Raw genomic sequence first — 121896 nt, forward strand, 5'->3', positions numbered from 1 at the left:
GGGGTCGCAGTGATGTCCATGAGTGGGGAGCAGCATTTGCAAAAGCTGACTCAGATGCCGAAATAATTGGACCAACCCAGGTCACCATGCACCTTGGCAGTACCATGTCATGCTCCACCTCAGGCAACAGAATGTCTTGGGCCTGGCTTTTCGTTATGTCGACATCTACGTGCATGTCATTCAGCAGCATGCATGGCAGGGGAGTATTCGAGTGGCAAGGATGGCTAACTTGGCTTTGAAGACCTGAAGCTGTTGACAAGAAGTTGTCTGGAAAAATGTTTGCTGCATTTGTAATGCAATACCTTCTGCTCGTATTCCGTGACTACATACCTAGGATCCACAAGGGGTAAATCAGAAAAGTTTAATTTTTGTCTTGTGATCGTATTACGTGTTATCAAACAAAAGGATCAACAGTACAATCTCCTAGCAATGTCAACAAAACAAAACAGAGTACTGAAAGCCACAAATCCGTTTATTCTAGCATTCATCCAACAAAGATGCTTCTGGTTGAACAAACTAAATGCTATGATAAGTACATAGTTCAATTACGGATTTCTGCACTGCAACAGACCTAAACATTTAGCTATACACAAAAACACACTGGTATTCCTTTTTGGCATGATCCCAAAGTTAAGCATTTTTGAGTCCCATTGATTTCAGTGGCAGGGTAAAGCACAACTTTAAAGATCTCCCACTGAAATCAATTAAAGGTGCTTATCTTTTGCTAGACTCTTGTCTTTTGTTTATCTGTGCAGCAAACCCAAATCTTTCCACTGTCAGTCTATGTTAGTTTCAATAACCCCGTTTAGTAGTAAAACAAGATTCGACAGCTGAATGCTAGCTTTTTAAATGTTGGCCTTAAAAGAGACTCTACAATTTGTTCTCCGTTTAACTGAATTGGTCACAGTGTGGTCAAATTATTGTTTAAGAAAGCTATTTATTTTCATAAGCTTGTCATAACCACAATATTTTGCAGGAAGCTTCTCTTGCACTGGAATCTCTATTACTAAACATCATGGGAAAGCAAGTAAAATGAAGCCCAAGAGGAGGGGACGAGTTAATTTTTATAATTCCAAATTCCTTAAGAGTTTGAGTCAATATTTTGTTACAGACTTGGAATTCCTGGAACCAGCAGAATCCAGTGCAAGAATTAAACCGAGGGAAATAAGAGGAAAAAGAAGGCATCCATCTTTCTCCCTCATACACACACAAACATTTGTTGTTGTTGTATGCACACATACATATATATCATACTCATGGCTTACACCATGGAGTAGGCCAGCTGCAACATAACTCTAAGGCCACATAAGCATGAGAGTTCTCTTTAGAGTGATGGGTGGTACACACTTCTGAAACTTAGCAATGATTCTTGCAGGACAGGTGTGTGGGTGCCATTCTGCAGTTTAGTCATTAGATGGCTCTGGACTTAGCTGCATCGGGATGGAGTCAGGCATTCCCTGTCAGTTTCCTGCTCTTGTTTGTTTTTTAAATGGCGGAGCCAGTGTGATGTAGTGGTTAAGAGCATGGGACTGGGACTCAGACAATCCGGGTTCTAGTCCCCGCTCAGCCATGGAGCCAACTGGGTGACCTTGGGCCAGTCACAGACACTCAGCCCAACCTACCCCACAGGGTTGTTGTTGTGGGGATAAGATGGAGGAGGAGAATGATGTAAGCTGCCTTGAGCCCTTTGTAGGAAAAAGGCAGGATATAAATCGAAAAATAAATAAAAATAAAATAAATAAATATATACATCTATTCATCAAACACATGCCTTATATATGTCATGAATCAAATTCATGCTTCAAAGTGTATGGCTATTTCATATCCATTTCTTGAAAATAAGCATGTGGGAGTCCATTCAAAATTTGTGGAGGTGGGAGGGAAAGAAAGGGATTCCCTTCACCCGCCCAGGTGCATGTGAGGGAGAAGTATTAGTATTTAACTCCTTCCCCTTTTCCCTAGTCAGGCACTCATCAATAAATGGAAAAGGACTGCAGTAGAGGCCAGAAGATGGGCAGAGGAGAAAGGAAGGACTGATTTCTGTTCATTTTGCCTCCCGGACTTAGTAGCTTCTGCCACAGCCCCGTAGGATGGGATGTCTTGGTGTGACGATCCCTTTGTTTGGCATCACCATGTGGCTGATGTTGCAAATGTTGGTGTTACCATCCACTACCACGGGAAGGCCCTCCAGGGTGTTTTTGCCTCCCTGCCTTGAATTGTTCTCAGTGCCGCTTCATGTTGGAACGTATGAGATAACTGGCGTATTTTGGAAGATGCCACGCTTCATAAAAGGCCCTAATTACTTAGGGGCAATTTTCTTCACTTCCAAATTTGCTGCAGCCTCAAATTAGTTGTCAAGAAATCAGAGACAAGTTTTCAAGTATAATCTCTGAATACTGGTGGAAGCAAGCCTAAATTTAGAAATTGCCATGTGCGTATTTTTCCACATTCTAGAATTACAGTGCGGCTTGAGAAAAATGATTTACTACTTCTGTAAGTATGTGTCAAAATGCACATTGAAAGGATTTATGTGAGCTCATTACAAAAGAGAGTTACTTGGCAAGCATGGGGGGAAAACACAAAAGATTGTCTACTTTACTCTCTGCAAACAAACCTTCAGAGTCCCTTCCCCAATAACCATCCAGCTGTGAGGAACACAACATGGCCCATGACACTGTCAATACCTTAATGTTTGTACCTAGAGGATAGAATGGTACACACTCCTCAATCTCGGGAGCCAGAACAGCCAGCATGACGGGCCCAACCAGTGATGAAGCCAACAGAGTAATTTCAATTTAACACGTCTGCCTTTGCCCTCTTTCTCTCTGCTTGGCACCTGCGTTGCATCCACCTCCTGCCACTTCCTTGCTGAGAAGCCCTCAGGATACGCAGATCTGGAAGCCAAAAGTGCTGCATCTAGCAGGAAGTAGAGCACTTTAAGGAGTGATGAATAGCATGGAGGGTGCGGAGAAAGGCCAAACACGTGCATCGCCCCACAGCGGTGCCAAAACATGATTAGGCAGCCGCAGAAATGTTGCTTTGTTACCTAATCTCAGAACAACCATAAACTGCCAAGATGGAAGAGTTTTAAAATAGCCAACCATATTTGCAGCAAACTACATCACTTTAATTGGCTACATTAAAGAGGTCTTTGATTTACTCTGCCTCTTTGGCATTATCTGTTTGTAGAAGCCTATCTTGGTTGATTCTCAAGATATAGGATATTTGGTGTAAGTGTTCAGAATACTATTTTACATTTCAAGGGAAAGCATCATCTCAGATCTGACCCTCTGCTTTAATGAAGAAGAGGGGGAAACGTCATACGAAAGAGATGGCAATGGGATACCTGCTTGTTGATTTCATCCAATACTTCCCTGCACACAGCAAAGTGGACGTGGGTACAGAACATGGTGCAACAAGCTACGGGAATGAGCATGTCAAAAAGCTGAAACTAACATGAATATTTTGAAGACTATTTTGAAGAGGGGACTATGCCCTCAAGGGATACGTAGCAGGCAGGCATTTGTGCAAGCATGCCAGCAGAAAAAATATAAAAAAACGACTATCCCAATTGCACAGATTTAAAGACCTCCCGCCCTCAAATGTCCAATTTCCACAACTTGCCACTATTAAAAAGCAGCAACATATTCTGTGTGTTGCATCAAGCTGACACCAGCAAGAGAAAAACAGAACAAAATCCACCAGGTCCAAATCGAAACTATCTATTGAGTTTTCTCTCACACACACATACATACACACCATGGAATTCTCATATAGAGAACAGAGGACAGTCCTCTGAAGAGCTATCTAGGTCAGACTTAAAGATAAAGCATCCTAAGAAGCCATTAGGAGGGCGAGTATCAGGGTTCTCGAAGTTGCCTTCAACAGCTGCTACCTGGTCATCAGATGGGCCATTGAGGCACAGGTTTCCGCACTACATACCACAGTGATTGCATTTCTATTTAAATTACAGTGATTATTTCTAAGTTCATATATCTGTGAACATCAAGTACAATTTTGTACATGCAAATGTCCTCTCTTGTCATTTTTTTTCTTTTTGGCACTCTTTTTTATAATGTATAACTGGCCACCCTCTGTCCATAGGGATCTTTCTTAATATCTGTTTGTTTGCATATTTACAGTTCAGACAGGGTGGTCCAAATGCACCGTTTGGTGCTGGTCACAAAGTTCAATGGCTTTAAAAGGGGATAAGACAATAAAACACCTCTCTGGGACTCACTATATGCAGCCTCTAACAGCAGAGGAAGCATGCCTCCAAGTACCAGCTTGTTGAGAAGCAACTGTGGAAGAAAGCAATTTCTTTTGTGGGTTTTGCAGAGTTATCTAGTTGGCCATTGGACTAGAGGGACCTTTGGACTGATCCAACAGGGTGCATCTTGTGTAATTTGCACAGAAAAGTGTTAGCACCACTGAAATAATTGCAACCTTCCTTGGAATAATATGAGGTTTAAGATCTAAAGCAGAGGCAAGGCACCTGCGTCCCTCCAGATGTTACAACTTCCACCAACCTGGCCATCACTGGGGATTCTCCCCTACCCTGTCCCTAAAATAAGACTGGGAAGGGGTACTTTAGGGTAACACATTACATGCATGCAGAAGTGTTCCAGCTGTTTGATCAACCTTACTTATGATTTCTGCATCTGGTGCAGAGAAATGTGAAAGATCTGATGATCAGGCTTGGGGTGGTCAGCTTGTGGAACAGATGTTTTGTCTCACATGCCTCCACAATCTAAAGGCATTACTATTAATAAGTGCAATTATTGTTGTGTTAAGGCTTTTAATCCTCCACATACTAGCTTAATATAGTTCATTGTATGTGTTCAACAAGATTGCATTTCCTTTCAAGAAGAGGTAAGTTTACATTGCAAAACAAAATCCTTTCCCCGCACCACCAGCTCCTTCAGTTTGTTCCTTGCCCAATACTCTTTGAGAAGCTTCCTATCAGTAACAGGCCAAGAGCAAAAGAACTTGCAAATCAAAGGGAATGACAGCAACTCATTTTAGGGCCTGAATCCAGACTGAATGGATGTATTTATACCACAGTGTGCTACAGTTCCAAAGCCAGCAGTGTAAGAAATAGAGCTCGGTCTATTAGACAGAAATACAGCCATGCACTGTGTGTGTTTACCAGCACCAACCCTTCCTGCCTTCATTCAAAGGGCTCCAGGTGAATTTAGCCCCCACCTATCCCCGAGCGACATTTTCACAAAATCTCCAGTGCATGTGGAATGCGTGTTCACACTCTCCCTTGGCTCTTCGGTTGAGCAAACAATAAGCATGTCAGACTAAATAGTATTACAAGGCAGCCAGAAGTAATTTTAATCACAGTTTGAAATATCTCTCTCCTTCTCCCAGGATGCCCTTGAGAGCCAGCAGTAATTCTGAGAAGGATGCATCCAGCCCTTTGGCCCTTTAAAACACGAGCAGCATGGAATGAATGTACTCTTCCCATCCTCAGTGGAAGCTGTTAAGGCTGCGAGAATTATTCCCAAGAGGCTCAGTGGGACAGATTATATTTCATATTGAGAAACATCTGCTGCCCAGATGATGGGCTCTTGGGTGGTTCCCAAGAAACAGCAGAGAAGGTTGGAAACCAAACAAACCATCTGATGAAGCATAAAAGACAGGTGTGTGCTGGCACCATTAGCCACTAAGGCCAAACTGCCATTGCTTAAGAAAACAATGGACCGTGTGTGGATGTGGCTCATTAATTTGCTATTTCCAATTAATCCCTGCCAACATCTGGGTTTATTAAGGCCAATTCAGTGTGCTAACCTATGCATCAGTGGCTACATTCACCCTTGCAACAACATCTGTGCGAGGTAGGTTAGGCAGTGAGTGAGTGACTGCCCAGAGTAACCCAGCAAGCTTCAAGGCTGAGTGAGGACTACAACTCAGATCTGCCAGGTCCTAGTTGAACACTCCAACCACTATGCCACACTGCCACTATTCTACTGCCTCGATCTTTGCTTCACTTTGTGCTGTTTCTTCCCTCACACTAATCTGTGGCTGAGAGACAGGGTGGGCTAAGCCTCTTCAGTACAAGAGATTTTTACTATAGTTAGTTGACTATAAGCATTAGAAATAATAATAATTAGTAATAAACAAATAAGAACCAGAGGGTAGGTTTGTCACCAGAGACAATCACAAGATGTTAAACTTCAGAGGACCCAACAGACATCTCTCACTTCAGTCCTGGAAACAGGCAGATTTATAGCCAGATTATCTGAGGGTATCCAGAGAATAAAAAGCAAGTGCTCTCTCCTCCACTGTATGATGAAACAGTCACCCCACCTGCTGAAAACTAAATACTACCTCAAGAAAAAGCAGATGCGCTTAAATAATGCATCATTTCCAAAAAGTGACTCAGCCATTATATTGTCCTGGATCAAACGCATTGTCTGCTACTGGCTAAGTGCTGGGTTTCATAAGGAGTAGCATGCTTTTGGCAATGCAGAAAGGATGGGGATACGGGAGGTTTTGGTTGTTATTTTTAAAAGCTCCCATTTCCCTGCCAAACTTCTGAGGTGTGAGGTGTAAAATAATGAGGTCCAATTTGGAAACCTTCTCCCTTACCTTGAAGTGGGACACATACAAGGTAAGCCTAACTTTAGCCATGTGCAAGATAACTGAATTCGCCTTAAGAGTCCAAGCTTAGAAAGAAGAAAAAGAATCCCATTATTTCTTGCAGACCCAATGTGCGGTGCTGGAACATGTAATAAAGTGCAACCCCATGAAGCTCGCCAAAGGATGCTATCACAGTCCGTCAGGTCTATGTGACTGGAAATGCTGCTTCCATACTTCTGAGTCCAACCCTGCATGTGTAAGAGGTAGTCCGGCCCATGCGGGTACCTGCAGAAACCACAGTGTCCAATGTAGCTTGGGCATTTGGCTGGCTGCTCTGGGATGTAAGTGAGCTGATCCCCCTTGTGGACTGGCATTCATGCTCCAGTCACATCCAGCTTGACAGGTCCTTAAGCCTGTCACCACAAGGCTTCTCACATGGGAAAAGGAATGGAGGCATCGCACACCCACCAGGTGTAGCAGAGCTCTTTCACACACACATATTCCATTCCGGCACCTCTACCTCCTCTTCACTCTGATAATGGCAGATGATGACTTTAGGGTGAAGTGGCAAAGGTGTGGCTTGTATCCACCATTTTGATTTTCCCCAGAATACCTCAGGGGTCCTGACACACTGTTGCTATAGCAGGAGCCCAAAGGCATGTGGGAGAATTCAACTGGTGGGCAACAGTCACGGCCACCCAAACTGGGCAAAGGAAAAGTAGCGCTGATGTTGATGCTGATGTATTAATATCCCACCCTTTTCTTCCTCTTTCCTCTGGTGGCTTAGCTAGCTCCATTTTATCCTCACAACAACAACCCTGTGACATAGACTGGGCTGAGGGTCTGTGACTGGCCCAGCGTCACCCAGGGAACGTCATGCCTGAGTGGGGACTCAAACATGGATCTCCCACATCCCCAGTCCAACATTCAAGCCACCGCACCACACACTTCCTTAGCCCCAGCAGAACCACCAAGCCCAGCTGTCTGTAATTGGCATTTTGGGTTGGCAGCAAGGTTGCCAGCAGCAAGTACCCATGGATGCCAAGCTTAACACTCGGTCTGGGAATGATATCAAGTGCAGAGGAAAACAATGGACAGGACGCCGTTAGTCAACCCAGTGAGGTGCATCGGCCGCCTCCAACGGGCTTGTGCTCCCAAATTACCCAGGGGCGTTCCAAAAAGCACCTCAGAGCTTTCTGCTGCTTGCACAAGCATCGGGTAACGCGGGATACTTCGGGTGAGAGAATGTGGCCTGATCAACAAACACAAGAGTGATCATCCGAATGGAGCAGGCAAATTTCGTTTGTAAGTGTAGCCTTGGCATTTGGGGGGGGGGGGGGGGAGAGAAATGCCTTGGGCCGTGGATCAGGTGGCAGAGGTGAGGCTGGTCCTTCAGAAGGCAGGAATCGTGCCCCAAAGCAGAGCCGTTAAAGGACTTGGCCCAGTGGGACAGGGTCTCCCAGAGCTGCCTACTGCACTGAGGACCACCCGTTCCAGAGAAGAGGAAATTACCACTGGGCCAAACTGGAGAGTTGCACATGATATTCCCATGGCTGAACAATGATGGCTGGCATGGTGGGTAGCTTCGTACAGCCCTTGCCAATTCCTCAGCCCCTAATTCAGTGAAATGGTTAGAAGTCGTCGCTGGGGCCCCATCGGTGCGGGTGTTCAAGGATAGGCTGGACGTCCACGTGGTGGGCATGTCGTGAGCGGAGCTGGCTGGTGCCGGAGGTCAGACTAGATGGCCCAGGAGACCCCTTCTGACTCGCTCTGGTTTCTGTGTTTCTATGTTTCTAAGTCACCTGTGGCATCAAGACAAGTGCAACTGCTACACGTGTTCATCAATGGCTGTGAGGTGCTTCATTGCAAGCAGCATCCATCCCGCAGACATTGTAAGTGACCAAGGTAAGGTCACAACACAAACACCTGCAGAAGGACCAAAGCAACCATCCCTCCTGAGGTTGTTTTTCTTTTTAATTCATACCGGACCCTGCCAGAAGCAGTAGCTTAGGAATATTACATTTTTAACAAGATGCCACTTCAAAACCAATGAAAAACTAATAAGGGCTGCAAGACACACCTAAAATAACAGCTTCTTTAAAAGCAAGGAAAGAGGAAAAATCTATTTCTAAGTATTATTTGGTAATACGTTCTTTCCAGGAAAAGTCAAATTTTGTTCCACTGCACTGCATCCAAGATGGAGCAAAATTACTTTAATATCATAATACATTCTCTAAGTATAACCCAAGTGACCTAAGTTATACCGGAGACCTGAAAACTGATGCCAACTCCAAGTGCCATTCTGAACCACAGCAAGAAAAGTGGTTCTGCTGCAACAAGAAATAAACGAATGATCAAAAACTGGGTCTAATTTACAGTTCTGCGGCTGTGAAAGAGAACATTTTTGCTCCGAGGCAGCTGATGTGCCGAAGAGGCATTGCCAAGGCTAGCCTTTACTCCCTTCTTTAATTGGTTACACAGTACACACTGGTGTGCCAAAGTTAATTCTGTACACACACAATGTACCGCTTTAATGGTGTGATTTAAAATCCTTCTGGCAAGAGGCATCTGCATCTAGGAAAGACAATGTTCTCTTAGTGCAATGATCTGGGATTGCACTTCTCAACCCTGCCTCCCAGCAAAGGTTTAGGATCAAAGGATGTGGTGTACTGAGATATAATTGAGTGAAAACTCTCAAACCTGATCCCCAAACCCCAGAAATGGGAAATGTTATAAATAGTAACATCACCACGGGCATCATCGTCATCATATTTTATTTTCATTCCCTTGATTCGATCCAATAACCTGGAGGGCAAAACTGAACTGCACACAAACAGAAGGGAGGCCAGCATTCACGTCGCACTGACATTTAAAGTGGTGTTTCATTGCAGTGGGGAAAAAAGTTGGTGAAGCCCAGAAACATTTAACCTTTTGCTAGTGTTTCGTTCATTTAAAAATGAGCAGTAGGTTGGACTCAGTGCTATAAATGGCCCCTTCCAGCTCCATGGGCATTTATACATTTATTGTGCGGTTGTGATCCTTCACACACAGAAGTTTGCTGGTCCTTTATTTGATGTCATCACCTTCCAAGGGCCTCTCCTGGGATTTCCAGCCATTTATGTAACTTCGGTTACAGCAAAGATAGTGCAGTATTTTCCTGGATGGCGCCATGATCATGAAGGTACCAAGGAAAGCCTCGTGTAAAGTCCCAATTCCACTCTGTCCCACAGTGCCATCTTGTGTTGAGTAATGGAACATACTGGCACGTATAGAAAAGCAGAGGGGAAAACACATGGGGCTGGGAACACTTTGTGTAACAGAACACTGTTCCTCTCATAAAGAAAATGGAAGAAGCACCCTTGGCGAATCACCTGATTAAATGCCTCCTATAAAGATGCACTCTGAGTCTGCGCCACCAATCAAATTTGTCTGGAAGGAATAGCTGCCTCTCCTCATTAGAAGCCCTGCTCCTTATTCACACATTTCAGGTCTGAGTGCTGAAAAGAGATTCGGATGATGAACCCTGTCTCACATTTAACCTGGGGTGAGGAAGTATTTGAATGGGCCCCCCCACTGCCCTCTGCTGGCGTAAGGATGTGAGCGGACATGGCCATCCACCCCCCCACCCCCGCTGCCCCATTCATTTTGCCGTTCTTGGTGCTCTGTTCCAGGGCTTTCTCAACTCGAAGAAGAGGACATGTTCAGTGTTGGAGGGAACCGTTCTGCCCAGCACCACTGAGTTGGTTTATGTGGTTCTTACTGTCCCCATCAGAGTCAGCAGAAGCTGCATGAAAGAGAACTTGGAGCAGATCTTCCCAGCACCGGCCATGCCCCTGGCTTGTCTTCCCAATGGTGATGATGGACCCTGCATGAATGTTCTCAGCCAGCACTGAGAGGCGTCCCTCCACCAGAAGAGCTGAGTGCCTTTTCTGCAGAAGGCACATGACAGAAGACTCAGCCAGGGCCAGGAAGAAGTGCCTCTCCCAGAGCTGCCTGCGTCCCCAGCTCTGTGTACTCCACTTGCATCCCAGCTAGGATCTGAGATGAAAGAGGAGATTCCCCTGCACACAGCTTCCCATCCCTTGGAAGAATCCAAGGAGGTCCTGCAGGCTGGATGGAGGACCTCTGCAGGCCAGATTAGGCCCACAGAGCAGAGGTTCCCCATCTAATATCCTCGCATATCCTCAAAGTGGAGAGCTATCTAGAGATATGTAGGTCACCATAAGTTAAAGACAGTCCGCCACTATACAAAAACATCCCTAAATTGTGACTCCAGCTCAGTTTTCACCATTCATATTGGTCTAGTTCAACAATGCACGGCCAAATCAGGATTCACTGCATCAGTGACCTGCATCTAGGTTATCCATGAACCATTTCATTCATGTGATGCATCAAATAAAGGAACACTCCTTCAATCAAAACAACGGCTCCATCTGGAACTGCCTTCCCATCCACAGATTTCCAGATATTTGCACTACAATTTTCGTAATTGTCTGCCAGCATGGTCAGGGATGGTGGGAACTGCAGTTGGAAAGGTTTTAGACAAGACTTCTCCTAGGTGCACTAGTCTTCTAAGTGCAGATGGAATGTTTTCTTCATGAGAACATATTCCATCACGTGAGTCCCCACTGCAGCCTGCAGTGGGGCTATCAAAAGACTGTCACCCTTTCAGTGAGAACAAGGTCCAAAACTGTAGTCTTTATGCTCAGGAAGAAATCTTTCTCTATCATCCTTGCTATCATAACTGTAATTCTATTCAGGTGTTCTTCTTCTGTGTGAACCAACAGAGAAAGGAGAGGACAGCCAGTAGGAGCATGCTAACTCCCCCACCCTCTGTTGCCATCTTTGTCATACTGCGTGAGTTGGACGCAAACACAGCATGCCAAGCTCTGCCCCTTTCTAGCAGTGTCCTCTTGATTTAGAGATGCCATGTCTTCAGCCTTTTCTATGAATACAGGGCCGGCTTCCCAACCTGCCGCCCCAAATGTGTTGGACATCAGGTCCAGCCAGCATGGTCAATGGTCTAGAATGCTGTCATCAAAAACATCCAGATAGTACCAGGTTGGGGCAAGCAGATATAGGCTCCCTGTGCAGTTGAGAATCCAGATCTTCTACCCTATTGTATACAAACCAAGACGTTTCCTGCTGCAGATGTTACATCTCCAACTCATGGAAGATGATGAGGACTACAAGGGAGGATTCCTGAGCTAGCATGTCCATTCCTGCTTGCTCTTACGACATGTTAACAGTAAACTAGAGAAGAACAGCAGCTGAATCAGACTGCTGTCCTAGAAAGAGTCCTGGCTCAGCTAAATCCGTGGACAGATCCTCTGATACAGGATGACTAGCAGGTATTTCTAAAATCTTTTGTCCAGTATGAACCGTAAGTCTTGGCTCAGTTCACACAGGCATGCCACTGACTGCAGCATCATCAAGGCACACGAGCCATTGTGGATTACCACAGGCAGAATTTTTCAACTCGGTTCAACTTTTTTCAATGAGAGCTTAAACGTTCAGCAAGGGATGATAAAAGATGTATTTGTAAGTCTGATAGAGTCATTTTCACTCAGATCATACCCAATGATGGCTGCCAATATTTTATTGCTAGAAGCACTATCTAAGCCAAAAAGCAACACTTCTGATCATCACAGTTCCATGTGCAGCCCCTGTCAGTCTCTGCACCTGTCCTTAACAAGGTATTAACCCTGTTTCCAAACAAGTTCCTGTCAGGAAGGGAGGCTGGCAGTGCACAGAGTCACAGAAGAATTTCCCTCCTGTGTACCTTCTGAGCTCTTTCAGGTCTGTGGTTGGCACCTGATGTTTCCCATTTGTCCAGTCCCAGATTCGGTGCTGGGCTAGGATCACGAGAGCTGCTCCTTTCAAAGGCACAAATTAGATAATGGCATGAAAACCCCCTTGTATCTACCCCATCCTTGTGCATAACAGCTAAATGGATCTCTGTGACCAGAGGTGCAAAAGTTTCAGCTGTCAGATACAAGAGGCAACTGATGGAAGATGCTTGCAGGCCTGCCAAAAATTTATACTGGAAACTAGAACTGGGAGTAATGGGCTGACCCAAAACAGTGATTCTTGGAGTGCCTGGCTATACACTCCCTTCCAGTCCCATAACTACCCCCTGCTTCTCTGCAGTGCAGATAGATGGAAGATCGGGGGGGGGGGGGGTTGGACTCCCAGCGTGTTTGCTCCACACAGGCACTCGAATGCTCCACTAGCACCAAAAGCAGGTTGTGCACAAATGCACCTTCAAAACTCAAGCAAACATCCAAGATGATCACCATCCATCTGGCCCATCTGCCTCATTGCCCAAGCATTCTTGCTGTGAGAAGCTTTCAGGAAACAGCTGCCAGCCCCCCTTTTCTCAGAGTGGGGGGCTCCTGGGGCAGCATACTACTGTATCATCACCTCTGTCCTGAATCTACCAGTCAGAACCCACAAGACTCAGAGATGAGCTTCTCCTACGGAACACTCATGTTGAGTTGCCCCCATCACTTTCTTCGTGGTAACACATCCATATCTTGCAATAAGACTGGAATACCACCCACATCAAGCTTACCACCCCTCTAGGAATCAGCACCTTCTTTGCACAAATGGGAAAAGTGGTCCTCATTCTTATGACAAGAGTAAAAGGGCTGTGATGTATGTAATTGCTGCTACATACATTCATGCAACACACATACGGAGCAGCCACTGCAGCTGCAGAATTGTCTGGGGGATGCTAAGAAAACCGGAATTTTCCCCCCAAATAACTAATAACTCAGCTCCCTCAATCACACAGGAGCAAGGCTGGAAAGCTGCCTTTGGAGGGTTGCACTTTCAGCATTCCCTCCCATCTTCACAACAGACAGCTGGTGGCATTTTGAAATTTCATTTGATCAAGACCACTTAAGACCACCCAAATTTAATTCGTGCCAGAGCGCTCTAAAACCACAGGCTAGAACTTGTCTTCCTGTGACCAAATGATACCAAGAGTGGAACCTAGTTATAACTACCCTGGAGAAGAGATATTGGCACCCTTCTAAGATCTAAAGTTGCCACATTTATGGTAACTTGGTACTCTGCTGCCCCAGACAGAAGGACTAGATGCAGTGGGCTAAAATTACAGGAAGGGCAATTTCAGTTAAGCACTGGGAGACACACCTTGACAATGGAACCTGCCCTCTAGCGAGGTGATGAGCTCTGCTAGGGGTCTTCGTGTACAGGCTGGCCAGACATCTCTTGGAGATGTATTTAGGGGGTGGGCTAGATGACCTCCAAGGTCTTTTTCCGACAGGATGGTTCTAAGACACCTTGCTTCCTCCGCCTATGGGTAGAGTAGCTTCCCAGGGGCAGTCCGCCACCGCACACAATCTTAAAAAGTAGCGGGGAAGCACGTGTCCGTCAGAAGGCTGCATTTTGAACAAGTCGCGTTCTTGACTTCTTTCTTTTATTACAACGGAGAGATAGAGGAGGCGGGTAAGGAAGGACGCCCGAAGAAGAAATCGACAAGTTGGACACATTCCTAGGGAAGGGAAGCGTCCGGCGAAACCGAGTCGATCTAGAAGATCGGAAAGAGAGGCAGGAAAAGTTCAACGCCCCCCTTTGGGGCGGCGGGGCAGGGGCTGCCCCGCTGCGAGTCCAGGCGAGGGAAATGCCTCCCCCGTGAGGTAAGAGCCATGCACCCCGCTGCTCCCTCGCGCGCCCTGCTCTCACCCGGCCACTCACCATCTCGTATTGTCGTGGTAATGCTCCAGCACAGAGTAACCGAAGAAAGAGTTATTGGGCCCTTGATAGATCACCGGGTGGTCCAGATCGATGTTGTACGAGTACGCCAACGCCACGGAGAGCGTCGCGACCAGCACTTTAAACCCGCTCGGCTTCCCCTTCCCGGGGGACGCAGCCATTCTCCGGTTTTTAAAAGTGCGTCTCGCGGGCGCGCTGCTCCTCTCCCGGGCGCAAAAGAGTCGCCGCCGCCGCCGGGCCTGCGATGCAGTTGCAACGGAGGCGAGCTCAGAAGGACGAAACCAGCGTCCTCAGCTTGCAGCATGCAAAGAACTGCCCCGCCACCGAAAAGAAAAAATGAGAATTGCACAAGGGTGGGCGTGGGAGGGGTCCGATTAGGCGGCAGGCGAGAGTCTCCGGGCACTTCCCTCTAAAGCCAGCCGCCGCTGGCGCCGCACGGAGAGCGGGAGCGGGAGCGGGAGCGAGCGGGCAGGCGGGCGAGGCTTGGGGCTTCTTCTGGCGGCGTCCTCGAGCGAGCCCGAGACTTTTGAGCTCCACTTCACGCCAATCCCAGGAGCGCGTGGAGCCAGCCTGGGACGCCGCTGGCCGCCAAGCCTTGGCCACAGCGCCCTCTGGCGGGTGTTCTCACGCTCGCCTGCGCTGGCGCGTCCCTCTCCCCGCTTTCTGGATCGGCGTTATCCGGGGTGGCCCTACTGTTTGGCCGAGAAAGGCTTCGGCCCTGGGAAGCTGTTAAGGCGCAACCCGACGCGTGTTACCACAGAAAGAAGGCCTTCAGTTTCTGAATGCGATCCGCAGGCCTTTATTTCCCTGCCTAAATACTCATTGGATTGCGCCCCCAGTGTATTACTGGGCTAATTTTTTTTTATTGCCAAGGAGAAGTGCTCATAATAACTGGGCTTTCAGTGCAGCTTGACCAGCAGGGATGGCGCTGATGGAGAAACGGGCGCCGTTTTCTGCCTCTTCCACTGGGGCTTTAACTCCTTATACATAGTAATGTTGGGAGACATTCAACAACAGGATACCCTTCGAACCTGTCATGTGGAAGGGTAAGAATCCAGACCTCTCTGCAAGCCTCATTCGGCTTCTGCTGCCAGGCCTGCACAAAAGGGCTGACCTTTCTTGTTAACAAACACTTACGCAGCTGCTGGTGCCCCCAGATGCTTCTTGTGATGTTTGTAGATGGGAAGCCTTTGACCCTCCAAAGTTAACATCTGAATGTTGATCAAGGAAAAGGAAGCCGAAGCAAGGCACTTCTTACATCATGGAGGATTCCGGCCAGCGTATCACAGACAACATGAACAAAACACTGCAAGAAGCCGGGTGTGGGAAAGCCCTTACAGGTTTTGCATGCATGAGATTTTCACTCTTGCAGAGTTAACACTTCAGCTCTGTGCATGTTCATCTGAGATTGAGCCCCCCGAATTACTCCATACTGCCTAGCACCTTACATGTCACCTACATTATGGTATTTTCCGGGAAAACCTTTTTATTCCCCAAGGTGGTCCAGCCCTGCTGTTTTAAAAATTACATTGGTGGATGTTTAAATCAGTTACTACTCCAGTTTTAGTCCTTTTTTAATGTGTGGCTTTATATTACATTTTACAGTGTTGTATTTTACAGGTATATTCTTTGTTTCATCAGTTAACCAGCAAGTACATATATACAGTGCTCTGTCTGAATGGATATTAACTCAGATTATTTACTTCCACATGTTTTTATCCTGCCTTTCCTCCAAGAAGCTTGGGAATCTGTGCATGTTCCCCTGCCTTTTCTGATCCTCAGAATAGCCCAGCAAGGTAGGTTAAGCTGAGAGATATAACTAATTTGAGGGCAAAAGAGTCAGAGCCACCACTTCAGGCATTTTTATTCAATTATTGCTAGTCCTAGTCTGGACTACTACACCCAATTGTAATCAACATGTATGGGATTACAGGACAAGGTTGCAGGGAAAGCTAGAACAGAAACACCACTGTTTTCATAAAATTACCCTCAGCAAGCAACATTCCTACTGGTTTTACGGTTGTTTTTATTCACACACATCAATAACATACTAGTGCCAAGTACTTCCCATCACTTAATCTCTTCAGGGTTCTGCTGCTTTTGACATGAAGCACCTCAACCCTAGGGAAGATAGTTTTTTCTCCAATCAGTGAGTCACTGCAAAAGTGTTTGGTTTTGAACTCATAAGCCTTTTATTACAATTTTTGCTTTCTGTTTGTCTTTATTGTCATTGGTCATAATAAAGGAATGAAAATTCATCAAAAGGATCCACATGAGTCACGGGTCAACAAGGCTGAACTCAAATTAGTGAAATTAATCCTCTTTTATCATCTTCATTCTGTTCTTTTTTACCTCATGTTCTGGACCATTTTCCTATATTTAATTGGTCAGGCTGGTCTCTCTGTTTCTTGTTGGATACTATTCCACATATTATGTGCCAAACCTGAAACTACTTAAGTGCAGGAAGCCCAGGTTGCTGTTCAGTCAAACTTGTTCTCTGGAATCAACATGCATTTTGGAGAGCCCAGAGCATTTTGGCTTCTTTTTAATTAAAGGCCAAGTCAGTCAATAGCTGTCATGGGACTGAACAAAGACTTAACTTCATGGCTGGAGCATCTCTTGTCTAACCACTGTTCAGCCTTCCATCTGGCTTTTGAGATTTAACATGCTTTACTCACATACTTTTCCAGCAAATATAATTTATTATAGTTATGTAAAAATCTGTCAATGATCATCTGAATGAAACAGTGTGGGATAACAATCGAAACAAAGGCAATATTTGTTTAGATCAATAAGAGCCTCTATTTATGTATTCATGGAGAGCCAATGTGGTATAGGGGTTAAAGTGTTAAACTCAGGTTTCCCATGGTTTTTAGTCCCTTCTTGACCATGAAACTCACTGCGCAACTTTTGACCAGCCACCAACTTTCAACCCAAGCTATCTGATTAGTATTTCATGAGGATAAAAGGGAGAGCAGGGGGATTCTCTATGCTACCTTGGGTTCCTTGCAAAAGGAAAAAAAAATAAGAATGAAAAAGGTAATAAGTGTACTACATTTATATCCTGCCTCATTTATATCCCAAGATTGAAAGCAGCCAGAGGGAAGCCAAATCCAGGCTTGCTCTCTCACTAGTCTGTCTGGTAATCCAAAGAGCCACTGGCTTTTTCAACTCAAGGGCCAAATCCCATTTTGGACAATCTATCAGGGAACACTTTCCAGGGGTGCGTGTAGCCAAAGGCAAAAGGGACAAGAGTCCAACATACCAGCACATTCTGATATAGCAAAGCTCTTACTGCAGGTAACAAAATCTAAGTAACTAAGAGGCATTTCAACCTTTAGAATGGGCAGAAAACCACAGAAAAGACAGGAAATGATCAACTGATCAGTGGTTGGGGAAACTCAAGAGGGCCAGAATGGGCTGCTGGATTTTGCATCCCTGCTTTTGTACCCCCCAACCTTGCACTATCATGCTCTCCTCCACCCTGAGCCAGTTCTTGGTCCTTAGTTGGAACCACTTGGCTCCTAAATGGATAACAGAAACCAGCTTGGGTTGCTTTCTCAGCCTTCTCCTTTCTGTCCCTCTTTTCTTCACTCCATCCTTAGCTGTGCCTTAGAATATGCTTTTGGGCATGATGAATATGATTACCACACAAAGCCCCCATCCTGCTCCAGGTTAGGCATCTGCAACTACTTGGAGTCAACCAAGACAGAAAGGTCACATATCTTTTCTAATGCTCTTATGAACAGCATCTTACCCTTGATAGACAGGCCTGAAATTGAGCTGCACTGTTACGCTATCAGTCCTTTAGTTGTCAAAAGGGCATAGAAGATCCATGTACACTGGCCAGGTTTTAACTTCTACAAATTTAAAAGCACATACAGCTCAAAAGTAGCAAAGAATGTTCTAATACAAAGTGTATCCATATTATACCTTCCTCCCCCGCAAAAAGGCAACTACTGAACATTGCCAAAACTTTAAGATCAAAAGAAGCATTAGTGGTAATGCACCACCAGCAGTTCATCAACAGAGACAAATACTTACTAGCAAGGTGTTTTGGTATCCAACAAATGCAGAACACAAGCATTTTCTTGAATAAGATATAATCTGAGATTACAGTTTAAGATGCTGAACCTTAAGATTCCCACAGTTTGGGAATCTTATTAGATATAGGACAGTAATAAGTTTGGTAAGCAATAAGTTATAGGACAGTAATAAGTTTGGTAAGTAATAGATTATCACTGTGAGATAGACATGCCCCTTTCTGTCACTCTGGTCAAACCAGTCATATTGGTTCCTGAGGCTTGACATGCATTGTATAAAGCTACACATTACTGAGATGGGAAAGGCAAGGTGAACAAACTGATTCTGGGAACAATTCTGCATTCACAGAGCAGCATCCCAGGCTCAAAAGCTGAGCAGGGACTACAGGCTTGGAGGGAAGATCCCTTCCTCACCTTCCACCCCTTTGCAGCTGCCATGCAAGCTCCAAGGGAAGCATGGCAACAAAAGGGGAAGGGCTTTCTCTGTGGTGGCCCCCTGTTTATGGGACAACTTCTTCACATGATCCAACTGGCACCAAATGTGTCATCTTTCTGACACCTGGTTAAGACAGTCCTTTATGCCGGTGCTTTAAAAACTTATCTAGATACCCAGGGTCTTGAGGAATTGCTCAAAGAGTCTTTGTATTTTTTTTTTTTTTGTTTTAGCTTTTTAAAAACTTTTAAATGTTTTTCTCATTTTATGTACTATTGCATTTTATTATCTAATTTATGGACTGTGAGGAACTGCTTCAACTGTGGGGTGGCATAGAAGTTAAATAGCAGCAGCCCTAGAGAACCTCAGAATGGTCTGTAAGGGGAGATTCTGATGGCCAGGAGGAGATGAGAGAGGAGAGGCCAAGACAGGATGTTTCCTAGGGCTACTTCAGTCCCATTCCTGCCTCTCCCATTGTGTGTCCTTTAGACAGGTTCAGAGGCCTGGCTAGAGCAAAAACAAAGGAGCAGGAAGGTGGAGAGGCAAAAATCATCCGTTTGCCTCTCACCCTGCCAGGGAGCAACCCGGGAAGGCCCTGGCTGATGGAAGCTCACTATTTCATCTAATGAGAGCAAAACCCATGGGATTCTGCTCTTAAAGTGGCCACAAAAACATAATATTGGTGAGGGGAAGATCTCTTTGTCCTGGGATTTCTGCAATCTGGGCACTGATAGAGTCTTGAGGGGGGAAAGCAAAATTTACAAATATTAAAGAATCATTGTCCATTTTAAAGCATTGTGACAACAAAGAGCTTCATGGGTCTAGCAATCTCCTACAGTCAAAGAGGTGTGATCATCACTCATCTTACTAAAAGAACGCTGGCCAGAGGTTCAATGACTCTGCTGTCCCCCAAGCTATGAAATAATCCCATTTAGTTACAAAGTCAATACAAAGTGATTAGGCAAATTCCACAGATGACAAGCAACCCATTAATAATATCTGTGATGCAAAGACAGTGCCTCTGAAAGCTCAAAAGCACTGAAGCTTCTCAATTAAATTCCCAAACACTGACAAACACTGAAAAAGCTTTCCAATCAAATTAAAGAAAATGGGAACTGATGCATAGGCAGTATGGAGAAAGTAATAGGCATGGGGAGACGAAATTGGAAGGTTGGCCATGGGTCATCAGTAGAAGCCCTCTGCAAGCAGCAAAAAATTATCTAAAACTTATTTAGGGGAAATAAATGGCAAATGACGCAGCGGGGGTGGGGGGTACCAAATCCCATCTACTGTAAGAGCCTTCCATAAGCCTTGAATGACTAAGATTTTGTATGATGCACACTTTACTATTAGAAAGCCTTTATTTAAAGAGTTCTAAATTTTAAAAGCTTGTTAAAACAATATGGATCATTTTGCTAAGGAACATGTATGAACCCATGGCATTAATCTTCCTGATTTAAGTGCACGAGGCTTCATTATGTAGGAAAGCAAGAAGTTCTTCACATTCACTGAACATGTAAATAGCATTTAATTTTTTTCTCTTAAAATTTATAAGCCACCCCTTTTGCCTAAGGGAATCCAGGGTTGGGTATATGACTTTGATAAAAAGAGTGACATAAAAATGATGGATTTACAACATTAAAGGCATCAAAACTATTCAACTAGCAAACAATCAAGTCAATAATCTTAACAATTAAATGCATGGGCAGTGCCTCCCCCCACCCCCACAGATCTGTTCTGGAGGATTCGGGGACCCTGCAGAACAAACCTGGAGGTGCATGGGGACCTGTATGAAACTCGAGCCCCATACTTGAAAGCAGACACTGCACTATTAAATGAACCATTTTAAAGTGAACAAATGGCACTGTTTTAATATTGAAGTTTTCACATCTCTTTTCTAGAGGGTAATATACCATTTGTTTGCTTGTTGTTTGTTTGTTTAGATTTATATCCTGCTTTTTCTTACAATGAACTCGAAGTGGCTTACATCATTCTCCCCCTTCTGCTCTCATTCTTATCCACACAACAACAGCCCAGTGAGGTAGGTTGGGCTGAGAGTCTGTGACTGGCCCAAAGTCACCCAGTTGGCTCCATGGCTGAGCGGGGACTAGCACCCAGGTCGCCTGAGTCCCAGTCCCATGCTGTTAACCACTACGTCACACATATGCTATGGCCTTCCTTCTGCTGATGCTTAGGAAAGAAATGAGCATCATATTAGCTCATTTCATTCGGCTGCAATTAGTGATTTTAGTCAAATAGCATAAGACAGAATAACATACTCAGCATTGCATTTTTTGGAGGCTGCATCTTTGGCAAGCTACCTTTCTGTTTCTTGGGTGGTTGTGCCACAGACTCTCTTAAATTAATTTCTGTTCCAAAAGTGTTTTCTTGCCCAAGTTGAAAATCAGGTCAGAGTCTGCCTTTTGAACCAGAACAGCGGGGAATTGTTTAAATATACCTCTTTCTTCCTCTAAGCTTTCCAATCCTATCTAATGCTTCAGCAGCATTTCTCGAAGTTCCATCACAAAAATCAATCACACCTCAAGCAGCCAAAATTCTTTTCTAAAGTACCCTACTTAAGGATTTTCAGCTCTGTTGAAGGATTACAGCTCTTCAAAAGACTCTGCTTGAAAGCAGCTTAGAGAATAGAGAAGTCCCTGTTCATGGAACAGTGAGAAATTCATCCTATGCTTTATTATTCTTCTGCCCTGTTAGAAAAAGGTAAGAAATGTTACAATATACATTATACATCAGCCTTTTCCAGTCTGGTCCTCTCCACCAGTGTTGGACGGTAACTCCCACAAGCCAGTGCCATGGTGGCCGAGAAGAAATTTGACTTCACCTGCCAAGCCCACTTCTAAACAGTGGTGCTCAGAGAGTCAGAAGAGAGAGGTAATGAGTGCTCAGCTCCACACCAGAAGATGTCCTTTGAAGGACCTCCGTTCTCCAGTAAGGAGCTGGGGTTCTTTCCAGACTCAGGAACTGAGAACCTTCATCAGCCTGGCACCCTCCAGATGAGATTTACTCTCTCACAGGACCAGTGCCTTGGAAGATGCCTCCTGGTTCCTGGGACCTGTCCAGGGTCCTGAAGAATCCCTTTCTGACCACCTCTTACTTCCTGATCCTAGTTCGTGACCCTTCTGGGTTGACCCACACATTCTACCAGCCCCTGCTTTTTTATCTGCACTGGAACTCTCCCAAGCAAACTTCTTCCTTCAGATTCCACTACAGGACCAGGCTGAGCGTAAAGGAGAGCATGACCAATGCTCTGAATTATGTACAGGGTCAGCTCCTGTGTGCAATTCCTCCTTGGGTGCCTTGATTGTAAGAACCCTTCTGGACACAGCGTCGCAAGACCTGCACTGGGTCCTCCTGCCTTTTTTTTTAAATCCCCATGCAGCTTCTTTAGCCATTGTTCACCAGCCACAAGCAGGAAGTGCACAAAGCTGGTTTCAGACTTTGTTTAGCTTTGGCAGCAAGGAAGAACAGGATCTGTCCCTTTTCCTCTGCCATTATTCCAGGGTGTTGAGCAGGAAGAACAATATGCTTTGACACAGCGGTCATGAGTGATTATAAGATGCGTGTGTGTATTTCTGGAGTGCTCACTGGCGTCTGCCTGTTTTGATGATATGAGCAAAATGTTATCTAGGACTGAATACTTCCCTGGCAGATATATTTTTGTTTGCTGTATTGGTTTACTTTAACTTAGTAGTCAATGTTTTTTAAAATACATATAATAAACTGCTGAATGCAGAACAAACTGTAGAACTCATCCAGATGCATAAAGTCTTTCTTAAATTTTAAAAAATACTGCTTTCAGAAAAAGAGGGGGAAGGAGATTAGGAGACACATTGCTCTAGGATGAACATTCCAACAAGTCCCCACTCTTTAAATTCACCTATCTGTCTTGTGAAATGAAAGTAGTGAAATTCACATAATATTTCCACCCACATGCCAAAGACATCTGTGGGAGAGATGAGAGAAGGAATTCCTGAAATTTATTTATTTTTCGATTTATATCCTGCCTTTTTCCTACAAAGGGCTCAAGGCAGCTTACATCTCCTCCTCCATCTTCTCCCCACAACAACAACCCTGTGAGGTAGGCTGGGCTGAGAGTCTGTGACTGGCCCAAAGTCACCCAGTTGGCTCCATGGCTGAGCGGGGACTAGAACCCAGATCGCCTGAGTCCCAGTCCCACACTCTTAACCACTGCACCACACTGGCTCTCTGGAGCTGCTATGAAGCATCAAGTGGGTCAAAGTGAGCTTGCAAATAAGCTAATTTCGATGCTTTGGATGCTTGGTTGCAATTCCAGAGACTATTTTCCATTTGTTTTCCTTTTTTTCTCCTGTATTGGTAAGTATGTGAGTGTATGTGAGAGAGAAATCCATAGGGGTGGATCCAGGGGCTTACATATGACTAAAATGCCCACCTTGCCTTAAAGTATTTAAACGATCTTCTTTTTAAAACACATCTTCAGTGTGCCTTATCATACTGAGCACAATCAGATACAGCTTCAATAGCCTCAGGTGTTCTCAGAGGAACATGAAAGTGGCTTGTATTGGTATGCACACAGCATGGCTGATGCAGAAGCCCGGGGCTGCATGTGAAGTGGCTAAAAATGCATCACGCCAACTTTCTGAACAGGGTGAAAACCATTTTGTCCTAGAAGAGGGAGATTGCATCTTGGATGCTGGAGATTCCTGCCTCTGGCTCTATACTCTTCACAACCATATCTGGGTACCAATCTGGTGACTTGGGAATTTCTCCTAAGTCAGTCCGCACACCTTACACCTTAGCAAACCCTGTGCCATTTTTCAAACTGTTGGATAAAACTCTTGCACCACAATCCACAACTGCCTTTGCAGTTCAGGCATTCCAGAGCTTATCTTAAGATAAAGCCAGGAGAGCCACTGCGGCATGGTATGGTGGGGACTTGATAGGTAACAGCCTTCCTAAGAGGGTAACACAAGCCTCATTGTGTATCTTCTCAGATACCTGGCTTAATGAAAAGAGACTGCTGTGATATTGTGGAGTGGAAAGTGATGCAGAGTTGTAAAATTATTCTGCTCAGGCCATGGTATACTACTTTTTGCTCTGGTGGCCATGGAGGAGTCAAATGTAATGTGCGAACAGAATGATGTAGCACCTTTGGGAGAAAGGGAGAGACAATGAGCTTCACAGTCATGAGAACTGCTGGAACTTTGCCACACCTTCTTGGTTCTCACATTATGTTTCTGTATATGAAGTTCAAGGTAACCTATTCATATAGAGAAAGCACCATGTGAACGTAGCAGGCCAATTCCTCATTTATTTATTTTTTAATTTATTAGATTTATATCTCATCCTTTCTCCTGCAAGGAACCCTCCTCGTCCTCTCCATGCTATCTTTGCAAGAACCCTTTGTGAAATAAGTTAGATGAAGAGTCAGGAAGTGGCCCAAAATCATCCAGTGAGTTTCAAGACCAAGATCTCTCAAGTCCATTCCTCTAACTACCATGTCACACTGAATCCCCCTATGGAGAATTTTGGAGCTTTTAGGATTACATATAACTTTTCATCAGGCAGAACAGGAAATACTTAATTCCTGGGGCTGTCACAACTGGATGCCTTAAAAACTCTAAGGCACAGAAAACAAATTGCCTCCCACACATTCTTGGGCAGAGGTGATATAAACATTGCTGGCTAAGTGCTTAATGACAGTCTCACCCTGTTCACTTCCATGCTTGCTGGCCCAAAGGGTTTCTCTCCCTCTCTCTGCCAGCATCTGAAACATGATCCAGTTCAAAAACCTGTCCATCTGATGCACTGATTCACCCAATCCCCTATAACTGAGGGTTGTGCGAATCAGCCAAGCTTGAGTTACCTGAGGTGCTCAAAGTTCCCTCTTGAAGTTGGTTTTAACTCACCTCCACATCAGCTGGCAAGCTTCCCCTGCACCTTTTCCACATGAATGTGCATGCATATTTGTGTTCTTTTTAAATCATGCATTTTCTCCTATTATTTATTTAGAGCATTTCAATACTATTTGATTAGCATAATGCTGTCAAAATGGTTTACAGAATCATTAAAGCAGATTTGTCAAGAGTACGCTTTTTCATGTGCGTATTTTCAAAAGTACACATTTTTCATGCATAGTGTGTTCTGTGAATTGCATCACGAGCTCATATTTGGACTTTGACCACAGCTTGTGCTCAGTTCTGTGTTCAGTTCCAGCAAGTGCAAAGTGGGTAACTTCTACTCAAGGACATGCTGAAATTAGTGGCTACAACCACTATTTCCCTCAACCTGCTATCTTATTCTAATACAATGATCCAGAAAACCTGATAATTACACAATGAATTGGGATGAATTGGGATGGCTAACAAAAGGTCTACTCTGCAACACAGCTTTCAAACACTGAGACATTTACCAGACATCTACTGTTGTTTAGCTAGGTTTCTTCTTGTGCATGTAAACTATCATGAACTACTTCGTGTGAAAAGTTCTGATGATCAAATTACCTATTACATGTGAGAGAGCCAAAACTTTCTTCCTTTGTCTCTGGCCCAAAAAGATAGTGCCTTGCAGGAATGTTCACCCCCTTTGACGTTCCCAGTTTTTGTTGTGTTATAACCTGGAATGGAAATACATTTAATTGGTATTACCACTTGACCTATTCAGCACTGCGAAGGTGCAAATATTTGTATGGTGGCACTGGCATTTGTTGCATGTGTAAGTTCAGGATTCTTATGCATTCAACCCACTAAGACAATACTTAGTAGAAGCACCTTTGATAATTACAACTGTGGGTCTTGTTGACGAAGTCTTTATCAGCTTTGTGCATCTGGAACTGCAAAATTGCTCCAGCTATCAGGTTGGATAGGAACCATTGCTGAATAGCTTCTTTCTAGTCTTGCCGTGGATTCTTAATCATATTGAAGGCTGGGCCTTGACTGGACCATTCCAGGACATTCAGGTTCTTGTTTATAAACCCTTCCAGTGTTACTTTGGTTGTGTGTTTAGGTTATTGTTTTCTGGAAAGTGAGTTTCCACCCCAGCCTCAGTTGCCTTGAAGATTGAAATTGGATTTCCTCCAGAATTGCCCTGTAATTTGTTCATCTTGCCCTCAATCCTGACTGGTTTCCCAGTTCCTGACAAGGAAAGGCTTCAGCACAAGATGATACTGCCGTCATGCTTCACCATGGGAATGGTGTTCCCAGGGCAATGGGCATAGTTGGCTTTGTACCTCACATGGCATTTTAAAGCAAAACCAAAATGTTCAATTTTGGACTCATTGGACATGAGAACTTTTCCCACATATTGGTTGTGTCTCCCACATGCCTTTTTTGCAAGTTCCAAAGAGGCTGTGATATGTGTCTATTTCAGCAATGGCTTTCTTCTCGCAATTCTTCCACACGGCCCAGTTTTGTGGATCATCTGGGTGATAATGTCTCATGGATTCTCCTAACTCAGCTGCAGCTGTTTCTTTGGCTTTTGTATTGCTTCTCTATTGCCCTCCTGATCTGGTAACCAAGTTTTGGTGGTCTGCTGTTGAACTAGATTCTTTCCATTTTGTAATAATGGATTTAATGGTGTTCTGGAAGAGGTTCAGATGCCTTGGATTTTTTTTTGAATAAATCAAACATCATTGGTATTTCTGCATAACTTCATCCTGGAATTGTTTTGCTAGCACCTTGATTTTCATGAAGTTATTTAGATATGCTCTTTAACGAACACTTCAAACTTCCAGAAGCTGCATTTAGTCCAAGATCATGGGGCACTGAAATTGCACACATGTGGACTACATTCAGCTACATACAGCATGTATCATCTGGAGGTAGTGGGTTGTACTGGAGTTTATTTAGACATGTCACAGTGCTGGCGTAACACATGCATATATATAGGCCAGCATGTAAAGACAGGGAATACTTATTAAACCAATGACTGGCAGTTTGGTTCTGTTTTACCTTTTGTGCCACAATAAAAACAAGTTGCACCTTTGCAATATCAAGTATATGGTGTAGAGCAAATGGTATCAATGCCTATTAAGTCTATTTCAGTTCCAGGTTGGAATACCACAAAATGTCCTCTGGTGTGTGTTATATTTACTTACTGAAAAAGGAATGTGCAGTGTGATGCCTTTATCTGCACGAACTATTGGGGTATCTTTGAGAGGTGATGGAGGTACTATTTACTCACTTTTGAAGTTCCATATTTCAAAGTCTCCCTCCCTTCTGGTCTTGAAGAGGGAAGAGAAGTGCTCAATGAATGAAATGGTAAACCCATCAGTATTGATGGGGCTTTAGCCTTTGCTTCCAGTGGCAGATCCATGTTCCCTAAAGTTCAGGAGACCCACAAGTATGGCAGACATTCTTTGAGACAAAAGAACTGCCAATGAATGGCAAACCATGAACAACAAAAACCTCAGCACACAGATGCACATCATGCACAGATGATGAGAACCGCATGCTGGCCTATTCATATGCTTCTGTTACTGCAGCACAGTGATGCAAGTGAGAAGGTTTAGGAAGGAAGAGTCATCCCCTCAAGAGGACTGGTCCAGGGTGTGAATCCAGAACTTTTCCACAGATGGACCACCGTGGGAATCAACATGGGATGCCATGCCAGGGCAAAAGGAAAAGACACAAAAATGGATGTGAATTTTGTGGAGCCAGCCCACAAGCTGCAGTTGGTCAGCCTGTCTCTCATTCTTTACATGCTGTTCATACAAATTTGCCTGATTCTGAGGAGGTAGGAGTGGTGCAAGGGGGAAAACAGGAGCTCACTAATTCAGTGTTATCTAACGAAGTTTCTCAGGTGGAGTGCGAGAATCCACCTGTTTTGGAAGCGGCGGGACTTTCAGGGTGGGAAAAGGAGCAGATGCAAGAACCAGTCCTTGACCTGGTGTGGACATGATAAGAGAGGTCTGCAGCCCAATGAGAAGGTCTCTGGCATCCCCACTGCTGTGCCCTCAAGCAGTGAGAGCCACCCTGAGGATGGCATCAGAAACTTTACTGAAAGGGAGGGACAGTGGGGAAGTTTTCAGTTTGGATTCAGCTCTTTATATGGGCATACGCTTCTCCCCCAGCTTCAGTGTTTAGAGTTCATACTGTTACGTGATCTGTTAAGTTTCGATAAAAGAATCACACTTCAAAGGCCTTGTCCTGAATTTGGTAAACAGAAGGAAAAGAGAGAAGGGACCAGCTCATGACATAAACTTTGGACTGGACTGACTAGAGAAGTAACCAACATGATGCAGGAGGAGGAACAGGAGGAAAAAGAAGAGAAGCTGGTGTATGTTGCAACCCTCTAAATCCAAAGTAACATAAACTAGAAATCTTACAATGTACAGTTGTGGTGTACCTCCCACTTACATTTGATTAATAATGTGATAATCCAAGAGTAATGCCACGCTTTCACTTCTGTGACTGTACGAAGGATCTTCAGGTATAGAATATCCCTCTCCTGTGATCTGGCTGTGATCTCCTTTATAGTCTGTGGGAACTTGCCTTCATACCCTGGAACAACTTCTGTCCTAAAACTGTTATGGCAAAAGTAAAATTCATCAAAGCTTCTGGTTAGCTAATGGCAAAATACATTGCACACAAGTTTAAAAATTTCTCACCTTGTCAAAGCTAATTCTTTTTCCTCTCTGCAACACTCCATTAATACAGGCCCAAGGGGCTGTGTGAAAAGTTATCGAGAGCCCACCAGACATACATATACGGATCTGCTATTTTTAGTCAACATATAAAATGCAGCCAAAGTAAATACTCCTCTTTGCTCTCCGCCTTGTCAGCAGTGCTCCTAAGTAAAGCCTTCCTGTACAAAAACAAAGAAGCCTGATGTTTTAAGTTAATGCATTTCTTTGCATTTGCTTCCTTTGCTGCATTAACTGCTTACACGAAAGGCAGTATCTAACAAGGAGCGTATGCCTCTGCTGATCTGCTGATCCTTCCCCTCAGCCAGCCAATTCTGTTGCACAAGCAGGACCCACAATTTATGCAAGGGAGATTTAACACTTCCTAAGTGTTAGGAAAGTATTAAAGTCCCCAAATTAACATAAATGCTCATTTCTGGATGGAGGCAGGTTGGTGCAGTTTATGTTTCCGCTCTTTTGATTTGCCACGGAAGCACAAAAGCACCATTGTAGACAGGCTGGGAGTCACGGCATGCAACGCAATCTAGCAGGGTGTAAAAGAATGTGTCACAATCCTATTCAAGTTTAGACAGAAAAATCCTACTAGTGGGGCTTTTCTCTGTCTAAATATGCACACATGCTTCTCCAATAAAAGCTGCAGCTTACCATTTGTGCATCTTGGTGTGCTGTGAAAGGGATAGTAAAAAAGCCTCTACTATTTGAATGAATTAAAATACAGCTCAGAACCTGTTAGATCACAGAGTTGCAAGAGCTTGCAATAATATCCTTGGGGGTCCAGGAGCTATTTCAGAGAGCAAGTATATATTTTGCATTTTGTAGCTCTATTAGGCCTTTCCTTCTTATTTTTATTACCTGATATTTTGCCTTTCTAAATTGGTAAGCAACTCTTGCATTGTAATCTATTTTTCCCCCAACGATGCATCTTTCTACAAATGGTCACAGATCAATACAGGGAAAATCAGCAACCCAACAGAAAACAGCATAATTCTTCGGAGGATCATTAACTACCCAATCTCTAGCAGAGAAATACTACTATTTGCTGCATAGACAAATATAAAAATATACTCTCCTCTTCTAGCTTGACAGGTATTAAGAGCATCTCCTAGTCTGATAAACCAGGGAAATTGTTAATATTTTCAAATACAATAATTATTTTGCTTTGAAGGCATTAAGAAGGCAAAAGGTAAGAGGCTGGATCTAAATTTAGTCATACTTAAGAATATGAAATCAATGGAACTTAAGTCACTCAGGACTCTAAGTATGACTAAATATGAATCCAATGCATGGAGATTTACAACAGCTGAAGAATGCTTCCACAATGCTCATACAAAGCAACCCTATCAGCCCCTCTGCTCAACAGGTATGTGAGAATGAAATTTTGCGAGTAAAAGACAACCAAAGCACCACAGCTACAATACCAATTAGAAAGGCTTGGCCTGCGTACATCAGTTCTCCCTCTCTTTCTGCATTTCCTGTTACGTTATCTATGGTACCTGGCCTTGGATGGCAACTCAAGTATGGTATAAAATATCAGTAAGAATGCCAATCCTATCAATACTGAATAGTACTTCCTAATTGCACTGGGAAGCCCAGATGGCTTTGCTACTCTCAGCTGTGCACAGGTTCCAACTGTTGCCTTGCACAATCTCAGCACTCCAGCATTCTCCTGCTCACACTGTTTCTTACATGAGCTAATATGAATCTGAGTTTTAATTAAGATTTTTTAAAAGGCCAACTTTAATCTGGAATCACTTTTTATCGTTTCTGTCTTCACGTTCTCTTTGCCCAACTCTTTTTCTCCCTTTCCCACCTTCTATTTCTATTTTCTCCATTTATTAATCAGATAAGTAATTTCTCATATCCATAAAATATTGTTAGGGGGATTACATTCACACCTGCTTTAGCTGCTCCAGTTTCAGCATGAAAAGCAGCTTATTCCATACTTAATAATTCTACATATTCCTGAAAATACGTTAGCACTTTTGAGGAAATCTTCTATTGAGGAGAGCTGACAACCCCGTTTGGTGCCCTCCAGATGATTTGAACTTCAACTCCCATCAGCTTCTGCCAGGTGGTCAATGGTCAGGATCCTAGGAGTTGAAGTCCAAACATCTGTAGGGCATGGTGGAGAAGGCTGGCGTAGAGGAAGCTACAACAAAAGCAAGAAATGAGTGTTAGGCCATAATCCATACCAGCTGAGGATCATGGTCTTTGGCAGGAAAGTAATGGCAACAGGCTGTGAAGAATGAATAGTATGGCCCCATTCCCTATCTGTGTAATAGGGACAAATATGCACACTGGGGTACTTTGTTCAGCACCCACAGTTCCAAGAATGACAACTGTTAACCACTCTGTAAAGTTCCAGACTGAGGAGGTCCAAAAGTGCACCTTTTCAACTGTAGCATCCCATTTATGGAACCAGCTCTTTGAAGAGGTGCACATGGCACCAACTTTTCATTCTTTTTGGGGCCCAGCAAAACCCTTTTTTATTTTCCCAATATTTTAACAGCTAAGTTTTAAAGTGTGCACTATGTTTTATATGGTATTTTACCTTGGCCCAGTTTGTCCCAGCTTGATTTGTTGTGGATACTTGTTCTTGATTATGTGTGGGATTATATTACTTTTTGAATAGAATAGAATAGAATACATTGAAGTTATATTTTTAATTTTGCCTTTGGCTTATATGTAAGGTTCTTGGTTGGGATTATGGGTACTTGTAGTTTTAATTTATTGTAAACCATTTCAGAGAGCCGACTGGCTGATGAACTGTATAAAAATATTATAAATAAATAAGACTGCTCTTCAACAGCTGCAGACATCAACTCTACAGCATTTCCACCACCTGTTTGCTTGCCCACTTCCAAAGACAGAGTACTAGGAAGTGCTGTTGGTGCATGTTGCATTCCTAACTCGGGGACGAGTTACAGAAACAGACGATGAAGATTTGCTTCACTCTCTTACCCAGAATCAGTCATATGTGCTGCTACAAACAGAGCAGAGATGCTCATGCCAGCATGCCTGGCTCAGCATAGGTTAGTTAACTCATGAACCACTGCAGGAGTTTCCAGGGGAATAGCAACCCGTTTGGTAGTGCTTTGAGGTGCTCCACTATCTTATCTCACTTAGATGTCTATAAAATGTCCATGAGAGAATTTTCACCTCTCCAGTAGAGAGGTGACAGGTGAGCTTTGAAGACTCTTGACTCTGACAGTTCTGTTTAGGGCAAGATAGCCACATAAGGTAAACTGAAACACAGTTAACTCCCCCAACAATATTTTTTCTACCTTAAGTTCCTTCTTTTTCCTTTCTGCTCTTTTTTCATTTTTTAGGCCAAGGGACCTTATTATTCCAAATTTCTGCAATTAAGACTTTAACGACCTACTGCAGAAAACCAGAAAGATAGGGGGATCACTTAAGGGTTTTTCTTAATATTTATGGCTTAGAAATAGTACAATAGTAAATAAGCAAGTAGGAATGTAGTTAGGATAGAGATCCAGGTCCCCATGCCAACTACCTTTATCTAGTTATCAAAAAGCTGATGCTTTATCAGTACTAGAGCTGGTCTGCAAAAATTGAGTTGAAAGGGACAGAGGAAATCCATTGTTACTCAGAAGTTATTTGTACACAGCCCTAAGATGTGATGAAATTAAGTTTCTCACCAAGCTATATTTAAGGCTGCTTTTAAATAGCACACAAGAATTTCATTTCATTTCACTTCATTTCATTCCACAACACTTAGCATTTGACAAAAAACAGCTCTTCACAACTGTCTTGTGGGAATGAAATTTCACTCTCAAGCCCCATTTAAAAAATGTTCAGTTTCTGAAGCAGAAGATCCTGAAAGCATATGTTCTGTTTCAAGAGGAAAAGATTGCAGGTGCTGGCAGTTTCTTGTAATGTGACATATTCCATATATGGCAACTCCAAGCTTGAAATGTGGATTTCAGCTATTTCAAAGGATGCTAGGGAAAAAAATTACAAGCCCTAAAAGGATAGATGGTAAAGAACTGAACTCATACAGTCACATGCACCAGCATGAAGCCAGCCAATATTAGCCATTTTTTGTGTAGACTGGTTTTTCCATATATAGGCAAACCTCCACACAAGCCAAAGTGAGAGCATTGCTTTTAAGAGATACATCTTAATAGGCATGTGCCAGTATCCTAACAACCATTTTTGGTGTATACAAAAGTGCATATGTAGATGGCTTAAAGGTTCTCCTGAGTCTCTTCTCATTCTCAACAACTGCTGCTTCTAAAGTCCTGAAACTGTGTTCAATATTTTCCAGTTTTGATATTGTGAGTCCCTTAAAATGCTTTTGGAGTAATTCTATGCCCCATATCTCCTGCCTGGAGGGAGTTGTTGGTAGAACATTGAGGGAAACATGCAATAGAGAATTCTATTATACTTGTGGAGCACACTGAAGGCATTGGTGGGGTTGCTATTGGTAGTAACTGGCATTAGGCCCTGAAAGTTGTTGTAAGGATAGGGCAGGACAGGACAGAGGCAACCTCAATCTACTGGATCCAAAGTCCCTTCATTTTCAGAAAGATCCTAGGATTTGGGGGATACTTTATACTCATATTTTGCCCAGTTGCACTTAAGCAGGGAATTGTGAAAAAGACGAAGTGCTTAACAGGAGAGGGAAAAGAAGACTCGCCACACATCTTCTACTTTAGCCAGTGTGAAAGGAGGAGGATTTTGGAAGTACAGATCTACCAGCTGAATATAATTACACACTTAGATAGTTCAAGTCAACATCTTTAGGGATGTTGAGCACAAGGTTGTTCAAACATGATGCCTAAATTCTTGCCACTGATAACATTTTCTCTTTAAAAACACTTCATATCTTCTAAGAAAAAAGAAATGAATTCACATTATTCACACAAGAGTGCTTATGGAGGATGAGACACTGGTATATCTTAATTCCACTGATTTTGTGTTGATTATACACTTTTCCCACATCACTCAGGAAGGGCTGGACAATGAGGTCATCTCTGATGCTAGTTTAGCTTTTCCATTTTGGTGTGCTTTCATTGTCTACAGATCCCACACTGAAAATATTTTGCTCACGTAAAAAGCAAGCTATTATCCAGCTCCCTGGATATTCCATCTAGCTTTACAGAAATTCTGTAAAAAGAAAAGCATAATTCTGGAAGTTAAACAAAGGTTTTTGTTCATGCGTGTGTAAGAATGTGGTTTAAAGCTGATAGTTGTCCTTTTGAATTATTTCTCTAGTAAGAACTTGTGGTTTGTACAGAGCTTTCATGAGATTATACAACTTTATTCTAATAGCGCTAAGCAAAAACCACTGCTTCCACTTCTGACAGTCTCCTTTAATGTACCTTTTCTGCTGGTCTGTTATGCCATAAAGCTATCCAGATTCACATCAGCAAAAAGCACCACTAGTTTCCTATTACTGTGTTTCAGAAGAAAGATCTGAGACATTGGGAGCAAAATATTAACAAAATTATTAGTCAGTAACTCGAGCTATTAACAAGCACAACAGGTTGCAGCTTTGTACAGTAAATAGAAGTTTTATTTTCTCCCGCTCTGCAAGATTAGCACTGCCAACAGTCAGAGATCAGCTTATGATACAATTAGGTTGTAACTATTTACAATTTACAGGAGTGTAAATTTCTTCCCCACAAAATATAAGTACAAAAGCTAGGAATAAACAAATGAGGTACTGCAATGTGGATTCATTGTAAGCAAAAGCTTAAAAGAAATGGCCTTCACCAAACAATCAATAGATTAAATTGGGAGGGGGGAAAGAGTCAACAATGACTTAACTTACCAGGTAAATCACCAAGGTCTACCCACTACCCACCCAAAGTGTATTGCACAATTATTTCAGTCAAAAAATGTAATAAAATAAATAGGAGAGTTGAACTATTAATTCTTTTAGAGACATCCTGTAAAATCTGTGTTGAGATATTGCAGTGAGGCAAGCATTTCAGTTTCATTCATCTTAAAAAAAACTCCATAACAAAATAGAAAACTGTGTCTAGATTAAGCACTCATCACCTGATAAAGACTCTCTCCCCAAGGCTTAACCATATTCATGGCACTAGCTCCTAACCCATGAGTATTCTTTGTTTTGCTCCTTTCATGTGGGACTCTGAATAACAGTTCTTCTCTAATCCGTTCTCCAATAAACTAAGGTGGCGATATGATCTGATTTGAAAGCAGTGTCTTCTGCTACAAAGTGCATGTGCCACAAGTTCTTCAGGAAGATGATCATAACCAGGACTGGAGGACAAGAGCAGAGGAAAAGAGAAATGTAAATTAAGTAAAAGCAAACAGGAGTAATTTTCTTTCAAGACAGATACATGAATACCTCAACAGCTGGGCTAGGAAGCAATGGCCTTTTCTAATGACTACAGAAGGAGGAATATACTGAAATGATTCTGACTCAGAAATCAGCACCACATTCTAGGATACTGTGAAAGTAATGAGATCAACTTAAATGCTGCTTATCACAGCTAAATGACTATGCGACACAGCCAGATGGTTAAAAATGGGAAAAATACTAAGCTTCCAGGCCAGACTACAAGAAACCTCTATTGAAACCTCTACGCTTCTTGTGCTATGAGTTTTGTATGACCCTCTGGAGGTCTGACAGTACTAGTTGTCTTATGGAAGAATGTGGAATGTCCACCTATAATGACATCTTCTAAGTGTTTAAAGCTTATCAAAATGATACACTGACAGCCCAACTTAGATTTTATCATATCAAACATATGTATTCATCCTATAAACACAATTTTATTTGTTAAAATGTGAGGAATTGCATCTAAAGGCAACTGAAACAGCTTTTTCTACAAAAAAATTGTAGAAATTTTCTGTTTGCTTTAATATACACTGCAACATTAACATAATGGCTTAACAGGATCTTGAGTAATTTCCCACCCATATTATTTAATATAAATATGTTGAAATGTCTTGTTACATTAACTCTATGAACTCTGCAGCATGGAAATCTAAAGACATGTTCCATTACTTTTGCATTCTTTAATGTAATTCAAGTAAGCTATTGTTTTAAATATGCAGTTAAGCATAATCTCAATAGAATTGCATGCTTTATAATAAAATTCACTACTAAGGTGTTCTAAAAATCCAATTCTAAATATTGTCTGAAGTTTGAGCAACATGAAATTATCTGGGAAGAAGTGGCAGAGCAACAAAACAGAATCTATGTAAAGAAAAGCAGATTAAAATACGTAACATAAACATCTCACTTCAAAATCCCTCTAAAACAATGAGGCCAATAAACTTGCTTTCTTGTATTGCATGAACCCAATCCTGTGGCAGTATATTTGGACAAATAAAAACCAATCTACACAAACCATGGGAAATCTGAAATGGGATCTTTTGGCATCTTTTTCTTTGGTTAAAAGCAGCCATGGGGATGAGAGTATTTGGATCAAAATAAAGTGCTGGGGTTGAACTTGTTCCTTCCATGCCATTTCCCATACAAGAATGTCTCCTGCCAGAAGCTGACGTTAATCAGGGCAGAGATGACAATACGAGTACCCTTCTTTTTCCCTTTCTGTGGCTGGTGGCTGCTTTGATTGGGGAACTTTGAGATGGGGAAACAATGAAGGGGAAGGCTTAGTCTCCCAGAGTATCTCCAACCAAGTTTAAATGGGGGCTTTGCAAAGCAAATATGGTAAGAACAAGTGCTCAGCATGCTTGTTAGTGTAAAGAATACTTTATTTTTGCAAAGAAGAAAAAGCAAATATTGTTATGTATTAGGCAACACTCACCCACATGCTAACTAAAGCATTGATGATTTATTCAGAAGATACCACTGTGAGTTGAAGTGAACTACAAAGCCAGGAAAAGAACAGCTTATTGGGTTACTGTGTTAATAAAAGCAAATATGAATTTAGAAATGTTAAACATCTATTTTTCTTGAGGCTTGGCCACAGCAAATGGGATACCCACGATTGACAATGGCACTTCTCTGTTTTGCACAGCACCTGGCAAAGCGCAGAGGTTGAGCAGGTTTTACCAACAGCAATGAGAGCCATCTCAGACACTCTTAGGGTTGACCAAGAGCCGAGTGCTGCCTCTTTCATGCAATGCACATGCACAATGCTTGAGCCTGCACAAATGGACTAGTTTTTACAATTGTAAAGAGCATGCTTTACAATTGTTCTTTGCCTCTCCTTCCTTCAGGTGAGTCAGTTATATTATTCCTCTACTAAGGAAGATAGTATTCCAAAAGGCATAGATGCACTCTGCTTTATTTTGATGAGCACAAAATGACATATTGGACCTGATACCTGCCATCTCATCTAACATTTGCATGCAAAATTAAACAGGATTAAAATCAGTACCCCACATCTGTTTAGGACTGACAGAAAAGCACATAATAAAGATTAGTATGCATTAAAACAGGATTGTTTTTAGAGAAAGGAGCCAAACAGGAAAAGGAACTGATAGGAACATTTTACTTTTGAACAGAACTTCCACATATTAACCTGAAATTTCATCACAAAACACACTGTGCTGGTGCTCATAAATTCCCAATAAAGTTATATAGTCCAGTCATTTGAAAGCCCTGCCACAGAATCTAAACCCTCTTTTAGTTGCTTTTATCGCATGCATGTAAAGCAACCATGAATGCAGTGGTCTTTTAATAGTACTCAGGCACAGTCGTGGCAACACAAAGGAGAATAATCTCAAAATGTGACCTGTCAGAAAATCAAGTTTTGAAAAAAATTCCCATCATGTTTACTTCTGTTTATAGTGTGAACTAATAATGAAGAGAAAGCATATTTAAACTACTCTGCTCTAGATTAATGTATTTCGTGAGCAAAACCAAACAGGGTTCTCTTTGAACATTAAAGAAAACAGATATGCAAAGGAAGGAAGGGAGGTTTCAGGGTCACAATCCACCCTTCCTGTGCCCATGATCCAAACACACATCTTTTCTCATCAACAGCTTCTCCTGCTGAACCTATAAACCCTACACTTATTAAAAAGTAGCAGCTGGATAAACCCTGATAATCTTAAGATTGCTTCTTGTTTATTAATTTACGTAATTGCTTTTCAATATTCCAATTTCCAAAGTGGAATCAGGCTTTGGTACAGATAGGTAAATTTATAACCACTCGTTTCATCAGAACTGGGATAAAAACTGAACCAAGTTCAAAATAAATTGTTTCAAAATAGGAGAGGCTGTGATGGAAACTGGACTGGTACCCATTTTAAATCTGTGAAAGAGCAACAGTTGAAGGCTTAGTTTAGGCTTTTTAAATTTTTGACTGGCACCAATTTAAAAAGGCACAAGCAAGCACACATGAACACTCTTCAGTAATGTCAAAGGATTTCTCCACATTAATGATCAGGTTACATAGGTTTCTTCTGACTTCTATACCAACTGCAAGACAGATAAATCAAGACTTTATTTTTGGCAGGAGATTGTGGTTGCCATAGTACAGATATGCACAGTGTCCTCTAGAATTAATGTTTGCCTGGCTATCAACAGCAGAGTTTCCTTATCCAGAGCTCTTACCCACTAAACTAATTTTCCAGTATAAAATCCTTCTGGGACAATATTAGATGAGTGACACTCAGGTGGTTTTCACCTTAAATAAAAGCAGACACAAATAAAAACTACTGCTGTGTTGTTTCTTATTATAGCTTACCTGTGTCCGTGCATCTTCTCGTTCCAGTATCTTATGTGTTTGGTCAGCAGGGAATTTTAGCACTGTAGTTATGACCTTTGCCATTGTCTAAAGAAGATGTTAATAAAATAACTGTCATGACAAGAGTCTGATCACCTAAACAGCACTTTTGATTCTATTGATTTATCAAAAAAGTGCATTGCATTTTTAGAAGTGCTTACAGAAGTGTGTTTTTAAAAATGCTTGGGTGTACACATTTCATTTTCCAATTCATTTTATGGGAATCAAGATTACCAAATGTACTCAGTTTATAGTCCTACAAATACTCCAGTACCACAAAACAATTCAAAATCCACAGATGCTCTTAATTCTAACAAGTCATTATTTATTTATTTATTTATTTACTATTAAATTTATTAAAACATTTCTATGCCGCCCCATTCGCCGAAGCCTCGGGGTGGCTCACAACATGAAGAAAAATACAAAAATAACAATATAAAAATAACAATATAAAATAAATAACAATATAAAAGAACACTGGCACTGGCCAGATAAAATAAGCAAATACTGTTAACAATTAAAATGACGCTTAAATAAAAAGGTCTTCGCCTGGAAAAAAGATCAATAGTAAATCAATAGTAAATGTTAATTTTATCGTTAACAGTCGCTTTTTGTTTTTATAGAATTTTACTGTACTTGTTACTGTTTTATTGTTTTAATTCTATGTTGTAAGCCGTCCCGAGATGCCGAGGCATGTGGTGATGGCATATAAAAGTTTTAATAAATAAATAAATAAATAAATCTATGTTATTCAAATTACAGCACATTACAACAATATACATTTTCAGTCATTTGAAAATATGCCCTAGCTAGCACCCTATGCAAAAACCCCAAGTGTTCTTATAGTCTATTTAAAATATAGCATACATAAAATAGTATGATATTCCAGAACAAAATACTATTTTCTACCAATGCAGCATTTATCATCAAAAGATCCCTGAACAAAAAGGATGCTGGAAGTCCAAGAGAAGTTAGGCCTATGGGCAATGCAGCATCTTTTGAACAAGGGCAGATAAGAACCATACTTTAGTTTATCAATAAAAGAATGGCAAAGGGTGGTAACTAGGTCCATGTTAATATTGCTTTCAAATCGGCCAGCATATATTTGATTGTGCCATAAACTGCAATGATTAAGCTTATCCTTTTCTAATTAAAATGATTCTGATTATATTAACTGCCAGTCCCATCATGGAATTATTGTAAGTGAAATAAGCAGACTTTAATAATGGCATTTATTTGTTTGAGAGGGGTATGGCAGGTTGCCATACTGTGGAATTTTAAAAAGTGAGCCATTATGCAATGACAGGCTTCCACTTCTCACGACAACAGAATGCTACTACTTTTTAAAAAAGGTATTTTGGCAAGCTGTGCTTCACATCCAATTTTTGTTTACAAACAAAGCAAATGAGATCTGATAAACAGGACACCAATGATACAAAATACTTGCTTCACAATATGTCAGATTGTAACAAGCAATTTTTGCACATTTCTAACCACAGGACCTCAGGAAAGCTTTGCTATCAATCCATTCACTGGACAAGTAAAAACTGATGTCAGATAAGCTGCTCATATACTATCCATTCCCAATATGCATTTATGTCCTAATTTTGATCTTGCTTTGGGGAGAAATTAAAACAGCCGTAGGCCTAGTTCGCATAAGCAACAACAGAGGAGCTGGTAAACGTATCACTACTTCAGAGTCACATGACTGATTGCTCTTCCATACTAAAATAAATAAAACCCTGCGCATAGGAAAGGCAAGGCTAGTCTTCTGCAATTAGTTTTCTATATGGAGTTAATTTTGCATACAAGAAGTATTCAACTGGATGAAGCCAGGCTTCCACCCAGGAACAAAACATATGCTGTTTGTGAGAAATAGGTCTTAGTGGCACTTAGTGGCAGGCAGTGGAATTTAACTGTCCTGATCTTTGATCCACAAGTACTAATGCAGCTCAACTGCGTAAAGCAAACTCTCCCATGTCAGCTAGGAAGTGTCCTACAATCTGATGGAAATGCCCCTTTCTATATTATACCCAGCATGGTAGTGCTTCAGCTGGTCCCTTGTTTAAACCCTGGCAAAACTCCTGGCTGGATCCCTGAAGAGCTGCAGTCAATGCTGACAATACTAAATAGATCAATGGTCTGATTCAGTAGCTGAGGTAGCTTCTGTGTTCCTATGGCCCTACCTAAACCATGACTCAGAAGGCTTTACTGTTCCACCCTTTTGAAGGTGTTTGCACTAATGCAGAAAGCTTCCTGTTTCATTTCTCCAGAAGAGCTATGTTTTTGCTGTTTGTTTTATGACACACCAATCTCTGATTTGATTATACTGTATTATCTTTCAAAATGTATTTTATAGAGTATTTTATTTGTTAGCAACTCTGAGTACAGAGTAAGTACCTGAACTGTAGGATATTTTAAAAAAGAATTAGTAAATTCAGCCCAGTAATATTTCTCTGCTGTGGATGCTCTACAGAGGGTGAAGGTGAAGTCAGAAAAAAGGGGGCTGCAGCAGCTGCAAGTGAATGGTAACTTGGATAAAAGAGCCTTTCCACCATATGAACATCTATGGAGGACGTAACTGCACTATCTGGAGCTGCATTTGGCTAACTGGCATCTAAAGAACAGCATCTGTGAAATGATACATTTAAGCAGAATTTAAGGTTCTCAAATATGTACTTTCTCCCAGCTTATACTTTCTCCAGCAAAAATTAGTCATGACCAAGTGTACTAAAAATCAAGATGGCTTTCAATTAATCATTACTAAGTCCTAATCTACTGTTTTCAAAAGGATATGCAACCTAATCCTATGGATGTTTATCTAAAAGCAAGTCTTTTTTTATATCAGTATGATCTTCACTAAAGCAAGTGTGCACAGATTTCCAGCTGTACCTTTGCCATACTGTGTCCAGTAATTTTGTCACATGAATACTTATATTTGTGACTAAAACTAATCTCAGTTACTTTCTTGCTGAAATCAGCAGATCTGTTTTCCATTTCATAAAGCCATATTGGAACCTGATGTTAACATAATAGCATGTATAATTATGATAAGTCCAAGTATTATTTAAACTATATATGATAGATTTATATTATTAATATGCCAACTATGCTTAAAATTAATGTTGACTACAAGTTCCAAACAATGCCTTATGTCTTTAAAGTTTCATAAATAGTTTGTTACAATAGTCCAGATGCAACTGGGTACTCTGTTGCTAGATATCAAAAACAAGCTGAATTCAAAAATAACATCTTTTCTGGTTGCTATTTCTGGCAGAGAGCAAACAATCAGTAAGGAATATATAACAGAAAGTTTTATGAACTTGAATTTGCCAGGAACTCTGAAATATGGCCTCTTTTTTGCTGACAGTCCTGTTCATAATGGAAAAAAAAGCTACTGTACACAAGCAGAACCTCAGGAAAACTAAAAAGAGTTAAGAAGATGATGAATGTACAGTGTCACTGGATCATTTGTTAACCATAGGAATAATTAAATGCATTATTTCAACTCGATGCCCAAGTTAAACAATAAAAGCAATTCACAGTGGAAAAATTAGTGCAAGGGCGCCCAGAAGAACTTTGTATACATTTAGTTATCTTGGATAATGTAATATGAAAAGGAACAAAAGACTAAGATCATGATCCCTGTCATTTTAGTACTACAATCCAGACATAAGAGACAGCCAGACAAAACACAGACTGATACTACAATTCCTGAAAGAATTTTCTTACAGAATTAGATGTAAATATCTACACAGCTATCTGTCGCATGAATTTCATAAGCCTTTTGGGTATTAGATGAGATGGAAAGGAAGAGAGAATGATGCAAGCTGCCTTGAGTTCTATGTTAGAAAAAAGGCAGGAGATATATATAATAAAATTTAATAAAATAAATAAACAAACAAACGTAAGTGTACCAACTAAGAAATAATTCAGACATAAAATATACAGAACACCTACACATTAGGGTGCAAGTTAATTCCAAATAAACACTCTATCTGGCTGGATAATGATCACAAGCATCCAACAACATGCTACTTAATCTTCATATGCATAGTCATACGAAAAATAGTAGCTTTGGAAGTATCACAAATTGTCTGAATCCAACCTGTTTTAACAAGTTTAATAAACCATGTACTTTAAATATGAGAAAGATTAGCTTAGATTCTGGACAATAGCTATGGAAATTTAAGTCCAGATAAACTGAAGCCCAGCTGAGTAATGAGTCTTATATGTGGGTTTTATAATTCTACACATTTTCATTGAGGGTTGTGTGACACTTATTCAAAAACTTCAGCAGTACCCTGATCCGAAGTATTAATAATTCAGAAGCATTTTCATTTTAGCACTTGCCCTAACCATGAAAACCATGATTTTGTTTATTTAACTATATCCTGTTTGGCTTTTCCTAACCTAGGCATAAAATTATCTTTTAACAAATGGGCAGGATCACTTTATATTTGTATTTCTCAGTAGCCTAGCCCTCTTTGCTCACATTTAACAGCTTAAGACAGCTTAAAAGCTTAGAGCCTGTTAAAAGCCTTAACAGACTAAAAAATAACATTCCTTTGAATAGGTAATAACTCTGATTCTAGAACACAGTAGGACATGATGGTATGTGTGGCATCTAGAAACATGACAGTGATTATTTTATATTTGAAAATGTGGTCATTTGCCTAAGCAATTTCAAAGCCACTGTAACACACTCCTAAAACTGAAGTCACGATGAAAGCAGTCTCCATCCCCTCCATGCTGCATTTATTTAAGTAAGCTCTTCTTTAACTCATAATGTAAGGGATTCGCAATACTGCAATCTGTGCAATGGTGCCATTCTCACATTTATTCTTAACATTGTAATTATGTGTACTGAGCATGAGGTATACCTTTGTCTCACGGCCCATCATATACTCAAACAGCACCTTCCTTAAGTATTCAAACTCTGTTGGTTCACCAAAGAGAGACACATCTGAATGACAGAGGTTCATATCTGCAAAGAGAAAAGGCAGCATTTTACACACATCTTTATATATAGATCTATACAATAAACTTAAGCAATAATACACTTACACTTATGCCCAGTGACCAAATTGTGATAAACATGGTAAATAGTTAGTTAGTTATTGAAAAACCAGGCTCTAAGTTTGGGGCTCCACCAAACTTATAGAAACTCAGCCTTAGAGCATCTCCAAGTTCTAGAAAAGCATGACTGACATCTTTTAATCAAGGTTAGCTACTCAAGTGCCTTTATTCCAGTACTCCTATGACACCAAGAGTTTTTATATAGCAATGCATAATAACAGACTATTGTGAACGTCTAGCTTCCATATTGTGTAATTATTTGGAATGAAAATGACTGAAAAAATGAACTATGTTTTTATTAGTGGGATTTATATAATTTTGTTTCCAAAGAAGAACATGTATACACACATGCAAAAAGGTCCATGAATGGAAGTGAACAAACATCTAGTCTTTAGATTTATAGATTTTAGAAAATCTATGTGGATTTTAAAATTCATTGCAAGGTTTTTCATTTATATTTCTTCATATAGGAAAAGAGCTTGATAGTTATCCCAAAGAGCTACATTTCAGTATAATATTAACCTAATATATGCAAACGTTTAGGGCAGTCCTTAAAAAAAATACATAGTCTAAGTAAAATGTACCAACAGGACCACAGATGCATGGCAAGAGCTGTATGGTTCATTTCAATATCATAAAGGAGGGTATCTGGGAAATACAATACTACAAATATATCACTATTATCAAGTATTAAAATCAACACCTTTTCTCCTTGTGCTAGTTACATTGTGTTAAGTATTGGTTTATACTAGCACAATGTGATTAGTTCTAGTCCCATGACAACATTCAATGCTAACCTATTTGTAGCTCAAGGAAATAGAACAACTGGAGTTATTCCCAAGTAAAGATGCATAGTATTGCAGCTCTAAATAGGCTTTATTCTGTAGCTCAGTGCCAAGATAAACATTCCTCACCTCTGTAAGGAGTTTCAACTGTTGTGACATACATGCTCTTCTCATAATTTTTCAACCGGTCTTGTAGTGTATGAATCTAAAAATAAAGTGATGGATGAGGAGGATAAAATAAACAGAACTGAGATGTCTTTGGAATATGTTTCAACACTGATGCTTCTTAATTTAGGGAACATTAAAGAAAAACCCCAGGTTATCAATCCCCTTCCCCTCAATTGCGTTAACTGTGGATTTTAAGTATTTTGTATCTTTTCCTTCAAAACCTACTACAATAATATTAATGTTTATTAGACATTCTGGTTAACATTAGTAAAGATGGAGTGTTATTTCCATTAAAGTTAAATATATCTAATTAAAATGAATTATCTAACTATGTTCTCCTCCAACCCTGTGACCCAAAAGAAAAAGAACCCTCCTTGTTTCTGGTTCATAAGGGCTCAGCTATGCACACTAAAAACTAGCAGGGTATAGGGTTAGAAGTTTGGGCTAGGACTAAGGTTCAAATATCACCTATCTACCGAATAGACTTTATCCAGAGTCTCTCAGGTAGCTGTGTATACTCTTTGGAGAAAGGGCAGGATCAAATATGCTAGGATTTTTTTAAGCACTACCCTTCCTAAAGGTTTTATTTATTTCAACACCTCCTTATGCACAAAAGGCCGAACTTCTCTGTCTACTAGCATTAATGTGGATTGTGGACAGAAGAAGTCAGTGTGCCAGCTACAGAAACATATGACTCTGGATTACAGGATGATGAACAGAGAAAGGAAACAAGCTGTAGTACAACTTAAACTGGCCTGTAGTCAGTTTACCATTCAAGACTTTCCCTGAAGAACCCTGAGGGTTACAACTTTGAAAATGTGCAGAGAATTTTATTTTCCTTCACAGGGCAGAGAACTATAGCTGGTAGCAATGACATTCAAACTAGTTTGAAACAATTGCATTTTGTAGTCTGATCTTGGTTTTGCAAGCTACACACAGATTTGTGTGAATGTTTAAGACATTCTCTTCTTTTAAAAGCCTTTTAATAGGCTGCGTAAGAGCGGGAAATCTGTTTTTAAGTGTCCTTTTATAGCCATGCTAAATTATTCCTAAAGTAAGGTAGAATATACCTAAGCACTAAAGTTCAAGCTCCTTCTTTTTCCAATCAGTTCCTTACCTGTTCTTTGAATTCCTGTTCCTTTAGTTTGGAATCATTCACAAGTGTTGTTTTCTGAGCTAGCTGGGCCTGAAACACAACATGAACACCTCAGGATAACACAATACAAGAATATGAGAGGAGCCACACTGAATCAGATTAAAGGTCCAGCTAGTTTAATATTCTATTCTCATAGTGGTCATGATGTTTACACAGAATGCAAAAGCTATCTTGGTATCTTTGATCAATATTATAGCCAACAGCGTAAGAAAATGTCTAGTGATTTTACTTTAGTAGAAAACAACATAAATGTATTCACTGAACCAATCTTACCTGAAGTTCTGCTATTGTAATCTAAAACAATAAAGAAAATAAGACCATTTAGTAAGATATTTTCTCTAAGCTATAGAACAGAAATCATTAAAAATATTTATCATCTATACAAGTCGGTTAACATGCCACTACATAATTCTGTACTTCATAAGCTTATTGCAAAATGGTTCAGTTAGCTACCTGGTAGCATGAACTGGCAGACTGCCCACTGCCCTTCCATGTTCACCCCACAGCACACAATTAACTTATTGTTAAGATGTGGAATGTGGTATCCAAATCTGGACCGATGGGTTGTTTAGGCGTTGATGGGTTGTGGGGCAAAAGCAGAAGTAGTTATACTGGAGTCAGCATACCCATTAATCCCCAACAACTCATCTGTTTTAAACTAGTGGGCTGTCATTAAGTGCAAAGAAGCTCCATAACTTAAGGAACAGTAACTTAAGTATCTTGGACAGTGGATAATGAATGGAAATAAATCCTAATCAAATCATATGATGTATCTATAACTTTCATAGGGAATAGTTAACCAGCAGTACTTGGCACTTGGGCAGCAATTTGAGGTCTTGCATACTTAAAGAGCTTAGGATGATTGTGCAGCAATGCCTGAACTCTATGCATAAAGTAACTTCCCCTTGAAACTGGCATACAGTGAACAAACACAAGGTCAACCCGCAAGCTTACTACTCACAGCCTTCCAGCCCTGGTTGTAACGGTAACTGGGAGCAAAGCATTACCAGTTACCAGGAGGAGACTGTTGTGGACATTATCCCTGCTAGAATGGCCACATGTACAGCAGTGCCATGTTGCCTTCCATGTTCACAACTGGCTATCATCTAATACAATTCTTACAATATCAGTCAAATTTGTATGCACAGTGCAGGTTTCATTTGAACTGTGGGTTTGGTATGAGTGACAATTGTCCCTATTTACTAGCTTAGCCTTCACTGCTATGGAAACTATTTATTTTATTTTATTAAATTTCTAACATGCCTCATTAGCCATATGGCTGCCTGGGTGGGTTACAGCAACAAAATACAAAATAAAATATAAAATAGAATAAAGTACAGATTGAAATACAATGAAAAGCCCAATTACTAATAAAAACATTGAAACCAATATAAAATACACTATGTGCCCACATCTGTTCCAAATATTTCATCTCTGATTTCTCAAAGGTGTGGATGGGGTGACAGAAATTTGTTTTCTACTGAAAAATCAGACATACTCCTGAATGCCAGCTTAGGAAAATGGCAGGTCTCTTTCACCTATGAAGTCATCTATTTACAGACTATGTTAAATCATATGAAGATTTGCACCTTACACTGATGTAGGAGATAAAGTCCAAGCTGAATTATATTTTTACTATGCTTCCAGTGTAATGCAAGAAAATAAACAATATCTGTAAGTCATAGAAAGATTCTGCTTTTCACAGAGGAGTTTATATTCTAATGTGTGAAGTCAACCTGAAACCATACTTCATGTGTACTAGAGATACACAAAAGAAACATTTATTCGCTGGATCCATACTAACATAGTCGCACTTAGTTTCCATTAAAATCATTAGGACCCGTGTAATTAAATTGCCACTGCATTTCAATGAAATGTAGCTTATGAAGCAAACCCTAAATCACTAGTTATTTATTTATTTTCATTTCTATATCACCCCACAGCTGAAGTTCTCTGGGCAACAATCCATAAAAACAATAAAAGTGCAATAAAATATCTTAAAATCAGAACAAATTAAAAACTTGGCTTATGGTTGATATAAAACCAGGGCAGCTAAGTATAGTTCAGTTCCTGAGGTTATCCAGTTTTTGTGGCACAGAACTAGAGTTTCAAATATGACAGGAAGAAGACATGGTTTTTAAAACCCCAGTAAGCACTTTTACAATAGCTAGATCGAACAAAGGTTAAAAAATCAATACATGATCCGTATTGATCATGCAGAATATTCATCTCGTAAGTCCAACATGATACAAATTAATAGTTATAGCACGTCCCTGAGTAAAATACATGAAATTATGTTTTCCAACTCACTTCACCACTGTTCCAGCTTTCTTCATCTGCCAGCCTTTGTTTGTACTCCTCTTGTAATTTTTCCAGCTGTTTCTCCAGTTCAGTTACCCTTCCTGTCATTTCTTCCTCTCGTGCCTCCAGAATAAAAAAAGAAATCCATTCATGTCTATACCACATGCCACATATAGGATGCAGACTGACTTCCATCATCTTCAACTGCAGAAGCCCTAGTCATGTGTCTGTAAATAAGTGCTGCAATGCAGCCTTAATGTCCAAACTTTTAAAATCCAACTACATAAATTGATTTGTCTGTGGAAGTTCTAATTCATGCACAAAAATGTACCAAGGAAACCTCATAAAATCATTCTTCTCTCTATATTAAAACTCTAGAACTATACAGCCAGTTCTTATTACACTTTATTGAATGAAAATAACTACACTGTGAAAACTGCCAAGCAGGACAATAATCTTTTATGGAATTTATACATGTATTCAAATATCAAAAGCCAGAAACAGGTGCAGAATTACCACAGGAAGATGCAAGAAATTAGTGAGACGTTTGTGAGACAACTGGAAGCACTGAAAAAATAAGGGCCAAGATTCTGTACCCTTCCTTAATCAAGTCAGATCTATAGGCATGAAGGACTGGGGGGAAAGCAAGTGAATTTGGGGGGAAATGGGGGAATTTGGTTTCCCAAGTGCCTTTTGTTTGTTCATGAAAAATAAGAGAAATTGTGGACTTTAAGAATAGTGAATGTTCTTTTTTTAAAAAAAAGATGCTTATATCTTGTAACTCAGCCTTTATTCCCAACAAAACTATTTATAAAATCTGTACAATAGGAAGACGTAGAGATGTACAGTTTGAGAAAAGGTATGTTGTAACCCTTTGCAGAAGATTCCCAGCAAGTTGTTTTTGCTATTTCTTACAAAAATCAGTAATGTAATGCATTATTACTAACACATTAGGGGTGCTTCAAGATACACTCTATTTCCCAACTTGTGATTAAAACTATAATACCATATGAAGAAAATGTGTCTTCTCAGTGTGCTTCGTTTTTTCCTATATAGTTCATGGGCTTGTTCTTGTAATATGTTCTGCTCCTAAACCCATATTTGAGAGAACCAACATACATTATTCCATTACTATCACCACATTGGGTGGAAAAAATTATGGATTTCACCACCTATGTTTGTTTCTTTAAAAACAATGTTGAGTCTTGCTCTAAAGCAAGTGTGTAACAAAAATACAGACTTGGAGATGTGGTCACTTCCGCCATACTACTGCTGTTTCATAGGGTGTTCTTAAGCGTCCAAGTCCAGGAGCTGAGTAGCATCAAGGTCCCAACCAACAGAACACCATCTCTGGGCTCATCACTTGTGCATTCTGCCCTGCCCAACATTGGAAAGTAGCTACTCTGAGCTTCTCTGAAAGAGAATTCAGCTTTCAAGCTGAAACAGGATTGGAGTGATCGGCCTCTACCTCCACGTCTTTCTCTTGTGTGTGGCCAATAGCTTGAGTTTCTTACTTGCACATAACAGAGTTACTCCAGAGAAAAAGAGTTATGTCACAAATAAAAGTTGGGAAACAAAAGATGCCATGAAGTGAAGAACTTACATGCAATTACATTCAATAGTTTATTTAAATAATATCATTGTCTCTAGGAAGTAAGCCAAGCTCCATGGAAGAAGGGATTGAGACAACTTTTTCCATCCACTATTCCTTCCTTATTTAGTAAAAAGTTTCTTTCAATACCATCAAATAAGCACACCAAACTCACCATTTAACAAATCCAATGATAAGCATCATTAAGATCTAATTGTCTATATTCTAGATGCTCCCTTTTACCTACGGGTGTGAAAGACTACAAGAAAAATGTAGGATTTCTCACCTGTATTCATATTCTTTATATTCTAACTCATGTGGTAACCTAAACTATGATCCTACAAGCCGTGTAAGTCTCTCTAACTTTCCCTCTGCCCCTGCACACACTTTAAGCATATTTCAGGTACAATTTGCAAGATCAAAGGCAATATAAATTACCAGTTGTACCGACTTGCAAGTCATTTAATTAGATAGATCAACCAGAGTGTTTCATTAAAAGTAAATGACTAGTTGGCAGTTCAGAAGAGTCCAGAAGCTGAAGTCTTACAAAAAACCATTTCTTTCAATAGCCTATGGTATCTCAAATTATTTTTGGCAAAATAATTAGTATTAAAGTTAGCTACCAATAACAACCAAATATTTGCATTAGAGGGATAAAATCCTGTGGGCAATAAGCAGTACCCCTAAAAATGTAGCTGCCATGAATTATCAACACAAATCCTATCATTTTGCAATAACTGCCTGATCAACCCTTTGTGCTGACACCTTTATTTGTAGCAGATTATTACTAACTGATAAAATTTAAATAAATTTGTAGTTACCACAGTTTTAGTACAGAGTCCTGCTGAGCTATTTCAGCATAATACAACTTACAAATTCATTGTTAAAAGGCCATCTTTCAAATTTTTAAATTTGTTAAAACAGATAAGTATCAAAACAAAGCAGGTGCACAGGTCACCAATTAAAACTTAGCTGATTAATCTGCAAGTTAACAAACTAAAGCTTGTGCCCTAACTTTAAGTAGCAGTGCATTTATCTGAACAGTTATTGCCTAGTTTTAATTTATCAGAGTGCGGCTTATTGGAAAGATTTTACCAAGTCACCATCATTGACTAATTTGCATGCACTATGGCTAAAACTTAGTTTAGCACTATATGCACAAGCAAGAATGATCCTGTGCTAAGTGCTGAAACTGAGTGCTCTTCTCCTCCCACAGACCCAGAAGGACAAATGACCTAGAATCCCTGTATGGTTTAGCGTATGTGCAAACTTGGAATTGTAGCTTAACATAAACTTCATTTTGCTAAATAAGTCTATAAGTAGCTGGTGTGTTTAGTAGTTGACTGATGTTTACTTTAAATCACAATTATTGGGTCATGCATCATCACAAGGCAGTAATCTGCCAAAGTGAAACTATGACCTGGCTTGTTCTTCCTCTGGCCAGGTGGGAAAATAGCCCTTCTCCTGATAAAGGCCATCATTCATCAGGACATCAAAGCCAATTCCTTCCCATACAAGGCTTCAACCCAGGCTAAAATGGTTCCAGATGCTTGTACGTTAATAGTTGCACAAAACTTGCGTCGAAGATTGGGGATGGGGCTAGTGTTATGGGTGCAATAGTACAGTATAAAATTACATTCTGATCTGCAAAATATAAAAATCAAGTAGTACAATATATACCTGAAGTATTTCTTCATACTTTTGAACTGTCCTTCGTAGGTCATCGTCCTTTTCTAGGATCTTTTTATTTAACTGAGTTATCTCTGCATGGTGGCTTTCCATCAGTTCAGATTCAACTTCTTGGGCTTTACCTGTTTAAGAATGGTCTGCAGTGTTAATACAATACATGGTTGTGCTGTTAATTTAAAACTTAAATTACAGCAAGACATTCTACACATGCTGGAGAAAAGTGAACACTCACTCACTGTCCCACAGGAAACCCTAAAGAGAGAAATTCATGAAAGACAAAGTAACTAGCATCTTTTTAAATGCCCAAATGAAATTAATGTATTTTCTTTCAGGCAAAAGCAACCTATTGGCTCAATAGTGAACTGTGAAAGCCAATGTTGTGAAAAAGCAGGAAATGAGATGCACCTTAAGTAGCATATAAGCAGACAACTTCACTCAGAAAGTTCAGAAAGAATCCAGCTGCTAATCCATTATCCCTTCTTCCTCCTCCTGTTATTGTGCAACTACCAATACAACTACTAATATGTTCTTTTATATTGGGCCAATCTGGCGCCATCCTCAAGATGAATGAGGATGCTTTTTCTGTTTGTAAGCAGAAAAAGCAACCTAGAAGACCCAAGGAAAGATTGCTTGAACACATTGATATCCCAAGGTAAGTTAATATAAGATATTCATAGAAGGAAAGTTTCTTCCTCCCACATGCAGCCACGGAAAAGCTGCTCAGGAGGCCAGATGTAGTCTCCTAAGCAATAAAGGAGGAGGTACAGAAGGAGGAGGGAATCATCCAAAATGAAGCAGAGGTCCACCCAAACTTATTCATTCTTAGCTCCAGTAAAAAAGCAGAGTCAAACATGAATAATATGAATTTTAGCCACCTCTTATAGTGACATAGCAGGTGTTAATTGGTCAGAGGTGAAACTATGGTGCATATTTCTGGAAATAGAATGCCTCTTTGTAAGAACAGGGCTGCAAACTAAACACCCACATTTATAAGCTAGTTTTGAAGAGAAGTGGAATGTACACTTTAAACAACAGAACACTGAACATGGTAATGTAGGTTTATTTCAATAGCTGTAAATTTATGACTATATCTTTTTCTGAAATTTCTGCATAATTCCTATTTTTTCCAGAAATTATAATGGATGTTCATACCTGAATATAAAGTATATACCCAAAGATACAATACTGTATGAGAATTCAAACCTAAGGATAGAATGCAGAAGTGGCAGAAAGTTCAAGCCTGGTTATCTAAGCTTCCCTTTAGTATGCCCCATAGAACTCTAGTTGAACAGAAAAAGCAAACACACAAAAATCATGGCTGTTCTCCAAATGTATGCCTGTTTTCCCTCTAAGCTAACCCTCCCAGAATAGTCATACAAAATTTATATAAGGTATTGTTCCAACTCACTGATAGTTTCTTTTACAGCTGTTTCTATTTCCTGATCCTTTTGTGCCAGCTGAGTATTGAATTCCCTCATTAACTGCTTTAGCGTGGAGTTGTGCTTCAATTCAATGTCCTCCTGTTCATATCTATAAAGACACAGCAAAGCAAGAAGTCATGAGTTGTGGCAGTTTCAAAGATAAACTAAAATACATATTAATTTCCTACAAAGAAATTTCTAGATTCTTCTCACATATTCTAAGAAAAAGTATTAAAGGACTTTTCTTTTACTGAAATACTATCCTAATTTGCATGACAAAACAACCTGTTGTGGGCAACTACCTATGATGGGTTTTCATATTGTGCAAAACTAGAATGGTTTCTGTGGGGTAGCTTAATTTTTGGAAAAAAGCCACCATGAACACCCATGGTTTGCTCCAAGGGTTCTCATACACACAATAGGTTGCTGTGTTGTCCAAATGTGGGATGACAAATTTATCATGGATTGTGGGGATCAGTTATAAAACCACTCACAAGAGCATCAAACCCCCATGCCCAACAATCTATAGTTTCATCCATACTGCCTTTCTCACCAGGGACAAATATCCCACCAATTCCCAAACAGCACTTTGGAGGACCTGACAGTCATTTGCCACCTTATTATAATTCCTTTTACTCATAGAAAATTGTGCAAATATCTTCATTATAGTTGTTGTTGATATTGCTGTTGTTTTTAATACTATTATTATTTTGCAGGTCTTTCACAAATGCATACTCAGAGCTCTTCAATATGGGTAGTCTTGCCTTGACATGGTCCTTTTAGCCTTCAGCTGTCAAGGTGAGCAAAAAGCACAGCTAGTAACAGACAAAGGATTAGCATAGCAAGATCTCCTACAGGCAAATTTGCACACACTGGCCAAGGGCAAGGGGAACACTAAAACCAAAGGAAACTGAGAAACCTATATATGACATGAAAAGGCCTGAAAACAGAAAAAGCAGGTACAGCAAAAATGTGAGCAGGGAGACACAGTATCTCACACTCAGCAATCTAATCCTCTTGATTGTAATTGTTGAACTGATATTTCTCAGTGTATTCCAGCTTTTCAACACTTCCCCAAGTCTGAATCTAAGCCAGAAAGGGGAGATATTAATTCCCACCAGTAGCACAGTTCTACTTTGGCATACTTACCCATGCAGTTATTGCAGTTTCCTGAGAGTTCTTTAAAAAATAGAGTATGCAGCTGCATGGAACCAAGTGAATGGGGTCCCCATTGGAAGAACCAATGTGAATTTTGGTCTTGTACCCCATTTTTCCATCCAGTTCCGCCACTCTTAGGGTTTTTTTTTTTTTTTAAGAAAAACTGTCGGGAACATTTGTGCATTGATCTTGGACTAATAAATTTGTGCAAATCTAACAGCTGAGAAGGGCATTTTGTGCATTAATTGCTCTGTTACTGCTGGTGCACAATTTTCCTCTGTTTATTTCCCAGCGCTTATATTTGCACAACCTCCCCTTCTTCTTCTCCCAACTATATGCAAATTAGCTAATAGATAGCTTTGTCTTAGGAAGCAAAAATGATGAAACTGAAGTTGTCATACTTCAGGCACATCAAGAGAATGCAAGACTCAGTGGAGAAGACAATAATGCTAGAGAAAGATGAAGGCAGAAGAAGTGGAACCAATTACAAAATGTATCAGACCCATAAAGGAAGCCATAGCCTTAAGTTTATATCAGCTGAGTTAGGTGCACCACGGTTTGTCACATAAACAACTCACACTGGGTAGCATAGTTGACAACCCAACTTTACAGGACACTTTTATCTCAGCAGTGCAGCTGTTATTCTTCAATCTTTTCAGAACCTGCCACATCAAGATGGATTAAAAATAGTTTTCATAGAAATTTTGAATAAAGGACATAGAAGAATGCCTTGATCACAGTAACAATTTGTTTTCAGTTCTGCACAAACGTGCAGGTATGAATGTCTACTCCTAGGAATTTTGCATCATCTTCCTCTAAGTTTTATAGCTCTCTCATGAAACATACGTATTTTTAAATGTTCTATCTAATTTGCACGCCTTAAAATTTGGCTGCTTTGTGCACTGATCTTGAACTCAGTCCCTGCTCTGCCTTCAAACTGGAATATGTTTACCCACTCAGGACTTGTTCTGACTTGAAAACTGCTTCTGTTTCGTTATTTTATTTTATGTATGTATGTATGTATGTATGTATGTATTTATTAAAACATTTTTATGCCGCCCCATTCGCCGAAGCCTTGGGGCGGCTTACAACATTAAGTTACTGGTCTCTATGTCAGTGTGCAACAGAAACCAGTAGAGGGAACTGACAAACATGAAGATGGGGTGCAATGAGAATGCAAAGTGGCTGGTGAGTGTAGGAGAGAAGCTTCAGGGAAGGGTGTTATTACTAGGGTAGTCTGTGAAGCAATTTTTAAAAAATGTATTCACTAGCAAGGAAAAGCTAAAGCAGAGGATTAAATTGATAAGGACACTGACAAAAGGGAGCCAAACTTGTGAACCTGGCAAGATCCTGATGCCCCCCCCCCCCCCAAAAAAAAGTGTTCCTACATCTCTAAAGTCTCTGAAAATTAATTCCTATTTGTGCTCTGATACAGGAATAGGGAGTGCGCACTTAAGAAGGTAACATTTCCAATGAACTTGACCAAGACTTTGACAATATATTCTTACAGCAAGTTTTCAATTTTTGTGGAAGTATTTTTGTTTGGATGTAAAATTGGGTAAAGCCAATGTTATTATTTCACACAACTGTAGTATTCATATGAGTGGTGAATGGCAATGTTAAAAGGAGTTATGAAAACTTACTTTATTTTTTGTTCCATTTCTTCCAAAGATTCTTTCTTCAGTATCTCCAGTTCTTGCTGATGCTCCTTCCGCAGTGTACGCAAATCCTTCTGCAGCTTAATCAGTTCTTTGTGCTGTTTCTGTTTCTCCCGCTCAATCATTTCCAGTTTACCTTGCAAATCCTTTTGCTGGGTCTGCATCTCATCAAGCAGTTTCTGAAGCTCAAGGACTGATTTGGTCTTTTCTTCTGAGGTTTCTTCCAAAACTTTTATATGGCTAGTTCTTTCATCTAGCTGCTGCTGTAGTCCCTGCAACTTCTCATCATATTTTGCAGTCAACTCACCCATCTCAATTTTGTGCAGTTCTCTCTCTTTAATGGCATCCTCATCAAAACTGTGTATCTTTTGTTGCAAAGACTTTCCTTCTTTCTCCTTTTCTTCAAGTTCATTTTGCAAGTCTTTAATCACACTCTTCATATTTTGCTGTTCTTGTTCTTTGGTTTTCAATTCTCCTTTGAGATATGCTAAGTCACAATCATCTTTTGTGTGTTGTTCAAGCAATAAGGCATGTTTCTTAATTTGCTCCTCAAGTTCTTGATGAAGCTTTTCAATTATGAACTGGTCTTCTTGTTTCCTTTTGAAGAGTTCCTCATTTTGATTCTGAACCTCCAGCTTTGATTGAACACATTTCTTTTGTTCTTCATCAAAGGTCTTTAGCAGTCTTTCTTTTTCCAATAAATCCTTTTGTAATGTATCAATTTTTAATTCATACATCTGTTGTATGTTTTCCTGATCTGTGGAAACTTTGATGGCTTCCATTTTCTGTACCGTCTCCTTTTCTAACTCTGAATCTATTAATCTAATTTTTTCTTCCAAAAACATTATCTTCTTTTCTTTATCTTGCATTTTTTCTTGTAACTGCTTTTCCATATCTTCTCTATACTGCTGTTCCTTTTCTTCCATTTGAGATGTGAACTGCTTTCTAAGGGAAGCAATTTTTTGTTCAGACTTTTTTTTCAGGTCTCCTATTTTAGCAGTGGTTTCTGAAATTAGTCTGTCTTCTAAAGCCTTTAACTCTTCCTCTTTGCTTTTTATTAGAGACATTTTTGTTTCTTCAAATTCTTTTGCTTTTTCCTCAAGGTCAATTTCCATAGTCTGCATTTTCTTTTCAAAAAGTAGTACTTCTTGTTCCATCTCCTTAAGCCTATTATCCTTTTCTACAACTGCTTCTTGAGCTTGTTCAAGCTTTTGTGCCAGTTCTTTCTGATTACTGTCTTGCTCATTGTACTTTTTGAGCTCATCCATTAAAGAATCATTTTCTGCTGTTTTCCGAACAATATGTTCCTCTAGCTCAGCAATTCTTGCTGTATGGATTTTTAACTTAGCAACCAAATCTGAGTCCTGTTTGTCTCTTCTGTTCTGCTGTTGTTCTATTAAGCCTTTCAAATGTTCTACATACTTGGTTTGTTTATCACATTCTTCCTTCATTCTAGTCAATTCTTCTTCTTTTTCAATAGCTTGATTATTACTCAATTCAACTTTGTTTTGTAACTCCTTGATAGTATTATGGTTCTGTGTAAAACTTAACTGGGCTTTTTTCTTCCAATCAGACATTTTGTTCATCCAGTGATCTACTTGTTCAAGAGCTGTTGCTTTTTCCTGAGCCAGTGTTTCAACTTTGGAAGACAATTCCTGCACTTCATTCATTAACTTTAGCTGATTCTCTTTGAGTTGTTTGTTTTCCATTGCTGTGGCAGAATCTTTTTCTGAACTGTTATTTTCAAGTTTCAGGTTTAATTCACTGACAAGTTTGTTAAGGTCTGTGATCTCCTGTGTCTTCTCATTCACCTCCTTCTTCATGGAACTGACTAGATTAATATGCTCAGATAATTCTTTCTTCAGCTCTGTGATACAAGTTTCCTTCTCTGTTGCTGCTTTCTGCTGGTGCCCTCCTTCTTTTCGCAATTGCTCTTTTTCTGTTACAAGCCTTTCCATGTCAACTTTCATAGATATCATCAAGTTTTCCTTTTCCTGCAAGTGTTGCTTTGATTCTTGGAAACAGCTTGTTAAAATATCATGACTCTCTGTTATTTGTTTAAGTTGAGCTTTGAGGTCAAGAATTTGACAGGTTTTCCTTAATATTGTTTCTTTAATTATTGTTGCCTGGTGCTGACAATGTACAACTCTACTAATTACCGGAGAAATCTTTTCATTGAATTTTTCAAACAGCTCAGTAGTTTTTGTTTGTAACAAAGCTGCCGCTTTCTGTTGATAGTCCTCCAACTGTGTGGCTGAGTCCTTTACAAACTTTTCAAATTCAGCTTTTTGTTGTTGAAGCTCTAAATCTTTGGCATCAATAATTTTCTCATATTTCTCATGCTCTTTTGCATTTGATAATTTCAAACCCTGTAACTGTTCATCAGATGCTTTTAATTTAGCTTCTAGTTCACTAACTCTATTCTTCTCTTTTTCTCCTACTGCCTCTATTTCACTAAGCTGTTCCTGAACTGCTATCTTCTCCTTCAAGCACAAACTGAGGTCACCCTCTAGTTTCTCACATCGCATTTTCAGTTCAGTCTCTTTCTGTGTCAAAGCAGTTACTTCAGTTAGTGTCTGCTGCAGCTGGTCTTGCAGCTCATTTATAGATTTCTCCCACTTTGTCTGTTCTTCCTTTAACCTAGTAATTTCTACATTATTCCCTTCTTTTTCAGCACTTAAGGTGGTCACTTTCTGTCTCACATTTGCTAATTCCTTTTCTTTTTCTTGTAACTCTATTTCATGCTTTTCCTGAAGTTCTTCAGCCTGCTGACTCATCTTCTTTTTCCATGTTTCTACAACTTCTTCTAGCTCTTGTCTATGAATTTCAGCAAGGCTTTCTAGCTGTTCTATCTGATTTCTCTCCAGTTTTGATACAGCATCACTTACATCAGCTGAACTGGCATGAGCCATTTCCAGTATTTTTGAATTGAACTGCTTCTCTTTCTGACTAAACTCCAATTGTTTATTTTCAATCTCCTTTTTCAGTTTTGCTTCCTGTTCTGAAAGCTTCTTCTTCAACATTGCTTGCATCTCCTTTGCTTTTTCATTAACTTTCTCTATTTCTATCTCTTGTTGTTTTAATCTGATTTCATATTCACCTTTTAAAACATTCATTTCCTCCTCTTTGGCCGATAAGTGCTGCTTAAGCTCATCAATTTGTTGGTTCAACAGCCCCTTCATTTGTGCAAGCTCATTTTCTTTATCAGTAAACCGACTCTTTGCCTGACTGATCTCTTCTCTAAGGTCTCTTAACTGTGATTCAAATTGGTCTGTCACAGAGGAAATATTCTGAGTATTTTTTTTCTTTTGCTCTTCCAGTTCACATTTCAAATCATTTACCTGGGATATCTGAGAGTCTAATTCAGATTTGATTTCATTCAGTTGAGTTTCAGTTTTTACAATCTGTTCTTCAAGGTGTGATTTTTCAGCTTTTACATCTGCTAACAATTGTTGTGAATCTGTTAACTTCTGTTCATATATACTTTCCTGTTCTTTGACACTGTCCTGTCTGGACTGACAAAGGGCATCTAGGTCTGCAGACATCTTTTTACTCTCAGTTTCAGTCTTTACTAAAGTTTCTTTTATTTTTTTCAACTGATCTTCCAATTCCTCTTGGCATTTTTCTTTTGCTTCCAAGAGTAGCTTGAGTTGATTTATTTCTTCTTTCAATGTTTTCTCAGATATTTCCTGATCTTTAAAGATAGCTTCAACTTGTTTTTTGTGATGATTCTTCTGCTCATCCAGTTTTGCCTCAAATTCTTGCTTTGCTTTATCTGCTTCATCTTTTAACTTTGACAGACACTGTTCAAGATCTTGACGGATTTTTAATGTATCTGATAACTCAGAAGAGAGTGCTTCAAGCTCTGTCTGTTTCACATCAAGCTTTTCTAAAGTTCTCTCATTCATCTCTTCTATATGGGCATGAAATAAAGTCTCTTTCTCTTTCAAAATTTTAGCTATTTCTTCCTCATGATGCCTTTCCAATTTCTGTATTTCTGACTGTTGCCCCTGCCTTAGCATTTCTAGTTTTTCTGTCCAAATTTGCTGCTCTTGCCGCTTCATATTCTCAAGCTCTTCTTTATGTTTTTCAACCATAGCAGCAATTACTTTATTCTGCTTATTTTTTTCTGATTCTAACTGAACATTCATTTCTTCTGTCTGGTTTTTGTCATTTTGTGAACACTTTGCAAGGGAACTTTCCAATTCAAGAATTCTCTGTTAAGAAGAAAACAGCATGAACATAATTTTCTTTGAATAAACAAATTTATTCAACTTGATTATTTATCTGATACTACCAGTAATATAAACTGCATTTTCCTAGCATAAGTGACTTCTAGATCAGATTTCTTTCCTCACGGTACAACACATGTATTTTGTGCCACTGCGCTAAGTGTTTCCCATGATTCTCTCCTGCATTGCAGGTGTTTCAACTTGTCCTCTGGAGCTGAGGCCCATCTTCAAATTACAGGAGACCCAAACATTTACCATTCTGACTCAAATGAGAAAACAGCAAAGAGTTTTACAGTTTACTCACAGTTCTGAAGGTTTCTACTTCTTGCTGCATTTCCTCAAGCTTTTTGTCACACTCCAACTGAATTGCCTTTTTTTGCAATTCCAGTTCTTCTAAGGCTAATGACTCTTGTTGTTCTTTTTCATGTATGAGCTGTAGATGTTCACTCTGGCACTTTTCCTGTGTCAAGAATTATGACTTTTTTTTAAAAAAGTACCATATAGTCATTGATCTATCAGTTGTAAGTATTAGTTTGTTCTTGCTTATTTCTACTTTCAATATCAAACAATCTGATTGATTAAAAATCTCTCACATGGTTTTAAGATTTTCACCAGTAGCAAGGAACATGAATGGTATGTTTCTATATATAGACAACTGTAATTTGAATAAATGGCAGCAACCATAATGAGAATAATCTGCTGACAAATCTAGTTCCCTAACCTTATTTATTATATATTATTGCAGAGGGAAAATGAGAGAGAAGTAGGGCCATTTCACCAGCTCTGTTGAAGTATTTGTCTCATGAAGGTTCCTTATCCCTCAACTGGCACCACCAGTAGCCATTCCAGCAGGCAGTAGAAAGGAAGATGACAGATGGAGATGAGGGGGAAACAGGGCCATTCTACAGGTCCGGCTAAGAGACTACTTAGGTGTACTGTTTCCTTCCCTTTTTCCCTGTCTGTTAAATCTTTTTAGATTATAAGGCTGCAAGCAAAGACTGGATAGGCTCAATACCTATGAATAAGCTACGCAGAAATCAACCAGGTTCCCTGTGAGTTATCTGCCTGCTTTTTGCCCTTATTACACATATACAAGACCTCAGATTCAGCTTCACAAAACAGTGAAATCTGAACAATTTCTCTCTGAAACCTCTACCTTATGTATTTCTATACATAAAGCTTTGGAGGGAATGCTAAGAAAAACCCCACCACCACCAAACAAACAAAGAAACAAACACACATACTTAGTTAAACAAAATTATCTCAAAAATCCACCAAATGTGTGAAAGGTTAGGGTAGAATTTGGGAATTTTGGACACCTGCAATGAATATGTAGTATGTAATGCTGGTTTTAAATAAAATGCTGTTAGTTCAAAACAGCATATTCAAGCTATTGACTGGGAACAGTCAGTCAAAACGTATCTCACTGGTAACTCACTAGCTTCCAGTCCATTTTTAAGCATAGCTCAAACTGCTGGTGATTACTCTTAAGGTCCTAATCTGCTAAGGCCTCAGATACCTGAAGAAACACCTGTTCTCATACCAACCTGTCCATGTATTGAGGTCATGTTCAAACATTCTCCCCCATGTGTCCCTAACAAGATAAGGTGGGTAGTAACTACTGAAAGAGCCTTTTGAGTGGTGGCAATCTTCCCTAGGAAGGCCAACCAGGTAACAACCAGCACTGTTATCATGTTGATGTCAGGAAAGACTTCTCTGTCTCTAATGCTTTTATAAATTTTAATTATGTTGTTTCTTCATTTATTTTTAAAGGTTATTTTGCATTTGTGAACTGCCCTAGATGCTCTGCTGAACAGAGCATACATTTATGTCTTCAAAATAAATACACATTGTAGTGTATAGTCTCTCTGTAGGTTCTCAAAAGTGCATGTTTGTGCACACAATGTTCTTCTCTGCACACCTTATTCACATTCACCAACAGTAATGTCAACCAAGAAATGTCTGCTTCAGCCCTCCAAGATACTTACAAGAGCTGCTTTCAGTTGTTCCTGGAATGCCTGATCTTGAGCCCGTAGTCTATCATTTAACAGCTGTTCTTTGCTAGCTATTTCATTTTTATGTAACTTCTCCAGCTCAGTAACTTGTTCTTCTGAAGATTTCTACAAATTTAAAACCACAAATATATGATGTCCCAAGAAACAAGAGTGTTATTTCTCAAATGGAACTAAGAGTAAGAAAACACAACTGTGACTGATATAACACAGCTGAATCAAGGCTTAGCTGTACTTAATCAATACTAACCTAATCCCAGTTGATGTCACCAGGTTTGCTTTAATATGATTTATATGTGGATCTAGCCCATTGCTATTGTGTAAGAAACACTACTTGATGCATTACAGACCCACAAAAAGAATTTCAATTAAAGCATCTAAGGTTGCAATGCTATATACATCATTACCTAACTAGGATTTATGAATAGACATGTACACAATTGTACTATGAACATTTAAAGCAGCTTTCTTTGACCTGGTGCTCTCCAGATATTTTGGACTAGAACTCTAGGATGAGTGACTATTGCACATGCTGGGAGGCACTGATAGGAACTGTAGTCTAAAACATTTGGAGAGCACTAGGCTTGTGAAGGATGGCTTAAACACTTGCCATTAAGTTCATAGTATGCTCTTACAGCACAGCTCATTTCATTCAGTGGGACTTACTACACTGTATGGAAACAGGATTACAACCAAACAGAGCAATCTTATATATTGCTCAGAAATAACTCCCACTGAGTACAACACTGAAGAAAGTGTTCATAGACCTGCATATATTACTGGAAGTTTCTTAACAGCAGGATTCAACAGAGTACTTTAGCATCCACCAGTCTTTTCTTCTTTTATAAGAAATCAAACAATTCATATTATTATATTTAGGTTTTGCAACAAAGAAAGAAGCATAGGAAAACACACATTCTTGCATACATTACCTAAGATTCAGGAATAGGCAACTGGGTACACTCCAGATGTTCTAGACTACAGCTGCCAGAATCCTTGGCCACTAGTTATGAGTGGGGCTGATAAAATTTACACGGGTTTGTAAAACTGTTAGTACACTATACTTCTCTGCCCAACACTTAAAAACACAGGGAAGTTAAACTTTACCAAAATTAACATGATGCATTCAAACTTTATACTGAAATGTTACCATTTGTATGGCAATTCAGGATATCCATTTACCTTCATGATATTAACCACCTCCTGCTTCACCCTTGTTAACTCTTGCTGAAGGCTCACACGCTCTTCTTCACTCGCTTTTTCTACAGCCTTGATCTTTTCATCCATTTCTGCTTGTAATTTCTTACGTACTTCTTCAGTCTTTTGGGCTGTACTAAGAGCCTTCTCAAGCTCTTCAAATGCTGTGGAAAAGGAGAAAGAGAAGATGATATATGCATGAAATAATATGCTCGGGGTGAAATTAAATTCTCTCAGATGGAGGCCATGATCTCATTCAATTACCTATCTAAATCATGAAGTCAACCTGAAAGTTTTCATCAGCTGCTTTCAATTTAGCTTCTAGTTCACTAACTCTATTCTTCTTTTTTTGTTCTTCTGCCTTTATTTCACTAAGTTGTTCCTGAACTGCTATCTTGTCCTTCAAAGACAACTTAATGTTAACCTCTAGTTTTTCACATCACATTTTGAGTTCAGTTTCTTTTTGTGCCAAAATAGTCGCTCGAGTTAGCATCTACTATAGCTGCTCTTGCAGCTCATTTATACATTTCTCCTATCATGAAGCCACTCTGGAAAGAACAACATTCTCCTTCATATTGACACAATAAAATTGCAAAATCAGCAAACTAGGTTCTTCTCGCTGCTTAGTGTAAACATATCTCTCAACTTTATCACTTAAGGGACTGAACAAGAATGCTGTATGAAAGAGGGAATTCACCAGCAATTCTACTCAAAATAATGTTTGGTCGGAAATTCTCAGGAGGCACTAAGTGAAAAATGCCTGGAATGCCAGTGCTTTTATAACCATGAGCAGCTACTCTCCATAAGGATAATGAGTAATATTATTATATAACTTTTGTATTTTTATTTTATGCCAGTTCAACTAATGTGCATTTAGCCAATGTAGTTTATAATTACTGTGGCAACTTGCTGATAATTTACTATGGTAGTCTTAGTTTTGCTTTTGTTTTTATGTATTATGCAATCTTAATAAAAGTTAACTAGAATTTGGCACGGCTAACATTAATACCAAATTAAATTTATCCTCCTCCTTTTAATTCTATTGCCTAAACTCAGGCTCTGCTATGGCTGAACATGGGCTGACATTGAGACAGACTAGCAGACTCACAGCATGATGTTGTCACCACACTGTTAAAATTAAGAGTGCTAAATTTTGCAAGGGGAACAGGAAGCTATTCAACATGAGAATGCAGTTTTGGTGGTAGACCCATGTCAGCTCTAATGTGCACTTTTGCCATGAAGCCATGAAATAAATATAGGATTGGAAATAAAATTTCATAACAAAATATGATAAAATCCACTGTGTTGCAGGACTAACTTCTAAATGGTCGAGTTTAACAACATACAGCATTTTCTTCTTTTAGCTAACATTTTGTGATGTAGAATGGATGAAAAGAAAATAAGTATTTAGGTCTATCAGAATAGTAACCAGAAACATTCTCAGTATATACTAGGACTACTCAAATGCAGTAACCCAGCAACATGCAGCTGCTTTACCATAATTACAAGCACACAACACCGAGAAGGATGCTAAGCAAGCAGAAGGATAAATGGTAGAACAGCATGAAAAGCACAAGAAAGCACAAGAAACCTCACAGAAACACATTTTGCTCTTTAAAAGTAAAATTTTATGCATCTCAGGCAGTCTAGCATATAAGTAGGAATACATGACATATCTATTCATGGGAACGAATTCTAATGCAAGGGATAGGTATTGACAACAAATTAAAGATTATACTCATGAAATTATACCAACAGGTGTCCAAATTCACTTTTATCCACTCACATGTTTCGCTACATGTATCTATTTTTAGTATTAAGTTTAAATAGAAAATAAATTCTTCAACAAGTTACTTTTCTTCCCTACATGAGCATAGGTATCACAGATACTTTAAAACATTCTTCAATTTCTGCTGGGAAGTAAGGACTGAAAATGTTTAGCTAGCTATATAATGCCAGTGAACTGCTCCTATTCTAGTCTTCACTACCCTGAGGCAGAGAGGAACATTTCCTAAGGGAAAGCTTTAATGTAACTGGAATGAGGCCTACTCTTCACAAATAGAAGATGAAGTGAGCCTGTGTTCTTGACTGTGTCACTTCAAATTGCAAGTGGGAATTCATAAAACTGGATGGATTCAGTTTGAACGGCTAAGTAAGCCTAAGTCTAGTTCCAACACACTGGATAAATTCAAATGTCATGCTAAGCTACCCTATGATTATTCAAAGTGGGATTGTGTTGCTGTTGTTGAACCTAACAATCCCAGTATCCTTCATGGCAAAAACTGTCTTATCTCCTCCTCCCTGCTCTGATCACTACCCTTTTTGTTCACTGCTGGGGGTTGAGCATGATACAAGGTTTCAGACAACCTCAGCTGAGGTCATCTTTGTTTTAAAATATTATTTCTGTCAATCTTTCACAATGGTGATCTTATACCTGCCTGATAAATGTAATCTTGCCTGGTCAATTTTTTCAGTTGTAAAAGGGAGCTGAAAAGTGAAGTAAGTAACCAATTGACAAGGCAAGACTACAGATAAACTAATTTGTACACAGCTGCCAAGAATCAATTGCCAAGTTGTTAATTGAAAAGCACCAAGAAAAGAAGAAAGCACAATAAAACAAACTGCACGCAAATGAAATATTTTGTCTGATACTATTCTGCTTTATTAGCACCATTCTTCTTTTCAGCACTTCCCAAAGTCTTCGGCTATTAAGACTTTCTGACAGCTCCTTTTCAGTGCTTTTACTGATGCAATTATTGCAGTTAGCTGACAGGTACTTAAAAAAATAGAGAATACAAATTTAAGACCTTGGAAGGAAGTGGAGGAAAAATTTGCATCCCTACAGCAACTGATCTGTTGCTTCAGGTACACAAATTTCCCTTCCCTTTAATTCCCAGGCATTAAATTTGCATATATTTCTGCATTTTTAAAAAACCCTTATCAGGAAACTATAATATCAGCAGTAGCCTCTTGAAAATGGAGCCATGCAAATGGTGTATGTGTGGAAGTTAATAAATGTCCTTTCTGTAATAGCTGGATAGTCAGTGAATTGTTGAAAAAGTAGGGAATAAGAAGAACTGTAGAAAAAGTAGGGAATAAGACCTCCCTTTGGTGCAGTTATTCCTTTGGCTTTTTTTTCTTGACTTTCAGTGTTTTTGACTTCTACTACTTGGTCCCACCTATCCCTTACTGCTATATCTCCCACAGTCCTTTGCAAACAGTGCATGCAAATTAGTTGGACACCTTTCTCTTGTTAATATTTCCAATTGATAGCCGTAAGTGTGTACTTGTGAAAAACAGACTAAAAAAATAAAAATTATGACACCAATTGAACATTTTTAAACCACTGAAATTTAATAATTATAAAAAGCTGTTCAAAATTTTTGGCTACAGTGGGAGAGCAGTTGCCAGCAAGATTGAAAAAAATGAGTGGAATTGGCTTTTCTTGCTGTTCCTGCCTGGTAGCTCTGTAGCTATTCATGGTGACTTATGATAAAATCATTTATATGACATGGACAACACAGCAAACCGTTGTGAACAAGAAGAATACTACAACAAGCCCTGAGTTATTTCTCTGTCTTGTTCACAAAAAACCCTGTACAAAATGTTCCAGGTATGGAAAACATGGCAACCTACCATGGATGGCTGCCTATGGAGAGTTTCCATACCTTGTCATGGAATCCAGTCATTCAATACACTTTTGTACAAAATATAAAGTCCTGCTGCCCCTACCCACAAACTGATATCATCAATTAAGAACACAATTCTTACCACCTCAATGCTGTTTATAAGAATTAGCTCTGTCATTGATTATGTTCAAGGGTTAGTGATCCGGAAGGAAAAGCAACATTCTGTGTTATGGTTTTATAAAGGATGGCCTTATTTATGGTATAATCAGATGTGGAAAGGTTATATCTTTTACTGGTCCAACTCTCTTTTAAAGCAAGTCATCAAGCTTTTGAACACAAGTCAATACATAGGCATCCCTCCATCAGGTATAGCATACTATGTTTTTATACATGAAAGCCTACTCAAATGACACCAACTCTGACATATTGAAAAGGTTTGGGAAAGGTTCAGTATGCTTTCACTTAAGAAAGAAATAGTTCCTAGCTCAGACTAGTCCAGTGAAGAAATATTCCATGTATTTATTTCTTTAGTTCTGCGGGACCATGATACCAGCAGGCTGCAGAATTTTGCCATCTGAATTGAAGTTGTACCAAGACAATGAAAAATACCGATACACAATTGAACTACACAGACATGGACCACAAAATAGTATTCTGGGGGATGCCAACAGCACAAATTCTAATTTGCCACTATTTTAAAGTGTTATGTTTTTAAAGGTGGTGAGGGTGGAAGAGACTTGAACTGCCAGCCAAAAGCCAAGTCTTTAATTTTGCTTCAATCTGATGAAATATCAATGTGTGGTTCGAAAGCTTGTAAAAAAAGGGTTCTTCTTTAAAATAACAATTACTAGAGTTGGTACAATAAAAGCTATTTTACCTCTTTCTTTTAAGTCTCTCATGCCACATTAACTGAGGTCTTCAACTATGGCATCATCTAGTGGTGAAAGCTGAAGACAGCAGTATGGAACCAAATTATGCAGACTGAGAAATATTCATTTAGTCTGTTTCAACAAATATGCAAGAAATGTGAATGTAGAACTGTAACAAAAAAAGCACCTAGTCAAAATAGTAGTGTCTTATATTTAAAGCAGGCTGCACTTGTAATGACTTTGAACAAATATCTCAATACAGAAAGGAATTTCCTATCTATAAAATTAAAGAATGTTCAAGTTGTTTTGGGAATTATAAGCTTAACATGCAAAGAAGAAGAACAAGTACAAGAATTTATTAGAATGGTTGTTCTATATAGCTCAAACACTGATTAGTCCTCAGAACAAAAATTTTTATTACTGAGGTAATGCTAATAGTTTAATTATGAGACATGCGAAATGTATTTCACAGTAACAATGAATACCGTGAGCTATAAAATAAAGCCAAATATTCCAAGGAATTAGGATGCTGAATAGCAGTGAACTGACACTTTGGATATTGCCTGAGAAGCACAGAATTTACTTTCTAAAGCTCGCTGCAAGCAGCAGTTGAGTGATGTAAGAAAGAGATCCCTTACCCCAATCCTGTTCATACAAGGCTTGGGAAAGGCACCATGATTCACTTATTGGCATGTGTGGATGCACAAAAATAAGATGCTCGGTGAGATTTTAATACAATACACTCATAGTTACAGAACAAGAAGCTGCAATAATATTATATATGAACTGTTATGGTTTTATTTATTTTCAAAATTTATTTCAGGCACATTTTCAAACAGACTCATAAGAAGACTTGCATATTATATGAATGACTGGTACCTCAATCTTAAATACAAAATTATTGAGTTGGATCCAGAATCAGCCTTCTGTGGGAGGAAGGGATCTGCTCATTGAAATTTCTGGTGCCCCTAGAGTCTCCCTAATTTGACACTACATATCACCCATTCAGCAGGGTCACCTGACTCTCTCTCTAGCATTTTTAGGGTGCTTATATGGGAAGGAGGGAGCAAAGGCATCCACTTACATCAGTGTAGATGATCCAGATTATATCTGGATTCATCCCATAGAAATGTTATATATTTGACAAATATATTAAGTGCCTTGTAAAATTAATTTTAGTAATCAAACAAAACAGTCATTAAATCATAGCTTTGCTATCTCTGAACAGGTAAGAAATATAAGCTCTATGGTTTGGGTCCAAATTTAGGCTTGGGGAAAAAAAACAAAGCCCTCTTCTATGCCCAGAAGGCATTTGGAACACATCAAAAGAAGGTAAGAGGTGGTGATTTTCAGTGATTCCCTTGCAGTTTCACTATATTGTTTCAGAGAGTTCCTGCAACTTCCAGAACATATTTTTGAAGGGTACAAGGGGTTGCAAAAGGAGAAATGGAAAAGGTCAGTTCCTGTGAGTGGAACTGAACACTCCCACTAAAAGGAGCTAAGTCTGTATCCAAGCCAATGTGTAAAAATAGGTTTTATCTGATAATACCATACAATGAAATAATTATTTGAAAGTCTAATATTTTATATAAAAAGGGTTTCTTTAAAAATTGTCTGCATGTTTTAATTTCAGTCTATCTTGTAGTACATCTTTCTGAAGTATCAGAAAAAATATGTTTGGAAAAGGATGTTGGATGGTGTGACTTCGATCATAAAAAAATTCAGACCAATGCAAGCATAATATTGTCACGCTACTAGTTAGAATTTGTAAATCAGAGCCATCCTGGTTACTACAACAAACTGTGTTTTCAATATCTTAGGGATTGGTGATGATTGTTGTTATTCCTCCTCTCAAAAAGCCTTTACATGTGCAATCAGATTCTGTATCAGAGAAAGACGTGGAGCCAGAATATGCAGCTCATATTCCAAGGGCAGTGGATCCAGAGATAAGCTGGACAGATGGTGAAAATAAGTGTGACGTTCTGTGGAAAAGTTTAGTGAGTAAACTGATGTGGGGGCAGAACTAACTTCATTGATACAAGAATATGGCCTCAGGTTAAGGGGGCAGACCAGCTGAGAAGGCGCCAAGCGATTGGTCTTGAAACAAGAGGACCCACCATGAAGGCATGGCTTACTCATTTCTGTTTTGGAAGGGAGAAGGGGTATTCACTCGGAATCAGCTTCTTACCATTGAAGTTATGTTTCCCTAATGGCTAGTTTTCCAACTTCAGCTTTAACATTATGTCTTTTACTCAGAAAGCCTTTCATCTGGTCTGCTTGAAAAATGGGGGAACACATAGTTCTTTTGCAACCAGGTACTAAAACCATGGCTTGCAATAGCTTTTAAACAATAGTCATGAGAACATTTGTTTTGCATTTGTACAGAGCTGGGCTACCAGCAACGCACAGGCTATGTGTGGCTTCCTAGGCCTTTTCTGCAGCTACTGGAACTCTAAAATCACCACCATGCTGTCAATTTTCAGCACTGTACAGTGGTGGTAAAAGAAATGCTACATTTCCCTGCACAGCTTTAAAAAGAAGGAAAGGAAAGGAAAGAAAAGCTGAGAGGAGAGGAGAGGAGAGGAGAGGAGAGGAGAGGAGAGAAGAGGAGCAAGAAAAGACAAGAAAAGGTGGCCTTTTTTCACTGCCAAAATTCAGTGGCAATTCACTAGTGACAACAGGATGTGTGACGAAGATGGAAATTGGCTCTCTATGGTTAATGCTAGAAAGAACACCACTGCTGAACCAGCATTGCACATTGATGGGTCTGGCTTCCAAAGTGCAAAGAATCTACTCCATGCCTCAGTGGATATGTTTTTCCTTTCACATTCATGTTTGCCACGGCGTAGGAATTTTTCATACAGCTCTTTGTTATTCACTAGTTATGTTTTCCAAGTTTTGGTTTATGTAATTCAATATCAAGACAACACGGAATACTGCCCCGGTTTTCACATGCAGCATTAGATACTAAATCTGGTTTTTAGTTTTCACAATAAACAAAATGTAGTGTTTTCAATTTATACAGAACATCCTAGCAAACATGGTAAGAAGAAAATACTTATTATGTTTATGTTAGAAATGAGGAAGACTTAAGTTGCTTCATATGCTAAACTATCATAATTCCTTATTTCTGATTTTATTTCTAAACTAGTAACTGGGGAAGGAAAGAGAGAGGGCATATGAGTTTCTACTGAGAACAAGGAACTGGAAAGAACATGATCTTCTAAAAGCAAACAGATACGCCAATACTTACTTACTCTTCAAACTATGATGTTAATTTAGATGGTGGGGAAATAAAGCAAATGGAAATATTATAATAGTTGATGACAAAGAGCAAACAAATGATGCCAAACAAAGTTTACAGCTTAAATATGAGACAATAACTGCAATTTCTTACCAGCTTTTTCAGACTTTTCTTTCTGTTCTTTCAGCTCCTCACTTTGCATAACAACTTGCTTGATATGAGCACGCAACTGGGCAATTTCTTCTTCCTTCATTTCCAGCGTTTCATGCATTTGCCGTTTTGTTTCTGCTATTACCATGCCCTATAAAATAGGAGATTACAAGCAGCAGAAGTATACTGTGTGAATATATAAATATAAAAATCCCACTGACTATCAGGACACAATTATTTTGGTTTTAAATCACCATATCTTTCTTGTATTAGAGCAAAGAGGAGAAGCATTGTGCCAAAGGAAGCACTAGCAAAAATTAAAATAAATGTACAGTGATTATAACCAAGGAGAGAAGACGATCTGATGGAATGTTAAAGTGCTCAGCATTCAGTTTGTGCATGGACAGTCCAATTTCTATGACAGTTCAGAGCCACGAAGAGAGCAAAATTATATTAATTTAAAAATGTTTACTTTGATAAGATTTGGACAGCACAAAAAAGCCACCCTAAGTATCCATGGGTTATCCTAGGGTACCCATGGTGGCTTTGTTGAAAAGAGCTAAAAAGTCACTCATCAAGAATGGCCAAAAACTGTACCAGTCTTCACAAGCAATTTCACTCTTTGAACTAAGCTTAGCAACAGATTAGGCTGTCCTGCTTTGGTATTTTCCTCCCTTGGACACATGTGAATGCACTCCTTCACTTATCAGAGTAGGGTTCCCCTCCACCTTCTTCCCCTTGTGAGTCCACTGCCTACACAGCAATTTTAAAGAAGCCTCAAGTTCTGCCTAGTTTTGTCTTTGTTGAGTCCTACCTCCACAGACCTACCTCAAGGTTTCTGAAAAGCTCCTAGAGAAGAAGCTTTTAAAAAATGAAGTAATGCAGGGGGTATGTTGATCTTGCACATTTTACATTTGATATGTAAAAATTTATTTAGTCTGTCCAATTTATTTGTACCAAGATCAACACATAAATCCTTTCACCACTGCTTCTCTCAGTAAACGGAACCCAAACCTAGCTAACCCTCCAATGGTCTTGCAGATCAATGTTTCTCTGCTCTTCCCCACCACTTACATTATATAAAGCATGGCTATGTAGCCCTTTCTTCTGCTCTGCTAAGATGTTTCCCTAATACTTTAAGCAACTCCAATGTGCATCCTCCCCTCAATTCAGTGTACTCCCCTTTTTCTCCTTCAATTCCTCCTGTCTCTACAGTTAGAACATTACAATACATGGCTACAAATGCATACTTTGGAAAGGAGTGAGGACTGAATAATGACAGAAGAAGCTGCTACTACTGCAGTGATGAAACTTGCTCTAACAGCCCTTATTGACCACCATGGTGACTAGGACATCCAATACCATGCCACTGCAAGATACTAATAGTGGATTCTATACTGGCTCTGCCACATCTCAAACAGGTTAATGGAAGATCTTCTGCTAGGATGGCCATAAATGCCTGCCTCTCTGAAAAAAGACTGTGATGCTTTAATTGGAGAAGGTGTAGTAGAGCAGCTTACAGCAGACCAACAGGTTGACTGTATACTGAAGTTGTTCGGACAAAGATGTTGGATGATGCTCAATTTTGTGGAACTTTTCACAGATCCTTTTCACTTCTGAATCCGGACAGCTGCGCCAGATTGGGGGCGGGGCGTAAGGAGGGGCCACAGGTTCAACTTGCCGGCTGCAGTCAAGCCGGGACAGGACAGGCCCACCACCACCGCCCGGTGACTGACCGGCCCCACAGATGTTGACCCGCCTGCTGATGCCGCCGCTGCTCCAACAGACGGCGGCCACCGCGGGACCAGGGACGCTGCTGGCCTGCGGCTCCTCCATCTGTGCTGGCAAGTTCTCCACAGGCCCCGCCCTTGTCCCCCTCCCCCCCCCCCGCATGGGTGGCAGCTGTGCCGGATTGGGGGCAAGGCGCAGGGAGGGGCCGCGGGCTCAACTCGCCAGCCACAGCCAGTGGTCAGCGGCCTTTGTTTGTGTGTTTTGCAGTGGGTGGGTTGGAGGGTTTTAATTGTATTTTATTGGATTTGTTTTAGTGACTCCACATCTGGCTGCTGCTTTTATGGGGTTGCCTGGGAAGCGCGTGGGCACCACCATTGGGGTGGTGTTGGGCAAGGGTCGATATGGCATTGGGGGTTTAACATGTCAGCATAGAAGGAGGGACAGATGATTGACACCTGTTCCTCCTTCTGGTTATTTCCCCAACCGGAAGGTTCCGGGTAAGCTTATCAACCACCCCTCGGGCCTGATGGTGCTGCTGCTCAATGCCAGGTCGGTCCATAATAAAACATCCCTCATCCACAACTTAATTATGGATGAGGGGGCCAACCTGGCTTGCATTACAGAGACCTGGGCGGGAGAGGGGTGGATGTAGCCCTCTCTCAACTGTGCCCACCTGGGTATCTAGTTCAGCACCAGCCACGACCCTCGCGGGGCTTCCTGTTCTCTCGAGACCGGGTCTAGAGTGCTTGGCGCTGGGCGATCAAGACAGATTGGGGATTCTGCTGGTGTACCGTGCACCCTTCTGCCCATCAGACTCCCTGCCTGAGCTGATAGAGATCGTCTCGGACCTGGTGTTGAAGACCCCCAGGATGTTGGCTCACATCCTGGCTCTGTGAGATGTGACGCTCCTGTTGGTGCTGGCGCATTGAGAAAGGAGGGGGCAAGCTGTCGTGGCGCCATGACTCACGTCTCCAATCAACTCACACAGCAGCCGGCAATAAAACTAAAGACTTTTATTTCTATTTGCTACAAGATTTATGATGCAACAGATAAGCTATGGCGAGGAGCTCCTTGCAGCTCAGTTGCCCCTTCCTTTCTGAACCCTATAGGAAAGGTCACATGGGTTTCAATCTACTGTCACATCTTTCTGTTCATGGGGGGACAAACTTCTCTTTTGTCGTCTCAATTGGTCTAAGTGATGCAATCTCCTCCTGAGCTGGGCGTTCCCTAAATTACCTGCCACATCTTCCTGTTCTCCAAGACTCTGTCCAGCAGCTTCAGAGTCAGGAGGCGGGGAGCAACTTGTTCAAACTCCTCAGAGTCCAGAGGAAGGGAAGCTGCACCCTGCTCAAAAAACTCAGAGCCAGGATGTGGGGAAGCTACTTGCTCGGAAGCAGAGTTGGGTGGCAGAGGGGCCGTTTGAGCCCTGAGCACCAAGTATAAATCCCCCTGCTCCAACGCCTGACTCTCACTGTGAGCTTTTGGCCCTCTCTCGTGTGTCAATGCCTCTGCCGAGCTGTTAGGCACGACAGTCTGACTCCCTTGTCATGGTCAGATCACTTCCTCATGAGGTTTGAGCTTGGAGCTGGCCTTTCCCTCTGTAAAGGTGCGGACCCAGTTGTGATGGTCCACCCTCGGAGCCGGATGGATCCGGATGGATTCCTGAAGGCTCTGGGGGATTTTCCGGTTGATAAAGCTGGCGCTCCTGTTGATGCTCTGGTTGAACTGTGGAATGGGGAAATGGCCAGAGCAATTGACATGATCACCCCTAAGTGTCCTCTCTTGCCAAGCAGAGCCCGTCCATCCCCATGGTATACATCTGAATTACGGGCGATGAAGCAGGTTGGGAGACGTCTAGAGCGTAAGTGGAGGAAATCACAGGATGAATCTGACCGAACACGCCTATGTGCTCATTATTGAGCCTATGCTGTGGCGGTGAGGGCGGCAAAGAAATTCTTCTCCACTTCCATTGCCTGCTCACAGTGCCGTCCAGCGGAGCTTTTTCGAGTGGTACATGGGCTGATATACCCTGGCCCTAAGAAAGATCCTGTACCACCATCAATGGCCTGCTATGATGACTTTGCTCAGCACTTTAAGGAGAAAATCACTCAGATTCATCACGAGCTGAACTCCACAAGTGATTCAGATCCTTTAGGGGAGATGACAATGACTCCGTCTGGTCAGATATTAATGGATGAATTTCAGTTACTGTGGCCCGATGATGTGGACAAGGTGCTTGGACAAGTAGGTCCTACCACCTGCTTACTCGACCCTTGACCTTCATGGCTACTGACCAAGCCCAAACACAGGATTGGTTCCTAGATCCTGGAGGTTATTAATGCCTCTCTGAGGGACGGCCAGGTGCCCACTCCTTTAAAGGAGGCAGTAATCAGACCTGTCCTAAAGAAGGTATCTCTGGATCCAGAGATGGCTGCCAATTATAGACCGGTGACCAACATCCCGTTTTTGGGCAAGGTGTTGGAACGGGTGGTGGTGGAACAACTCCAAGCTCTCTTGGATGAAACTGATTATCTGGACCCATTTCAGTCTGACTTCAGACCCGGGTACGGTACTGAATCAGCCTTGGTTGCCCTGTATGATGGCCTGTGCAGGGAGAGAGACAGGGGGAGTGTGTCCCTGTTGGTTCTCCTGGACCTCTCAGCAGCTTTTGATACCTTCGACCATGGCATCCTTCTGGATAGGCTGGCGGGACTGGGAGTAGGAGGCATTGCTTGGCAGTGGTTCTGCTCCTTCCTTGACGGTCGATTCCAGAAGGTGGTGCTGGGGGACTTTGGCTCTGTGCCATGGCAACTTTGCCATGGAATACCACAGGTTTCCATTGTGTCTCCCTTGCTATTTAATACCTACATGAAACTGCTGGGAGAGGCCATCAGGAGGTTTAGGCTGCAGAGTCATCAATATGCTGATGACACCCAGCTCTACCTCTCTTTTTCAACTAACCCAGGTGAGGCTGTGGCTGTACTGAACCAGTGCCTGGCCGAGGTAATGGGCTGGATGAGGGCCAGTAAACTGAAACTCAATCCAGATAAGATGGAGGTTCTCTTGGTGGGTGATTCAAGCTCCTGGGTAGGTGACTTGCGCCTTGCCCTGGACAGGGTTGCACTCCCTCTAAACGACAGGGTCCGTAGCTTGGGTGTGCTCCTCGACCCAGAGCTGTCCTTGGAAGCTCAAGTGACAGCAGTGGTGAGGAGCGCTTTTCTTCAGTTTCGGCGAATCCATCAGCTGTGTCCCTACCTGGAGGAAGATTGCCTAACAAAAGTAACACATGCATTGGTTACTTCCCGGCTGGATTTCTGTAACGTGCTTTACGTGGGGCTGCCCTTGAAGACAGTCCAGATACTTCAGATGGTGCAAAACAGAGCTGCCAGGATGCTGTCGGGGACTGGGCGTTATTTTCATATAACCCCAGTCCTCTATCAGCTCCACTGGCTTCCCATCAAAGTCCAGGCTCAATTCAAGGTGCTAGTTATTACCTATAAAGCCCTTAACGGATTGGGACCAGGATACCTAAAGGAACACCTTCTTCCCTATTTGCCCTCCCACCCCAACATCGGCAGCAGAAGCCCTCCTCCGGAAACCCTCTGTGAAAGATATTAGGAGACAGAGTACCCAGAAGAGGGCCTTCTCTGCAGTGGCGCCCCATCTATGGAATGCGCTCCCCAGAGAGGTCCACCTGGCACCATCATTATATGTTTTTCGGCACTAGGTTAATACCTTTTTATTTAATCAATATTTTAATATGTTTTAATATTGAATTTTAATATTGTATTTGCAGCCAGAGTGGGTTGTCGATTTATTTATGCTGTTAGCCATCCAGAGACGCTGGTAATTGGACGGCATACAAATTTTATAAATAAATAAATAGACCAATAGAAGGCTTATAACTCATATGAGAGAGAGAGAGAGAGAGATAGCAGAGAGAGATAACCGTTTAAAAGGTTTGGGTATGACCTTGTCCTTATGCTTTCAACACTGAGTGCCTCTCTCTCAGCATTAACTTCAGAGTAAAGAAATCTACTGTTTGCAAAATCTTCTAGGAAACAGTGCACATTCTGAATGAGTTCTACCTGTCTGACATCATACAGGTGGAGAATGAGAGAAAGAACATGAAATGAGTTCTATGAGCTAGGCTTTCCTTAGATGGGCTCACTGGAGTCCTCACACATTTGAAATTTCATTCTATCCACAGAGGGCTGGTGTTAGTATTGTCTTAGGTAGCACTCCTCATAGGAACAAAGGCTATAGACAATAAAGCTGTCAGTCACCATAATGTCCTATCAAGCTAATTTAAATTAATTGCCAGCACTGTTCCTTTCCAAGAATTGTCTGCATAACATGTTACTGCTAATGGCAAATCAGGCTGATAGCATAGGGGATTGGCATGAGGATGGAGACTTAGGTAGAAATATTTATTGTACACTTGGAGAAGAGTTGTTGTGAGATGGTGGCGAGATGTTAGCATGAGCAAAATATGATTTTTTTAGCTAAAGGAAAGCATCAGGAGAAGGAACCAGTGAAAAAGGATCCAGAACTCAAACCACTTGGACTGTTTGAAATCAGAGCAGAAGGACAAGGTCAAAGGAACAGTGAACAGTAGCCACTTCTGTATCTGTTGAAAGTAAAGGGGGGTTGCAAGGAAAGGATGATGAGCAAAACCCTCTTCTTGGGCTGGTGAAGAATAATGCTATCCATGGACAAAATAAAAACCACAACAGAGAACATAAGGGTTTACAATTTTCATCTGAAAAGCAAGTACAGGCAGGTATCAGTCTGCCAAAAGGCAGGGAGAAAATCAGAACATCCTCACTCAGAAGCCAGTAAAAGTGAAACATGCCCAAAGCACTCAGAGGCCAACAGCAAAAAAGGCTCTCAGCACAGCAAAGCAGCAAAGGATTACAGGGTGGGAATTTTCCCACTCAAGGTTCCTGGGATATGTATTGAGAGTAGGTGGACACGAGAATGCAAATGAAGCCAGGGCAAAACGCAGAGAGGCTGATTGTGTGTCAGCATTAAACACCTAATGACCAACCCACAGTGGCTTATTCTCAAGGTGGTTTACCAAGAAATGCTAATTCACCTACTGTCTTTCATCAATAATGTCAAAGCAGCTTATGAAATAATGTAAGTTATGTAAATATATATGGTTTTCTGAACTCTGGATTACTATTGTGTACCACAGTGCAACGTTTTACAGGTTACAGGTCTTCTAGGTGCCAAGGATACCTTGCAGACCTACATAATTGTGTAATGTAGTAATAAACTTAGTAGAAATTTCAACATTCTATAGCACATACTGCTCTTCCTAAATAAATGTTGCCACATTGAAATTCTACATAGCTATAACAGAATGAACATCACTAAATATGTTGAAGAATAAATTCTTTTAAGCAACAAAACAGCCTAGTGAAACTGTGATAATTTTATAAATTACATGGTAAGAACAGCTGGCACCTCTATAAAATTGTGGCAATTTAAAATTCACGGAAATACTTACCTTATCTTGCTCTAGCTGTTCTATTGAGTTCTTGGCATCACGGAGTTGAGTAATCAGTTTGGTCTTTTCAGCCAAATGAAGTTCCTGAGACAGGACAAGATGAACTTTACTGTACCCTTCTGAAAGTAACTCTTGTCCCCACAATGTGCAACAAGGCTTCACATTCTGATTTTTCATTCCGACAAGTGTACTGGACAGGTCGTAATAGGAAGATCAAACCACATAACTCTGGAAAACCATTTTCTTAGGATGTGCTTATTCTGAATGCTCATTACATATGGAAAAGAATGAAAAGACCAGTTGCCTTCTTCAAATTATAGTAATATTACAGATTTTGCACTAGTTTATTTCATTTTTACTTCTTATTTAAAGTGCTGACCTGGTTAGCATGCAGTAATAGCCTATGGGTTCAACAGTCCATGGACTGCTGGGAAGAAGCAGGAAAGGTGGGGAAGGGGGAAAGAGAGAGTGAGATAATCTCCAATGCACCCTCAACTTCTGCTTCTACTCAGCAACCTATGATTGGCCCCTTCATGGGTTGCTGAGCATGGTGTGCAAACCTGGCCAATTTTAGGATAAGTAAAACCAGTAGTGGCTACTATGTTGCAGGCAATGTGACCACTCTCTCTTGCTCACTGTCAACAATAAGCAAATGGGTCCACTTTCACCTCATTGCTCACTGAAAAGAACTCTGAAAGTAGCTGAGATAGTAGTTTGAGGAATACAAGACTTACTTCATAGGTAAACTTCCTGACACGTTTTTTAAAAATGCTAAGTAGGATGTGTCCTGTTTCCCATTTTAAGGAAGACTCAGTCCAAGTTTTGCATATGACATCCCACTGGGTTCAGCAACTACTATTCTTTTGTTAATTCAGATAACAGACACACACTAGTGTTAACTACCGCTTGCCTTTCCATACTCTGAAATTTACAATATGCCTGTGGATAGCCCATGTTTCACCATGTGTTAAGCAAAAGGAATACATGTCATGCATAAGTTGATAGGATTGTTGTCTTTTTCAGTACCTTCATTTTTTCTAGCTCCTGAAGTCTCTCATCTAGTTGTTCCTGCAGTGCTTCTTTCTCACTGGTTAGTTGTGCCGTGCGCTCTTTATGTGATCGAATTGTTTCTTTGCATCGATGAAGCAGGTTCTCTTGACGTTTTACTCGCTGAGTAAGATTTTCTAGTGTTTGAGCAGAATCCCCATCACCACCTACAAAAAACAGAAAATTATGTTAAATTCATATGTCTGACAACCACGTAGTTGCTGAAGAACTGATTCAAATGTTCTGGCAGCCCACATTATTATTTTATTTCCTACATTCCTTACCTCTCCCTTTGACCCTGAAAGTTAACCTTTTTTTCCCCCTTTTGGGGAACCAATTTCTGTGGTGCAATGGGGAGCAGCAGGGTTGGCATGTGGCTTGCAGACTGCATGTTCGCTACTCCTGTACTAAACAGTAATTGGTCAAGAGCACAGCCACTTAAATGCAGCCTTACCCTGATCAATTAGAAATGAGGCTAGATCAATCAGAAATGTAGGGTTCCAGCATGTCTCTTCCACAGGCAACCAAGTTAAACTCTTAAGAGTTTGCATTGCTATGAAATGTTTTCTGGATAATATCACTCTTGATGACGAACAAGAGTGCACAAGGCACAGGAAACTGAAATGGGTGTGCAAAACAGTTACGAGTTACCCTCAACCTGCTCTCTCCTTTTGTCATAGCGACTGTGGTCAAGGACTAGCTTCAATGGACCTTCTGTTCTCCAAGCCCCTCACAAGAGTCTTCTCTTTTCCCCTCTCTCGTAAATGTACTCCTGAACCTTTCTCTTCATCTCTCCTAGTACATTAGGCCCACAAATTGTCCAAATTCTGTAACTCCCCTCAAAACTATAGCCCAGCTTAGTTCGGCCTAGATGATCCACACATGTCTTAACTGACCATGCACTACACATCTCAGCCTCTGAACAGTCTTTAAAGCTAATTTCCCCACCATTCAAACCCAGTGGTCGGATCTCCATTTCACTACTGTGCCCAATGATTCACAGCACATGTTCTTGCTTTTAATCTATGAACTTATCACAGATATTTTAGAATTATCTAACAATCCTTTAACCAGCTAATTTTTCCTGCAACCTGATTATTGTATTTATTTATTTTTATTCTACCATGTTTTCAAAGAAACCCCTTTGTATGTATCACTGGGTCACTTCTTCCAAGATGGGCAATTGCTAAGGATAAACGGTCTCTTAATGAATGTGACTCAGGACATATGTACTGTACATATGTCAAGAGAGCACATTCAGTAACAAAAAACTGAGTAAAAGTGCTGATTATCCATGAGCTGCCAAATGTTTGTACTGTGCTTTAATATAATAAATTCATCCACAGATTTTTGGATGACAAAAGTTACAAAACCATATATTCTTTCACTGCCAGTATTGCTGTATTTGTTCAGTTCTTAAAAATATATTGGGTTGGTTCCAGACCTGCTCTCAGTAGAGTTCCACTTGCATTAGTGGAAAGTTAGGACCTCTGTAGCAGCATGAGAGGTGATGGTAGAAGCTGCAGGGTGGATTGGCAAAAAATTGCTTCCCAACCTCTTCCTTGAGAATGCGAATTTGACTGCAAGGATGGGCAGAAATCAATTCAGAATTTATTGGTAGTCAAACAGAGGTGTTTTGACTGAAATAGGTTAATGTCTAGCAATTACGTAGCAATGGGAAACTAAAGTCCTTGATGACCATAATGTTCAGTGTTAGGGCTGATCATGGAATATGGTCTAAGGGCTCATGTTTCAGCAAATGAATCAATCAGCAATAAGGGACTACATGGGATTCCCTATGTATGACAGTCTGAGTACCATGAAAAAAGAAAGATGGAATATAAATGTACTCAATACATTAAAATAGAAAACATACTGCTGATGATCACTATATATTTGGATCACTAACTAATCTGGATTACAGTAATATTGCCTGCCCAGCTTCTCAACATCAATCATATCATCAAAAGGCAGATGAAGCTAGCCAAGCTGCAGTGGTCCAAAATAAGAAAACAGTTCTAAAGCAGAAATTTTCTAATAATTAATGTAAATAGTTACATTTTTTAAAAACACCAACCTACCAGGACTCCCTGGTTGCAAGGCGTTCTCTGCATTTATGTCCTTTGTTGGGCTCTGAACTTGTGGTTGAGTTTGAACATTTGGATCAGGTAATTCAATACTTATTTGTCCATTCTGCAACCGTTGTTTCAATAAGGACACCTGGATAATCAACAAAACAATAGCTATTCAGCGACAGTGACAGACATTTCTTCCTCATACTTTCCTTTCAAAATTTGAACTTAAGTATTAATGCTTTCCAGTATGCCCACAGGGCCTAGCTTGTGCTAGCTGTACACAAGCAAGGCCCAGTGTACATCTTGAAATGCATATCAACATATTAAATAATTTTACATATTATCATCCCTGCCCTTCTTTGGAAGCCTCTCTCTGATCAAGCATGGTTACCTGAGTTTGCAGGACACTGATGAGTTGATCCTTTTCTTCTAATGATGCATCAAACTCTTCCTGAAGATGCTTTTTGGCCTGTTGATCCATCTGGAGTTCCTAAGAAACCATGTTTCACAAATATGTGTAACTGAAAAAATCTGAAACAACTTAAATCAATTTTAAAGTGTTATTATAAACAAAACTCACAGGCACATTAAGAAGAAGGGGCAGGGTATCCCCTTGATACTGTATTAGCCAGTTAAATTTGACTTTTCTCTGCATTCTGGGCTGATCAAGGAGGCTATGACGTGCACCACCAGTCACCTTTCCTCCCATGGCCTCTCTAAATCTGTCTCCACACACTTCAGTCATGTTCTACTCTTGTTAACTTCTTCCAATATGGATCCTGTTCTGCTCCAGGATCTACCCTTTACAGTTCACATTCTTTTTGTCTTGAAAAATTAAGTGCTCCCAAACTGCTATAGGGCCAGATATCAATTATAAACATTTTCAAATACTTTATTGCCACCTCTTCAAAAGCAAGGAGGAAAAGGTTGCAATCAATCCAAAGCAAGCTCACAATGGGACTTAAGCACAAAAACTTAAGCACAGAAGGGGGCAGCATCAACTCCTAACCCTCCCCATGTGAAAGAGCAAGACATTATAAAACTAGTGATACAGTGATACACATTTTTTTACTATTTTTGAAATTGTGTTCCAGACACACTTCCTGTCAAACAATTGATTTTCCTCTTCAGTAAACATTTGCTGGGTACTATTGGGCAAGTCGCACAGCAAATTCTCAATTTACATTGAACAAAAAGACCTAATATGCCTGAGTAGTGTCCTAGTTTCCAATCCTGCTTTGTGGGGCAAGCACAAACCATAGTTTGCTGTCTCAACTGAAAGAACAAGTTATGAGAGGACTACACCAGGGAGGGAGAAAAGGAAGAAAGGAGCCATGGCTTGTGGATAAATAACAGATTGGGACTGGGGGTTAGGGCACATGAACTCAAGGATACAAAAATTCCTGCTAGTTTTCATAATCATAATCAGCTGTGGAATATAATCCATCTACAATACTGCAACAAAACTATATGCATTTTCAAGGCAAATAATGGGTTAGAACCAGCCTTAGTCATACTTAGAATGGACCAGTTGAAATCAATGGAACTTAGATTAGACCCATTACATAGAACTCAAATCTCATTCATTTTAATAGGTTCACCAGTTCAACTAAGTCTAAATATAACCCATACTTTCATCAGACTGAAGTAAGCTACACATTAATAACTCAAGCCTTACCTACAGCAACATTATTAAATATTTTGCTTCTTTTTTACTTGTACAGTGCAATCATATATTTACTCAAAAATAAATCCTGCTAAGACCAACAGAATGTAAGCAGGTTTGTAGTTCCAATCTTTAATTTGTCTACTGACTTCTGGCTATTTTTTTCTTTCTAAATTAAGGCTCATCTTTTTTCCTACCTACATATATTATTTATTTTGTTCACCCGTAGAGTAAGGAAACTACACACAATAGATTTCCCAGAATACTAAATAAAACAAATTATTAAAATCTAGCACCTATGAAAACTCTTCAGGCTTGATATTTTGGAATTAAACAAGAGCAGGAGTGGGCAGTTCAGGGCAATCTGGACACCAGACTGCACTTTTGCTGCTGTCCACAGAACTGTGTGGTGCTGATAAAAAAAAGGGGGTGGGGAACCAAATCAGTACTGCTAATTAGATTAAATCTAGTTTATTTGCAAGGTAAATCTGGTATTCAAATTTACCACTCTGTGGTGGTAAACAGCTGGTGGCAGCATGACAGCAGAACCAGTACCAGAAGTAGCACCTATACATGGAAGAAATGGGGATTAAATTACTGGATTAATTTGTATTTGTGGCATGTGCTTCCCCTTGGAAGCTGAACCTGAACTGTTTTTCTACACCCTCACATTTTACATGCTTAACATATTTAAGTGTTTTATAAATACCCTAATGAAACTAGTTATTAAATAATTTGCTTAAAAAGCTCTAAGCAGATTGTTTAGCAGTTGTGTAGAAAAGTTTCTATGCTTCTTATAACTCACGGTCTTTTCACTAAAGACCAGTTCCCTTTCAACCCAACTCTACTCCACAGTCGCATAATATGAGTGTTCATATAATAGTTTTCTTTCTTTTTTTAGCAATTGTGTGGGTTTGTTTGTTAGCACTCATGTGTATGGTTATTCTTTTCTGAAAGGAACTATTAGAGCTGTAAGAAATTAAACCTTCTGATAGGAAAAGAACAAGAGATTACTAATAATTGAACAAAGATTAATTAAACTCTAGAAATGTCATCTTGTTATCATTTGCTCATGAATGCCTTTAATTCTTCTGTAAAGTGAGAATTGTTCTAATCAATCCACTACAAAATCTACCATAATGCAGTCAGAAAAAATGATGGAAGCAGCAGAAACTAATTCGATTTCCATATACATGGTAATAGACAAATGAAATTCTTCTAACACAGCCTTCCTCAATGTGGTGCCTTCCAGAAGTTTCAAACTACAACTCTTGGCATTTTTAGGAATGACTATGTCAGTTGGTTCCAATGGGAGACGAAGCCCAAAGTATCTGGAGGGAATCAAGTTGGAGATGAGTGTTCTAACATAAGGTTCTCGTGCTTTGCAGACTGTTTTCTAGAAAGAATATGATCTTTCTGCCCCTACATCAACCTTCAACCTAATTTTATTTTTCTAAGGGGACTAGGAGATCCATTGGGTCCTTGCTGTTTCATTTCACTACAAAACAGCGCTTCTAAAATGGTGAGGTAGAAATGAATACATACCTCTTGATTAGTATGTAGCTTCTCAGGAGTTCCAGAGGCAGATGGTGCCTCCCTCTCCAATTTGGGCAGTCTGAACATCTGGCAATGGACTCCTGCTGGTCCACACTGGATTTCTGGGGATGAAGGAAGTCTTCCTGACTCATCTTACTACTCTTGTCTGCCAATTTGTTGGGAAAAATGGAGATCAGATAGAACCTCTCAGTTTCCCTGGGCAGGAGTTCAAGAGCGTATTAGAGATGCCCTGATCTACTGTTATACTGCCAGAGCTGGATTACAAGTCCATGCTACACATCCTCTCATCTAAAAGTATCTTCATGCACAAACATATGAAAATTTCTGAAAGTTGGTTTGTCATATAAGTGCCACGGGGCTGCAGCAGCACAGAAAATAGTGTATATTTAGAAGACTGTGCACAGGTTCAAAGCGTTTGTAGAAACAGCAATAGAGGGTATAATATTTCCACTTGACAACTATGGCTACAGGATAAAACAGAAAGTTTTTTGTACAATGCTTGGGACAAAAAAGTACTTATGAGAAAAATACAAAATATATGTAGCTTGTCGACCATACAATTATCAAGTTTTGTGCTGTTCTTCTAGTGTTGATGTTTCATAAACCTGCTGTGCATCTTCATAGGAACCCAATTAATATAGCCGTCCTATAAGATTGCTTATTCCTAGGGAAACAACCTAATGTTCTCTAGATCTTTTGGACCATAACTCCTATGTCTATTGGGACAGGCAAGCTGAAACTTATGGGAGTTATAATATTACACATCGGGAAGATACCAGGTTGTTTATTTCTGGCCTAAAGGATCTACTCTGAATTACTTGGGAAAACATAATAATTTTCACATTGAAATACAAATGCACAGCTGAAGACTGTAAGATATTCCTTTCCAAACTAGAAATGAGTAACAGCTAATACTAACTTTAATGCAGTTTAAATGAACAATTATTAAGTCTTTGGCTGTGTCTTCAACATCCGTTAACAGATGATAAAATTATCCCCAAGGCACAAAGGTCTTCAACCATTCATTCCTTTGCATCAAACTGCAGTTAATACAAGAGCCGACTAGGTCAGGTTAGTGTTTTTAAAAGAGCAAGTTGGCAAAACTATGCATTAGACAGTTTCCAATATTCTTAAAATAAATATGATGAATAGAAAAGGTAACATTTGATTTCCTGTTGCATAGTTTGCTTTTAAAACTGATTTGAGAAAAGAATGCTATGAAGTTTGTGCTTAAAAACCAGATTATAGTAATAAACCACTATCTGCAAAGTATACATTTACCTGAATTAGACCCCACCTGGTAAAAAGAGGAGAGATAACTTTTCATATTCCAAGAGTGAGTACTAAAGTATTTTTGCTGCACAGGACAAATATAAGCACCCCTGCATGGACTGCTTCATTAAAATATCGTGTAAAATGTTTTGTTTTGCTACTGGTTTAGTGTTCCAACCTCCTAAATTACTCAAAACTAGGTTGGTTGACATTTACGTACTTCCAGGTCCTAAGAGTTTGTTGGTGCTAAGGCAACCCAATTGAATATAACAAGATGCGGAACGCAGTGACATCACTGTGGCAGTTTGTATGCAGAATGTGCCCATCTAGTTTCAAAGGGAGGGAAGTATTTTTAACTCAACCAGTGCAACATACATGAATAAATGTCAAGAACTACTGCTGTAATTTCCTATGTAGTGAAAGACACTAATTTCCTATTTCAAATGCATCATCCTTATTTGTATGTCTGATTAATCTCATCTCTCAGTACACTGAAATCAAAACATTTACTTTTTTATAGTCAGGTCAGCTAATGTCTGCATCCTTTCTGGAACTGAGCAAAGTGGGCAGAAGCAGGGAAAGGGGCCTCCTACTATTAAGAATAGGCTCTCATTTACTGACTCAAAAATAACAAATTCCAGCTCACTCCTGGAACAAATCAGGAAACAAACATCCATGGGTTCTTATTATTCCAGCTGTCTTCACATTATTACACATTTATTTATTTTTCAATTTATATCCTGCCTTTTTCCTACAAAGGGCTCAAGGCAGCTTACATCTCCTCCTCCATCTTATCCCCACAAAAACCAACCCTGTGAGGTAGTTTGGGCTGAGAGTGTGACTGGCCCAGAGTCACCCAGTTGGCTTCATGGCTGAGTGGGGACTAGAACCCAGATCGTCTGAGTCCCAGTCCCATGCTCTTAACCACTACACCACACTGGCTCTCCTACACCACACATCAATCAGAACAACTTGAAGAACTAAATTTTAGAGGCCCTTGGAGTACAAGTCAGTATAGTTGCTACTGTTTTTTAAGCAGTTACAAATTACTTCATCATTTCAGGAATGGCTCTTCAACTCCGTAATAAAAAGGAGATTGTATGTTATTACAGAATATAATGTTGAAAATTTTGCAGTTACTCTCATGAAAATTAATCTTCCAAAATGTTTTGGAGTCTAATAAACCCCAGTCAAGCATGGTCAAAAGCAAGGAATGATCAGAGTTGGAGTCTAAAACATCCGCAGGACTACAACTTGCATATTCCTGGCATACAGTGTGCTAGGGTTACTTAAATTAAGCTTCAAAGAACATACTGCTGTGGAATACCTGTTATACAGTGAGTGACTTTTACTTGGTTTACAAGATGGAAAAATGAATACCCACCAGCTATAAAGCAAAGGTATGCAACCTTTTTGGTCAGTGGGTCATTTGGCAATGTGACACTGTTCTTGGCACCACCACAAAATGGCTGCAATGGAAGGCATGGCAAAAGCCAAATAAACTCCCAGAAAAAATGAATACATGGAAAAGGTAGGGTCTAAGCCCCAACATACTATGACAACTCTTTTGAACCTACAGTTTTCAACACCAATAGAACTCTATTTCAAAATACTCCCAGTTGTCAATAGGGAAAATAGATGTCTTTTCTTTTTAAGCGGAAGGGTCAAAGAACTACGGTAAATGCCAAGAAAGCTGCTGCCCAATGGCACCGCACTGCCTACTCCTGCCATTGACCCATAATATAAAAACTGTATTGGGGAAAAAAGAAAATGATTGTTTACATGTGAAAATGAACCCGATGTACATATCTGAAGTGATGAGGAAAAAATATTTCCTGTACTCTTTGTCTGTGAACCTTTCATGGCGTGACATCCAAAATTGCACAAGATCTTTCCTTCCCCATCTTCCCTGTTGCAGCCTCCTATACCCCACACCTAAATCATTTCCAAAGGTAAGAGAAAAGCTGCAGAACATTATAAAATCTGTCTCAACAGGCTACAACACAAGTGGGAAAGCACTGCAATTTGGAACTTTGAATGGACAATACAAAATCCCTCTTCCCAGTTGCAGGTGCTTTCCCCATTGCTTCAAGAAAATGCCCAGGATTTCAGCTGATTCAATGACCCTGTTCTGGCATTCAAGATAAGGCACGAGGGCTTAAAGTTTGTCCTGGGACAGCCAGGATGCATGTTCACTTTATTTGATTTATAACCTGCCTTTCTTTTCTTACAAATAAGTCAAAGTGACTAACATAATTCTTCCTTCTGCTCTCAATCTTACCCTCACAGCTACAACCCTGTGAGGTAGGTTGGGCTAAGAGTCTGAGACTGGCCCAAAGTCACCCAGTTGCTTCCACGGCTGAGCGGGGACTACAACCCAGATCACCTAAGTGCCAGTCCTGCACTCTTGACTGCCATACCACACTCATAGTTCCAGTAAAGCCAAGCAGACCTCCATTATTACAAGCCTTGTTGGTTTGACACAGCATGGTCTGACGTTAATGAACTGGGGCATTTTTACTGCTCCACTGCATGTGTTGCATGTGAAAATGGCAATTATTCAACCAGCACTTCTACTAAGAAATAAATTTACTTTCTGTAGAATATACATATGCACAGTGCATGGTGGATAGTTTCCAGTGTTAAAAAATAATGCATTATCTCAAATCAAGGAATGCTATTGCTAATTAAAATGTAGAAGTGTAAAAGCCCTGCCTTCCTCCTGAGAAGGGAGTCCAGGGATGAGAGCTCAATGGTTAACCAAGTCAGCAACCTCTGTTGTTTTTTTCTCTTGATTAGGCCCTGGTGAAGAGACAACTGGAAAGGCTGAATGATCTACTCCAGGTCTTGGGAGGATGCTAGTTCCATCCCAGGGACAACTGGTCAGGCATTATTGCTTTGACCTTTTGATGCCTGACTACCTGCAGTTGTGATACAGCCCTAGTAGGAGATGGTGGTGATCCTAGGACTGGTTGCTAGATGTCACCATGTTGTCAGAGAGGGAGTTAAAATTAAAGGCACCAGAGGTGCGCTTTCGTCTGCTTCTGAACTGGGAACTGACCAGAGGTGTTTTTCTGGGCTGGACCTCCACTCTCAGGAGATACGAGGGACGTTCAATGTATTCTCGGTATCAGCATGAAGAAAAAGGAATAATACATTGAAATAATTTTTATTTTTCAATGTAATCCCCCATAACTTCAATACACTTATTACATCTAGAAATTAACTTTTCAATTCCCTGTAAAAAATACTCTTCCTCCTTGTCTAAAAAATGTGTGTTAATTGCCGCCTTGAGCTCTTCATCGTCGGAAAATCGCTTTTCATGAAGATCTTTTTTTAAATTCGGGAATAGGTAGTAGTCACTGGGGGCCAGGTCCAGGCTATAGGGTGGGTGGTTTATTTCTTCGAAACCAGAGTCTCGCACAACAGCCTTCGAAACACGCACCGTGTAAACGGGCACGTTGTTGTGAAGAAGCAACACACCTGCGGTCAGTTTTCCTCACCTTTTTTCTTTAATTGCTTCTCTTAAATTACCCAGAGTGGTTGTGTAAGATGCTGCGTTTATGGTTTCACCTTTTTTCGTGTAGTTGATCAATAAAATTCCCTTTGAGTCCCAAAACACTGTGGCCATGATTTTTCCGGCCGATGGAGTAACTCTGAATTTCTTCGGAGGGTCAGCACCTTTTTTATGCTACTGCATGGACTCCTGCTTACTTTCAGGGTCATAATGAGGAACCCAAGTTCCATCTCCAGTAACAATCCGGTGGAAAATACTCAATGAATCTTCACCACAGAGCTCTAAAACTCTCTACAGCACTTGTGCTTGTTTCTGTGGCGCCATGAGCATTTGCGGCACGCATCTTGCACAGACCTTTGAAAGGTTAAGATGGTTATGAAAAATAGTACATATGGTACCAATGGATAGGTTTGTCATCTCCACTAACATTTGGATTTTTATTCGGGCATCTTCCAATAAAAGTTGCTCAATTTTTTTCACATTTTCTTTCGTAGTGGCAGTAACCAGTTCTCCCAAGTGAGGGTCATCTTCAATGCTTTCTCTGCCCCTTTTAAATTCACTTGGCCACTTTTGAACAGCAGATAATGAAGGTGCAGAGTCCTGGTAAATGGCCACCATCTCTTCGTGAATGATTTTTTGACTTTTTCCTTGTTTTGTAAGGAACTTAATCACAGTGAGGTCGATTTTCTTCAACATTGTCACGTCAGTCATCATGGTCGTCTTTCACCGAGGATTACTAGGGAACTAATCACACTTATTTGAAATTTTGCATGTATAACCCTTCAGATAGTGTCATTAGCTAATGAAATAATTAAATTACCCACATCAATAGCAATTCAACCCAATACCGAAAATACACTGAACACCCCTCGTACATTGCCTAGGTGATATAGGGAAGGGTTAGTATTTATTATTTTTTGTCAAGATATGGTACTGATTATTCTTTTGTTGTTCCTGTTTCCTTAGATTATTTCCTTTCTCCTTCCCTTTTAACTCTTTTGTTCTTCCTTTTTAAAGAAACACTTTTTACCCTTTTAGTTTGGATTATTCAATGGATTCAGTGCCCAGACCAAGAGGCAGCTTCCTCAAGGTGCACAGAGACTGGACCCCCTAGCAAGGTGGCTGGTGGTGTAGCTCAGTCTCCCTTGACACCTACTATAGTGGTATCTTTTGTTAATGGAATTTTTCACTAGAAAATACAAATATGCATATGTATATTATAAATTCTCAGAGTTTTGCTGGAAGATCACACATATAGCTGGAATTAAGAGTTACCTCTCGCAATTCACCAATTCTGCGAAGTGCTTTATCTTGACTCTGGCTCAATATTCCCTAAAATAAAATAAAAATGATGAAAATTTTGAAAAATCCAACACATGAAAACAAAATACAAAAAAATTTCTGTGGTACATAGAGCCTCCAAATCAAGCTACTTTGTACAGTGGTACCTCGGTTCACGAACACCTTGGTTCATGACCAAATCAAGTCGCAAACAACAATTTCATGAAAATTTTGACAGGGGTCGCAAACTCCGCATTGCCTGGTGACCAAGATCGCAGCCATCTTCCCCCCCCCCCCCGCCCCATCGCCAGAGTGGGGAGATGGCCATGATCACAGTTGTGTTTGTGCAGGGAAGATATGCGTGATCACGGGCGCACTCCTGCAGGAAAGACAGGCACAGTCTCAGCCATCTCCTCTCTCCCCAGCCAGCACGATCACGGCTATCTCCCCGCCCCCGAGTGGGGAGACGACCACGATCATCCTGGGGGCGGCGGGGAGATGGCTGAGATTGCGATCATCTCTCCTTCCTCCCAGCGCGCCCCATTCGTGCCTGCCTCTCCCTCCCCCAGCGCACCCCGTTCGTGCCCGTCTCTCCCCCACCCCCCCAGCGGGGCAGTATGACAGGCACGTGCAGGGATGACAGGTGCAATCTTGATCATGCTGGGGAGATGGCCATGCTTGTGCTCGGGGTGCGGAGGGGGAGATGGCCACGATCTTTGTTGTTCTTTGTCACTTTGCTTCACATTTTTCTGATTAAAAAAAGAAACGGTTTCAGAACAGATTAACCTTATTTACATTGAACCTTATGGGGAAATTTAACTTGGCTCACGACCATTTTGGGTCAAGACCAGAGTCCTGGAACGGATTAAGTTCGTGAGCCAAGGTACCACTGTACTATCATTTTTAACTTATACATGCTACTAGCTTTGTTCCTACTGTGAAATTCACTGCCACAGAAGTAGCGAGAAGTGAAGGCAAACAATGGCTGTTAAGCCTTGATGGTCAAATGTAATCACTATTATCAGAGCTGACATTCCTGTGTACACCAGTTGCTGAGGGGCTTGGGCAGGTGGAATTCTTATACCCATTCTGCTTGAAGGATCCTGTGGGCAGGTGAATGGAGTGCTGGACTGGATGGGCCATTGGTCTGATCCAGCATGGCTTCTCTTAGGTTCTTTTCAGAAGTATTAGTTTCTGCAAAGCAGTACATCCGAACTGTGAAATATGTTCAAGCAATTAAGTCTGTTTCTTACCTGTAACTTTTTCTTTTCTCTTTGCACAGCCTGATAGGCAGTAACTAGCTAAAACATATAAAACACAGGTGGCAATTAGGACAAACTCTGTATGTAAATCTACTGTAAATCTAACCTTATTCATGCAAAGTAATTTAACTGAATTATTTCTTATCTAAGAAAATCTTCCCCACCACCCATTTTTGAATTCAATGTATTATCTAACCCTGTAATATTATAAAATAATAAATATTAATACAGGATTATTTTCAAAGTTGATCCAAAAGGACAGCTATCACAGAATTCCTTTGGCAATCTCATCCTCCACTTTGAACTGGTGGTTTTTACAAATCATCAGTACATGGAAAAATACTACTTTAAAAGCATTAGTACAAACACATTTAACAACAACTGACAAAGACAGTAAGTAAATTGATGTTATGTATGGTAACTAGGCTGTAAATTATACTGGTGATACAGATACATAATATGGTGGTAGAAGCAATGAATGTGCAGAGAATACCTGAGACATCTAAGGATATATATATATATCACTTTGCAGTCTATTCCCCAAGTTGCATTAAACATCTTTAACAGTTATCATTGACAGAAGGTCATTCAGTGATACAAGTAATTGTAGCGTTCACCTTCACCATACTATTAACCACAAGAATAGTCCTTTGCTCTTCCCCACAGGACTGAATAGAAGCAATTAAAATACGGAAGGGATACATTTGGGTGCATGATAACTTTTTCTGTAAAACCACTGTATGCGATGAGACACACTAATCTCTTCTTCTCTGTGTCCCAGATTGCAAAGTGTTAGCTTTGTTTCACAGAAGTGAAAAGGATCTATTGAGAAGCTATCCAGCCCATAACTGAATGGTGTAACACTTTCACGTGCTAAACCTCTTACCAGACCAGTGATGGCGAACCTTTAAGAGACCGAGTGCCCAAACTGAAACTCAGAATCCACTTATGTATCGCAAAGTGCCAACACTGCAATAAAACCTAAATTTGCTGACCACCAGCACAAGAGGGCAACGTTCCACTGACCACCAGCTTTTGGCCAGCCCTGAGTATATTTCCTCAGGCATCTGAGTGTATTTCCTACCTTCTGCTAAAATCACAACGGGTTGTGCAGACTCGAACCAGCGACCTTTCGATCAACCAGCCCAGCAGCACAGCAGTCTAAACCACTGTGCCACCCTAAAATCACAGTCCATGCAAATCCCTGGCCACTCACCTCACCTGCTAGTTGCCTGGAGCCCTTAATCTTTCTGAATATGTGCATGGCTGCTGGAGCGGATCGCTCCATGCCCCTTTGGGCACGCATGCCATAGGTTCGCCATCACTGTATTAGACTATTTTAAGGGCTAGTTCACACATGCTTAGGCCACCCTGAAAATAAGCAACACTTTACTTGCACTGGGGCCTGCATGGCTTGCTTTCCCCTTAGTCTACCTGCACACTCTTGGTACACATCCCATGGGCATTTGCAGAGCAACCTAAACTGTCTACTCTGCTAATAAGAGCAACTACAATCACTAGTGGAGAACTTATTTTGTACTCTTTGCATGATCCATCTTGCACTGATCTGAATGTATGTTTAATTTAAAATATTTGTGAGCATTTGGGGTACAAAAGAAAAAAATTAAAAGATGGCAAACTACTCAAGCACTTTAAAGGCTGTCAACTCTGAAATCATGGAACACAAACTCAAGAAAGGAAACAAAATGGAGGCCACAGTGAGTTCATGGTTGGCAAAGGGGACACCAAGCCAGTGACAATCATTCCATGATCACTTGAGCATCACTGGGGCAGCTCTTGGAAAGCTTGGCAAAGGTGGCTCACACACTGCTTTCCTGTTGCCATGATGAAGCTGGCTGCCTAAATTTAAACACCACAACAACCTGCTGCTGTTGATACAACAACCCCAATTAATCTAGAAGAGTTAATTTGACAAGAGAAGTCACTGTGTAAAATAACATCCCAAAACCATTCTCCTCCTGACAGAAACACTCTGGAATTATTCTCTCTCATTCAGTTAGCTCTCTTAATTCCCATTTTATCCACAAAATTGATTTTTTTTTTTTACCTCTGAATATTTTCCTCTGTAGCTGCCTAAACTTCTCTCCATCCTACGCAACCGTTGCAATAGCTGTTCCTTGGGGAGACTGTCCACATTTCCAGGCAATTCTTCTGCTTCACTTTCAACATCAGAGGGTGGATCAAAAGTTGGACTCTCAAAGTCCAGTTTGTTCAGTGAATCTCTTGAGGAAGTCCGGACTAAAGATTCTTTAGAAGAAGAGCGAAACAGTGACTCTTTTAAGGGGCTTCGAAACAATGATTCCATTGAAGGAACTCGAAGCTGAAGCTTCTGTGCAAAAGACTGGACATCACTAGGCTGTAAGTAAATAAATAAATAAATAAATAAGCAAGCAATGTAAGGACTGAGTTTCAAGACTTCAAGATATACAGATATCAAAATATACTGCAGTATTTGAAAAATATTATACTATCTGGACCAATATACATCTGAAAGTAAAGAATTTGCTATGAAGTACTACATTCGTTTATGAATCAAGGTTTTAAAAACCCAATTACCTATAAACTTATTTTCCAAAAGTGGTAAAATGGTGTATTTTGTATAGCATTGGATATATCTAGGAAAACATTAAATATTTTAAAGTTGACGAAAATGTATTTCTTAGAGCAGCTTTAAGTTTCCTACACTTTTGAAGATCAAATGTTAAAATATTTGTTTTGTATGTGCTTCAGCAGCAAGATACCACAGTCATAATTTATAAATTAGACAATGACAATAAAGCAGGATGGTTACTACATACCTGCGGTGAAGATGGTTCACTTTCACTATTATTAGTGTTGGGTGTTACTTTCTTAGACACATGCTAAAAGGTAAAGATAAAAAATTAGCAAAACAGTAACAATACAATGCCCTCAGAAGTCTACTTGCATTATGCAAAACAACCCCATGATAACTTTTCAAATTCATTTTTAGTAAATCATTAGTACCTTTACTTTTCAACTGCTTATTAAGTAAGATGTTATCATGCACAGTGAAACAAGCATATTATGATTCAGGCTTCTGTAATATATAGAACTATAAAGCAGCTGTGTTTACATGGGTTAGCACAGTAAGTGAAATAGAGCAAGGTATTTATTAATTTCTTGAAAAATATAGAAATCAACATTTATTCCTGAAGAATAGTCTCAAAAACTAATTAACAAATCACAAATCTGGTTCTCCTCCATGAACAGAAACATCCCTGCCTAGAATATTCTATTCCAGCAAAGGGAAACTGGAAATGCAACTTTGGATTACTGACAGCTCCCTATCTCAACTTCAGAAACAATCAAAATTGCTTGCTTATAAGCAATAATATTGCTGTTAAAAGATAACATTCAAAAACAGTTGAATGAAGTTTAGTAGTTCCATCATTTCAATGCAATTTCAAACATTTCTTTGGCACTTGTACTTTTGAAGTGAGAATATCTTTCAAAATGAAGCCATCAGTAATGCTGCTCTCAAATATGAACTGTTTAGAGATTTTTTAAAAGTTATCTAAGATTCCTCAGATATAGAAAACTGAGGAATAATAACCACGCTAAAACATAGCATAAGCATATAATTATGTCCTACATATATAGAAGCTCATTTTCTATATACACACACTATATACTGACCAAGATCCAAGAAGGTGGGCATACCAACAAGGCTTTCAGCTTGCTGTTTTCATTGGGCAACGATCTGCTATGCCATCTCACAATCAGATTTGAAATGTCTCATGTTCAAATATCATTTAATAGATAGCATAGGGATTGCTATTTGCAAAATACCAGTCCAATATTCTCTTGAAAAGGTTAACCTAGCCATGCAGTACTTTGGATCCTGCCAACATATATACAATTGAAAAATATCATAACTGTTGTTAAAAAAAGGAAAGAACCAGGAGAAATATACTGAGGATTAGAATCACTCTCAGTATCTGACTTTCCTACTTAAACATAACAACCCATCCATTGTTTAATTAATGGGTGTAGTTACGTGTGAGTTGAACAATATTCAGTATAATACTTAAGTTTACTTAGCCATACCTAAGTGTGATAGAATCACAGAATACTATACTCTCTCTATTTATTTATTTATCTCAAATTTCTCTTTCTCATCCAAAGCAATTACAAGAGTTACAGTAGCATGACACAACTTCCTTATGGTTAAAGTCCAGTTTTTGTAATAGATTATGAAATCAGGGATAATCAGGATACGCCCTTCTAATTCCTTAATTATGGTTAAGCAATTGCACCAATTGTGTTTCTACTGCCCTGTCTGGGAAGTGGATATTTACAAAGCATAACAAACTGGTTCAGAAATTATTTCTAGAGAGTGACGAAGAAAATATCCTCTTGCTAATTAGGTTCAGAAAAAATTCTGAATTACTGATCCTAAGTCATATTTCCTATGATGCAAACCTTATTGAACAATACAAAGAATTTGATCCTCAATACTATACTTCTTTGACCTCATCTAACACTTCATGGGATAATAAAGGAGTCAAAGGTGCTTGCAATGAATTTTGAAAAAGAATAGACACACCTGTCCTTTGTATGATTTTAAGTGAAATTGCAAATTTAAGTATTTCAGTATAACAACTGGCAAGTAAAACTAATTAAGACTGTATACCTTCCTTAAAACATCAACAAATAAATCAGTAATAATACATTTTAAGAAAACCACAGTACCTCAATAACTTTTACAAGCAGACAGGATGATTATGCCACATCATTACAGATTGCTACTTTGTATATAATGATGTTGAAAATAAATACCGTAAATTAATATAAGCATAATAAGAATGCATATTATATCATCATGCACTATTCAGCAGGACACTTTCTTGTGAAACCCACTGAAAAGAACAGGAACTGATCAAAATTTCTACTTGGCTCTTTCTCAGTACCCATTACATTTCCATAAAGTTTGCGCAGGAGACCTTTCTGCTACATTGTGCTCATAGTCCATATATTATGCATTACCATATGAATACTATTAATAGTACTAACTCCGTACCCACTTAACAACTCACTGGTGATGTAATCTATATTATTCTCTTGTTTGAAGACTTTGATTCTGTAAGAGGATCCCATCATTCATGCATAAATCTGTCTTAGCTTTTTGTAAACCTATTGGGAAACTGGCTAAGTATGTACCCATCAAGAAAAATAGTTCATCTCCCCCATCAGGGACCCTGTGATTACTTGAAGGCAAGGCACTCACTTTCCACATACAAACTATAAGAGAGTCACTGTGGTGTAGTTAAGAACCCACAACTCAGACTCAGCAGAGTCTCTGCTCAGCCATAGAGCCAATCGGGTGGCTTTGGGCCAGTCACAGATTCTCAGCAAAAGCTCACAGGGCTTTTGTTGTGGAGAGAAGATTTAGAGTAGGTGAAGAATGATGTAAGCTGCTTTGAGTGCCTAAGAAAAAGTTGGATATAAATCTAATAAAATAAAATAAAAATAGAATAGAATATTAAAATTGAAATTAAACAATGGTTGCAATTTTAACAATCCTTACTTGAAAGCAAACACCATCAATGGCAATGGAGCTTACTTCAGAAAAAAAAATGCATTAGTGATTTTAACACACTATTATTCCCTCTTTCAGATTTCTAACATGAGAAACAAACTTGCCCCACAACACACATGCATAAAGGTAAAGGTTTCCCCTTGACATTAAGTCCAGTCATGCCTGACCCTAGGGGGAGGTGCTCATCTCCGTTTCCTAGCCGAGGGAGCCAGCGTTTGTCCCCAGAGAGTCTCCGTGGTCATGTGGCCGGCATGACTAAACACCGAAGTGCACGGAACGCTGTTACCTGCCCACCGAAGTGGTACCTTTTTATCTACTTGCATTTGCATGCTTTCGAACTGCAAGGTGGGCAGGAGCTGGGACGGAGCAATGGGAACTCACCCCGTTGGGCAGATTTGAACCTGCGACATGCATACACGCGGGCAAATTCTAAAGAATTTTGCCCAATCTGCATTCCCATCCAATTTCAGTGTGTGGAACTTCCACTGCTGTGCAATCAATTTAGCCCCAAAGGAAGTATAAAACAGATTCTTGTGTACTATATACAATAAATTCAATAAGTTTCTCTGCAAGCTTTTCATTGAATTAATGTCACTGGATGTCCCAGAATAATATAGTGCATAGCCTACATACTTTGTAATACTTTCTTTTAAAACTTATTATAAATTAAACCTACTACGTAACACCAGCTCAATAATACATCTGCTCCGCAACCACTTTTACTTCTAACAGAGAAAAAGCACTACAAATGCTATATCCAAACACCTTAACACTGCACTCTTCAAAACAGTTTGAAGTTAATGTTACCATAAAATCATATTGCAAGTTGGCCTGAACAATCACTACTTATTTTAGTCTCACTTGACTGATGGAGCAACAACTGAAAATATGAATCTAAATGGACTGTTAAAGCCTCAAGAATGCTTTCTATTTTCAGTCCTCTAGCAATAAAATTCCCTTTACATACGAGAAGGAACCACTGTATGAAAGGGTCTATGCTACCCCTTGTATTCCTGTTCAAGTTCCTTCCAGTTGTCATTGTTCCTTCACTTTTCTCTAATCAGAACTGCTTTGCAGAAATGCAATTGCCTGAAAAAAATCCTCAATGCCCTCAAATATCAGACAAAACTTTTCAAGAAGAACTGTACAACTAAAAGGAAAAAAGCAAGTTGGTAGAGCTATTATGCTTTTAATTTATTTTGACATACCTTTTTTAGAAGAATAAGACACAGCTATACTACAAGAGTATGAGCATTGCTGTAAGTGTTTGAAACAGGTGTCATCAAAGCAATGTTAATTTTATGTTAAATTAAGCTGGTGTTATCAAGTACTCCAACCATGAGTTAATCAAAAATATGCTCTGAGTTTTAGCACAGGGTTAGCAATATGCTGCTCAGTAAGTTTAGTTAGAAATATAAACCAAAAGCAGCACTGGTGTTGCCTTCTAAAATTACTGTATCCTTTTGCCCCAGTCAAATTATCTTTATGCCATACAGAGCAGGGGGGACTCACCACACTCTCACTCTGTGGTTTAAGTTGTTTGGTAGGATCCAAAGCAAAGACAGTATACTCAGAAAGAAAAGCTGGCTCTGATATCATCTCAGCTAGCAGCTGTGTCATTCGATACAAAAAGCAAGAAGATGGGAAAATAAAGTAATGAAGTAAAGCGGGAGGAACACAAAGGCATATTACAATTATATCTCACAAATAAGCTTTGCATAAAGCTTACAAAAACTGCAAAAATATGCAAAATTACTATGAAAAATGTATGAATAGAACACACTGTAGTTTGAATAGAACACTCAAATGAGTCAAAATGGATGCACAGGCACAAGAGGGGAAAAAAGGAAACTGAAGTATATCTTATTTTAGAATTGCATGAACATATTATTGTGTCTTGTCTGTTCATAGTAGTATCTGCTGAACAATTATTGTTGTAGCACTTTAGGGAATTAACAGATAATATGAGAATTAAATCCTCCAGCTTGAATTCAGTAAAGCCATTAGGTTTTTAAAAGACACCAGAAAATTAAATTCTAAAGTTAAAGTGTCTTATATTTGCCATGTATCATTATTCAGATTTCTGCAGTGTTCCTATAAATTCAACTTTTTAAATGCAGTACATCTGGAATAAGCAGTACAAGATTCGGTGCTTAATATTAAAGGCAAGCACATAACTCTGGATGATAGAATGACACATCTATATTCTAAATTATACTTTCAAGATTTTAATTTAGATCACAGAAATATGGGCACACACACATAGAAACAAACTGTGAACTCAGAGAGAGAGAGAGAGAGAGAGAGAGAGAGAGAGAGAGAGAGAGAGAGAATGAGAATCATGCATACTGCTATAAAGCAACAAATTCTTATGGCACCTTAAAGACTGATACATTTATTATGGTATAAACCTTTGTGAACTACAGTCTACACTATTTTTGCTTTAGTAGTGTAAATTGTTAAAAGGATGGGCTTACTTCTGGTTTTTTTCCCCCTTACTGGGATTCAGTTCATGCGCTGCCTTTAGTTTTGCACTATGCATGACACTGCTTTGTGGCCTCATATGTAAACTGTTGTCTAGGAAATTCCATGGAATGTGGAGGGGTAACAGCAGCGACACACTTGATGCTGAATTGAGACTGCTGTATAAAAACAGTATCTGAGGACACACAAGCCCTTGTGAACACCTAAGGACATTTTTGGGTAACAGCCATTAGAGTAATCTGACAGAAAAGCCCTGCAATGAGAAACATGCTGTAAGGTGGTCAGCACAATGTGCATTTTTAAAATCTCTTACAATGAGATTCCATTTGTTTCCAAATGCCACAAGAACTACAAATCAAATTTCATTTTTATTTTAATATGAACACAGTAGAAATGAATGCAGATAACAATACCACATGATCCCTAACCATAGCTCCAGGTAAACATATTCATAAAAATGAATGCATGGAATTTAAACATAGTAATACCAAAAGTCATATATGTAAAAGACAAGAAAAGGGGAGATTTAAATCTGAGGGTAGATTAAATGGTTAGCAGAATATTTGAAATGAATGTATTTTTACCCCAAACAAAACTAACCCCTCTGTGGAGGTTAACTATGGATTAAAACCTTCAAAAGGAGATTAAATGGAGGCAAACATAATACATAGCCAATGTAACATCCATTTAAAGTCACCAACACATAGCTTTTCTAGCTATTAATTCAATCCAGGATTGTAAAAACTTGTTACTTTGGTTTGGATGATGAGTTCAGCCAACCTATTCTGATTTGTATAGCCACTCGTGCTAACAAGTAAGATCTTAAGTAGGAAAATGATCCACCTGGCAGCAGGTAAGACAGGATTTGCTAGAATCTGGCTAACCATTTGATGCATCCAAAAACCCAGGTGACAGTGCATGCTGTATGCAGCTCTCTGGTTTCAATTCGGACACACTTAGTACCCAAGAGGGAACTTTGATAAGAAAAGGGTATCTTGCACAAAGAAACTGATCTGAAAACATTCTTCTTGAGTTGAGCTGAGTAGTTTGTTAACTGCTAGTTGTTCACTGCTCAACTCCCTGCTTTAGAATACTTACAGACACCTCACCTAGGGACTCTAGACACAAACATACAACAGCAGTTCCCACAGAGGTAATCATGGAAAGCAGTGCTCATACTACAGAGTAACACTGCTTAACTGTTTCCCTTCATCTCCCCACATTCCTTTTAGCATATGCACATGCTGTCTGGGTTCTCACAACACAACAAGCCACCATGGGTTGCTACCCATGCTGGAATTGTTTTGTCATGTGAAACCTGATCAATTTCCCCATCATTTGCAGTAGCAGTGTTGTTTTGTCTTGATTGCCATTTTACCATCCACCTCAATATCCTATGGGCTGTTCTAGAGATTGCAGTATCCATGATGAGTTGTCATATTGCCCAAACCTAGACAACCAACCTCAGAACAGGTATGGAAATCAACCTCAGAACTCTATCACAAGAGCAATCAATCAATCAATCACTTTGCTGCTCTTGCTAAACTTTGCTCCTGAGCACCTACAGGCTCAGAAACAATAGCAAAATCTGCCCCCTATTAAGAACTAAAAGGGTTGTGTGGGAGATGAAGATATTGATGTGAAGCAGTATAAATCCCCTCCCCTTTTCACAGAGTACCTTTGGTTCTCTTGACAGGTTACTTTCTGGTAGCTGTCAAGAGGAACCAAAGTAGGTAAAATCCATCTGGAGGCTCTTCCAGACATTGTTAAATAGGCAGCCCCCAGGACACTGCCGAAGCCATAGATTTATTGCTTATATTTATATCTTGCCTTTTTTCCTTCAAGAAACTCAAGGAGGCTTACATAATCTTCTACATAATCCACAATCTTATCCTCACAATTCTCTTTCCTCTAAGCTGAATTACCAGCATTTTTGGGGGGAGTGCTAGGAAGCACCAACTGTCCCATCAAGTTTCATAGTTTACTCCAAAAGGCTAGCACCACAGGAAGCAGCAAAAACCGAGAAAACCCCAGCAGAGATGTGCGGAAGGGTGAGGCTTGCCATTTCAAGGGACAAGACTACCTCCCTGCACAGAAGTTGCTCCAAATTTTGAAGTCTGCCTCACCAATAGAAGGCAGGAAGCATGCCTTTATCAGCTGTCTACAAGTGCTGCTTTGGCACTTTGGGGTACCTGAGACAGGCAGTTGCCTGCTAGCCCCTGGGGAGAGCTGCAAGACTCTCTGCCACTCTTGCCAAGGGGCTGTCGGGATTTTTTACTTGACCATGCCTTATTTTCTTGTCTAAGCCAAGTGTGCTCATTAAATCCTACCATAAGCCATGGTTGAGGTGGTTTGTAACCTACTTGCTCCCCTTTTACAGCATGTATATAGGACTGAGAATTTGAAAGGGCCAGTATGTACAAAGCACAGCAATAATTAATTAAAATGAAAGACCACAATCCAATATAGAACGATATATGCTCAGGATTTTCCAAACGCAAAAATAACAGTTAATATGCAAAACAATGCTTCTCCATAAAACAGACACTGATAACTGCAGCAAAATAAAATTACCTACTGTTTATCACTCATGTTTGAGCTCAAAAGACTAACTTATCTCCACTACCTTTTTCATTTTTAGTTAAAAAAAAAGCAACTTTTAATCCAGGGTATTTGATTGTGTAATTGAGTCTGTCAAATAAAGTTTAGGATTAAAGTTTTCTTAAATGAAGCAACACTTAGTTTTATTGGTATTTTTTAAAAAATCCAAGTTTTAATTTAATTGATTTTGTGGGGGAGGGTTGATTTTCTAATATGCTTCTCCAAAGTTTTTTTTTTTAAAATACCTAGTTTGTCACCTGATCAATTAAAATCAACGAAAAATATGCAAGTTGAATCTATTTCACACATGATTCCTTATATTTCAACATCACCTTGACTAAGGCTAAGAAGCTTCAGGTTCCTTATAATTAAAAAAAAACAGTAAAAAAAAGCCTTCATGGTCTACTTCTTCAACCCAATGTGACAAGTAAACTGGTTTAACTACATCAGTCTAATTATCTCTTGCACTGTTTCATGAAAATTTATTTTTTAAGTCTTGCAATATGATATTAAGCAACCATACAAGAAAGAAAGATCATTCAGCAAACACTTGTTCACCTGTCAAATGGGATTCAAGAAGTATCTTTAAAGTTTTCTGTATAGGGGGGCTTTATAAACTTATAAGATCTGAAGCTTGTTGTCGTGAAAGAAGCTAATATTCAAAGTAACTGACTATGTTGGCATTTTCAACCCTGAGGATTTGGAACTGGAACTTTCAAACTGCCATTCAATACGATTCTCAAGATCCATTGTTTTGCATTATTTATATGTCTTCACAATTGTCTGACATTTTCCCATGTGGTGCATATAGTTAACATACAATTTTAATTCTATTCACTGATTTCTACCATACTTGGTTCTCCTTTTCTTGTTTTCATGATTATTCGGAGGTGCCATCTTCCCCCTTTTCAACAGATAAATTTTCAGCTCACCTCTCTGTTGGGTGTTAAAGTGCCTTCATCATTTTGCTCTAAAGTTGAAGATGTTCTACTTCTGGTTGTTGACGGTGAAGATGTAGAGGGTTCCTGCAAAGGAAATAACAATAATGAACAAAAGCCAGTTGTTTTGCACAAACATAGGCAGCACTGAATATATCCAATCCCATTAGATGAGACAGTACTTGATAATGTATGCCGATTCTGATGATTACATATTTGTATATCAACAGAAGCTTGAAGACATTTTGAACAATAGGTATCAATATGGTTGTGACAACAGGATTTTATTGTTTTCCATGTTTAAATATTCCCATATATTATTTTAGAGCAGAGTTGGTGTCAATTCTGTAGCATTTCAAGATCAAGAGATCCAGTTGTGAACTAAATAAACTAGTTTAAATAACCATTTTAGCATCAGTATCTTGTTTTCATGTTTCCTTTCCAGCTGTGCTAAGTGGTATCACAACACTTTAAAACTGAAGAAAATAATGCCAAAACAAACTGATCAGTGAGTTTATTCAAGAAGATAGTGAATAACAATCTAGTTGTATGGACTGGTCATCATGCATCCTGTCAAAACATCAATTTGGTCTTCCTTGCAAGCAACACTAGGGAGATACCATCTAGATTCTAAAGTATATATAGGAGCTCATACACTGAAACCTTTGCTAGGAAGCCCTTCCTCAGGTGCCACTCTGAGCACATTTCTAAAGCCTTATCAGAACTGATCTACGCATACAGCAGGATAAACTGCTGAGCTGGTAAAGTGGACCAAAAAACAGGCAATCATATTCTATTTTTATTGCTCCACTACATGAAAATCCACCTGCCAACAGAAAACCAGCACAGTAGCCAAAGGGCTGGGTAAAGCCTCTGAGCTCCTCCTGCTATATCAACTTCTTTCTGCCATGATTTTTAGATATAGAATCTGATCAAATAATCTGATCCAATCCATTCACTTTACCACCTCATTTTTCTGCAGGTACACATTACATCTCAGAAAAGAAAGTATGGAACACAAAAGCTTGACCAGTACAAGCCCAGTCACCAAAATACCCTAGACCAGTGATGGTGAACCTTTAAGAGACCGAGTGCCCAAACTGCAACCCAAAACCCACTTATTTATCGCAAACTGCCAACACTGCAATACAACCTGAAAACTGAGGTTTTAGTTTAGAAAAAATGACTCACAGCCAGTCCAAGCAAATCTCTCTCTCTCTCCCCTCTTGGCAGTACACTGACCAGCCATGCGAAAGCTTGGACGAGCTGTGGCTAATGAGTCACGGAACGTGATGACATTGCCTGGTGCTGCTACTCCTTTCCGAGCATGCACATGGCCCCTATGTGCGCTATTATTTGATGCTCAGGTGCTGGGGTGATGCTCGGGCAACTTGGCTCGCATGCCGACAGAAAGGGCTCTGTGTGCCTGCTGTGGCACGCATGCCATAGGTTCACCAAAGTCCTAGACCTTTAGCAGCTAGAGCATGAGTCCTCAAACTATGGCCCGCAGGCCGGATCCAGCTCGCCATGCCCATTCATCCGGCCCACCACAGAGGTTGTGGAGTCACCACGTGTGCATGTGGCAAGGCAGTGGCTTGCTCGTGCAAGATCGTTTTGGACTCACTCGAAGAAAAGGATCTCCTTGCGAGCAAGCTCGCGTGTCTTGCCATGTGCACCCAGCGGTGGCTTGCTCGCAAGGAGATAGTTTTTTCCCAGCGAATCCAAAATGATCTCTTTGCAAGATCATGTTGGTCTCACTGGGAGAAAACGACCTCCACGCACTCCTGTCCCTGCCTCACCACGTGCGTGTGCCCTCCCTGGCCCGGCCTGCACCCCCCGCCCGCACCGCCTTGGTGGCCCGTGCCCATCTCCAGCACCTTTCAACTGGCCCTCTGTTCAAAAAGTTTGAGGACTCCTGAGCTAGAGAATCAAATTACAGTAATGGAATGGGGGCAGTTCACTTCTTGTAATAGCTCTTTAGATACTGCTTTTTAGGAATCTACAGGAAAGAATAATTTGGTTAAGACTGGGAGGGAATCAGGAACAGATACTTGTGGAATAAGGGCCGATACCTTTCCCTCCATAATTTAATTACTATCACAGAAAATGTGCATCCCTTTAAGTTGAATCACTTACAGCAAGTGTTAATATAATGATTTGCCTTGAGTTGATCTATCTCTGCCATGCAATTGAAAGAAAAAAAACTGGCAGGTGGCAGAATGTCTCACACCATGATCACTTTTATACTCTCCAGCCTTAATTAGGCTCAGAGTAGAGCAACTTAAGTAAGTTTGTATAGTGTATGCCTGACTAACCCTTTGAACCTAGCTATGTTAAAGCCTTTCAGCAAATTCTCAAAAAGTTAAGGTTGCTATCTTGCTCCTCAGTAAGAGTTACACTGCCCTAGCCATCTTGTTCAAACCTTGCTAGATTCCCAACAACCGACTGCAGTAACTTGCTTCTTTTTTTCAAATGTTCACTGCTTTTGTCACCAGGGATACATTAAAAACCCCAGGGACTATATTACATTCTCTACAATTATCCATATTTATGAAAAGAGACTATGAGCATTCCATACCCTGACTTTTAAGCATTAGACATTGAAACATACTCTTTACACAAAACAGCTATCAAGAAAAAACCGTATCATTATAGCCACACTCACACAAGCAGAAAAATCCAGTAAATGTGTTGTATTCGAACTTTTTATTAAGATGGGATTATAATGCACACACGCCTTACTTCCAGGTTTATTTAGCCTACAATCCTGCATGCTTTTAGGTGAAACAGACCCACCAACCTCGAGGAACTGAACGATCACCTATAGGATTGCAGTTTTGAACTTGCTACTGATCTCAGTGGCACTTCCTCACGACAAAACACACATGCACTCAGACTGCAGCTGCGAGAAAACAGAGGAACTATTTCACGTTAATCTACTCTCATCCTGTGCCTGAGCACTTGCAGCTGACTCCCCGCTCCGCTCCATCACCTCTGTGGAAGTCTCACCGAGCTGAAGAGGGGCGGGAAATGTTTACATCTTTACGTCAGGACCACGCAGTGCACGAAACCCCCCGCGCCTGCACACATAAAAAGGACCCGCCGCCTTTTCCTTCGACTAGCCAAACCCCCTCTCACACCCGCCCACCGCAAAGACGCCCAAGGAGACGCCTCGGCGCTGAGAGGACTTCCCGGAGACTGAGCCCCGGAGTACCTGGAGTTGTTTCGGGGAACCACCGCTGGGGCTCCGTGAGGCCGGCGAAGCCTGCTCCTCGCTGATTTTCTGCTTCAGCTTCTTGAACATGACGACTGGGCGAGAGCAGCGGCGGAGGGACGTAACCGAGGACGAGGCTGCGGCGGCCGAACGAGGGACTCTCTGCCCTTCTGGGCCTCGGTAGAGGCGGGCGGGCGGGTTCTTCCCGTTACCGCACGAGAGGTTCCCCTAAAGCAGTACGAGGGGGTGTAATGACTGCTGACGCCACCTGCTGCCCTCTCCCCGTCCCCAACAGCCGCTCTCCCTCTTTCCGGAGACCCCCCTTACAAAAGCGGCAGGTAAGCCAGCAGCGGCAGTGCGCATGCGCAGTCAACGTGGAACCAAAGAAAGACAGAGCGGCTACGGTGAGGGGCAAGGTCCAAACTTCGTTCAGGGTTGGCGAGTCTGTTGATTCTTTGTGACTTTCGTTTGCATACATTTTTCCTCAAATGACTGAAAGCTTTTCTGCTCTGACTTTGTACAGGCTTAACTCGGAATTAATCCCATGCAATCTAATGGAACTCATTCCAGGGTTGGCTCGCAAAGATTAGCTTCTTGCGCACTCACCACTTTCTCTGTTAAGTTGTATGATACCCAAAGCTACACTTTCCTGGAATCACTGATTACTCGTAGCGGTGAATTCAGTCCAGAAATAAAGCGACGAATTTCACTAGGATGTATGGCAATGACAAGCATGAATCGAGTGTGGAAAAACAAGAACCATCAGCTTGGCAACCGAGTGCAGATTGGTCCAAGTGATCAATTTTTTTCTATTGCAACCTAGTGTTGTGAAAGTTGGACAATGAAAAAGACAAGAGGAAAATTGACTCATTCAAACTGTGATGTTGGTGGAGGCTTCTGCACATTCCGTGGACAGCGCGGGTGATGAACAAGCATGTGCTAGAGCATATTAAACCAGACACATCCCTGGTCAGCAAGATAACAAAACTGAGACTTGTTATGTGATCAAGCTCATTAGAAAAAGATACAGTGCTTGGAATGCTCAGGGCAAGAGAAAACCAGGTTGCCAAAGAGCAAGATGGTTAGACTCCATCAAAGAGGATGTGAGCCAGAGCATGATTCAGCTGAAAAAGGAAGCATAGGATCAGAAAGTGTGGCGCGATTGGCCCATGGGATCGCTTATAGTCAGGCACAACTGAACAACAACCTAAAACTAACCAAATCCCACAAGCTCTTTTTCTTGGTAGTAAGTAGTAATAGCAATTTATTTATTTAGAAAATTTGTAGGTCATCCATCAATGTCATCTCTGAATGACTTACATTATTTCAAATTCTAAATAAAATAAATTAACTGTTCCACAACTGAGCATAAAACTAACCTATTTAAAATAAATTAAATCTAATACAATTAAAATTACTTTATGTTAAAATATTGGTCAAATAGAAAGGTCTTATACTCCTACAGCTTTCAGTACTGTTTCTCAAATACATAATTAAAATGTGTGAGAAGTATATGCAGCTTGTCCTTAAAACCCAGTTCAGTACAAGTATTCATAAGCTAAAGATCCCAGAGAAACATTTTTAAACACAAATATCATAAGGAAAACCCTCTTTCTTTTAACATGTCTTTTGGTATTTATTTTATTATTTATTATTTGCATTTATATACCACCCTAGTAGCCCAGAGGGCTCTCTGGGTGGTTTACAAACATTAAAACCTACCAATCCTAAACAAATAAATTGGCTATACAAAAGCTGATAATTTATACAAATGTTGATAATTTATACAAAAGCTGATATTAAGGACATATTTTTTGTAAGGAGGGCATCCACTTCTTATTTGCATGAAGATCTCTGGCATTGACACCATTAAGGTCTAGTGATAGTGATATGGGCCTATTTATTTAAAGCATTTACTCAGCTTTTCTGCTAAAGAAGTTCCCTAAGTAGCATATATACCACAAAAAGCAAGATGAACGTAATGCAAAAAGAGAGAGATTGAGAAAGAAGACAAGCAAACTCGGGTATCAGGGTTTTTTTAAGCTAGAAAGATTTTATAAAAGCTGGCTGAAATTGAAACAGATCATGGGTAGGAGAGCCCCCAAAGAATCTGACTTCCTACCAATGGTGAAGGAGTGCCTCCTATAGGATTTGCTGTCATTTTTTCACTTGTTGTAGTTTGATGGAATGGCTTCCAACCAGTGATAAATTGAGAGTTACTGTCAATTTCCCAGTATACTTCAATCCCCTTTATTTCTAGTAATTGTCATAAAAAACGTGATGGGGTAGGATTCATCTTGGTGTTTTGTACCAGTCTTTACTTCTATAATAGCAATTATACTGTTGATCTAGTGGCATTCAAACAGGCTTTCTAAGTGTATTATTTTTGGTTTTAATACTACTAAGTTAGGACTGTGGTGCTGGGTGCTGGTAACAGAAATAACCACTAGATGGCAGTGCATGGGAGGAATATTGTCTGTAATGTGCCATTGTTGTCAATGCAAATCTATTATAGAACAAGGATTAAAGAGTGAGAACCAAATGTACAAGATTGACTAAACAGAAATAGTTTTCACTTTAATAATTTAATGCTTGCAGTAGTGTGTTTTGAAACATAGTGAAATACAATACAGTTAACAATATCAGTGCAGTTTACAGGTGAATCCTGGATTCCTGATTATTGGAAGATGAGATATAAGTTTGGTTCCTCTGCCTTTTATAAATGGGAAAGGCTTTTGATATGTTTGCTCTAGCATAGGAGGTATGTGTAATGTATAAACTGAGCAGCTGCGCAAGCCCTGAAATACTGCTTACGAGTTCTCAACCCCAGGTCCCTTGTTCCGAACCTCATAGAAGCATACCTAAAGCAACCACATTGCTAGCCAGCTTGATGATTCTACATATCAGCAGGTTGGGCCTTTAGTTCTTGTGAAAAATCTTAATCCTTCCTAGCAAATTTTTCCCCTCTCCATATTCAGATTAAAATTACAATCCTGTCTACAGTCAGATAGGAAAGATTAAGGAGTTGCCCCGAGACTGCAGAACTGAAAGGAAGCACATGCTGAGCTGTGTTATTAGCCAAGGGGTCAAACCGTCTTGAAGACTTCATTCCTGCCCCATAGGAAGGAAGCACATTTATCATATTAAAGGTGCTATCCACTGGCCCAAAGAAGCAGCCAGAAAAACCCTACATTCCAACTGTCCTAACCATACAACTAAAGGCAATTCTGCAGAATCTCTATTCCATGAGTTGGCCACAGGATTAAGGGCTCTGAGGCGTGTGCTCGTAGATATGCGACCTTTGTTTTGTTTATACTCAAACCTGTTGCAAGGCAATTTGAGAACCATTAGATTGAAAGGTGGAGTATAAAATCCTCTAAACTAGGATGACAGTGAGATTGTTGAAAAGGACGGAATGCAATAACCAAGTATGTAAAGGATAGCAAAGAAAATGATGGAGGAAAATAAACAGTCAAACAATGTGTCACTAATTCAGAAACGTACTGAATTAGTGGATTTCAAAGGTATGTTGGTGATATAAGTTTCTATAAGTACTCAGATGATGTAATAGGTTGAACTCCAAAAAGCCACGCCTCGGTCTCTAGCCCTTTAAGCTGCTTGCTTTGCTTGGCATTAAAGTCTAGTTGCTCACAATAGTACAACAGAGATTTCATTAGCATTGCTCTGACTGTGATAGTCTGTTTTCATGGAACTGGGGAGTTTTCCTTTCCTGATGGCACAAGGACCATGCACAATGCCCTTGAATGTTCCTTACCAGGCTATTATTTTGAGCAAGAGCAGCAATGCGCCTGACCTCTCATGTTCAGCCAGAGATGAAACATCCACATTCAGGCAGGAATCCTCCTTGCTAGCTCTCTCTACTTCATTATTTCTTAGCACCTATGTAAACAGTAGTACTCTTCTAGCCATGTATTTTAATTATGAACAGTGCTACAATGCTATAAGTTAAGCAATCTATAAAAGCTAAGCCACTTTCTTTGATCTCTGGTTCAGAGTCTTTTTGAGGGGGGATTTTGCTGTTTTTTCTGAACCCGATTGAAGGAGCCCTCACTGTGTAGTGTAAGAGTCTTGCTGCTAAATGTTTTGGAAGTCTAGCTAGCATGTTTGAATATTATTGCAGCAATAAATAATCTCCTTCTTAGTAAACCTGGAGTATCACAGAGTATCACTCTCTAGAAATCATTAAAATTGCTTATTTTGGCATCACCCAAAGACCTTTTTATTCAACCATCATTTTAATAATTAAGGCTTTTTAGATGCGTTTAAGATTTCCACAGTTGCATTTTTTCTTTTTCTTCCTTTTCTTTAGCTATGAAAGTGGCTGCTATGTTGGTCTATTATCTATTGTTTTAATTATTGTATCACTGTATTTTGTATGTCATTTTAATCACTGTAAGCCATCCTGATCTGTACATCAAAAAGGATGGGATATAATTGTTTTAAATAAATACAAATAAATAAATAAACATTTGGCCCCCGGCCAGGGCAACATATGATGATGCAGAGCTAGGTAATTTTTGACTTGGGACTGAATGATCATACTGGGAGGTGGCTTTAGATGGCTGTATATAATTACGTCACCCACTTTACAATGTAGTAAGGCAGCTCTCCCGCATTTGGGGATGGTTCTGCTTATTTTGTTGAGTGGGGTCTTTGACCTCTGCACCCAAATACTTCCCGAATGCAGCCACCGCTAAAGTGCACTTAGAAGTGGCTAATAAGTAAGTTTGGTAAAGTATGGGGCAAGGAGATCTTTGAAAGCAAAGCACTGAGCATCCAGATGCCAGATACACAATTGCAAACCAAGTCAATTTACACTTCACTGGGCACAGCAAAGAAACAGAATTGCAAAGATGTTCTGTATATTATACCTTGTAACACTCCTCCCAATGTCACTTAAAGGAGGATGGAAAAGAAAATGTAAAGCATGTCAAGTTGGAAGTGCTTGTTACTGAATCTCCGCATGGCTAGAAGCCTCAAGAATTGAACTGTAACCAAGCATGACAGCTTGACTTCCAATTAACGATAGTCCATCTCTGAGATGCAGGTTTGAGGACTCTAATTATTGGGTTATCCAGTTTAATCTCTCGTACTGACATAAGGGATATTCTGGATATAAATCTAATCACCAGCATCCTAGGGTGACAGATAATTGGAAGTGTTCCATACACCTTTTATATTTTATGCACTGTTCATGAGAAGGTTCCACAAGGATTCCCAGATGAAGAATCTTAAACTGAATAATATTTTTAATGGGAAAACTCTGCCAAAAGGCTCTGGTGTTCTTTGTATTGGTGAGAAAAGGTTAAGAAGCACTTTGTGTTACAACTTAGACTGGAGAAAGTGACTTAGCGCTATAATCGGTTTGGGAATCCTTTCAATTGGGGTTATTCTAACATTCAGACAGCAAGCCCTTGGGGTCAAGATTAAGTTCCTGGGCTTCCCATAGTCTATCCACAGTTCAGATGATTCATGCTCATGCTGTAGCCTAATGGAAAATATTAAGTTCATTTTATACTTCTCTGTCCCGGGGGTAGCATTCTAATTTTAGTTTTCATTAGTCACTACTGGCTTGCCAAGTGGAATAAAACAAGCTGCAGGTCAGAGGAGAATAATGCATGCGAGAAAATTTCGGGCTTGCGATACTACTGGTCAATTTATCATTTCTGCAAGAACACAGCTTCTTTTTGGCTCAATGCAACTATCAATTTTTTAAAAATAGCTTCTCCCAACTACAACTGGTTCTGCAGTGCTATTGCACTGAGACATGTGAAATAGGTTACATCTCATTATTAAACTGAGCTCTTGTTAAAAGGAATTTGAATGATTTTTTTCCCCACAGAATTCTCTTCAGATAGGAGGAAAATGGCTGTTTTTTCCAGCTGTGTGCCAGTGTTTTATCAATTGTTTTATTGTTCTTGTATTGATGTTATGCTCTGTCATTTAAGATCTTACATTTTATAAATTTTAGTCAATTTATTTATTTAGAATATTTTATCCTGTACAAACCAATTGTCTCAGGATGGCTTACAATATAATATAAACAAATATAAACAATTATCTGTAATAAGATAATTATATCATCTACAATAAGTGAGAAAGCTCAGCTTGGTCTGTTTTTGCTCCATAAGTGTTTGTGAATAAGAAATTGTTACCAGACTTTATAGCCATTTGCTGTGTTTAAGTGATGTTGAAATTTTTAAAATTTAAAAAAATTCTAGGCTAGTGAGGAAAGAAGTTTGGTGCAGGAAACTGACTTAAATATTTGTGTCAATAATAAATTGCATAGGTGAGACATAGCATCTCTCCTTTCTAATAATCAGAATAATTCTTTATAATTCAGAGGCTTGCATACTGTCACAGCCTATGTAGAACATAGGCTGTTATGCTATATACACTTACCTGAAGATAAGATAGATCGCAATCAGTAGTACTTGCTTTCAAGTAAATATGTTTAGGATTAGATTCTACTCAACAGAATTTCTTAACCTCCAAAATAGTACCAAAATAATAGGCTTTAAGAAACAACTAGATGAAGCTGCCATGCTAAATACATTTTCCTTGGACTAAGCACCATTGCACATAACATACAATTCCAAAGTTGCCCCAAAGCCTGCTCATATGCCATGGTAAATTAATATGCAGTCAAGTCTAATGCATCCCTACTTAGTATGCAATCAGCTTTTCATCCTTGGAAGTGTTTAGAATTGTAGTCTTCATAACTGAAACATTTTGTGGGTTCATAGCACCTTCCCACTGTTAGCCCCAAAGAAGAAACTGGGACTGAAAAGGGCACACCAGGAGGCAGGAGCAAAGAATAACTAAGGTTGCCAAAACACACCTGCACTCAGGAAGACCGTGTCACTCAAGCAAGGCTTGCCTGGAACAGGAAGGCCCTTGTACCCCTCCAGGCCCTGTAGGTGCCAGTAGCTAGTCTGATAGTGAGAAACATTCCTTGGTCAGAGAAACCTGTATTTCAGGGATTCACCATATGAGGGAGCTATAGGGCAGCTGCTGCTATCACCTATAGCTGTGTAAGCCTTGGTTGCCGTTAGGCTTTTCTGCTCTGTCTCAGGGTGATTGGACACTTCATTCACCCTCATGTAAAGAAGCAGGAGAACCACCTGCCCCCCAAGGAGGGTGCCTTTAAGTCTCTGGATGAGTCACTCTTTTGGGGCTTGCCCTCTTCCATTTACCAGGCATGCTTAGGGCCAAAACACACCAGCTGGGGCCCATCAAGAGTGAATCTTCCCTTACAGGTAATTTTGAAAAGTAAACTATTCTGGGCAAAAGCATGAGACATGCTCCCAATTTTATCAGTTTATTTAATTTCTATTCTACCCAATAACCAAAGCGCTCTAATTTTGAATTTTGCTCCCACCTTCCTGTTGCCTCAGCTGCTGAAAGTTTAACCAATACTGGATTAAGGAATGCATGCTGTATTATTATTATTATTATTATTATTATTATTATTATTATTATTATTACATTTCTATGCCGCCCCTTGCCGAAACCTCGGGGCGGCTTACAACATGATAAAATACACTGAAATACAATAGTACATAATAAATTACCATTAAATACAAAAATACAAAAAATACATGTACACTGCTAGATGTGCTCTCTTTTCTTCATTCAGTTCATGCTTATTCAACCATGCAAGTGACTTTGCAGAATAAAAATAGATTGCTATCTACCCAATAATGATTTTACTCTAAAGTCAACCACTTATTATCAGCCTTTTTCCATTAATTCACTAATAGCCTTGCCATTTAGATAAGCATTCATAAACACAGTAGTAAAGATGAGCAACACTTGATCTCTTTAAAAAGAGTACACTTCTCTCCTGCAATGCCCAAATGTGCACGCACTGGAACAGTGCACCTTATTTAAAGACTTTAAGGTTGAGTTATTCTTAGCTCTCCCATTTATACTGCACATTCAGAGTTGACCTTAGCCATTTTGCTGTCCAAAATAAATAGCAATGCTGCTGTTTTCAGGTGGTGCTGATTCCACCTTCTGGTTCCGGACCTCCTCCTCAGCAACAGCTAGACACCCTCCTCACTTCCCTTGCTTGCAGCAAGGAGTGGAGGTGGGAAAGGCCTATCAAGACAGTGCTGCATGGAGCACAGAATGTCTTGTGCACCACGGATGTGCTCAGATGGGCAAAAATTACACTCGGTGTGAATGTCATTAATGCTTGCATAAGCTTAAATGGTACATTCTGGATTTCTGTTGTCATGACGTATAGATCCTCATCCAAACTCTAGGTTAGCAACAGAAACCAAATAGCTGAACATGCCAATGTTCATAGTATTTTTCTCTCTGAGGACCGTGGTCAATTCCATCTGCTAATTTGTTCTGATGAACTGCCATCATATATAAATAACTGCTCCGTACTACTAGAGAAAGTTGTTTCTCTAGTAGAACTATAGTTGTTTGATAGGCAGTGTGTGTACTGGTGTGGAGAGGGGACAATCCAAAATACCAGAGGGTGATGGTTTGCTTGTTTGTTGTAGGAAATAGTTCTAAATTCATGATGGATTTCCGACTAGCAAATTCAAGTGTAAGGAACTCCTTCCCATTCTTTGTACTTTCCCCAAATCTAGTAAAAGCATTCCCTCTCTTCTGAACTTCGGAAACTGGAGCATTGTCCATACCAAGAGTAAAGTATCGGGGGCTTTCAAAAAATGCACGTTTTGTGGAAGTTCAGAAAAATATTTAGGAAACCAGATATATGCAGAACAACCCGATTGTAGCTCAGTGACCATGAAGGCTAACTGGATAGGAGACAGGTAATTTGGGTGGGAAGAAAAATGGAAGAAGGTATCATGGAGGAGGGCAAGGCTAAAACATACTGCAACAATGAACAGAAACACTCCAGACTGCTACGTACGTTTATTTATTTATTTATTGCAGGTCCTACGTGTAGTTATTGAATGGTTTTTGCATTAGTTTTTTCTCAGGTAGCATCAAAGAAGTCTACATGATGGTTGATTTTCCCAGTGTGTAATCTCCCCTCAATTCTGACAACTTCCATGACCACTGAAATGTTTAGAAGAATTTCTCTCTGAAAGAAGCAAGATTGGTGCTAGCATTGCAGCTTGACTCTGACTTTCTACCAGTCGTCTCTCTCTGTAGCTTGAGCCTGCCTCCCTTACAACGCTTTCAGCTCTTACATTTCCTGGCGGCCAGCAACCAGTTTTCCAACTGATGTAATGTATGCCAACCTGCCACAGCTCCCACGGAATGACTGACAGGCCCAAAATAGCTCCGGAACACTGTACAGCCAGCCACATCCTCTCCCTCTCCTTCTCTCCTTCCTCACATTGCTGGCACAGTAAGTACAAGAAGAGCCCAAGAGGGTGGGGGTGGGAAACTAGTTTACTTTGTGCCTGCTCACTGGGAAAAGATATAATTGGTTTCCACCAATGTTACATTGATAAAGTAGCACAATAGAAGATGGGCTCACATGTTAGAAAATATCAAATACAGAGATCCCTGCAAAAGAATAATTTGTAGTTCAGCTGCAGCAAAATTTTGGCAATGTGGTCACTTTGTGACATCAACAAAATTACCTAATTGATATACTTCTCCAGCAATATTACCTAATGAAGGTTACTTCTGCAAAGCACTTGGGATTTTATCATTCTATACAAGCTGAGTTATTCAATCTATTCCACTGGAGAGTAATCTTATTTAGGGCACAATCCTATGCCTGTTGAGACAGTTCCACAACTCCCAGTATTGTCTTGCCAGCATTGGTGGTTGGGGAAGGCTGGAAGTTGTAGGACTTTTCTCTGTCGTAACATGTGTAGGATTGCACATTTAATTAATCTATTGTGTTTTTAATCTGTCCAATAATCAGTTCTGTCAATCTGTTTTTTAATCAGTTCAATAATCTGATAATCAGTTCTGTTAATCAGTTTTTTAATCAGTTCAAGGAAAGATTGGACAACCACATGTTGGGGCTTACATAAGTGAAGCCAGCTGGGGTCAGACTAGATGGCCCAGGAGACCCCTTCAGACTTTGTTTCTATAACCTACATTCTCTGGGTGAATTGCAAGCCATTAAAAAGACTGAAATGCTATACACACAGAAGTTAAAATACAATACACATATATGAAATAAAGTATAATACAAAATTGGAGTACGGGTGGCCAGCTGCTGGACTGTTGGCCAAATCCAGTTCATTTAACAATCCAGGCTACTCTGCTAAATTGTAATCAATATGTGATTGAAATTTAAATCAAAGGAAAATGTGTTATGAAAAGTAATTTGTGAGAGCAAAATGTTACACTTTAACTTTTTACCTGCATGTAACATTCCAGATATGTTGAGAGTCATTCCCTATGTAAATACTTACTGCTAGTAGTGCCAATTTTACTCACCTTCCATGAAGTCATTGGATTATGCAGCAAAACGCATTATTTTTTGATAGACTGTATGCTGCCCATTAGCTGAAGCTCTCTGAGGGGTTTATAAGATAAAGCTTAAAACCATAAAATACAATAACAGCCTAATACATTATAAAAGCTCCCAATTTAAATAAATAAAAAGCAAAGTAGAAACCAAGGTAAGCCTTTGCAAAAGCAGATAAAAGGCTTGGCCTTCATATGTGTAGAGCAATGTTTGAGAAAACTGAAGTTAATTTATAAAACTATTTATATACAGCCTTCTGGTCCTTAACAAGATCCCAGGAGGCTTACAATCATGAAGAATATCTTCATACAGTGAAAATGGAGAGCAAGAAAAGCTTAAGAATAATTGCTTAATAAGCAGGATTAAAGGACAGAATTAACACACATTTTGAAAATCCTTAAAAAGCCTGGTGGAACAGAAATGTCTCGGTTGCCCAACTAAGCACCATCAAAGATGAAGCCCACCAAGTTTCCCTTAGAGGAAGGTTCCAAGGCTGGAGTGCTGCTCCTGGAAGTCTCATGTTCCCACCATGAAGCGTGTCTTGTGGTAGATCACAGAGTGAGGCTTCAGATAGGGGAGGGGGCAGATTGTCTGCTTGAGGCCAATCAAGATTTGGTAGGCATTGTAGCTTGGTGGTAAGGTCCATACTTTACATGCAGAGAAGTCCAGATTCAAACCCTTGTATCTCCAGATAAAGCTAGGAAAGAATCGTACATAAAATCCCAGAGAGTTGATGCCAGTCAGTGTTAGCATTACCTAAGATGGATCAATATAAAGCAGCTTCTTAATAGGGCTTTAGTAACAAAACCTTGAATGGGATCCAAAAAGAACCTGGAAACCATTGCTGATTGAACGGAAGTGGTTGATCCAAACAGGGAGCATCAGAAAGTATCCTGGCTGTTGCATTTTATACAAATTGCAGTTTAGTGTTACTCTTAAAGGGTGGCCCATGTTTCTCGAGTTACAGTAATTTAATATGGATGTAACAGAAATATGTGTTACTGTGGGCAGACCTGCCTTTGTCAAGAAGGAATAAATAGGCACAGCAACTAAACTGGGGCAAAGGCACACCTAGCCAAAGCAGCCACTTAGAGACTCGGGTTCAGGGTCAGTGTGGAACACCACAAACTGTAAGCTTTGTCCTTCCAAGGGAGTATAGCTGTGTTTCACTTCCTAAATCAGTTTCACTCCTGCCTCGTCTAGATTAAATTTCAGTTTGTTAACCAATGGCCAGTCAAAGTATCTTTGCAGAAGCTGAGCAAAGAGAAAGTTGGGTATCACAGCATACTTCTGACACCCATCTCAGAATCCCTGGGTGCCTTCTCACAGCATTTTCCTGTAGAACTTGCATAGCATGGGGGAAATAATAGAACCCTGTGGAATCCCATAAGAGAATGGACATACTTCTGACCTATAAGCTCTGAGCACCACTTTCTGAGTGTGCCCAAATATACAGGACCAAATGCTCCATAACATGGTACCTCCAAGCCTCAGAGCAACAAGATGCTCCATAAGAATACCACAGGCAATGTGATCAAAAGCCACTGTATGGTCCAAAACCAAAAAGGGACACACTGCCTCTAGCTAGTGCCTGATGTGATTCTCACCTAAATTTAACTCTTGCCTGGTCTGGATTCTGTGCTGCCTCTGGTTCTAGAATACCCTTTCCTGTGTCTGAGCCTTGCTGTGCTCCTGAACCCATTCAAGCTTCTAGTTTTGCGATATCTGTCTCACCATCTGACACTTGCTGCTGAGGACTTTTTCTCACCCTACCTCCATCACCCTGGTGTCCTGGTCTAGCTAGGTGTGTCTACTGCTAAAATCATAGAGCTGACACTTGCAAGGGAGGTGGGGTGTTTACATCCCAGTTTATTTGGCTGAGTTCTCGCAATGGTGCTGCTACCTCCACATCCTGCATTCCTTACTCATAGTGCACATGACAAGACTTGAAGCAGAATATCCAGCATTTTCATGCCACTTTTTGCTCCTTGTTCTGCATCAACCTACATGGTGAGACTTGTGACCTACTGGCAGGACAAAGAGGTGGCAATATTTCTAGAAGCCTTTCTGCAAACTGGAAATGTGGAAAGACTCATGCAGAGTTCAAGCCTTCCAAACATCCATTTGTTCTGTAGGGTTGCTAGGACTCCCACTGGGTACCCCAGAACTGCTTTGTAGGCCCAGATTAAATTCAAAGCTATCAAAGCTACACTTTTTGAGGTTATGGATTAGTAAGGTACTAATCAACCAAGAGAGTTTCCCTTCTCAAACCAGGCCTAAATCTAGATTGGAAAGGAAAGCCTCCAAGCAGTTGACTATCCTTGGTAATGAAGGTACTAGTTGATGCTTTATCAACTATTTGCATGGCCTTCTAATAAGCACTAGAGTGAGATCCTGAGGGAGGGCCAGCAAATTCCCCTCAGAGACTTTGGATTGGGTGCTGAAGTGCACAGCGCAGAGAATGGAATGCTATTATCAGGGTATATCTTTAAAATATGACAAGAGGCTCCTCTTTTGGGGCTGGTGGTTGCTAAGACAGAATGGGTAGCAAGTAGCTGTTCCTAGTACTGAAAGTAGTGTTGCTTGTAAAGTGAATATTGTAAGGAAATTTGATTTTGACTGTGGAACTTTGTTAGGACTGGGGGGCAGGTGACTGAACTGAGTGTTAACCTGGAGATGCTCCTGCCCTTGGTTCTGCACCTTGCAATGTCTATTTAACTGGTGCATTTCTAAATAAATTATATTCCAACTTCAAGTGTTTTGGCCTCCCAAGGGAAGTCTACAATCCAGCCTTCCTGAAGTGGTCCATTCCAGATATGTAGGATAGGGAAGAAATTGTTTGGTGTAGATTTAAATGAAAACCTATTTAATTCTGCCCTTTCAAACCACTATGGCAATTTAAATTTGGTGGTGCTACAAAATGCAGAATATCCCCAACAAAACATGAATAAAATGTATATACTAGGGAAAATAACTGTTTAAAATGCATTTGTTAGGACTGTTGCCTGCTAAAAGATATGTGCAGTTGGCAAAAATGTGTGCAAAATGCCTTGATTAGGAGAAATGTACACAAAACTGCTTATGAATTTTCATGAACTTTAAAAAAAATCTCAAATTTCAGAACAAACCAAACTTAAGACTGGAGAAATTTTTAAAGTTTGAGATTAAGTTTAGAATAAATGTAAGACTAAGAGAAATTAAAATCTGCAGATTTGCCCATCACTGACTACAACTCCCATCTTCCACAGCCAGCATGGACCATCTTCAGGGGTGGATGTTGTGTTAAACAAAAATAGCAAAAGGGGTGTGTCTATTTTGGGCATACTAGAAAAGTCCCACAGTGGGCCATAGTGTAATTTCAAAAATATAGAACATGTAATTTCAGAATTAAAATAGACATTTTTCTTTTATGATTCACAAGATGCTGTGCATGGGATGAGGTCGTGGCATCTGTGTGGGAGGGAGCACATGTTAAAGATTTGTACTGGGACTTTAGAAGTGATCTCTGAGCCTTGGAAGAAACAGATTGCATTTAGACCCCTTTAAGCATTCAAAGTGTTTGCTCAGCCACTGAGCTAAATTGTGGGCTTTCCATTTCCAGCTTAAGAAGTATTGTTGGTGCTGGATTTTCTGGAATAGCTTGTTTGATCAAGACTGGAAACTAGTAATCTTTTATCATTTAAAAAAAAAAGCAACAACAGTTGGTTTTGTTGATGATATTGCTGCTAGGAAATGAAAGAAATGCTCAGATAGAACTCTTTCATCTCGCTTATTTCTGTTTGTGGAGGAGTTTGGCAATCCAGATGCCTTCTTGGTAGTTTTAAAATCAACATTCAGGACAAAGAACCCCTATCATTTGAAACGAGACACTAGCCTTGCAGCACATAATAACCATTTAAGACCTGCCTCTGAACTGCCACAGAGTTGCTGGATAATTTGTTCTGTCAGGGCATCAGCGGAACATTTACGGGTAGGCAATTATTCCTATTCTTGTCAGGAAAAGCATCACAAGCTACCTTAAGAGAAATGGATTTGATATGGCATGAACCGATTATGCCATAATACATTTAGTAAGCTTTAAGATGACTCTTGTAACGGATCTATAGTGTCACTGCACTTAGAATACTAGTTCTGAGCATCTTGTTTTTGCTGCAATTGATGAAGACGGCTACTTTTCTGGTAACTGTTGTAGAAGTTTTCCTGCTGTGTCCATTTTCTTTCTTTTTATCCAGGGCTTCTGTTTGACAGCATCCATCCAACTGATAGGATGAAAAGCTGCACCTGAAAAACTTCTGCTTCTTGCTCAACTGCTCAGTGCAACAGCCCTTCCACTAGTAATTTGGCAGCAGTTATTGTTGGTGATTAATATCATAAAGTTGGGGTAGGTTCCTCAGATACAAACCTATGCTGACTCAAATACCTGCCAACTTTTCACTCTCCTACCCTCCTCCTGTTCCTGCCAGAACCAGAAAGCGCAGAGCTTGCTTATCTGGGAAAGAGCCAGTTTAACAACTCAGAAGTTAATTTCATCTTCAACCAGTCAGGCCTGAAAAGAGACTTGATGTGAAAATGAAACAAAATTCTTGCATCATCACTTGTAATAAATCCAAGTCCTACCTTTGTGCAATCCTAGTCCTTTTGTATTATGTTCACAGCACTAGAATTCTGAAATGTATTTGCTTGCTTACAGCTTTTTATCCCATCCTTTAATACAAATGGTTCTAGGCTGAGTAACAATACTAATACAATAAGAAGTACTTAAAATAACAGAACAGCACTACATGAACAAGACCAGCAAGTGTTTATCTTTCTTTTATTAACAACAAAATCTTTTGTATGTTTACTCAGAAGCAGGTCTCACTGTGTTCAGTGGGTTTTACTCACATGCAAGTGCAAAAGAGGATTACAGCCTAACTAATTTTATTTCTACCCTATTCATTTCTACCCTGTTTTAATTTGTGGACCCCCAAAATTATGCTCAAGGCAGCTAAAAATAAAATAACATTTTAATTAAAGCACAGCATTAAAAGAAACATTAAATGATAAGGGTGTCCTCTTATCTGAGAAGGCAGTCTTTCAGTAGCCTGGGCTCAAGCATACAGCGATTTATAGGTCATAACAAGCACTTTCAATTTTGCCTGGAAACAGTGAACCAGAGTCATGTGAAGTCATTTTTGTAACTAGCAGCCACTGATAGCCTTCTCCTCCATTAATTTGCCCAATCCCC

At 40.0% G+C, this 121896-nt stretch overlaps 2 protein-coding genes and 2 long non-coding RNA genes across 6 annotated transcripts in view; 2 read left to right on the forward strand and 2 right to left on the reverse strand.

Moving 5' to 3' along the window:
* Positions 1 to 28301, reverse strand: part of ITGA9 (integrin subunit alpha 9) — a 267401-nt gene extending 239100 nt beyond the window's left edge. Inside the window, exon 1 of one of the 2 annotated variants that reach the window (XM_044454873.1) lies at positions 28161 to 28301. In XM_044454873.1, coding sequence (XP_044310808.1) covers positions 28161 to 28162 — 2 coding nt within the window. In that variant the 5' untranslated portion in view covers positions 28163 to 28301. Of the gene's footprint in view, positions 1 to 14310; positions 14823 to 28160 lie in introns of those variants that run through there. The other variant, XM_044454864.1, reaches the window with a different exon arrangement.
* A 5656-nt stretch (positions 28302 to 33957) lies between these two features.
* GOLGA4 (golgin A4) lies at positions 33958 to 106528 on the reverse strand. Of its 2 annotated transcripts, XM_044454886.1 has the most exons (25): positions 106226 to 106528; positions 103006 to 103098; positions 98501 to 98599; positions 94227 to 94289; positions 93476 to 93784; positions 91399 to 91446; positions 90140 to 90196; positions 81244 to 81342; positions 80859 to 80997; positions 78757 to 78944; positions 77731 to 77814; positions 70488 to 70635; positions 62578 to 62756; positions 61372 to 61503; positions 59688 to 59843; positions 55137 to 59368; positions 52323 to 52444; positions 50906 to 51036; positions 47644 to 47757; positions 45607 to 45627; positions 45295 to 45363; positions 44139 to 44214; positions 43029 to 43132; positions 38107 to 38193; positions 33958 to 34699 (listed from the first exon to the last, which is right to left on the reverse strand). In XM_044454886.1, the coding sequence occupies exons 1-25, from the start codon at positions 106313 to 106315 to the stop codon at positions 34688 to 34690; spliced, it is 6852 nt and encodes a 2283-aa protein (XP_044310821.1). In that variant the 5' UTR covers positions 106316 to 106528; the 3' UTR covers positions 33958 to 34687. The 2 variants fall into 2 exon arrangements, with proteins under 2 accessions (XP_044310821.1, XP_044310830.1); XM_044454895.1 differs by lacking the exon at positions 98501 to 98599.
* LOC123036055 lies at positions 106491 to 110742 on the forward strand. The gene is made up of 2 exons (XR_006417080.1): positions 106491 to 106563; positions 106749 to 110742. It is a non-coding gene; the product is annotated as an uncharacterized LOC123036055 (long non-coding RNA).
* A 3977-nt stretch (positions 110743 to 114719) lies between these two features.
* On the forward strand, positions 114720 to 121287 carry LOC123036051. Its single transcript, XR_006417079.1, has 2 exons — positions 114720 to 115586; positions 120902 to 121287. It is a non-coding gene; the product is annotated as an uncharacterized LOC123036051 (long non-coding RNA).
* Positions 121288 to 121896: the final 609 nt, after the last annotated feature.

This window comes from Varanus komodoensis, unplaced genomic scaffold, assembly GCF_004798865.1.
Source record: "Varanus komodoensis strain SLA01 unplaced genomic scaffold, ASM479886v1 scaffold10, whole genome shotgun sequence".
Taxonomy (NCBI): domain Eukaryota; kingdom Metazoa; phylum Chordata; class Lepidosauria; order Squamata; family Varanidae; genus Varanus; species Varanus komodoensis.

Excerpts from the sequence above, each read along its gene's own strand:
- GOLGA4 (XM_044454886.1), bottom strand. The coding sequence starts at position 106,315 with ATGTTCAAGAAGCTGAAGCAGAAAATCAGCGAGGAGCAGGCTTCGCCG. Across the intron at positions 90,197-91,398 it reads GAGAAAAGAAAAAGTTACAG|GGAATATTGAGCCAGAGTCA; the intron begins GTAAGAAACAGA and ends ATTTTATTTTAG. Across the intron at positions 43,133-44,138 it reads AGTTGAAACTCCTTACAGAG|ATATGAACCTCTGTCATTCA; the intron begins GTGAGGAATGTT and ends TTCTCTTTGCAG.